Raw genomic sequence first — 144,179 nt, forward strand, 5'->3', positions numbered from 1 at the left:
GATACATCTCCTCAGCGCTCTTTCAGTAGTTTCTACATCCTTCCTAGCCAATATTCCAAATGTGGTCTAGCTGGGATTTTACAGAGCTCCAACATTACCTTGCAGCTCTTGGATTCAATTCCCCTAACGAAACCAACACACCTAATCATTCTATCAAATTGCACGGCACCTTTGAGGAATCTATGGGCACGGACCTCTGAATCTCTCTGTTCCTCCACACTGCCAAGAATTTTGCCGTTAATCCTGAACTCTACCTTCAAACTTGACTTTCCGAAGCGAGTCTCAATTCTCTGCACTGAATTCCGTTTGCCACTTCGCAGCCCAGCTTTGCATCTTGTTGATGTCCACACCAGCCTTCTGCACCGTCCACCACACTACCAACGCTCATGTCACCTGAAAACTTACTAAACACTTCCACTTCCTCATCCAAGATGATAAAAGCAATCACCAAAAGCAGGGGTCCTGGGACAGATCCTTGCAGAACACAACCGGTCACTGATCACCAGCCAGAGCAGACCCCATCTCCTGCCACCCACTGCCTTCCGAGGGCAAGCCCATTCTGAATCCACTTAGACAGGTTTTGCTAGATCCTATGGCTCCTGCCCTTGTGAATTAGCCTGCTGTCGAGAGCCTTATCAAATGCCTTCCTAAAATCCATACCACCATGTCTACTGTACTACCTTTACCAATATGCCTTGTCGCAGTGTGGGAGAACGAGGGGAGATCTGATAGAGATATACAAAATTATGAGGGGTATAGATAGGGTTAATGAAAGCAGGCTTCCCCCCCCCCACTGAGGTTAGGTGGGAGTTCATGGGTTAAGGGAGAAAGGTGAAATGTTTAAGGGGAGCAGGAGGGGGATCTTCTTCGCTCAGAGAGGGTGGTGAGAGTGTGGAAGTGGTTGATCTGGGTTCGATTTCAACAGTTAAGAGCAATTTGGATAGGCTCATGGATGGGAGGGGTATGGAGGACTATGATCTGGGTGCAGGGTGCAGGTCGATGGATCAGCATGGACTAGATAGGCCGCAGGACCTGTTTCTGTGCTGTAGTCTTCTGTTGTTCTGTGACTCTATGAAAATAAATTGTACTTAAAAACTGCGGATCTGCTTACCCAAACTAACCAACACCCCTCCCCCCAATATCTATGCATAAAAGAAGGCTATTAAGATTTTCATGAATGCAGACTAAAGTGACCTCAGTGTCTGCAACAATTAAAGTCATTTCTCAGCATAAGTACACTTACTTCATATACAAATGGTCTCCCGACACAGATAACGACCTCACGGAGGGAATTAGAAAATCACAGGAGATTTATGCCATTCTGTTCGTGCCGTTGGTAAAGAGCTACTCAGCCTAGTCCCAGCCTCCAGCTTTAGGTCGGTAGCCCTGCAGGACACCTCCAAGTAAGGAAACAGGCCCTTACAAATCGTATAACGTGTCCATTGATCTTCCATCTCTCGTCTTTGTGGTTCCAAAAATTAAGTTACATTTGTCACATTTCTGCCCAAACAATCAATCTGTATGTTCCTACTGTCTAAAGTTCCCTCACCCACCATCAATCACATCATCTGCAAACTTTAACTCTCTACTGCAAAGATGTAAGATGAAGGCGCTGTGAAATCGCACTGGTAATAGCCTTGCCATCGCAGAAGAACTGGTTAACTGCTCCACTTTGCTTCCTGCACTCAGCCAGCTTTGGATTGAACATGCTGTTCTTTCTGTAGTTCTTCACGTTTTTAACTGGAAACTACTTCAGAAGGATAATTTAAGCATTAAGTCAGCAAGATCCATGGCAACCACATCTGTAACAAGTCTCTGCAGCACAGGAGCTTTCCACTGAGCGTTAATAGTGAGATGGACTGCAAGGTAAGGACACGTGATGTATTAAGGCAAGGCCATTTTTCAGGGCGCTGTCAGGAGGCATGATGTAATTGAGAACTGATTCGTCAAGAGGGACAGGAAAGGTGTTACTACAAGCCAAGGAATGCAGAGGGCAGTGTTGCAGGAGTCTCAGCCCTTGCACTTGTCCAACAGGTATGCAAATCCTTGGGATGTGCAGAGAGTGGAGGAGGAGCAAACTGGTCATAGCAACATGGTGCTGGAAGGTATTTCAAATGCTGAAGTGAAGAGGAATGTGATAGTGATATAGGGAAGAGTAGTTAGGCATTGGTCTCTGAAGTTGTGAGCGTGAGCCTCAAGACCGTGCTGACAGGGTGAAGGGTTTTTCTATCGGGCTGGAGATTAGTTAGAGCAAAAGTAAGTTCAGTTGGAAGAGCAGCTTATATCCAAGCTAAAAAGCTGAATTGACAAGCCAGTAAAATCTGGATTGCTGCCTGAGCTACAAGGAAACTAGCAGAGTCAGACCCTGCAAAGTTGGGTGTGGGAGAAATGGGTTTCAATTTACAGGACATGGGTAAGTGGTACTGGTGAACAAAGAAGCCCTGATGAGCTTCACTTGAGTTGACCCGGGACATGTTCTAGTGAATCAGGTAACTGTAAGCCATTGAACTAATTAATTGGAGGGAAGTATTTCTAGATTGTGCTAGATTTCTATCTCGTTCTAGAATGGTATTTAGGTCATTAAAGAGGAATGATGACCAGAGTCTGTTGGGAAATCATGTAAATGCAACAGAATTTCTCCTCTTCCCTCCATTTAGAGCCAGAATAGTGAAAATGGATTGCAGGGTCTGTGTCTGCATCTATGCGGCATTCTGAACAGGATGCGAAAAACTGACAGCACTGATAAAAGTACATCATTATGAGCTGATAGGAACTGTGGTGTCACGGTTGCAAAAACACCAACATCAGGAATTAAATTCTTCAAGGTGCTGAAGTTTAGACTAGGTAAGCGAAATTGGGTTTTAAAAACGGGGGGGGGGGGGAGGAAGGGGAGTGATAAAGACAAGGAAGTAAAAAGACAGCCTGTAAAATTACAAACATTTGTATAAAGCAGATCAGTTTGGGCAGAAACAGCAAGGGGCAGAAAATTTGACTGGTATTGTCTATTGCATCCTCCTCTATAGGGTATTAACAATTTAGGCCATAGGAATAGAAAATTGGATATGCGTGTAAAAGAAAAATGAAATATTGATATGAAGGTTTTAGATATAGACTGGGTGGACCAGATTAGTAGTAGTAATAATGAGGAATTCACGAAGAGCACATTGTTGGTTTCTGGATCGGTATGTTGAGGAACCTGTGAGAGAGAATGGAATGTTGGTTCTAGAATTGTGCAATGAAAATAGATTCTTTGACAATCATGCAATAAAAGGGTGTTTTGGAATCACAAAAGAAAAGAATTTTTTTATTAACATTGAGAGTGATTTAGTTTAATTTAAAACCAGGATCTGAACTCTAAACAAACAAACTACAGTACAAAGTTATAAGACAGAGTTTGACTATGGAACATTGGAAAACTGTATTAAAATATATGACGATAATCAACCAATGACTAATATTGTATGGGTTGAACGTAGTTTACAACAAATATATAGATCATAAAAGCATAAAAATCCTACAGGAAAAGTACTCGTACCATGGCTACAAATTGAGATTAAATATAGCATTAGATTAAAGGAAGAGCCTCATAATTCCAAGATTGAAAGGGTTATCATGTAAGGAACATTTGATGGCTCTGTGCCTGTACTTGCTGGAATTCAGAAGTGGGGGAGGGAGGAATCTCATTGAAACCTATTGAATGTTGAAAGGCCTCATTAGAGTAGATGTGGGGAGGATGTTTGCTATGGTGGGGGAGTCTAAGACGAGAGGACATAGCATCAGAATAGATGGACGTCCAACTAGAACCGTATTGGGAAGAATTTCATTAGCCAGAGAGTAGTGAACCTGTGGAAACTTGCTGCAGGTGGCTATGGAGGCCAGGTCATTCAGTAAATTTAAGGTAGAGGTTGATAGATCCTTGATTGGTCAGGGCATGAAAGGATACGGGGAGAAGGCAGAAGATTGGGGCTGAGAGGGAAATGGATCAGCCATGATGAAATGGTGGAGCAGACTCAATGAGCCAAATGGCCTAATTCTGCTCCTATGTCTTATGGTCTTATAAACTGATAGAAATAGTGGTAGCCTGCAGATTTAGAACCCGGCAAAGGAGTTTCAGGATATTAAAAAGAAAAGGAAAATAGAATTCTAGATTAATCAAGGAAGAAATGCAAAAGCAAATTATAACTGTTGCTAAACATATGTCAAAGGGAGAAGATTAGCAACAATTAACATGGTTCCTTTACAGACCAAGACAAAAATTACAATGCAGAACAAAGCAATGGAACAGAAGAAAACATAGATATCCATCCAAAAACAGTGTAAAACACAAGGGCAAAAATGAATGGGGATGTAGACAAGCTAAATGAATGCAGTGTCTTAGCAAATGGAATATAATGTGGAGAAAGTTGAAGACTTGGTTAAAAGGAAACAAAAAAAAAGATTCTGGATGGTGAGTAATGTAAAAGTGCTGATGTTCAGAGGATTTCGGGTGTCCTTGTATGTTAATCACATGCAGATTTAGGAAGCAATTAGAACGAGTATATTGGCCTTCAAGGTAAGAAGATCAGAGCACATGAGGAAGGACAACTTGTAACAGGAAATTAGACCTGATGTAAAACCATTCACTTTGTTTTTTAAGCCAGAACCAGCTCATAGGGCTAAAATGACTTCTTATATTTTATTCGTCGTCGTATCATTATCTTAAGATATTTGCCACAATCTTCACCTATACACATTGGTTACCCATTTATAGCGGATCTAAATGGGATTCACGCTTTTCCTAGTTATCTTCTTCCTCTTTAAGTACTTTGGAATTTCCTTGATGTCATTTATCAGTTCCTTTCATTTAAAATTTTTTTTATTTTTAAACACTTTATTCCTATACTTTCTGGTCTCAGGCTTCTGGGCTCTTTGAAGTGGGGTTTGTATGGTTTTCTAATTATGGATATGAGTGATTAAAAACTACAGCAGAGAAAAATATCCTTGGTATGCCATTTTCAGCAAGTTGCTTGATGTTGTTCTGTTCCCAAGCCAATGCCATGTTAACTGGGACATTGCTCATTACATTTTAGTTGCCTGCTATGCTCTGGGACAGTTTTCCAGTTATTGGCCAAGAGTCAATGTATCTGTAATCACCAGATTTCTGCCCACTTCTGACGTGAAAATGGCATCAAAGGTGAACTTCTGGCTGGATTCATTTGTCAGGTACCACAGCAAGACAGTGAAACACTCATCTGTGGTGTTTGTTGATCCTCAGGAGAGGCTCCCTTCAGAAAGCATAATCAGAGTTGAGACATAGTTCAGCTGTGATCTGATGGAACATCTATTTATTTATTTATTTATTTATAAATAAATATTGTGCTAAGTGCTACGCTACTGTGGCGCCCAAGGATTTACATTCCATATTGTGCTGAAAGGCAACGTTTGTCTGTTGAGAACTGGCTGTCCCAACTTGTGCAGCAATATTCACGGCCGCCTTCTAACTGTGTGGCTGTCCTAATTTACCACGCGGAAATGACAGAAACGTCCATTCTTGAACCTTATGAAGAATACGGCTGAGCTGCCAACGGGCAGGTTATCTCTTATTGGGTTTATCGTGTCACTCATCTTCACTGCGCCTCCTTTAAATTAACTTTTCCCACGGGATGAAGAGCAGGACAGAGCATTACAATGATTTTTGTCCGCTAAACAGTAATTTATAAATGCCAGTGCGTAGTCAGAGAGATGCCATAAAGCTGAAATCTGATCCCATCACTAGGAGACGAGCAGCTTTATATCCCGTCAGTGCCACCATTTTAATGATCGTCAGATAGGCGACATTTGAACAGGCAGCACTTTAAGTGACTATGTGTCTGTCATATCCCAGTAATAATTACCTTTTTGGACTTTAAATGGTCATTCTGAGATGGGTAAAGGCTGGGCGGAGAGTTAACTAGTTAAAAAGTATGTTATAAAAGCCTTGTGCTCTCAGTTTGCCTTTCATGCATGTAAACACAGAACTGCCTCAAGAGTAATAAAGACCCTCAAACCAAGCATTTTAACCCTTTGGAAAAACAAGCCACTTTAGCTACTTCTGTCTTGTGAATTTTAGCTCTCGTAGATTGTTTATAAAAGATATCTGCATTTTAACCCATTAAAATTTCAGATGTAGGTAGACAGCACCTGAAATGTAGGGAGAGCCCACGTGCTCTCTCTTTGCTTGATCCAGTTGGTTTGGGTGTGTTACATAAACCGTCAAGCTCTGTTGGTAAGAAATCCTACTTCCTGGTAAGTAATCAGAACATTGTTTCCAAATGGAATGCGTTGACTTTGTGGGTGGGCAGAATTAACTTGCCTCTTTCATCATAAAAACAGAAAGTACTGGAAACACTCAATTGGCTAGCTCTCCTCAGTGGAATAAGAATGTAAATCATCATTTTTTTAAATAATAATTATCATCACACCCTCCCTCCAAGAACACGAATACCTGCAATTGTTTAGACATGTCAAAATAGACCAGTGATATTTACAGAAAAGTTAAGTTTGCTCTTTCTCCATATCAGAATGTCAAAAGAAGAAAATACTGGTGCTTGTAGAGAGAAGCAGGCAGGAGAAAAGGAATAGAAGGAAATGCTGGCAGGAGGTGGCTTGGTACTGTATGTGGGAGGAGAGATGTGGAGAAAAATCACTTAGTCATAGATATACTGGGCTGAATGGTCACTGTTAATTCTTTATAATAACGTGAAAATGATCAGATTTGCGATCTTTCGATTGGTAACTGATCCAAAATATCACAGAAACCAGTCATGAACTCTGTCTGCTCCAGCAAAGCAGTCAGCATAATCAAAGACCCCACCCATTCTCGCTTCTCCCTCTGTCATTTACAAAAGCCTGAAAGTACGTACCAAGGCCAGTTTCTATACCGTCGTTATAGTGGTTCTTTAGTACAATAAGGTGGACTCTTCACCTGATAATCACCTCCATTATTATCTTGCTCTTTATTGTCTACCTGCACTGTACTTTCTCTGTAGCTGCTAGACTTTATTCTGTATTCTGTTATTGTTCTAGCATCACACACAAAATCCTGGAGGGACTCAGCAGGCCAGGCAGCATCTGTGGAAAAGAGTAAAGAGTCAGCGTAGCAGTTACCTTGTTCTACCCCAGTGAGACTGTGGAATGAATGGATCTGTATGAATAGTTTGCAGGCAAGCTTTCCAATCCACCTCGGTGCACGTGGCAATAAGAAACCAATTCCATTTTGCATTTCAGTTGAGATCAGCAATATCAGCATAGAATTGGGAGCTATCCAGGAGGTTTCTCTGACCCAATTTCACACCTTAGCTTGCACTTAACTGAAAAAAAACAGACACCTTCTCATAGCAACATGCAAAACTCCTGCTAACAGAAGGTTTAGGTGATGTCCATTCAGAACCATTGGCTGGGATGTCGGAAACTCAGCGCAACTTCAAAGAAAAGCAACCCCACTCTTTCCAGTATCTATGCTATCTCCATAGCAACACTTCAGGAGCTGTTCTGGTCGTTGTTTCTTTTTAGTCTTTCATGATATTGCTGGGACGGCTGGCGTTTAATGTCTGTCTCTAACTGCCCTGAACTGAGGAGACAGTTAGGTGTCAGCTGTTTTCTGGTATCATGACAGGCCAGAATGGATCAGAAGGACAGATTTCCTTTCATGAAATGTATTAATGAACTGACCAGGTTTAGAAGGCAGCCTGGATATTTCATGATCTCTGACACTGAGACTAGATCCTTATCCCAAATGAGTTAATTATTTGAAGTAAGTTCTTCCATCTTCCAAATTGGTGTTGTATCAATGCCTCAGGCCTTTGACTACGAGCCAAGTAGCTTAATCAATGAGCTACCATGGGCATTGAATTAAGATCTTAAGTCCTGCAGCTTATAAAGGCAGAGAAGCTATATTGTACCACTCTTTGGGGAGGTGAGAGAAACCCGAGCTAAACTGAGACCAGGATAATCCACGATGTGAAAAGGATCTATCTCCCACAATGAAATGCTGGCATGGCTCTATTATGTATTGTGACTTGTCCTCCACACTTGCAAGGCATAGCAACATACCACAGGGCAACGGAGAAAGGTGCTGTGTAATCAGCATTTTGAAACTGATGGAAATATGCTCAGTGGGCCAGTTTATGAGGTACCTAATGGGTACCTAATAAAGTGGCCACAGAAGTGGAACCCAATCTGGTCTTCTTCTGCTGTAACCCATCCATTTCAAGGTTCAACGTGTTGTGCATTCAGAGATGTTATAACATGTGGTTGTTTGAGTTACTGTCACCTTCCTGTCAACTTCAACCAGTCTGGCCGTTCTCCTCTGACCTCTCTCATTAGCAAGGCGTTTTTGCTCATGGAACTGCCCCTCACTGGGTGTTTTTCTGTTTCTCCCACCATTCTCTGTGCACTCTAGAAACTGTTGTGTGTGAAAATCCCAGAGGTCAGCAGTTTCTGAGATACTCAAACCACCCTGTCTGGCACCAACAATCATTCCACAGTCAAAGTCACTTAGGTCACATTTCTTCCCCATTCTGATGTTTGCTGTGAACAATAACTTAACCGCTTGACCATGACTGAATGCTCTAATGCATTAAGTTGCTGCCACATGATTGGTTGATTAGATATCTGCATTAATGAGCAGGTGTACAGGTGTATCCAATAAAAAGGCCTCTGCAGACTGACAAAGAAGAGAACAGGTTTGAAATCAGAAATTGAAACTGAATGGAATTGAAAATGCATTTTGCTTTTTTATTTCCTGGGAATGTGGATGTTTCTAGAGGGGTTACTTATTGCTGAGCTGCTTTCCTGTATTGCTGCAACTGTAGTCCTGTTGAGTTGGAGGACGTCCAGGATGTTGCCCCAACAACTGCAAAGATAAGGTCATATATTTCCACATGAGGAACTTGGAAGGGCAATTATGTTTCCAAGTTTCCAAGTCCTTGTACTTCTGTGTGGGAGACACTCAAAGAAGTCTAGAAAAGTTGCTGCAGAGGAGGCTATATTTCATTAGGAGAGAAAGGCTGTATTTCATTAGGAGTTTGACGAGACTTGCCACCAAAAACACTCGCAAGTTTCTACAGATGTATTGTGGAGAGTGCTCTAATTGGCTACATCACCATCTGGCTTGGGGAGGGAATGGTCTGCACAGGATCGACGCAAGCTGCAGAGATTTGTAAGGTTAGCTAGCTCCGTTATGGATGCTAGCCTCTGTAGTACCCAGGACATCTTCAAAGAGCAGTGCTTTAAAAAGGCGACCTCCCTCACACAGGACATGCCCTCTTCTCATTGCTACCATCAAGAAGGAGGTACAGAAGCCTGAAGACACACACTCAGTGATTCAGGAACAGTTTCTTCCCCTCTGCCATCCGATCCCTAAATGGACATTGAACCCATGAGCATTACCTCACCACTTGTTTATTTCTATTTTTTGCTCCACTTAATTTAACTATTATATATACACACTTACTGGAATCCAGTTTTTTTCTCGATTATTATGTGTTGCATTGTACTGTTGCCGCAAAGTTAACAAATTTCATGACATATGCTGGTGATATTAAACCTGATTCTGATTCTGAAGATGTTGGATGTGAAGTCAAGCAAATGAAGCTGCTACTTTTTTTCCAGACCTGAAGGGTTTTGGCCTGAAACATTGGCTGCTTACTCTTTTCCATAGATGCTGCCTGACCTACCGAATTACTTCAGCATTTTGTGTGCGTTGTTTTGGATTTCCAGCATATTCTCATGGTTGAAGCTACTTTATCCTGCATGGGTTGGACTTCCTGACTGTTATTAGAGCTACAGTCTTCTAGGCAAGTTGTGATTTTATCATGCTCTTGACATAGGCTTGGTAGTGGTGGAAAGGTTTTGCAGAGACAAGGGGTCAGTCACTCATTTCAGAACAAACTAATCTCAGGCCACATTATTCACCCTGCCTTTAAACTGTGCCTTGTCCCAAAACTACATTTAATCTAATATTTTCTTTTACCAAATGACTGTCAAAGGTTTGTTATATCAGACAGATTTCAAATATGAACTAAAAACCCTGCAGACGCTGAAAATCTGCGCCAAATGCAGAAAATGTCGAACGTTCTTAGTAGAGCCACAGTGGACAAAGAGGCAGAATGAATATCTCAGGTCAATTGTCCTTCATCAGGTAAAATATGGCATTTGTATGCAGGCTGTCTGGTGAAGTTGTTCATTGGCAAAGAGTCAAGATGCTCTGAATAGGTCAGAGCAATGTTCTGGAGGACTGGTGAGCAGTTTATGTAGCTCCATTATTCAAGATGGGAAACAAGGATAACACTGGAATCCTTCAACCAGTGAATCTCACGTCAGTGGAGAGGATTCTTTGCGACAGGATTTATGAACATTTGGAAGACCATGGCCTAATTAGGGGCAGTCAGTATGGGTCTGTGCGGGGCAAGTTATGTTGTTGCTAACTTGACTGGGTTTTTCGAGGCGGTGATGAAAGTGATTGATGGAGATATGACTGTGAATGTTTCCTACATGCATTTTCGTAAGGTATTTGACAAGATCCCTCATAGGAGGCTCAACCAAAAGATTAAGATGCTTGAGATCAATGGGAAATTGACTGTCTGGGATTCAGAATTGGCTTGCCCATAGACTAGTGGTTGATGGGACTTATTCTGGCCAGAGGTCAGTGACTACTGATACTCTGCATGGAACTCTGCTGCTCATGATAAATAAATAAGCAAGTACATAAATAAATTTATGTATATAAATTAAAATTACTTAAGTAAGTAAATATATGGATGAAAATCTAGATGGTGGGTTGGTAAGTTTACAGACAAGATAAAGATTGGAGGCGTGGTGAACAGCATAGAAGATTGACAAGGGACATCTTGGAATATAAATCAGTTGCAGGCATGCAGTTGGAGTTTAACCTGATCTGTATATGAAATGTTGCACTTAGAAAGGTCATGTTAATGAACAGAGGGGACCTTGAGATCCACGTTCATACCTCCCTGAAAGTGGTTTCACAGGTTGATAGGGTCATAAAGAAGGCATGTGGCCTTCTTGCTTTTATTAGTCAAGGAACTGAGGACAGGAGTCAAGAAGTTTGGTTGCAGCTTTATAAAATTCTAGTTAGGCCACAGCTGGAGTGATGCAAGGAAGGGTGTTGACACTTTGGAGAGGACACAGAAGAGGTACATTGGGGTGCTGCCTGGATTAGAGGGTTAAAGGGACAGGTTAGACAAAGTTGGTTTGTTTTCCCAAGAGTGTCAGAGGCCAATGAGAGACCTGATAGAGGTTTATAGGAATAAGAGAGGTACAGAGAGGGTAGACGGCTAGTATCATTTTGTTCCCCTAGGGTAGTAATTGTCAAATACCAGAGGGCACGCATTTAAAGTGAGAGGGATTAGTTTCAAAGGAGGTGAGGGGTGGTGGGTGCCTGGAGAGGTGGTGGAGGTAAATGAAATCGAGCTGTTCAAAACGCCCTGCGAGAAGCTCATGAATGTGCAGGGAATAGCTTAATGTTGGCATTGAGTAGGCAGAAGGGATTAGATTAGTTGGGTATTTGGTCACTAATTTAGTTGGCTTGGCACAACATTGTGGGCTGAAGAGCCTGTTCCTGTGGTGAACTGCTCTATGTTTTGTCAGCAAGGGAATTCCTTTCAGTAATAAGACACAGATGAGTTACCATGGTATTATTATCCAGATATCATTACAAAAGGAGCACCTGCTTCCAAAATCCTGTATATACAATGCTTCCCTCTTTTGGCCTGACACTCACGCCATTCAATGTCGCTGGGCACACGTCCAGTTCTCAGATCTTTAACAATGCCGTCCCTCATTTTGCTGCAAACAAGAATTACGTTCAAGTGAATCGGAACTGACTTTGCTTTCTGATTTCCCTTGCAGTGGAAGTGCCAGGGAACTGGCACCACTACAGTAACTTTCATCTGTCAATGTTTACAGCAGCCTTTCTAAAGCTGCTCAGAGTTGTCAGAAAATAATAATGCTATTTCTGTACGGCAGTGTTGGCAATGCTGCCTCTCACAGGGACTGCTGTAATGGTGCTTTGGCAGAGCAGGGCTGCATTAAGTGACAGGATTTCCTCATTTGTTTTATTTCTCCAACTCTCTTTCCTGTGGCTGATCTAGATATCCTCTTAGCTCAAAGGCATGCTTTCAAAATACGTTGGCCTTCTGTTGTCCTCATTCCTTTCTCGAACTTGCTTTCATTTTCAGCAGAGCTGTGTGGGGAAATGGCTGTTTCCCATTTCACAGGCCCATTGCTATTGCAATGTATGTTTGGTAACTCTGGAAACTAAAACAAAGAGAGACACAGGAGCTGGGGATACTCGAGTACTTACAGTGGTTTCTTCTTCTTTATTGAGGTGCTCACATAGGATACGGCGGCACAATGAAGCATGCCATTCAATACATATAACAAATTATGTAAACAATGAATATTTCATCAAAAAATACTGCTCAAGTATTACTGAAGTATTGAGTACACTACACTACTCCCTGCTTAGGAATGCATCTCAACTCAAATATGTAATGTATTACTCTTTAGTCATCTTATGTATGTACTGTAGTATATTTAGTAGGTTGTTATAACTAGGTGTGGTAATGGGGACAAGCTCCTACTACCTATTAAATGCTCCCAGTGACGTGTGCCTCAAATAGCCTCTGGTAACCAAGTTCAGCTCCTGGCCATCATGACTGGGCACTTTGCTAAAGTGTTTTCTTCCAGAAAGGTATCCTTGATCCTGGGCAGAAGGCATTGATCTACTTTCAGTACGAGGTTGATGGTGATCTTAAAATCACCACAGGTCCTGACAGACCCATCTTTCTTGGCTACTGGGTCTACTGGCATGGCCCGTAGGCTCCACTCAACCTCAGAAAGAATTTCCTCTGCCTCCATGCGATCTAACTCACTGGCTACTTTATCACAGATGGTATAAGGAACCGGACGGGCTTTGTAATATTTGGGTGTGGCATCTTCATTTAACACTTGATATGTTTGAGATTTCCAGTCCCATCATTGAACACTGCAGTGGCATCATCCAGTACCTGCCTTAATTTGCTTTCAGCGGATGTGGCATGCAAATGGTGGATGGATCTCCAATCAAGTTGTAGTTGTCTCAATCTTCTCCATGGATTGTCACCTTGTCGTGATGGAGAAGCTTGTGTGGTCCTGAAATCCCGAGAGCGATGCCGTCTGGAGCTATGCTCATGGTAGGGTCACCCATGGTGGTAAGGTCGAAGGTGAGGTCCCTGACAAAGAACAATTCAACCAAGACCTCAACAGTGGAACAGGAGGACGGTTACTTCGAACTCAACGGCTGTGAAGGCGGATGAAGGCTGCAACAAATCCATCAGGTCCAATCGTCGTGGTTGCCATGCCATTGGAATCAGTTGGTTGATTTGTGAAGTATCGCGTGCTTCTTGGAGTGCAACATCAAGTACACGTTAAACAAATACACGCACAGGCATCTTCGCTCTGTGATAGATCAACGGAACGAAGACCATCATCCTCGACCTCGAGGGATAGCCACAAGTTGTCTCAGTCAATCACATCCCCACAATGCTGTCCCTCCTGTTTTTACAACGTACAAGCCCAATGTGGCTTAGAAACATAGAAATATAGAAAACCTACAGCACAATACAGGCCCTTCAGTCGATAATGCTGTGCCGAACATGTACTTTAGAAATTATCTAGGGTTACCCATAGCCGTCTATTTTTCTAAACTCCATGTACCTATGCAGTAGTCTCTTAAAAGACCCTATTGTATCCACCTCCACCACCGTCACCGGCAGCCCATTCCATGTACTCACCACTCTCTGCGTAAAAAAAATTTACCCCTGACATCTCCTCTGTACCTACTTGTTGGTTGTTATATTTCACTGTAATGAATGTCATTCCCACAGGAGTTAATTTTTCTCCAGTACAAGTTCTTAGTCAGATATCTGCAGGCGTCAGTTTAGTATCTTTGAAATACCATTCAAACTCATTTTGTGGAATGACTGAAAGAGCCAAGCCAGTGTTTGATTCTGCTTTAATTATTTTGCTGTTCAAGTCTGCTGTAAGCCATATTTCTTGTCTCTTGTTAGTTTTAATAAGGTAAATCTCAAGGCTACACAGTCCTGTGCCACTCCCATCATTATTGGATTTTTCATCAACAGTGTGCAAGGCTCTGTTCGAAACTGCTCTGTGCAGTCCATTTGTTTTTGACTGCCTGACATGCTCTTTGTATGTGTCCTACTTTGTTGTATATTCTACAAGTTTTGCCCTTTAAACCTGCATTGGTCTGGTGTACGTAAGCCTCTGCCACAACAGTAACACAATTTGTTTGGCCAGGCAGGATTCGATTTAGATGCTGCAATTTAGTTCACGCTCCCTTTCATACCTGACTGCGACTCAATTGTGTCTCCAGCTGCTGTTTCCCTTGATACAGAAATTTCAGCTGTCCATTTATATGTGAGTTGTACTTCAGTTAGGAGCTGTTTTTGAATGCTTTCTTGTAAGATTCCCCACTAAATGATTTCTCTGTGCACCACTAAGCCCATCTCTAAACTAGCAATGCTTGGACAATTTCTTCAATTCAGCCAAGTAAGGTGAAATGGACTCTCCTTAATAACTATTGCCCAGTAGCACTCACATACATGGTGATGAAATGCTTTGAGAGGTTTGTCATGGCTAGAATCAACTCCTGTCTCAGAAAGGACCAGGACCTACTGCAATTTGCCTAGCGCCACAATGGGTCTACGGCAGGTGCAATCCCATTGGCTCTCCATATGGCCTTGGAGCTCTACACCTGGACTATTCAAATTCCTATGTCAGAATGCTGTCTATTGACTATAGCTCAGCATTTGGCACAATCATTTGTAGAGTTTGGATTGGAAAGCTCTAGAACCTAGGCCTCAGTACCTCCCTCTACCACTGGATCCTCGACATTCTAACCAGAAGACCATAATCTGTGTGGAAATAACATCTCCATCTCGAAGACAATCAACCCTGGCGCACCTCAGGGGTGTGTGCTTAGCCCACTGCTCTACTCTCTCTACGCCCATGACAGTGTGGCTAGGCACAACTCAAATACCATCTATAAATTTGCTGATGATACGAATGTTGGCAGAATTTCAGATGGTGACAAAGGGACATACCGGAGCGAGATGTACTACTTAGTTGAGTGGCGTTACAGCAACAACCTTGCACTCAACGCCAGCAAGAGAAAAGAGCTGATTGTGGAGTTTAGGAAACGTAAGATGAGGGAACACACACCAGTCCTCATAGACGGATCAGAAGTGGAAAGAGTGAGCAATTTCATTTTCCTGGGTGTCAACATCTCTGAGGATCTACCCTGGAAGCAACATATCGATGCAGCTACAAAGAAGACATGGCAGCATCCATATTTCATTAGGAGTTTGAGGAGATTTGACACTCACAAGTTTCTGCAGGTGTACCGTGGAGAGGATTCTAACTGGCTGCATCACTGTCTGGTATGGCTGGAGGGGCGGTGTGGCTACTGCACATGATCGAAATAATTTGCAGAGAGTTGTAATCTGAGTCAGCTCCATCATGAGCATTAACTTCCTAGTAACCAGGACATCTTCAAGGAGCAACCCTCTAAAAAGGTGGCATCCATCATTGAGGACCCCCATCACCCAGGTCATGCCTTGTTCTCATTGTTACCATCAGAAAGGAGGTACAGAAGCCTGATGGCACACACTCAATGATTCATGAACAGCTCCTTCCCCTGTGTAATACAATTTCTGAATGGACATTGAACACATGAATATTACCTCACTACTTTTTTAGTTTTACTTTTGCCCTACTAATTTAATTTAACTATTTTTGCAGTTTTCTGCAAAAGCAGTGTGTCCTGCTGGCAAAATGTTTTGACTTCAGCTAAAGATAGAAACTCTGCTATTCAACGCAGGAATGTTGCATCAGCCAATCAGGGGGGTAGGATATGGAAAAGGCTCTAGAGAGAGTGGGGTGGAGCGAGATTCGTGACGGACAGTAGTCTGGTTTTGGAGTCTTTTGGCAGGAGCTGTGGAGTGGGACCGAAGGGAAGATGTTGCGGAATGCCTTGGCAAGGAGCGTCTCCGTTGCAAGAAGCGCTTTGTGCAGATGAACGGCTCTGAGGAGGAGGGCCAATACGTCTGAGAGGGAGCCAACTTGTTCGAGATGGACTTTGAGGGAAGTTGGGACCGTGGCGGGTGTTTTCTAGCAAACCAGGGGATTGGCACCATTTGTAAAGTTTATGTCCAGCTTTGGAAGAGACAAGCTCCAATGGTCATGTGCACAGTAGACTGGTTTACCTGTAATGGGCCCCCTTTTCTTTTAAAAACTTATAAAGCTGAAATTGGTAAATATACTTCCTTTATAATTTTATGGAGTGTACAGTCTATTATTTCTCACTAACCAACAATTGTGTACTGGCAGTATTTACACAGAATTCACTCAAATCAAGGTTTCTTTATTTGGAACATTACAACATCCCTGCTTGCTTGAACCCCGAACCATACCGACCCTAGGCATATATTGTTAGTGAAAGGTGGCTGAGTCACGTGGCTGGTAGCAGAGTTAGCCAACAAGCCACGTTTGCATAGATTAGAGGGATACAAATATACTTACTATGTTTTTTTCTATTATTATGTATTGCATTGGACTGCTGCTGCGAAGACAACAAATTTCACAATTTATGGTATGTCAGTGATAGTAAACCTGATTCTGATTCTGTGCAGATGAGTGCTGCACAAAATCTGGCACGTGGCCTTGGTGGGAGTGGGGTGCAAGGGAAGGTAATGGGAGAGTGGGGTGAATAAACTGGGAATTAATACTAGTCAGTGGGTGCTTAGTGGCGTGGGTACTGTGGCTCTGTATGACTGAGTGTATCACTGTGATTTTCTTTCATAATTATGGATAGTAGGTTGGGATGATACCTGTTTTATGATCAGTTCCTGATCACTAAACTTTCTTGGAGAAGTCATTAACTCCCATTTGTATGTCTGTTGCCCACATCTGCTGAGCTTTTGAAACTTGTGGCCGATGAAAGCCTCCACGATGGTTTGTACAGAAGGTGCTTTTTGTGACTTGCTGTGAGTTCCATCTGGCTTCATTAGGGTTGAAGTTGCCTTGCTTGAGATTGAGTGTGTGGATCACGAAAGGCTATGGGTCTTCAAACACTGACAGGAATCATTGGTACCTTGGAGAATGGAAAGGCAGAGGGAGAACTAAGACTGGTTATAGTTATAAAGCATTCCTACTCTTCATGGATATAGTGAAGTAATATCAAGCTTAATTGTCAAGCCAGCTATTCTCTTTCACCTGCAGTAATTTTGACAGACTCGATCATTTTCCATCCTTCATGACAAGCAGCTTTGAAGATTTGTGTAGTGAAATGGGTGTGTGCCAAACAGTCATATCTTGCACCTGCAGGGCATCCCATTCAAAAGGCACCACATTAACCAGGTTCATAAACACAAACGATTCTGCAGATGCTGGAAACCCAGAGCAGCACACGCAAAATGCTGGAGGAACTCAGCAGGTGAGGCAGCGTTATGGAAATGAATAAACAGTCGACATTTCAGGCTGAGACCCTTCTTCAGGACAGGAAAGGAAGGGGGGAAAATGCCAGAGCCAGGTTAACAGGATTATAACATTATCTGGATTAACAGGGTTATAACATTATCCGGGATAACAGGATTATAAATTTACTGCTGCATGCGGTACTGCAGATGCTGAAAATCTAGAGCAATGCGCACAATGTGCTGGACGAGCTCAGCAGTTCAGGCAGCATCTAAGGATAGGAATAATCTGCTGACATTTCGAGCTGAGACTCTTCACCAGGATCTCACTGTTTTGAGGGCAATACTTAAAACTGACTCTAGAGTCTCATTCTGTCTTTGTTTCTGATCCATAGTCTGGACTTTACAGACGATGGCCATATCATAACGTAATAGGCCAATTAACCTTTGTTGTAAAATGAACTAGATGATCGCACTCGTTGGCAGGTTGGTCATATTATTATTCGCTATCCGTAGGCAATAGCTGATGGGATGACTCCCGAATGTCCGTGCAGCAAAATCACGTGGAATTAGCTGTACTTGCAGCAGCTCCTTCCGAGTTGAAACAAGGTTATCGTCATTCACAAGAAAAGGAGCTGCCACTGGATATTGATGGCAGCACACTTAACTCTTTGCGCCTGAGTCCTGGGGTTTCCTGGGTGTGAACAATAATCCCGACTCTTCTTCCTCTGCCATTGCTTGGCTCCGTTCTCTGCTCTTGCCCGTTCCTCGTCAGATTTCAGCAGCTTGGGTCTAAGTCCTGGAACTCCCTGCCCTACAACAGCACTGGGGCAACACCCTCACCGGAAGGACTGCAGCAATTCAAAAGGTTGCTCACCATCATTTTCTCAAAGGTCATTTGGAATTGGCAATAAACGTTTGCGCTGTGGCAGAAGTTCCAAATCCTGAAAATTGAATAAACAAAAGGCTCACTTTTATCATAAAACTCACTTCCTTCTCACTTAGCCCCTGATTAGGGCACTTGCTGACCCTAACATTCTTGGACATCTTTTTGAACTGTCCAATGAGAAAGCAGACGACAAGGAGATGATTAAAATTAGGAACTAGGTCATGAAAATAGTGTGTGCATGTTTCAAAACCTAAGGGACTTAATTTAACGACTGAGAAATTGGAAGGAGTGTAGAAGTTCAGAAAAAAAGAATAATTTTCAACAGAAGGGAATTGATCTGACTGTGGATTAGGGATTGGCCGGTTGTGACTGAGGTGACGAGAAGCTTCTCTGGTGAAGGACCAGTGAGCTTTTGGAATTCTCTGCCACAGAGGGCAGTGTTCTAAATGTGATCCTTTAGAAGTGTGGGATCTCTCATGAACATTGGATGGTAGAAGATGCTCCTGCTTCTATTTCAAAGGTGCTTAGGTTCTTGTAGAACCATTCATTAAGTACCACGTTGTATCTCATGGGCGACCATGACTGTTCTTGGCAAATTTTTCTACAGAAGTGGTTTGCCATTGCCTTCTTCTGGGACGTGCCTTTACAAAACAGGTGACACGCAGCCATTATCAATATTCTTCAGCGATTGCCTGCCTGGCGTCAGTGGTCGCATGACCAGGACTTGTGATGTGCACCAGATGCTCATACAACCGTCCACCACCTGCTCCCATGGCTTCACATGACCCTGACTGGGGGCTAAGCAGGTGCTACACCTTGCCCAAGGGTGACCTGCAGCCTTGGAGAGGGAAGGAGCATCTTACACCTCCTTTGGTAGAAACTTATCTCCACACCTCTACCCCCTATAGAATACAATGCAGGAAACCAATAGGGAAAGATAACTTTAGTAGCAGTAAGGTACTTATCTAAACAATCAGGAAGCTGTTGATTGAGAGAGGATTGCCACTGCTTGTGAAGGTACAAAATCATAGGAAGAATTCCAATGTACAATATTTTCAAGAAAATAGAGCATGACCTCTGAAAGCAAAAATCATTCTGCTAGATTTAGAGCGATGATAGCATGTAACAACCAATGAGGTAGAGCTCAGCTAAAAAAAACCCAATAATATCAAGGGTTCTTGCGTGTCCTTAAAGTTTGGTGCATTCCCGGAATGTTAAGACATTTGTGCAAGATGGGGAAGTGTAAAGCTCATTTAGATTTTAATTCATCCCAATTTAAAAATAATGGCCACATTAATATGGGGTTAGACCCATTAACACAGGGAGTCCTATACATTACAGGTGAGGTCCATCCTTTCAAAGGAGGCACTTGTTGCTGAGCTGAGCCAATGAGGAAAGGCTTGTATTAGACAAGCTGAAGCTGAATGCTATCCTCTGTAGGGTTGGAACTGATAGGCTGCGAACTGGCCTTACGCAGGGGAACCTCTGGGGAGAGGTGAAGCTTCTGAACGTTGCAGGAGAGGAAGATGGAGAAACTGCAGATACTGAGAACAGGAGGAACACACAGAATGCTGCGGGAACTCAGAGGGTCAAGTAGCATCTATCAAGGGAAGTGAACACCACTTCCATTTCTGCCTGCAGGAGAGGGGACAAAAACAGAATACTCATTTCCTGTGTCCTTTTCTCGCCGAGTTATCGCTTTAAGATCACCAAGGCATAGTTGGCGACAACAAATGCAAAGTTGTCAGGAGAGGTAGAGGAAGCTTGACCCAAAAGCAGAACAGTGGAGATGATTTAGCAGTAAATGATGTTTTTCTAATAAACTGCGAAATAACAAGCCAGGAGGGGACACAAAACAAGACAGAACAGATACTTAACATGACAAGGCAATAAGGTAACTGAAGGTTAGGAGCAAGTGGCTGAGACAGAAAGTTGGTTGAGAGGGGCAAGCAGATGGTCAATGAATTCCTGCTGCTTCATGGACAACTTCCTTTAGGTGAGCAAACTCTGTGGGTTAATCGTTGGTTCGTCCATTCTGTCAGGAAGCATAGAGGAGGCTTGACACAAAAGCCGAGCAGAGGAGACGATTTAGCAGCAAACGATGATTTACTAATTATCTGAAAAAATAATAAGCTGGCTGGTTCCGTGGGTGAACAAAGATTGCAGTTGAGAGCTGTGCTGAAATAAGCTGCAGGTAATGAGTTGGAAACAAGTAGCAGGTGACTCTTGTTAGCTGGGTGGAGACTGAGATGTGCCTGTCAGTGTAGGCCTGACAAAGATGAGTTTATTTTTCATGTGCTCAAATACAGTGAATTACAAATATAATGAAAAACTTGCCTGCAGCAACATTACTGGTGCATAGATTCAGACAACACATAAATTATACAAGACGGTGAAGAAAAAGAGAAGATATCAAGATATTTCAGCAAAAAATAATGATTGGTGACAAATCCATGAAGTGCAAGACGTAGTCTGCAGTATTCTATGGCTAAGGTAGGATTAGAACTGTGCCGGTTGTTCAAGACTTCTGATGGATGTAGGAAGGTAGTTAGCTGCTCCTAAAACTGGTGGTGTGGGTCTTCAGGCTTCTGCATCTCTGCTTGACCACAGCAGTGAGAAATGGGCTTGGCCCAGAATGGCCCTGCTGCTTCCCAGATGGCTGTCCTGATAAATCACGGGGTCTTGCTACTATGATATGGTGAACTGCGAAAACTCAATGGCAGTAGAGCCCCTTGCATATTAATCAATGAACCCCTCCGCTGCACTGTCAAGCGGAGGTCTAAAACAATGATACCACCGATATGATTTTCACAAATACTTCCAAATTCCCTGGCAGGATAATTAAATAAACACTGCTGCCCTTTCCAGGCCAGTGATCCCAATATCTAGATTCTATTTCCACTCAGTACCAGCTAGGATAGGTGGGGAGCACTGCTTGCCCGGTGATACCAAACAGATGCTCTAGCCTGAGTTCTATCACAGCAACAGAGAGGAATTAATTCAAGGATGTCATCAAAGCCTCCTAGAAAAACAATCACTTCATCGCCAATTCATGTGATTTCCTTGACCAGGAGGAGGAAAATCTCAAAATTGAGAATTTCAAGGTGTTTCTCCTCACCTTTTTGGCTTATGAACAATAGATACACAGCAAAGATGGCAGAAGGGTTGCACCATCTCCTACACCTACCAACCCTTCCTCCCTTTCCACCCTCTCCTGCTACCTACAGGGGAGTCTGCATGTCTCAGACAGGAATCATTTATCACCTCAAAGCTTACAGAACTGAAATTCAAGCAAATCTTCAAAGGAACGTTCAAAAAGGAGAGTAACTAGTATTACTTACTCAGGGTAGTATCCTCTCCTCCCACAGCAGATATTCTCCCTCCTGGAATCTAGGGCAGAAACATGGGTTGTTAGAAAGACAGTTTTAGCAGAAGCGTCAGTTCGAAGAATGAAATCGATAGGATAACTTTAATTCTAAAATATGAAATAAAAATATAAACTGATGTGAATATACACCTGCCCGCTCAGCATCTGAAAGGGCAACCATTAAGAATATAACTATAGATTTAATGCCACTGCTTTTCCAGACATAATTTAGACTATAAGTCCATAAGACAAGGGAGCAGGATTGGACCATGATTTACTGTCCCTCTCAACCCCATTCTGCCGGCTTCTCCTTGCAACATTTGATGTCCTGAATTATCAAGAACCTATCATCCTCCACTTTAAACATATTCAATGACTTGACCTCCATGGCCATTTGTGGCCATGAATTCTACAGATTCACCACTCTCTGTCTACAGAAATTCCTCCTCGCCTCTGTTCTAAGGCTGTACCCTCTGGTCCTAAACTCACACACTATAGGAAAGAACCACCCTTTCCACATCCACTCTATCTAGATATTCCCCCTCATTCCTTGAAACTCCAGCAAGTACAGGCCAGAGCCAACAAATACTCTTCACACTTTAACCCTTTCATTCCTAGATTCATTATCATGAACCTCCTCTGGATCCTCTCCCATGTCAGCCCTAGATAAGTGGCCCAAAACTGCTCACTGCTTGCCAAGTGCAGTCTGATTAATGCCAGATAAAGCCTCAGCATTACATCTTTGCTTTTATATCCTGTTCTATTATATCCCTCTCAAAATGAATACTAACATTACATTTGGCTTCCTTATCACTGACTCAACCTGCAAGTTTACCTTTCAGGAATCCTGCACAAGAACTGTCAAGCCCTTTTTCAACATTGATTTTTAAATTTTCTCCCCATTTATAGAATAGTTTACTCCTTTATTCCTTCTACCAAAGTGCATGGCCACACACTTCCCTACACTGTATTCCTTCCATCCATTCTTCCAATCTGAGTCTTTCTGCAGCTCCCTGCTTCCTCACCCCTACCTGCCCCTCCAAGCTATCTTTGTATTGCCCATAAATGTGGCCATGAAGCCATCAATTTCATCATCCAAATCATTGACGTATAACGTGAAAGGAAGTGGTCCCAACAACGACCACTGTGGAAACCCACTCGTCACTGGCAGCCAACTAGAAAAGGCCCCCTTCATACCTCCTCTTTGCCTGCTGCTAGTCAACCAACCTACTGTCCATACTAGTATCTTCCTGTAATACCATGGGCTCTTATCTTGTTAAGCAGCCTCATGTGTGGCACCTTGTCAAAGGCCTTCTGAAAATCCATGTAACCAAAATCCAATGACTTTCCTTTGTTTATCTTGCCTGTTCTTTCTTCAAGGAATTCCCAACAGATTTGTCAGGCAAGTATGCCCCTTAAGGAAACCATGCTGAATTTGGTCTATTTCATGATGTGCCTACAAGTACCCCAAAACCTCATCCTTAATAATGGACTCTAAAACCTTCCAAACCACTGAAGTCAGGCTAACTGGTGTAAAATCTTCTTTTTTCTGCTTTTCTCCTTTCTTAGAAAGTGGAGTGACTTTTGCAATTTTCCAGTCCTCCAGAACCATTCCAGAAGCTAGTCATTACTAATGTCTCCGCAATCTCTTCACCCTGGGGTGTAGTCCATCTGGTCCAGGTGCAGACTTTTCATCTGGTCCAGACCTTTCATCTTCCCAAGCACCTTCTCCCTAGCAATAGCAACTACCCTCTCTACCGACAGCCTCCAATTTTCAGCATACTGTTAGTGTCTTCCACAGTGAAGACTGACACAAAATACTTATTAGGTTTGTCCACCAATTCTTTGTCCCCTGTAACTACCTCTCCCGTGCCATTTTCCAGTGGTGTGAAATCCACTCTTGCTTCTCTTTTCTTTTTATATTGTATATCTGAAACATTTTTGGTGTCCTCTTTTATATCATTGGCTAGCTTATCTTCATATTTAATCTTTTCTCTCCTTCTGGCTTTTTTAATTGCCTCTGTTGGTTTTTAAAAGCTTCCGAATCCTCCAAATTCCCACTAATTTTTGCTATATTATATGCCCCCTCTTTTTATGCTTTCTTTGACTTCCCTTGTCAGCCATGGTTGCCTCATCTGCCCTTTAGAGTACTCCTTCATCTTCTGGATGTATTTATCTTGTGCCTTCTGAATTGCTCCCAGAAACTTCGGCCATTGTCGTTCTGCCATAATTTCTTCTGGTGTCCCTTCCAATCAACTTTGCCCAGCTCTTCTCTCATGCCTCTGTAATTCCCTTTACTCCACTGTAATACTGGTGCATCTGACTTTATCTTCTCCCTCTCAAATTGCAGGGTGAATTCTATCATATTATGATCACTGTCTCTAAAGGGTTCCTTTACCTTGAACTTCCTAATCTTTACCATTCCCTGCTGAGCCCAGAGCCAGTGCCCTGGCTTGGCTGTTGCTAGTCTGTCCTGATAGATCATGATAGATCATCCCCCACCCTAGCTGTATCCAAAGGGGTATGCATGTTGCTGAGGGGGATAACCTCAGGGAAATTCCACACTAACTGCTAACTTCCCTTACTTCTCCTGGCGGTCACTCATCTGCTATCTGAATCCTGCACTCTGGGTGAGACCACCTCAGTAAATGACTCATCTGTAAGGTTTTCAACCTCCTCGCTGGTCCTGAGTACATCCAGCTCCAGTTCCAGTTTCTTTACCTTGTCAGTCAAGAGCTGAAGCTGGGTGCACTTCTGGCAGATGTATCAGGGAGACTGTTCGGTACCCTGCAATTCCACATCTTACAGGAGGAGCATTCCTCTGCCCTAACTACCACCCTGTCTATACTTGTTCTAACTTTGGCTTTAACTTCATAAGCTTAAGTTCTACAATCAACTAAATGACTCCAAACGACTCAGCACCTTTAGTCTCCCCCTATTATTGCTGAAGCCTTTTGAGCCACAGCCTGACCACTCTAACACTGGCCCACTCCCAAAATGGCCACTCCACTTACACCTCCTTTCTTTTTATTGGCTTGAATAAGACTCACTCCCAACGAGACTTGCAGTTTTCAAATGGCTCCTGTCCTGCATGATGTCACTCTCTCACTCGCTACTTCCTGCACCTTATAAGTGAAATTTTATTAAAATCTTTCTTGATGATCCATTTAAGAACTCTGACCAAAAATTTAGCCACGTGTTACTTTAAAGAAGGAGAGAGATCCTGTGAATAGTTCCTGAACCACCATGGTGGCTGTCAATAGTGGAGAACAAGTCAGCATCAAATGACCTGAGAATGTTTGTACCAATATCTAAGTTAACATAGAGCCACAAGTTGAGTACCATTACTGAACCCCATACTGTTCACTGAATTGTCCTTCAACTTCTAATCTAGATGTTACCTAGTCATAGAGTTGCACAGCATAGAAACTATGTCTCAATATGTCTATGCTGCCCTTACGACCACAAGACTTAGGAGCAGAATTGGGCCATTTGGCCCACTGTGTTTGCTCCACCATTTCATCATGGCTGATCTAATTTTCCTCTCAGCCCCAATCTCCTGTCTTCTCCCTGTATCCCTGCGTGTCTTGACCAATTAAGAATCTATCTAGCCTTTCTATACTAATACCAGAGTTCAGTGTATATCTGCCCTGAATCTCTATCCTCCATGTCCTTCTCCCAGATGATAGTATTCATTCAGGACACAACGCCTGTCCTCAGTCTCCACCCAAAGACTTCCTTCTGGTTCCTGGGACCTACTCTTTGTCCCAGCTGCCCCCTTGCTTCTAATATCTAATATTGATTTATATCCTGTTGTAACCTTAGACAACCTTCTTTACTTTCCACTTTTCTGAGAAGGTGGTATCACCTGCCAAATTGATAAATATGCACATTTTCATGAAAATTGGAAAGTGTAAAGTAAAATAGAATATCCATGTGTCTTCTCACAACATCAGTAATGAAACAACCCAGAAATCTGAAATGTTGTATGTATAAGTGTGCAGTACACTGTTAGTTTTTCTTAACCTTCCATAGTCATCTCATAGGAGACCTCGTGTACACACCCACCCCACCATAGCCCAAAGAGTGCCTCATTTGAATCTTCCACATTGAAAATTAATTTTTTTCAGATCTGTCTGGCTGGACCTGATCTAAGGATTTCCAGTCTAACTGAAGCACAAAGAGAGATTGAAAATTTATGCTCTCCACTGAGTTTCTAGAGGAGATAGAGGAGATCAGATATGACTGAAAACGATTAGACGCATATCTCTGAGAGATGGGACCAAATTTAATGAGATATTGGCAATCACTGGCAGCAATGAAGAGGAAGCTGAATTAAGAGATTGTGGATGGAGCCATAATGTTACCCTGACTTAACTTCGCGAGCTTACACTGGACCCCTTGGGCTGCGTTTCAATTGTCATCATCACCGCAAGCAGAGGGTCATGAATTTACCATAGACTGGAGCCACAGCTGCTAGGAAATGTGGGAATGGGGGACGGGGCTAGTGATGGGGTTAAATCAGAGGGGAGTTACTCAGATATACCCAGGCCACTCAAGAGAATGATACAAATGAAGTTATTCTAACAAACAATAACAATTGGAGCAGGGCTCTGTTCCCATCCACGTGGATGCATTTTTTTTATGGTGCTGGCAACCAAATGCAGAGGAAAGGAAGTGATTTTTCTGGATGAGTTGCGTGACAGTACCACCCAAACAGGAAAAAGCTTCAGCTCAACAAAAGACTCCTAAATGTGACGTCTGATTTGAAGCATTGTTTACAGAACTTGCATGATTGAAGTGCCCATGTTCCTGGTCATGGGCTGAGTACATTGTCAAATTTAAGTATCTATATTCCACCCGTGCAGAAAGTATTAAGAATGTATGTCGTAAATATGAAAGCATGCTATTAAAGCGCTTTGCTCTGATCATAAAACTACAAACAACAGTAACCAAATTATAGGGCTAAGAAAGACAGTGGCAATTAAATTAAATGACCTAAGCCTGTAAACAGTGAAGTATGCAATTTAAAATGACTGTAAGGTGTCTGTCCTTTTAACTAATCATATTTGTTTTACATCAATCAAATGATTTTGATTCTGTCTCACTTCACTGCTTCTGAAATCATTCCTTTATCCACGATCTTCATGAAATCTGTACTTTAGAGTACCGATGAACTCTTGGGCTGGAAAGGACCATTATTTAATTTTTATTTCATGTAGGCAAAAAAATTGTGTGTGCAACAACCAGTTAAATGACAAGTTACCTGATCTGAGAGTAATTAAAAGGCCGCTGGTCTGCACTCTTGGAAATGATCTCAAAGCACACCATGGCACCCAGAAGACGGAAGAATTGCTGAAATTCAGAGTTAAGCGTCATCAGTCGGGTTTGAAACATTTGTCTTGTTTGTCCTTTCCTCATTAGGAACCAACTTTTATTTTCCGCTTGCGGTAAAATATTAAATAACCATACTGACAAATAGCTCAGTCCTCCTCAGTAAAAACCCAGGAAACGGGGTCATTTTGATCTTGGCTAGCAGTATACAGCGCTGATATCTTTTCTGTTGCCCACTAAGCATACTTCCTGATTAAAATCAGTTCGAGAGCAACCTCACTGAGTGACCATATTTCAAAGGCAGCTTAATCCGGAATGTCCAGACATGAATTTATCCAGTGGACGCTGTTGGGTAACAGTGACGAGAAAATGTAGTCAGCATTAGTATAACTTCCTGGCACTCCAGATGGGATTAATTGACTCACGACAACTATGAATCAAATTGAATTGACTTTATTACTTACATCCTTCACATACACGAGGAGTAAAACTCCTTACGTTACATCTCTGTCTAATTGTGCAATTTATAGTAATTCATGATAAATAGTATGTACGACTGGACAGTCAATATAACTTAGAAATACAGTTGTGTTAGCATGAATTAATCAGTCAGATGGCCTGGTGGAAGAAGCTGTCCTGGAGCCTGTTGGTCCTGGCTTTTATGCTGTGATACCGTTTCCCAGATGGTAGCAGCTGGAACAGTTTGTGGTTGGGGTGACTCGGGTCCCCAATGATCCTTCAGGCCCTTTTTACACACCTGTCTTTGTAAATGTCCTGAATAGTGGGAAGTTCACATCTACAGATACACTGGGGCTGTCCGCACCACTCTCTACAGAGTCCTGCGATTGAGGGAAGTACAGTCCCCATACCAGGCAGTGATGCAGCCAGTCAGGATGCTCTCAATTATGCCCTTGAGAGCCCTTACCAAACTTCTTCAATCATCTGAGGTGAAAGAGGTGCTGTTGTGCCTTTTTCACCACACAGCCGGTATGTACAGACCACGTGAGATCCTCGGTGATGATTATGCCCTTGTAGGAACTTAAAGCTGTTCACCCTCTCAACCCCAGATCCATTGATGTCAATAGGGGCTAGCCTGTCTCCATTCCTCCTGTAGTCCACAACCAGCTCCTTTGTTTTTGTGACATTGAGGGAGAGGTAGTTTTCTTGACATCACTGTGTCAGGGTGATGACTTCTTCTCTGTAGGCTGCCTCGTTATTATTTAAGATTAGGCCAATCAGTGTAGTGTCGTCAGCAAATTTAATTAGCAGATTGGAGCTGTGGGTGGCAACACAGTCATGGGTATACAGGGAGTAAAGGAGGGGCCTTTGTACACAGCCCTGAGGGGCACCTGTGTTGAGGGTCAGAGGGGCATCTGTCAGAAGGAGCCCACTCTTACCACCTGCCGGTGATCTGACAGGAAGTCCAGGATCCTGTGGACCATGTGGTTTATTTGCCCATTGTTTAATCAACTGAAGTTCAAGAAAGAGGAATCAGAGGGTAGATTAGAGTGGATGTATTTGTTATAATCTTTCGATAATGTGATAGGTTCTGAGATTGGTGCAGTCCAGCATGAGCTCCTGAATTAAATCCTGGAAATGGAGACTCGGTGTGACTGAGGTACTCACAACACCTTATCAGGGTTTCAGAATAGGTACGTAAATCACTCATGTGATGCTGGCATGTTGAACTGAGACGCCCGAACAAAACTGACCTCCAAGGACTGACATACACAATTACCAGACTACCAGAGTCATCTGTGTCAGCTGATTAAAAGAGTAATCTAACTAGTTTCACCTCCCTGTCTTTTTCCTATAGACTAGTTTTCTTCTAGGTTTTTTCCCCCCCAATTGCTTTGTGGAATTGATTATTGAATCTGTTTCTACCATGCTTTCTGATTGAGCTTTCCAGGTCACGACCACTTGTGCTTTAAGAAGTATCTCCTGATCTCACCTCTAGCCCTCTTGCCGATTAAAGTCAACAGGCTCACAAGGCAAGTTTATGGATCGTGGCCCAGAGCGCAGCATGGGAAACAAATTAAGAATTGGCTTTTAGGAGTAGAATTAAGTGAGCTATTTTTGAATTTGGAGTTATCAATAGGTTTGTGGGTGAGGAACTGTCAGATGGGATATCATGTGCAAAGTTGGGAGAAACAAGTAAAATGGTGAAATAGTTTAAATATTCAAAGGGACATGGTACCCTTCGACATAATTCATTGATAAGTAACATGTAGTTTCAAAAGGTGATTGGTAAGGTAGAGTGTATACTGGTTCTTAGCATGAGTCAGATCAGTACAGCACAAATACAGGCCCTTCAGCCCAATGAGTTCGTGCTGACTATGGCACTCATGCATCTATTCCCAATTTCCACATTAACCCCCATTCCTCCAAGACCCCACCCTCTTCTCGCATGTAGAGCAATTATTGCATGTGCCTTAACCACTTCCTCTCGCAGCTTAGACTATATACTCACCCCCTGCATGAAAAAGTTGCTCCTGAAGTTCCTGTAAAATTTTTGTCTCATGCCCTAAATCCTTGGACTCCCCGAGCTTGAGGAAAGGATTGTTGCCTTCCGCTTTATTGAGGCCTGTTGTGATTTTGTAAACTTCAATAAAGGTCAGCCATCGTTCTCCTACACTCCAAGGAATAAAGGTTTAGTCTGGCCAACATCTCGTAGAACTATTCAGACAGTATAGGCCCTTCAGTCCACAATGCCGTGCTTACCCTTTCCTCCAAGATCAACCTAACGCTTCCCTCCCACATAGCCCCCAATTTTTCCTTGATCTGTGTGTCTAAGAGTTTCTTCAATCTCCCTAATGTATCTACTTCTACCACCACCCCAGGCAGTGTATAACTCAGGTGCTCTAGTCCTGGCAACATCAGGTTAAATATTTTATGCACTCTTTCCAGTTTAACCATACCTTTCCTCTAACAAAATGACCAAAACTGTACCCAGTACTCCAAGTGTGGCCTCACCATGGAGCCAAAGTAAGTGGGGTGATCTTAAAAGGATTTTTTGCATTTGTATTTACTTGGGAGATAGACGCAGAGTTTATAGAAGTGAGGCAAAGCAGCCGTGAGGTATGGACAATATACACAGATTACAGAAGAGGAGGTGCTTACTCTCTGGAGGCAAATTGGAATCGGAATCAGAGTAAAAGTAATTGGCACATGTCATGATTTTTTTGTTTTGCAGCAGTATACGTTTCAATACATAATAATAATGATAAACCTATAAATTACAGTAAGAAGTATAGCTAAAAATTTAAATGAAATATGTGGTGCAAAAAAGAGTGCAACGAATAGTGAGACAGTGTTCATGGGTTCATGAAATCTGATGGAAGAGGGAAAGAATCTGTTTCTGAAATGTTGAGTGTGTGTCTTCAGGCTTGACGGTAGCAATGACAAGAAGGCATGCTCCGAGTGATAAGACCATAAGACATAGGAGCAGAATAAGGCCTTTCGGCTCATTGAGTCTGCTCCACCACTTAATCATGGCTAATCCTTTTCCTTCTTAGCCCCATTCTCCTGCCTTCTCACTGTAACTTTTCACATCCTGACTAATCAGGAATCTATCAATCTCCGCCTTAAATAGACCCAATGACTTGGTCTCCACAGCTGCCTGTGGTAACAAATTCCACAGATTCATCACTCTCTGGCTAAAGAAATTCCCCCTCATCTTTGTTCTAAATGGACGTCATATTCTGAGTCTGTGCTCTCTGGTGCTGGACTCTCCCACCACAAGAAGCATCCTCTCCACATCCACTGTATCTCCGCCTTTCAACATTCAAAAGGTTTCAATGAGATCCCACCCCCTTATTCTGACAAGGGTCCTTCATTATGAATGCCACCTTCTTGAGGCATTGCCTTTTGAAAGTGTCCTCAATGCTATGGAGGTTAGTACCCGTGATAAAGCTGGTTGATTTTGCAGCTTTGTCCAGCCATGTGCAGATGGTGATCCAACCAGTCAGAATGCTCTCGCAGGTACATCTGTAGAAAATTGTGAGAGACTTCGGTGACAAACCAAGTTTCCTCAGGCACCTAATGAAGGGTAGCCATTATCATGGCATCTTTGTAATTGCATCAATATCTTGCCCCAGGATAGATCTTCAGAGATGCTGACACCCTCAAACTTGAAACTGCTCACCCTTTCCACTGCTGATCCTTCAGTGTAATTCCCTCAGCTTTCCCTTCCTGAAGTCCACAATCAACTCCTTGGACTTACTGGTGTTGAGTGCAAAGTTGTTGTTGCAGCACCACTCAACCAGCTGATCTATCTCACTCCCGTACGCCTCCTCATCGCCATCTCAGAAGAAGAATCCGAATCAGATTCAGGTTTATTATCCCCGGCATGTGGCGTGAAATTTGTTAACATAGCAGCAGTAGTTCAAAGCAATACACAATATAGAAAAAAGATAGATAGATAGATAAATGAATGAATGAATGAATGAATAAATAAATAAATAAATTACAGTATATGTACTTTGAATAGATTAAAAATTGTGCAAAAACCAGAAATAATATATATTTTTAAAAGTGAGGTAGTGTCCAAAGCTTCAATGTCCATTTAGGAATCAGATGGCAGAGGGGAAGAAGCTGTTCCTGAATTGCAGAGTGTGTGCCTTCAGGCTTCTGTACCTCCTACCTGATGAACAGTGAGAAAAGGGCATGTCCTGGGTGCTGAAGGTCCTTAATAATGGATGCTCCCTTTCTGAGACACCGCTCCTTGAAGATGTCCTAGGTACTTTGTAGGCTAGTACTCAAGATGGAACTGACTAGATTTATTATCTGCAGCCTCTTTCGGTCCTGTGCAGTAGCCCCACCATACCAGACAGTGATGCAGCCTGTCAGCATGCACTCCACAGTACATCTAAAGAAGTTTTTGAGTGTATTAGTTGACCTACCAAATCTCTTCAAATTCCTAATATAGTTGCTGTCTTATCTTCTTTATAACTGCATTGAAATGTTGGGACCAGGTTAGATCCTCAGAGATCTTGACACCAGGAACTTGAAACTGCTCACTCTATCCACTTCTGATCCCTCCATGGGGATTAGTATGTGTTCCTTGGTCTTATCCTTCCTGAAGTCCACAATCAACTCTTTTGTCTTACTGACGTTGAGTGCCAGGTTGTTGCTGCGACACCACTCCACTAGTTGGCATATCTCACTCCTGTACGCCCTCTCGTCTCCATCTGAGATTCTACCAGCGATGGTTGAGTCATCAGCAAATTTATAGATGGTATTTGAGCTATGCTTAGCCACACAGTCATGTGTATATAGAGCGTAGAGCAGTGGGTGAAGTACACACCCCTGAGGTGCGCCGGTGTTGATTGTCAGCAAGGAGGAGATATTACTTCTGATCCACACTGACTGTGGTCTCCAGGTAATAAAGGGTGGATGAATCCACAGTACCTCACAAGGTGTTCCACTGGACATAGAGCAGAAATTGCATGGCCCTAACAGACATATTTAAAGGTCCTTAGCTGTGGGTGAGGTGCTGGAGGATTGGAGGATAGCTAATGTTGTTCCATTGTTTAAGAAAGGCTCTAAAAGTAAGCTGAGAAAAAATTAGGCTGGTTAGCCTGACATCACTAGTGAGTTAGTTATTGGAACATTTTCTAAGGGAATGGATGTGTAGGTATTGTGGTGAACTACATATACCTGTCTGGACACGCCCCTGATGACTGCTCCTGTGGCTCCTCCCACAGACCCCTGTATAAAGGTGATGGAGGTCTGGGCCCGGCCTCTCAGTCCCCAGGATGTAGTATGGTGGTCACTCACTGCTTGTTTCTTCTTCCAGTCAATAAAAGCCGATACCTCGCTTTTACGTCTCAGAGTGAGTTATTGATGGTGCATCAGGTATTTTGATAGACAAGGTCTGATTAGGGATAGTCAACATGGGGTTGTGCTTGCTAGATGGTGTCTTACCAATATTAAGAGAGTTTGTTGAGGAAGTTAGCAGGAAAGTTGATGAAAGTGGATGTTGTCTACATGGATTTTAGCAAGGCATTTGACAATGCCTCGTATGGGAGGTCAGTCATAAAGGTTCAGTCACTTGGCACTCAGGATGAGCCAGTAAATTGGATTTGACATTGGCTTTTTGGGAGAAGTCAGAAAGTGGTTGACTCTCTGATTGGAGGCTTGCGACTAGTGGAATGCATAGGGATCGTTGTTGTTTGTCATCTGGATCATCAAATTTGTGAATGACGCCATGATTAGGGGCATAGTGGAAAGCAAAGAAAGCTATCAAAGTTTGCAGCAGGATCTGGACCAGCTGGAAAAATGAGCTGAAAAATATCAGATGGAATTTAATGCAGACAAGTCACGGTGTTACACTTTGGTAGGACCAACCAGGGTAGATCTCACACAATAAACGGTAGGGCACCGTAGGTTTTTTACCAAGCTTCCTCTTACAACCTGGAGGAACTCAGCAGGTCGGGCAGCATCCGTTGACACGAGCGGTCAATGTTTCGGGCTGAGACCCTTCGTCAGGACAGATGAAGGGTCTCGGCCCGAAATGTTGACCGCTCGTTTCAATGGATGCTGCCTGATCTGCTGAGTTCCTCCAGGTTGTTTGTACGTGTTGATTTGACCACAGCATCTGCAGTGTACTTTGTGTTTCCTCTTACAACGACCACTCTCTGTGACACTACCTGACTTTTAATGGTTGCTGTTAATTTGCCAATTGGCTATTCAACTATTAACTGTGAATTAGCAAACTTTCCTCTTTTAAATGAAACTCACAGTCAATTCCTAGACCTACCACTTTTAAACTCTCCTGCTTTCTCTCCAAGTCCTGAATTTCGTAAAGTGGAACTCCATTTATTATTACAGGATCATTTACAAATTTCACAGATGGCAGCTAAACATCCAAGGTTGCACATCCTATTGGAAAGACAGGCAACTGGGCAGAGGGGATATGGTGAATCTATCGGTAAAACATTAGATCACATCCTTAGGGAGAAGTGACACAGGATCAGAATACCATAGGACGGAAGGAGTTTAAGATTGGACTTATGAGAGCTAGAAAGGAACATGAGGAAGTAACAAAACATATCGATGAAGACCGAGTAATGGATATGGACAAACATGAGGAAATCTGCAGATGGTGGAAATTCAAGCGACACACACAAAATGCTGGTGGAACGTAGCAGGCCAGGCAGCATCTATAGGGAGAAGTGCTGACGATGTTTTGGGCCGAGACCCTGCGTCAGGATATGGATGTGGGGTGTATAGATGTCAGGGGCAGGTTTTTTAAACAGAGAGTAGTAGGTGTGTGGCTTTGCTGCCAGGAGTGGTGTAAAGGTAGATATGTTAAGAACATTTAATAATGTCTTAGACAGGCACATGGATGGGGAAAGAAAAATGGAAGACTGTATGGCAGGCAAGGATTAGATTGATCTTGGATGGGTTAAAGGTTCAGCTGAATAACGTGGGCCAAAGGGCATGTACTGTGCCATGTTCTATGTAGAATTCTTGTGGGTGGAGTTATGAAGCTGCAAGAGTTAAAAAGGCCTGATGGGAGTTGGATACAGGCCTCTAAACAGTAACCAGGATGTGAGGTACAAATTACAAAGGGCAGGTGAAAAGAGCAATGTTGTGATGGTCATGGTGATTTGCAATATGCAGATAGATTGGGAGAATTTGGTTGGTACTGGATTCCAAGAGAAGGAATTTGTGGAATGCCTACGAGATGGCTTTTTGGAACAGTCTGTGGTGGAGCCCACTAGGGAAAAGGCCAAGTTGGCTTGGGAGTTGTGTAATCAAAAAAATTTGATTAGGGAGTTCAAAGTAAAAGAACCCCAACAAGGCAGTGATCATGATGTGATAGAATTCAGCCTGCGGTTTGAGAGAGAGAAGCTAAAATCAAACATATTGGTATCATAGTTGAGTAAGAGTCATGAGAGAGGAGCTGCCGAAAGCTGATTGGAAGGGGACACTAGCACGGATAACTAGCACCAATGGCTGGAGTTTTCTGTGAGTAATTTGGATGATGCAGGATCATCTAAAGATGAAGAATTACTCTAAAGGAAGGATGAGGCAATGGTGGCTGACCAGTGAAGTCAAAGACAGCATGAAAATGAAAGGGAGGGCATACAATATAGCAAAATTTAGAGGGAAACTAGTGGAGTGGAAAGCTTTTAAACAAAAAGCAAAAAAGCAATGAAGAGAGAAAAGATGAAATATGAAGCTAAGCTAGCCAATAATATAAAAGAGGATACCAGAAGTTTTTCAGGTCTATCAAGAGTAAAATAAAGGCAATATTGGACATTTGACTGCTAGAAAATGATACTGGAGAGGTAGTACTGGGGAACAAGATGAAATGAATAAGTATTTTGCATCATTCTTTACTGTGGAAGATACCAATAACATATCCTTTCAGTAAAAAGAGTACAGCAAAGGTTCATCAGATTGATTCCTGATTGGCAGTTTTATCCTTTGAGAGATTTAGCAATACTGTACTCTTGATTTTAAAGAATAAGAGTTCTTTATGAAATGTCCAAAATTCATATAAGGTTTCACATGTACATTCATGCAGTTGTTTTTCTCTCTTCTGGCTGGTGTGTCTGGAATCACAGCACTAGAAAGAGTTGCCTGTTCCAGAAAGAGAGGGAATGAAATTCTTCACCAAGTGATTGGTGAATCTTTGGATTATGCAGGATCCTTTGATTGTTGTTCTGAGGTCTGTATATAATTCCTATCGGGGTCTTTTCACTCTTGCAGTTTCTCAACTCTTCCCACTAGGATTCTCCATTTTCTGACGCTATGGCATTGCTTTCTAAGGACTTGGTTCCATTTTCTTTACTGACAAAGCCACCTCATGCCCTTCCCAAATGCCCACCTACCCATCCTTTCAATATCACGTGTAACCTTGGATTTTAAGCTTTCAACCATGACCCAGGATGTTCAGTAAGTCCTATCAGGCAATTTCTAACAGCACTACAAGATCATCTATCTTATTTTGTAGAGTATGTGCATTCAGACTTAACACCTTTGGTCCTGTATTAAACAATCTTTTTTTAAAATTTTGTCTCCATGTTGCCTGAAATTAAATACTTATCCTTATATATATATACTTTTTGTCTTATTTATTCTGGAGATTGAAGTAATCTCTCCTGTGCTCTCCTTCCCTTTCACTCTATCCAAATTTTACCAAGATGTAGAACCCATCCCCACCCTGCTATTTAGCTTTCAGCTCTAGTTTTGTGATTTGCCAGGACCTTGGTTCCAGTGGGGTTTAGGTGGAGCTCATCCCATCAGAAAAGCTGCTTCTTCCCCAGTGCTGGTGTCAATGCCCAACAAATTTAAATCTTTTCATCCCACACCAATCTTTGAGCCACACACTTAGCTCCCTGCTCTTATTAACCCTGTGCTAATTTCTACTTTTTCAGAGAGCATGACCTTTGTTGCATCTACATTTCGGCCCTCAAATTCACTCTTTCCTTGTTCGTCCTACATCATTGGTACCCACATGGACCACAACAACCAGACCTTTCCCCTCCCCCTCCAGATTCCTCTACAGGTCAGATGAGATGTCCCTGACCTGGGCACTAGGACTCTTGATCCTCATGACAGAAAATTGTGTCACACCCTCTTTTCCCTTTCGCAGATCAAACTTGATGGGTGTGATTGCCTCCCAAAACACAGTGTCCAGGTAACTCTTCCCCTCCCTGACGCATCACAGTGTTTGTCGCTTAGATTCTAGGTAATTAACTTTGAGCCCAAGTTCTTCAAGTAACGAACACTTGCTACAGATGTGGTCAACAGGAACCACAATGGGGATCCATCTCCTTCCACATCATGTAGCTGCAATGCATCAGAATGTATTATCAAAATAAAGATACTATATCCAATGTCTAAGATTCATCTTTTTGCCAACACCCACGAAATAAAGAAACACAACAGACAAAGAATGATGAATATTGATTTTGCAAAAGAGGGCAAATCGTGCAAATAGGGAAAAAAAGTAGAACACGAACGAGTTTCTGAGCCGTGTCGTCAGTTCATCACTGAGGCGAGTGAAGCTGGTCCAGGAGCCCGATGGCAGCAGAGAAACAACTGTTCCCCAACCAGGCGGCGTGGGACGCAGGACTCCTGTACCATCACATCCGCTCCGCGATGGCCATAGTGCAAAGCGAGGGAGATGGGTCAAACACGGGGCAGACAGTTTTTTTTGCAGGGGAGGGGTTGGGGATTAGTTGCTATTGTCACTGGTTTTTTTCCTATTCAGGAGGGGTGGGGTATTTTGGAATTTGTGAGTTTTGTTTCTTTTATTCATGTGGGGGGGGGGGTTGATGTTTTTTCTTTCAGCAACCCCCATGGTCTTTCCATATTTCATGGCCACCCGGAGAAGACAAATGTCAGGGTTGTATTGTAGATGCATTCTTTGACAATAAAAGTAACCTTTGAACCTTGAAATCCTTGAATCTTTGAATGCCCTTACAGTTTGGTTTTATTTATTCAGTGAATTCCTTTACCAGTTATTTAAATATTTATTCAGTAAAAATTCTCTATTTTGATTAGTGTTAATTCACTGAATCTTCTCCCAGGTCTGATCAGTAAGCTTGCCAACAGTTTTGTTCGTTCAGTTCTCTCTAACTGATGCTCCATATTTATTTCAGTGACCCACTATCACTCATTCTGTAATGCTTTGCCAGTTGTGAATAGTATTCAGTAAGTTGCAATAAGTTGTTTTTAGACCAAGCATCAATCATCTACCTACAGCTTTCAGTAATGAAATGAGTGAACCTGTTTTGCTTGTTATTGGCAATTAATGGACAAGATATTAGTGATGTCTATCCTAGTTGTCTTTAAAATAGATCCATGACATTTTCTAGTCTATCTGAAGGTGTGGATAGACCTTGAATGAAAGTAGCATCCATATGTGCATATCCCTCATCAATCAACAGATTGTTCTACCAGCGAGGACTCATTTCCTACACTAACATGTTTTGCCTCTTCCTCAAACTCTGCTCCAGTCCTCGGCTGCACAGCTCCCTCCTGGCACAGAATCGCAGCTATTCAGCTGAAGCAGGCACGTCACCCATTTGGATTACAAAACATTTGTAATCCACAGTTCCCTCACCCTTGTCCGACAAGATGGCATGCAACCTGAGTCAGCTTGTGACAGCAGGAAAACAGGCACTTCTAGTACCTCAAGGGGAAGGTGTGGTTGCCTTGTAAAGAATAACAGGATAGAGCAGAATTAATGTGAATTTATAAGGAAATCGTGTCTGACTAATTTGTCAGAATTTTGAGGGTGCAGTTAGGGGTGGTGATAAGGATCTTTATGTCCTCACTAGCAACAGGTGAGGTCCCTGAGGAATGGAGAGTAGCAAATGTTTTACCTGGGTCCAGGAGAGGAAGCAGGGACAATCCGAGTAGTCATAGGCCACTGATTGTCACATCAGTGATAGTGAAGCTATTGGAAAGGATACTGAAGGGTAAGATTTCTATGCTTTTGGAAAGGCTTAGGGACAGGCAGCAGTGTTTTGGGCAGAATGGGTCTTACCTTACAAGCTTGATAGAGTTTTTAGAGGAAGTGTCAAAAGACTTTGATGAGAGTAATGTAGTCAACGTTAGCTAGATGGTAGCTAAGGCATTTGACAAGGGCCCTCATAGCAGCTTGAGTCAGAAGATAATGTTGCATTGGATCCAGGATATTTTGCAAATCTGAATTCAGAACTGGCTTGCCCATAGGAGAAGGAGAATAGGGGTAGAGGCTGTTATTCTGGTGAAGTCTATGATGACCAATGGTGTTTCATAAGGATTGAGTCTGGGCCTGCTGTTGTTTGTGAAATACATAAATGATTTGGACAAAAATGTAGAAGGATGCATTAGCAAGTTTGCAGATAACACCAAGATCAGTGGAGTTGTGAGCAGTGTAAAAGGCTCTCAACAAATACAGCTGGTTAGAGATTAATTACATATATGGGCAGAGAAGAGGCAGATGAAGTTTAATCTGGGCAAATGTGTGGTGTTGCATTTTGAGTGGTCCAATAGAAGGACAAAGAATACAGTTAACGGAATGCCCCTTAATAACATTGAAGTGTGGAGGGATCTTGAAGTCCATGTCCATGTTTCACTGAAAGTGGCAAGGCACTTGGTAAGATGGTAAAGAAGCCATCTGGCATGCTTGTCTTCGTTGGTAGAGGAGTTGAGTATAAGAGTAAAGAAGTCACGCTGCAGCTATTTAAAAACTTGGTCAGTCCACACTTGGAGTATTGTTAGCAGTTCTGGTCATCATATGAAGGATGAGGAAATTGTGGGAAAGGTGCAGAAGAAGTTTATCGGGATGCTGCCTGGGTTATGTTGAATAAGTTGGACAAACTTGGGTTGTTCTCCTCAGAGCATTGGAAGCTCAAGGGAGACCTGGGTGATGGTTTTAAAATTATGAGAAACATTGATAGGGTAGACAATTGGAATCTTTGGTAGATGAAATATAACATGCAAAAATGTGAGGTCATCCACCACGGTGTACTTGACAGAAAAGCAGAGAAAATGATGAGGGTTTGGGTACTGATCATGTTTAAGGAACCTGGCTGTACTTGTGCATAAAAATTGTGAAAGGCCAACGTGGGCACAGCAAACAAATAGTTCATCTTAGTTGAGAGGATTTGCTTTACAGTGGTATCCAAGTTTTATTGCAATTGTATAGGGCCCTTGTTAAGACTGCAAATGGAATTTCTTTTTACCCTTCTGGTCTCCTCACCCAAAGCAAGAATTTGAGATTGATAGAGTGCAGCGAAAAAAAAAAAAATCACTGTATTGGTTCAAGGGATGACTGGTTTGGCCAGGAAGGAGAGGTTGAGTAGACTAGGGTAACAAAGTTCTGGAAGAACTCCACAAGTCAAGAAGCGTCTATGGAGGACAACGACCAGTCAATGTTTCAGACTGAGCCCCATCAACAGGATGCTGCCTTTGTGTGTGCATTGTTGAAGACTGCCAGCATCTGCAGAATCTCTTTGTGCTTATTATTCCCTCTCACTTTTGGATCTGGGATCAGGTGGGCACAGTCTGAGGATTAAATAGAACATTGAAGACTGAGATGAAATTAAATTTCTTCATTTAAAGGGTGGAACATTTAGAATTCTCCAACTTGGTCAGCTGTAGAACCTTGGTTGCTATTTTATTTAATAATTTTCTAAGCATTGAGGGAATCAAGCAATATGGGATAACGCTGGAAATTGAGAGTGAGTGGAAGGTTAGCCATTGTGCTGATGAATGGCAGAGCAGGGTTAAAGGGCCTGTATCTTAAGTTCCTATGCTTTCGTGTTATCACCGTTATGCAAGATTTCAACCTGACCAAGCAGTGGAGGAACGAAAAAGAAGACTGTCTTGTTGAAGCTACACCATCAGTCTTTGGTGAGACTGGTTATTTCACATTCTCAGCCACTGCAGCCCATCTAAGCACTAAACTGCACCCTCCCTCCTCCCTTTCAGTTGCCAGCTTCTGGCTCCTAGTTGACCTGGCATGTTTCCCCCCTTTCATAATGCCTATTTTCCTGACAATCATGCAAAAAAAACTAAAGCAGAAGGTCCTGCTGTTGCATTTGGCTGGTCTTTGCATTCCCAACACATCTGGTTCTTCAGCCATTTTCCACCTCCTCTACATCCTCTCTGCTTCCCTCAGAAATTCCCAGACCGGTTAGTCCAACAGAACAGTTCTTGGGAAATGGTCATTATAGAAAAATGTATGTTTTAGCTGCTTTCAAAGCTGCTGTACACTTTTACTAATCACTGCATCATAGGAATCTGTAGCACAGATTGAGGCCCTGCAGCTCAGCTGTAGTCTACCAGTCAAAACTGGAGCTACTTAGAAATTTTCCTCTTCTCAGCTGTTGGTGTGTAGCCATGGAGGTTACAGGTCTTCAAATGCTCATCTGGTTGATCTTTAAACATGATATACTGTGTGTTTTCAATGCCACTATCCATTCTAATAGGTAGTTCAAGATTCCACAATTACTTGCATGAGAAACTGTTTCCTGATCTCTCCCTTATTACTTCTGCCAATTATTTAATTGGACACATATATTTATAGCATGGAATCCTATTACTGATGGGTGTGACCCAGAGTGAAGGCAAACATCCTGGAATTATTAAAGCAATGGTAGGAAGACTGCGGAGAGTCCTAGACCGACATTGAAATGAACTGAATGAGTCTCCTCATCGTTAAATAGTTTGTGTGTGTGTGTATGCAAATCTCGTATCATCACCATGAAGCTTAGTTTAATGAAAATAATGATACACCAATAGGAACAGCAAAATAAAACAATTTGACAATGGTTTCACCAGAATCATGCAATGTGTTAGGTTTTTATTTTAATTAACTTTTACCGGCATAATTTTTACCCACAGAGTAGAGAATAAGATTGGCCAGGATATGATTTGACCACATAACGTGTTATCAGTTTGCATGACTCAGACGATTACTTGACATGAAATTATAACCATACAATTACTTCCAGAGACGTTGCCTGATCTGACGATTTCCTCCGGCATTTGCAGATCTTTGTGCCTCCGTTGGATAAAGTTGGACAAGCTGTGCTCACCGTCCATCTGATGACATTGGCAAAAGTTGGCCACCATTCTCCTTACAGCTTTGGGCAGGTTCCGGCAACAAAGTATCCAGTGAGATTGGGCGGGCTGTGTGGCTCATCTGTTGATGCTGTCGGACAGACTGTGCTATCCAAAATAAAATAAAATAAAAATAGGCCTTCTCTATGTCTGTCTTTGGACATGACCGGATTTATACAGGACAACACTTTAAATAATGACCCGGTATTGACCATTTTTATGCAGGCTGTTGGGGCAAGGTATGAAAAGTGAACTGGTGCCATAAGACTAGAACTCTGCAAATTGTAAAATCTTTGGTGGGCTGATGATCTGGAGCGGTAAAGGAAGAAGGGACGAGAAGTACACGAAAAGATAATAGCTGTACCGATGACACACTTTCCATGTTTGAATATAATGGCAAAGGTACAAATGCTGTAAATTTAGCTTCCCCGTTGTATCATGCTCCCAGCACTTAGATCAAATGAAAAAGAAACAGTAAATGCGCAAATCTAGGCCGACAGGATATTGTGTGAATTAATGCCTTTGTGAGAGTCTGGTCATTGTGTTGCAATGAAATCAGTGACTTTGACATTTGTATAAACAAGGCCATTTCAACAGGATATTTCTTGTTTATAATCCAACCTTAAACTCTTACCCTGCTAAGTAAACAGGAAATCCACATGGACAGCACAACGAATGTGATGAACAATTTTAAGAGTTAATTTTATTCAAAGCAGTAAGAGAAAACAATAAACCATGAAGCACTGGGTAATATCATGAGGTCAAATCGGGTCATAATTCATTTGTATGAATATTAGATGTACTTGCAGTAAACTTCGTTTATATGAAGAACGGTGCCACTTTTAGTCCAAATGTTAGTCACCTTGATTTTTGGTTATTAAGATTGTTAATGGTTTTGTCAGGTCAAGTTTGCTACATTCTTATTGAGGCAATTTGTAATGACGTAACAAGGTGGAATTTTCCTTATCCTTCGGTGGGAGACCCCTGATTCCTTGCTAGCTCATTGTTCAAAGCTGAAAAAGGAAGAATCTCCACTTTAAAAGAACCTCGGCACCTGTCCCAGTAGCTCCACCATGGATGGTCCCAAGCATGGCTGCAGAAAGAGGAGGGCTGAGCATGGAGCTAGCAACCCCATCCCGTAAAAATCTAGAGATACAGAAGCATTCGCAGAAGCTCCAAAGAGCTCAACACTGTGAGAGAACGGATCCAAGAAGATAGGCTACACCTGGGGACAATTTGAAAGACTCTCCAGGACAGAGGAGTCTGATGAACTGCTGTCAGCAGTCTCTGCCCCAAGAGGGACAATGTGACTCAGCAGCAACAATCTTTCTCAAAAGGAACCAAAAACACATCCACGTTCTTAGTGGTCACTTTATTAGGTACACCTGTACCGATGCAAATATATAATCAGCCAATCATGTGGCAGTAACTCAGAGCATAAAAGCATGCAGACATAATTAAGAGCTTCAGTCGTTGTTCAGACCAAACATCAGAATGGGGAAGAAATGTGAGCTAAGTGACTTTGACTGTGACTTGACTGCTGGTGCCAGACAGGGTGGTTTGAGTATCTCAGAAAATGCTGATCTCCTGGGATTTTCATGCATAACGATCTCTTGAGTTTACAGAGAATCATGTGAAAAACAAAAAAACATCCAGTGAGTGGCAGTTCTGCGGGTAAAAATGCCTTGTTAAGAAGAGACGTCAGAGGAGAACGACCAGACTATTTCAAGCTGACAGGAAGGCGACCATAACCACGCGTTCCAACAGTGGTGTGCAGAAAAAACATCTCTGACCACACAGCACATCGAACCTCGAAGTGAATGGGCTACAACAACAGAAGACCACATCAAGTACTACGCCTGTGGCCAGTTAATTGGGCACACTCCTGTAGTGGCCGCTGAGTGTATGTGCAATGTTTTTGCTACAGAACAGAAACCGCGGCGTTGAGAAGACCTTCTACTATTGTGCAATAATATCAAGGCTTCCGTGGGGCTGTTCATTCAACATCTGAACCAAATATCGTTACCACTGACAGCACATGGTGATCTTCCTACTGCTCTGGCTATTGCAAACTATGAATTTCAATAGACTTCTATTGTTTATTTCCAATTCCCCTTCAAATGAGAGACTTGCTGAGTTACTTCAGAGAATGGGAATGGTCCTAATAGGTCAGTCAGGCTAAGCAAGGTCCGTTTTCATCTTTACAGGATGGTCACATACAAACAGGTGATAATTACCAATATTGTATTTTAAAGTTCCTGATTATGAAATGAATTTCAATGTTTTAAGCTGGTATGAGCTTACACCTATATACACTTACATCTCTGGGCTACAAATTCCATAATATATAGCAATGCTTGAATGATCCTGCAAGGAAAGAAGTGTATATGTTGTTTCCATGATGAAGGAATGTTACCAATTCTCATAATGTTTATGGGCAGCTTACTGTCCTGTACAGTCAGGAGTCTGGCCCTTTTCCCTTAATTTCCTTCTGGGGGCTCAGATATCAAACGTGGTTTTGTATTCTCTCAAAGAGTGAGACAATGTGGAAACAGGACCTTTAGTCCCCAAAGATCCACACTGACCCATCGAGCACTGTTCCCATTCCATCAGCTCCCCACGTGCTCTACCACCAGGACAATTTACAACAGTCCGGCAACCTACCAGCCCACACCCCTTCATACTGGAGAAAAGCTAGCGGGGTCACAGGGAGAACATGTAAAGTCCATGCTGACGCCACCAAAAGGTCAGGATCAAACCCAGATCATGTGGCTGCTGTGTGACTGCTACTTTGCTATCGATGTCACTCCGTCCATCAGGCTTATTGATATTAAATGATATCGTGTCTAGTTTAAAAACATTGTGAGACTGACATTGAGATTGCTTGAGTCAAGTCGGTTAATTTACAGCTCTCACATATGATCATCTACTAGCCTATTGTTTGCATGCACGTGGAACTGCCTTTCAGACGGGCATTTATTCCAGTCCCCATATATTAGTTAGCTTGCTATGATCACGTTATACCAATGAATTTGTACTGCTGTGAGCACAGATGTATTCTAATTCCACTATAGCAAGTTGGGAGAAATTTTGGAACAGATGGACTGCACTGTGCTGATGGTCAACCACTTCAAACATTCTGAGCTGTACATAGCCCCCCTAGTTTTACACCGATTTCCACTGACACCTCGAGAAGCGTCCCCTTCTTTTGAACATAATTACTAACATAGAAAACCTACAGCACAATACAGGTCCTTCGGCCCACAAAGTTGTGCCGAACATGTCCCTACCTCAGACATTACTAGGCTTACCCATAGCCCTCTGTTTTACTAAGCTCCATGTACCTATCTAAAAGCCACTTAAAAGACCCTATTGTATCCGCCTCCACCACCATTGCCGGCAGCCCATTTCATGTACTCACCACTCTCTGAGTGAAAAATTTACCCCTGACATCTCCTCTGTACCTACACCCCAGCAACTTAAACCTGTGTCCTCTTGTGGCAGCCATTTCAGCCCTGGGAAAAACCTTAAAATTTAACTTTACTTTAAATACCACCCAGGTCATGCTCTCTTCTCTCTGCTGCCATCAGGTAGAAGGTACTCGCACACATGACCAGGTTCAAGAACAGATACCACCCTTCAACTATCAGGCCCTTGAATAGAAGGGTATAACTACACTCGCCCCTTCATTGAAATGTTCCCACAACCGATGATCTCACTTTAAGGACTCTTTGTCTCATTATCTCATGTTCTCATTATTTATTGCTATTTATTTATATTTGCGGGGATGGTTGAGTCCTGGTCTGGACGTCCTGCCCACTTAAGGAAGGTGAAGCATCTCCCATAGCCTCTTTCCAGGTGTAGTGATCGCCGCAGGACCACTGTTTGGCTTGCCATGCAGGAGGTCACTCGCATATAGCTTCTCCTACACTATTGTGCCCATAGCAGGGACGTGGTGTCCCTGTTCTTACTGCTTGCTATGTCATAGTGCGACCGAGTGCCCAGTGGTATAAATGGATGGGCAGGCTGGGCTCATCAGCCTAGGAGAAGGACAACTCCAATTCCAAACCCGGGTAGGGTATTCTAGGACAAGAGGGCACGACTTTGGGATTGAAGGACATCCATTTAGAACAGAGATGCGGAGAAATTACTTTATTCAGAGGGTGGCAAATCTGTGGAGTTTGTTGCCACGAGTGGCTGTGGAGGCCAAGTCATTGGGTGTATTTAAGGCAAAGATAAATAGGCTCTTGATTAGCAAGGGCATCAAAGGGTATGGGGTGAAGGCAAGGGAGTGGGGATGACTGGAAGAATTGGATCAGCCCAAGATTGAATGGCGGAGCAGACTCAATGGGCTGAATGGCCTACTTCTGCTCCTATATCTTACGGTCTTATGCGTAGATGGGACTCGTTAACCTGGCCAGGCATTCTATCTAGGAGATGGAAATCTCTGACATTCAACCTACAGCTTGGCGATCGCTGCAGTGGCTGCAGCTTTGCTGTGCCATTGTAGAATGAAGAGTGGAGTTGGTCCATGCGCACCGATCCTCACTATCCTACACAGCGCAGGTGGGAAGGGAAGTCCCACAGCGATGGAGATATTCCCTCCTGATCTTCGCAAGCGAAGAACCAGCCATCATTGATATTTGCATTTGCACTCTTTTCTGCACTCTGGCTGATCTTTCATTGATCCTGTTACGATTACCAGTCCATGCACTTGCTGAGTACGCCCACAGGAAAATGAATCTCAGGGTAGTATATGGTGACATTTATGTACTTCGATAATAACATTTACTTTGAACTTTGAAATAAACCTATACATTAATATAGTTTAATATGAATTTATTACATTTATTATAAAAAGAAACTCATTTGAGATTTAAAGGCCTCTTGCTAGCTAGATCCTCTTGCAAAGACGCCAGTAGTCATGCTAAGAGGATTGGGAGCCATATGGCTGGAAAATATAAATCTCCTTGAGGAGGTTTGTGTATTTATCAATCATTGTCTCACTATCATGTTTGTTTCAATATCCTTTTAATGCTCATTCTCTGGTGAAGTCTCTTTTTCATTTTCTTCCTTTGTGAAATTTGCAGGAAGTTTATTTTCAACGCATTGTGCTGTTACTCTGTCTCCACCTTCAGTGGCTCTTCCCCAACTTATCCATGTGTGTGTGTTAAAATGTTTCTTTGTACTTCTTGAGAATTTGATTTTTTTTTTAACTTGCATTTACCCCTTTGCCCCCCCTCTTTTTGTTTGGAACCCGAATAAATCTAGCATAAATCTAGCAACTGAAACAGAATAGATCATGTGACCCTTTGCACCTTTTCTGCCAATCAGTAAGATCAGTTTATCTGATTCTGGCTTCAGCTTGACTCTTCTGGCGACTTCCTGCAAACAACTATTCTATATTCTTAAAAGAATACTATTTTAATTGTTGTTTTTGACAATTTTATTTTCACTTTAGTTAATTGATCATCTATAAGCACCTTCCATATATTTGGGTTTTTAATGATTCATAACCCCACTCTGGCATTATTACTTCATATGAATCCATGGGACTATGAATATCAAAATGTAAAATTCCAAAGTAAATTTATTACCAAAGTATGTATCATCAGCATGAACCATGTCATACAACGTGGACGATCGTGGTGACATGACTATGATTGTTCCTGACAAATTTTTCTACAGACGTGGTTTGCCATTGCCACCTTCTGGGCAGTGTCTTTACAAGCTGGGTGACCCCAACCATTATTACTACTCTTCAGAGATTGTCTGCCTGGCTTCAGTGGTCACATAACCAGGACTTGTGATCTGCACCGGCTGCTCATACGACCATCCACCACCTGTTCCTATGGCTCAACATGACCCTGCTCGGGGTGTGGGGGGGTGGGGTGGTCTAAGCAGGTGCTACATCTCACCCAAGGGTGGCCTGCAGGCTAGCGGAGGGAAGGAGCACCTTACACCTCCTTTGGTAGAGATGCATCTCCACCCTCCCACCCACAAAGTACATATTCATTACCATATACTTCCTTGGGATTCATTTGCTTGAAGGCATTTATAGGGGGGAAAAATACAATGGAACTGTACAAAAAGCTATACCTAAACAGAAAAAGGCCGACGAACAACCAATAGGCAAAAGAAGACAAGTTGTGCCAAAAAAAATCATGCAGAGAACACGAGTTGTAAAGAGTCCTTGAAAGTGAGTCGGGACAGAGAATCATTTTCTGATAGTAGGTTATCCAACTCGGTTCAGGAGCGTGATGGTTGAAGGATAATGACTGTTCCTGAACCTGGTGTGAAGCTTAAAGCTTCTATGCTTCCTGGCTGATGGTATCAGCAAGAAGAGGGCATGGCCTAGAGGGTGGGGTCCTTGCTTTCCTGTGGCAGCACTCCATGGAAGTATATTCACTGGCAGGGAGGGCCTTGCTCGAGATAAACTGGAATGTGTCCACCACTTTCTGCAGCCTGGTCTTTCTATACCAGGCCATGATGCAACCGGTTAGGATACTCCCCACTGTGCAGCGACAGAAGTTTGTCAAAACTTCTTGCTGACGTGCCGAATCCACGTAAACTTCCAAGAAAGTAGAGGTGCTGCTGTGCCTTCTTTGTGATGGTACATGATCTCAGTACAGACCCTCTGATATGTTAATACCAAGGAAATTAAAACCATCCCCCCGCCCACCTCTGTTCCCCTGAAGAGGACTGGCTCATGGACCTGTAGTCAATAATCAGTACTTTGGTTTTGCTGACATTGTTCTTATTGTGGCACCAATCAATCAGGTTTTCAACTTCCCTCCTGTATGTCAATTTGTCACCAACTTTGATTCGATCAACAACGTCGTTTACATCAGCAAGTTTAAATATGGCATTGGAGCTGTCCCTAGCCATACAATTCTAAGGGCAAAGCAGGTAGAGCAGGGGGCTTAGCACACGGCCCTGTGGCGCTCCTGTGTGGATAGTGAGTGGAGGAGATGTCGGTCCAGACTATCTGGGGTCTGCTCGCGAGGAAATCACAGATCCAGTTGCACAGCTAAGTGACTAGTTTCAAGGAGATGATAGTGTTGAATATAGAGCTGTAGTCAATGAGAAACATCCTGACCTACGTATCTTCATTGTTCAGGTCTTCCAGGGCTGAGTAAAGAGCCATTGAAAACGGCATCTGCTGTCGGCCTGTTGTGACAGGAGGTGAATTGGAGCAGTTGCGGGTCACTTCTCAGTTGACGTGCTTCATGAGTAACATCTCAAAGCACTTCACCATGGTGGATGCAAGCACTACTTGATGCTAGTCATTGAGCCAGGTTACCACATTCTTCCTGTATGATTGATGGCTGCTTGAAGCAAATGGGTACCTCAGAATACCGAAGCAAGCAGTTGAAGATATCTGTAAAGTTTCCAGCTAGCTGACGAGCGCAGGTCTTCAGTACCCGCCCAGCTACGCAGTCTGGGCCAGATGCTTTCCGTGGGTTTGCCCTCCTGAAGGATGCTCTCGCGTTGACCTCAGAGACTACGGGGCTGTGGGAGTTCATGAAGGTGCCTCCATGTTTCTGTGGGTCAAAGCGAGCATAAAAGGCATTGAGCTCATCTGGGTGTGAAAGCTTATTAGCATTTATGTTGCTTGGTTTTGCTTTGCAGGAGGTGATGGCATTCAAGCCCTGTCACAGTTGTCGAGGGGATTGATGGCCACTTTGCACGTGAGATGGCCTTCTGAAGGTCATTATCTGCACCTTTTGTACTGTCCCAGATCCTCAGTCCTAAACACCACTGGTTTAGCCCTCGGGAAGTTTTGCCTCTCTTGGTTCATCCAGGGCTCCTGCTTGAGGAAGACTTCGAATGATTTTGTAGGGACATAGCATTCCACAAATGTCTTTATAAAGTTCATGACAATAAAGTGAATGGAAACTACTAGGAGTTCACACTATGGAGTATCTTACAGAAAGAAGGAGCTTTACAGTTCATAAACAGCACTGCATCTGGACTTGCAATACCTGATGCTGATGATGCTGACCATAACTTAACAGGGATTTTAGAAGAAACGTAAGAGTGAATGCGATCAATCTCATACACTGTTGTACTAACCGAGGATCTGCAGAAATAATCGATAACCATATAACCATATGACAATTACAGCACGGAAACAGGCCATCTCGGCCCTTCTAGTCTGTGCTGAACGCTTACTCTTACCTAGTCCCACTGGCCCGCACGCAGCCCATAACCCTCCATTCCTTTCCTGTCCATATACCTATCCAATTTTGCTTTAAATGACAATACCGAACCTGCCTCTACCACTTCTACTGGAAGCTCATTCCACACAGCTACCACTTTCTAAGTAAAGAAATTCCCCCTCGTGTTACCCTTAAACTTTTGTCCCCTAACTCTCAAATCATGTCCTCTTGTTTGAATCTCCCCTACTCTCAATGGAAAAAGCCTATCCATGTCAACTCGATCTATCCCCCTCGTTATTTTAAATACCTCTATCAAGTCCCCCCTCAACCTTCTACACTCCAAAGAATAAAGACCGAACTTGTTCAGCTTTTCCCTGTAACTTAGGTGCTGAAACCCAGGTCACATTGTAGTAAATCTTCTCTGTACTCTCTCTATTTTGTTGATATCTTTCCTATAATTCGGTGACCAGAACTGTACACAATACTCCAAATTCGGCCTTACCAATGCCTTATACAATTTTAACATTACATCCCAACTCCTATACTCAATGCTCTGATTTATAAAGGCCAGCATACCAAAAGCTTTCTTCACCACCCTATCCACATGAGATTCCACCTTCAGGGAAATATGCACCATTATTCCTAGATCACTCTGTTCTACTGTATTCTTCAATGCCCGACCATTTACCATGTATGTCCTATTTGGATTATTCCTACCAAAATATAGCACCTCACACTTATCAGCATTAAACTCCATCTGCCATCGTTCAGCCCACTCTTCTAACTGGCCTAAATCTCTCTGCAGGCTTTGAAAACCTACTTCATTATCCACAACGCCACCTACCTTAGTATCATCTGTATACTTACTAATCCAATTTACCACCCCATCATCCAGATCATTAATGTATATGACAAACAACATTGGACCCAGTACAGATCCCTGAGGCACACCACTAGTCACCGGCCTCCAACCTGACAAACGGTTATCCACCATACTCTCTGGCATCTCCCATCCAGCCACTGTTGAATAACAATTCTTGGAGGGAGAGCTCTTGAAATTAGACTAAACCTGGGCTCCAGGTACACATTGGATCTTCAGTGACAGAAGCAGAACCATGCAATAATGAACCATTGGAGGTTTGGGATCATTTTAGAGGTGAAAACTATGTTAGGGTAGTGGAGGAAATTTGTGAAATGGGGAATATGGGAATCAAAAGGACTTCAGCAGATTTTGAAGATGTGGAATCAATTTATCTGGGCAAAATGGGCAGCATTAGTTATATTCTTATTCAATTCACTCCCAACCATATAAAATTAAAGGCATAATCCCAATTCATTTATTCACACGTTTATCTATGTATTTTGTAAAATACATAAAACATTATATAAGTAAAACATTAGGGCTAAAATGATAATGTATGTGAGCGGAATTAGTTTGACAAACCTTTCAAAGAGCTGGCATAAATATGTGAGGCCAAATGGCCTCACTTTCGAATACTCTTTAAAGGAAGCTGCAACGCAATAAATTCTGGAACAAAAAGGTGAAACCGCACTTTCTGAGGCACAGCTACAAAACAGGAAATGTACCCACGGCTGAATTCATTTCGTATGTGATGTAACATGCAGGATTAGTCATTTTTATTGTCAATGTTTTCAAAATTGTCATTAAGTTCCCACTTTGACAACATGTTAGAATGTCAACAATCTGCTAGAAAGCCTTTGCTCTGTTTCCAACAGTGTACGCAAGAATATATTTGATTGAGCTTTGAGTTCTATCAGCTGACACTGATAAGGGATTTTTTTTGTGCACAATCAGACGCAATGGAACAAGAGAAAAAGTGAAAGAAAGTTTTTTTTTAATCATGATCTTTATTTCAGTCTGTTTTCAGCTCAAACCATATAAGTCAATGTTCAGTTAAACATATTTTTCTCTTCTGTAATTACTCTTCTTCTCTTCTATATAGTTCAAAACAGGGAAGTCTGCAGATCTTGGAAAAAAAAATGAATAACAGAAAATATTGATCACTTACTTAAGCCCATCACCCGTTCTGGGGCACAGGTTGCCAACAGTAGCCTGCCAGAGTCCTCTGCCCTGGGCCACCCTTTCAAGTTGTTCCCCGGTGTATCCCCTCTTCTTGGTGTATCCTTCCTCTCTGAGGGATGGGATCTTTGGAGGTTCTGTTGACATTTCTGTAGCTCTGTGTTTTTACGGGGTGGGCCCCGTGCCCAACTCTCCTCCTTTCACAGCCAGCCTTTGGTGAAGTTAAAGAGTTGGTGACACAAGAAAAATTTGCGTTAGTATCACACCTTAAAGCTAAAGGTGGTCCAGCCTCTGAAATAGCATAAGCAGACTTTTTATGGATGTTGGATCATTTATTGGCAATGTTTTCTGTTTTAATTTGGGATGGTCTAGAGAGGTCCGTGATTAGTGTAAAGCCTGTTCATCAAGGGACATTAAGAGTAGCAATTCACTTTGGGTAAATTAAAGAATATATTCTACTTTTTCCTTCCTTCATGCCTCAAGTGTAAATGCTTTTCCATCATATACATCAGCTCAGCTGAAAGTGACAACATTCTTGCAGCTAAGGAGTTAGTTCAATATTCAATATGCTCCTGTAAACCCCTTTTCTTTAGGAGTCCTTTAAAATGTTGTGCAGGGAAGCTTTTAAATAAACTTTTAACCAGTGCATTACCGGATGAAATTAAAATCTTTAGTGAATTTGAGTGGCAGATAACCCTGAAACCCATGACCTTTCTGTTAGGAGTCAAGCACTCAACCATTTGAGCTACTGCGAAGCACTATTTGTCTTCCTTAGCAGACACCCCTGCCTAACTAAACACAAACATCCCTATACTGTCAGCCTTTTCATACCGTACTTAGTGCCTCATGCTTTCTGAAGTTACTGAAGGTCAGTGACTGGCGTTTCTGTTTTTGTTTTAAAGCCAGTCTTCTGTGCACTCCAGGTTTAACACATTCTTTGAATCTGACACAAAACGGAACATTAATTATCAACAATTACATTCCTTGAAGGTGCCTGCTGATTGCCAGAGGAAGTCTAAGACAAACTGCTGGGCAAATAAAAGACTAAAGGAGCCCAAGGTCTATTGTTGCAACGCAAGTCAGTGAAATAAAAGAGAGAAAAAATATATAGTTAGCTGTTTTGTAAGATTCAAGCTGCAGTGGCATGCAAAAGTTTGGGCACCCTTGGTCAAAATTTCTGTTACTGTGAATAGTTAAGTGAGTAGAAGATGAATTGATCTCCAAAATTCATAAAGTTAAAGATCAAACATTCTTTTCAACATTTTAAGCAAGATTACTGTATTATTTTTGTTTTGTACAGTTTTAGAGTGAAAAAAAAGAGATTTGCTCCATGCAAAAGTTTGGGCACCCCAAGAGATTTGAGCTCTCAGATAACTTTTACCAAGGTCTCGGACCTTAATTAGCTTGTTAGGGCTATGGCTTGTTCACAATCATTGTTAGGAAAGGCCAGGTGATGCAAATTTCAAAGCTTTATAAATACCCTGACTCCTCAAACCTTGTCCCAACAATCAGCAGCCATGGGCTCCTCGAAGCAGCTGCCTAGCACTCTGAAAATTAAAATAAATGATGCTCACAAAGCAGGAGAAGGCTAGAAGAAGATAGCAAAGCATTTTCAGGTAGCCATTTCCTCAGTTTGTAATGTTAATAATTCCTCAGTTAAGAAATGGCAGTTAACAGGAATGGTGGAGGTTAAGTTGAGGTCTGGAAGACCAAGAAAACTTTCCGAGAGAACTGCTCGTAGGATTGCTAGAAAGGCAAATCAAAACTCCCGTTTGACTGCAAAAGACCTTCAGGAAGATTTAGCAGACTCTGGAGTGGTGGAGTACTGTTCGACTGTGTAGTGACACCTGCACAAATATGACCTTCATGGAAGAGTCATCAGAAGAAAACCTTTCCTGCATCCTCTCCACAAAATTCAGCATCAGAAGTTTGCAAAGGAACATCTAAACAAGCCTGATGCATTTTGGAAACAAGTCCTGTGGAATGATGAAGTTAAAATAGAAGTTTTTGGCCGCATTGAGCAAAGGAATGTTTGGAGAAAAAAAGGGTGCAGAATTTCATGAAAAGAACACCTCTCCAACTGTTATGCACGGGGGTGAATCGATCATGCTTTGGGCTTGTGTTGCAGCCAGTGGCACGGGGAGCATTTCACTGGTAGAGGGAAGAATGAATTCAATTAAATACCAGCAAATTCTGGAAGCAAACATCACACCATCTGTAAAGAAGCTGAAGATGAAAAGAGGATGGAAAACAGGATAATGATCCTAAACCACCTCAAAATCCACAATGGACTACCTCAAGAGGCACAAGCTGAAGGTTTTGCCATGGCTGTCACAGTCCCCCGACCTAAACATCATCGAAGATCTGTAGATAGACCTCAAAAGAGCAGTGCATGCAAGATGGCCCAAGAATCTCACAGAACTAGAAGGCTTTTGCAAGGAAGAATGGGCGAAAATCCCCCAAACAAGAATTGAAAGACTGATACTTGCCAAAGGGGGTGTTAATAAGTACTGACCATGCAGGGTGCCCAAACTTTTGCTTCGGGACCTTTTCCTTTTTCGTTATTTTGAAACTGTAAAAAATGGAAATTAAAAAGTAATCTTGCTTAAAATGTTAAAGAAATGCGTCATCTTCAACTTTATGCCTTTTGGAAATCAGGTCATCTTTTACTCGCTTAGCTATTCACAGTAACAGAAATTTTGACCAAGGGTGCCCAAACTTCTGCATGTATAAATCTGACTCTAGCTTTCCAAGGCCCACTTTCTTTATCACAACTGTAAGTTTAAGGCTGCAGAAGTACTTAATTATTGTTATTTCAGTGGGATCTCACGGAAGGATAACAGTTAGTTTGATGCTTTAACAGCTCAAGACATTCCGGAGTTTGGACTTTGGAGATCAGTTCTGGCACCATGTATAAGGAGCTTCTCCCTTCTCCCCATGAACCTTGTAGATTTCCTCCAGGTGCTCCGGTTCCTTCCCACAGTCCAAAGGCGTTCTGGTTAGTAGGTTAACTGGTTGTTGTAATATTGTGAGCAGTTTCAGGCTCCATAGCTAAGATAGAATATACTAGCATTGGAGAGGTACCAGAGGAGGTTTATAAGAATAATCCCAGGAATGAAAGAGTTTACGTATAAGGAGTGTTTGATGACTCTGGGTCTGTATTCTCAAGAGTTTAGAAGAATAAAGGGGATCTCATTGAAACCTACAGAATCTTGAAAGGCCTAGATAGAGTGGTTGTGAAGAGGATCCTCCCAATATTGGGAGAGCCTAGGACCAGCAGGCACAGCCTCAAAATAGAAAGATGTTCCTTTAGAACAAAGATGAGGAGGAATTTCTGTAGCAAGAAGGGGTGAATCTGTGGAATTCATCGCCATAGACAGCTGTGGAGCCAAGTCATTGGGTATATTTAAGAGGAGGATGATAGGTTCTTGATTAGTAAGAGCATCAAAAGTTGCGGGGAGAATGCTGAAGAATGATGTTGAGCGGGAAAGAATGTCAGCCATGATTGAATAGTGGAGCAAACTCGATGCACCAAGTGGCCTATTTCTATTCCAAAGTCTCAGGGTCTTACAGTTGCTGCCTCTGTTATAATACTATGGCAGTGTTGCTATGGAAATCAGGCTTGATTTCCCAACTGCAGGAGAGTCATTGGGCCAAATATTGGTGAGATAATGGTTTGCTTTAAAAAAAACACTTTCAGTTCAATTTCAGTTTATTGTCATTCAGCCAGACACATTAATACTGTCAAACGAAACAACATTCCTCCAGACCAAGGTGCACAACGCTGTACATATAACTCACATACAGCCCATAACACATAAAATAATATTACTACAAATAAATTAACAAGTAATCAGGTGCATATACGATACAAGTTAAAAAGTAAACAGTATAACACCACTGGCGTTTCACACGTGATGAGACCTGGGTGGTGGCAGGAAGTTCAGACGTCTTATGGCCTGAGGAAGGAAGCTGTTTTCCATCCTAACAGTTCTTGTCCTAAAGCCATGGTACGTACTGCCTGATGGTGTGGTTGTTGGATGGAGGGGAGGGATTCTTGACAATGCCAAATTCCCTGCCTATGCAGCGCTCCGGACAAATCAAAACACAAAAATACAACTGCAGACGCTGCGGATCACAAATATCTTGCCTGGGTGGAAGAGGGACCCCGATGATCCTCTCAGCTGTCCTCACAATCCTTCACTTGCAGTCAGCTTGCAAATCCCGTACCAGACGGTGATGCAGCAGGTCAGGACACTCGAGGGTGCTCCTGTAAAAATTGATTAAAATGGCAGGGAGTGGGGAATCCTCACTTGTCTCAATCTCCTCAGGAAGTGGAGATGCTGCTGTGCTTTCTTGACCAAAGAAAGGGTCAGTGAGATTGTTCATTAAGTGCACTCCCAAAAGCTTGGTGCTCCCCTGCTAACAGTTGAAATTAAAGGAAGAACTTATGGATCTTCTACTGCCTGTCACTTTCCCTTTGGAAATTCAAAAGAATTGCAGCCAATGAAGTCCTTCTGAAATTCTTGTGAGGTGATTTACTTTGATTAACCAATGAAGACAAACTCGTTCACCTGCCGGCAGGAAGGCAATAACTAACAAAAGCTTTGAGGCAGGGGTTCTCAGTCTTTTTTATGCCACGGACCAATATCATTGAGTAAGAGGTCCATGGGCAACAGGTTGGAACCCCTGCTTTGGAGTTTCATGTTGAACTCTGCACAAGTATGATCTAGAGGCTGCTGGCAGTATCAAAGTACAGTGATAAGTGCTCGTCATTTTCTTATCATTACAATTGCAAAACCCTGACATTAATTCACCAAAGTTATTCTTTGTGTTTTCATGCGTAAGGAGGATTCAAAACCCATTCGGTTGCAATAATGTGTTGACGGGGGGGAAACCTACAAGCTGTCAGCTTCTGGGATTGAAACAAATTTTCACATTACTGCCTACGAGAGTTAGTTCTGCATTAGGGTAACACATTTGCAGAGAGTGTGGGTCAGAGAATCTGGGTAAAATATTGGGCACTGTCTCCAGTAGGCTTTCTACTCAGCATGCAACATAAAGAAACTAATCCTGGTCTTCCTCTAAAAATACTTTGATAAAGATAACTCCATGTGCACATTTTCTTGATTTGCCAGAAATCTTTTTTCATAATGCTTAACTCAAAATCATCAGACTAACTAAAGTGGGTATGCACTTTGGTAGAATTAATAAAGGTGTGGATTATATTCTAAACGGGAAGAGAAATTCAAAAATCCGAGGTGAAAGGGACTTGGGCACGATTCCCTAAAGGTTAACTTGCTGGTTGAGTTGGTGGTAAGGAAGGAAAATGCAATGTTAGCACTCATGTCAATAGGTCTGGAATATAAAAACAAAGGTGTAATGCTGAGGCTTTATAAGGCATTGGTCAGCCTGCACTTGGAGTGTTGTGAGCTGTTTTAGGCATCATTGCTAAGAAAAGGTGTGCTGGCATTGGAGAGAGTCCAGAGGAGGTTCACGAGAATGATTCCGGGAACGGGTGGATAAACATATGGCTCTGGGCCTGTACTCAATGCGGTTTAGAAGAATGAGGAGGGATCTCATTGAAATCTATCAAATATTGAAAGGCCAAGATAGGGTGGATGTGGAGAGGATGTTTCCTGTAGTGGGAGAGTTCACAGTCCAGAATAGAGTTGTGTTTGGTTAGAACACAGAAGAGAAGGAATTTGTTTAGCTAGGTGGTGGTGAATCTGTGGAATTCATTGCCACAGATGGCTGTGGAGGCCAAGTCATTGGGTGTATTTAAAACAGCGATCGATTGGCTCTTGATTAGCCAGGACATCAATGGTTACAGGGAGAAGGCTGGAAAATGGGGTTGAGAGAGATAATAAATCAGCCATGATGGAGTGGCAGAGCAGACTCAATGGGCTGAATGGCCTAATTCTGCTCCCATGCCTTATAGCCATATGGTCTAAATGGCCTAGAGCTAATGCAGTTGCCTAGAGCAAATTGTTGGCTGGTGGCACAGTGACATCAGCGCTGGACTCCGGAATGGAGGTTCCCGGGTTCGAATCCAGTCGGCCCGTTCCCGAGTATGCTTTCCATCTGTACTGGGTTGAGTGTTGAGCTCACAACTTGATCTTATAAAATAAAGAAAAATACTGAGAAATGTCTGTGTGAGGAGTGGCGCGCCCCACATTCTTTCGTTCCGCGCCTTGTAAGGCATGAAAATGTCCAACACTGGCCTCTCAGGCCCGAGTCAACGTCATCATCATCATCATAATCAAAGGTGAGGTTTTGAATCTTGCTAAATGCATAACAACGTGTAGCACCCTGCTTTATTTTGGAAAGTTTAATCGGACATCTCCAATATTACATCCCAAAATATAACATTTTCTTCACACTATCAAAGAAGTTGGCACAATTTATCACTATTCTTCAATTTGCACTGGAGAAATTTTATTTTTGCAAAGTGTCCACTTTCCATCTCCTCCCCATCACTGTGATGGGTCGATAGCTGATTAAGGGGAAAAAAGTGCCTGAGGTGCAATTCACAAATACGAAGCAACAACCAGGCGGAGATATAGAGTAGGACCATTTGTACATTAAATAATAAAAACATCATGTAACAGGCAGAACTAAACATTTGCACAATCTACAGATTACATAGAAACATAGAAAGCCTACAGCACAATACAGGCCCTTCGGCCCACAAAGTTGTGCCGAACAAGTCCTGCACTTTTTGCATATCTAGTTATGAATTAAACAGGAAATAGGAGAAGGAATTACCAAGTGTTCAACCATCCTCAATGGTGGCAGGCTCCAGTGTGTGAAAGCTAACAGGGCTGAAAGATTTTCAGGCACAGCTGTGGAATGGATCACAGAAATCAGTCTTCAAACCACTGGGTGATATGAAAAAGCTAAGAGCTCTAGAGATACTGCAGTGACCCTAGGGTATTAGTAAAGACCTGAGCCCCCAGAAATAGCTGTATCTCTAGTCAACAGTGATAATGCTGGAGTTGACCAACAATGTGGAAAATCATTCAGATGTGTCCTGTTCACATAGACACAAAACAATCCAATATGGATAATTAACCCTAAATCAATCTACATTCAATTGCCAGCAAAGTGACAAAGTGCGGGAAGATGTCATTGACTGTATCAACAAAAAAACACTTATTCTACCAATGACTCACTTACCAAAACCCATCTAAGGTTTTGCCAGGATCACTCAGCTCCAGATATCATCGCAACTCTGCTCCATACATGGATGAAGGAACTAACTGACAGAGATTTGATAGGAATGGCTGCCGCCGGTAAAGGGGAATCAAGATGGAGACAGATTTAGATCTGTATAGACAATAGACAATAGGTGCAGAAGTAGACCATTCGGCCCTTCGAGCCTGCACCACCATTCTGAGATCATGGCTGATCATCTACTATCAATACCCGGTTCCTGCCTTGTCCCCTTATCCCTTGATTCCCCTATCCATAAGATACCTATCTAGCTCCTTCTTGAAAGCATCCAGAGAATTGGCCTCCACTGCCTTCTGAGGCAGTGCATTCCAGACCCCCATAACTCTCTGGGAGAAGAAGTTTTTCCTTAACTCTGTCCTAAATGACCTACCCCTTATTCTCAAACCATGCCCTCTGGTACTGGACTCTCCCAGCATCTGGAACACATTTCCTGTCTCTATCTTGTCCAATCCCTTAATAATCTTATATGTTGCAATCAGATCCCCTCTCAATCTCCTTAATTCCAGCGTGTACAAGCCCAGTCTAACCTCTCTGTGTAAGACAGTCCGGACATCCCAGGAATTAACCTCGTGAATCTTCGCTGCACTTCCTCTACAGCCAGGATGTCCTTCCTTAACCCTGGAGACCAAAACTGTACACAATACTCCAGGTGTGGTCTCACCAGGGCCCTGTACAAATGCAAAAGGATTTCCTTGCTCTTGTACTCAATTCCCTTTGTAATAAAGGCCAACATTCCATTAGCCTTCTTCACTGCCTGCTGCACTTGCTCATTCACCTTCAGTGACTGATGAACAAGGACTCCTAGATCTCTTTGTATTTCTCCCTTACCTAACTCTACACCGTTCAGATAATAATCTGCCTTCCTGTTCTTACTCCAAAAGTGGATAACCTCACACTTATTCACATTAAATGTCATCTGCCAAGTATCTGCCCACTCACTCAGCCTATCCAAGTCACCCTGAATTCTCCTAACATCCTCATCACATGTCACACTGCCACCCAGCTTAGTATCATCAGCAAACTTGCTGATGTTATTCTCAATGCCTTCATCTAAATCGTTGTTGTAAATTGTAAACAGCTGTGGTCCCAATACCGAGCCCTGTGGCACCCCACTTGTCACCACTTGCCATTCCGAGAAACACCCATTCACCATTACCCTTTGCTTTCTATCTGCCAACCAGTTTTCTATCCATGTCAATATCTTCCCCCCAATGCCATGAGCTCTGATTTTACCCACCAATCTCCTATGTGGGACCTTATCAAATGCCTTCTGAAAATCGAGGTACACTACATCCACTAGATCTCCCTTGTCTAACTTCCTGGTTACATCCTCGAAAAACTCCAATAGATTAGTCAAGCATAATTTGCCCTTGGTAAATCCATGCAGGCTTGGCCCAATCCTTTCACTGCTATCTAGATATGCCACTATTTCATCTTTAATAATGGACTCTAGCATCTTCCCCACTACTGATGTTAGGCTGACAGGACGATAGTTCTCTGTTTTCTCCCTCCCTCCTTTCTTAAAAAGTGGGATAACATTAGCCATTCTCCAATCCTCAGGAACTGATCCTGAATCTAAGGAACATTGGAAAATGATTACCAATGCATCCGCAATTTCCAGGGCCACCTCCTTTAGTACCCTAGGATGCAGACCATCTGGACCTGGGGATTTGTCAGTCTTCAGTCCCATCAGTCTACTCATCACCGTTTCCTTCCTAATGTCAATCTGTTTCATTTCCTCTGTTACCCTATGTCCTTGGCCCATCCATACATCTGGGAGATTGCTTGTGTCTTCCCTAGTGAAGACAGATCTAAAGTACTTGTTAAATTCTTCTGCCATTTCTCTGTTTCCCATAACAATTTCACCCAATTCATTCTTCAAGGGCCCAACATTGTTCTTAACTATCTTCTTTCTCTTCACATACCTAAAAAAGCTTTTGCTATCCTCCTTTATATTCCTGGCTAGCTTGTGTTTGTACCTAATTTTTTCTCCCCGTATTGCCTTTTTAGTTAAGTTCTGTTGTTCCTTAAAAATTTCCCAATCATCTGTCCTCCCACTCACCTTAGCTCTGTCATACTTCCTTTTTTTTAAAGCTATGCAATCTCTGACTTTCTTGTCAACCACTGTGGCCCTTTTCCCCCCCTGTAGTTCCTAATGCTCAACCATCTTTAGCTGCTTCAATGTTCTTCCATCATAAGATCAGAAAAGGGGATTTTTGCTTTGAATTAGTTTCAATTATATACACACCTCCTCAGCTAATAAAGAGTGCTTGTCTATATGGCCAACAAGCAGGCATGCCCTACTAAGTGGCAAATATTTATCATATCCCAAAAGGGCTAAGTAATGATCATCATGGCATATCCTTCATATTTAATGTCAGTACTATAATTGAGTGCCTATATCATGAGGAGCGTCATCATTGATCATAAGTCCAGCTAGATCAGCCAAATAAATGTCATGATGGCAATAACAAATTGGACACTGGCTATCTCATGATGTAATTCAACTAGTAACATTTCAGAACTTCTCTCTGTCATTTGCAAACCACAAGTGTAATGGAATACACTTCGCTTGCCTGGATGAGTATGAAATGAGCATCACTCAAGGAGCTTGACATCACGCCGTCCAATCACAAAGAAGAGAAAATCCGCAGATGCTGGAAATTCATGCGACACGCACAAAATGCTGGAGGAACTCAGCAGGCCAGGCAGCATCTATGGAAAGCAAGTACAGTCGACGTTTCGGGCCGAGACCCTTCGGCAGGAGTCCTGATGAAGGGTCTTGACTGTACTCTTTTCCATAGCTGCTGCCTGGCCTGTTGAGTTCCTCCGGCATTATGAGTGTGTTGATCACACAGTCCAAAGCAGTTTAAGAAGCTAAAATCAAAGAGTCCTTGAGGATTATAAAGAACTCAAGACAGGGAATAGGAAAGCCTGGAGTAGCCATGAAAAGTCCTTTGCAAGTAAAGGTAAAGAGAATCCCAAGGCATTCTATGCACACATCAAGAGGAGGAAGATAAGTAGTGGGAGGACTAAAGGAGGGAACATGTGCTTGGAGGTGGAGGTTATGTGTCGGGCCCTAAACAAATGCTTTTGCATCAGTATATACCAGAGGGAAGGATGTGGAGGATAGGATGTAAAGAATGCACTGTGCTAATTTGCTGGGACATTTGAAGATAAAGAAGGAGGTAACATTGGGTCCCTTAAAGAACATTAAGGTAGATACATCTCCAGGTCTGATGGGATATACCCCGGGTTATTGAGAAAAGCAAGAGACAAGGTTACCAGGGATCCATGAGCCAGTCCTCATTAGCTGATCAGAGATGGAGAAGGTCAGTAAATTCCTTGGTGTTATCATATCACAGGACCTGTCCTGAGATCAGCATGTAAGTGCCATTTCAATGAAGACACCGCAGTGCCTCTACTTTCTTTAAAGCTTGCGCAGGTTCATCATGTCATCTAGAACATTAACAAACGTCTACAGATGCACAGTGGAGAGTATCCTGAATGGCTGCATCACAGCCTGGTACGGGAACACCGGGAACGGCAAAACCTACAGAAAGTTCTAGATACAGCCCACTCCATCACAGGGAAAGCCGTCCTCATCGTTAAGCACATCTACGTGAAGCACCGTCACAAGAAAGCAATATCCATTATCACACGCTCTCTTCTCCCTGCTGCCATCGGGAAGGAGGTACAGGAGCCTTAGGTCCCACACCACCAGGTTCAAGAACAGTTACTACCCCTCAACCATCAGGCTCCTGAACCAGCATGGATAACTTCACTCACCTCAACTCTGAACTGATTCCACAGCCTGTAGACTCACTTTCAAGGACTCTGCAACTTACATTCTCAATATCCATTGTTTATTTATTTATTATTTTATTTGTATTTCTTGTTTTCTTTAGCACATTTTGCTGTTTCTCAGTCTTTATTAGTGTATGATTTTCATTGATTCCATTTTTATTTTATTTAAAGTATTTTATTTTACTTAAAGATACAACGCAGAGTAGGCCCTACTGGCCCTTTAAGTCCATAAGTCATATGCCATAAGTCCGCCGACAATCCAAGATTGGTGGTGTTGTGGCTCGTATAGAAGATTGGCTGTGGATACAGCTGGATACAGATCACTTGCAGGGATGGGTGGAGAAATGGCAGATGGAGTTTAACCCAGCCAATAGCACTTTGGGAGATCAAACATAAAGAAATGGTACTGTTAATGGCATGACCTGTTGATGCACAGAGGGATCTTGGGCTCTAAGTCCATAATGCCCTGTGGCTACACAGGCAGATAAGGTGGCAAAGAAGGCATATGGCAAACTTGCCTTCATTAGCTGCGGAAATGAATTCAACAGTGGGGAAGTTATGTTGAAGCTTTATAAAGCTCTGGTGTAGCTGAGGGGAGATCTGACAGAGATTTATGAGATTATGAGAGGCAAAGATAGAGTATATAGCCGATATCTTTCTCCCAGGTTTGAAATGCCTAGCACAAGAGCACATGCATTCAAGGTGAGAGGGAGTAAGGACAAAGGAGTTGTACGGATAAGTTTTTTACGTGGAGAGTTGTGTGATGCCTAGGCTGGTCTTGAGACAAATACGACAGAGGTATTTAGGTAGACACATGAATGTGCAGGAAGTGTAAGGATTTGGAGGTTATGTTAGCAGAAGGAATTAGTTTAGTTGGCATTTGGCATACAACACTGTAGACCAAAGGGCTTGTTTCTGTTCTGTGTTCTACTTTCAATGCTTTCAGTACTTTTCAAGTGGTTTGATAATATCACCAAGGAAGGCACTGGAAGAGTTAAATCAGAAAACATATTCTTTTTGAAACACCTGATACTTTTTTCACCTATTTACATATATTTTACTGTTCCAATGCACACACATACACAAATCTACACTATTCAAAGCAGCAGAACTGTAACTGTAAGTGACAAACACCAGACTCTCTGTGGCAATGAAACGATCCCCTCCTTGTCAGAATTCTCTTTCGGAAAAGTTTGTTCAGTCTGAGACAGCTTGGGGTAAAGCTTTGGTTTATTTATGTTCTGTGGGATTGGTGGTTGGACTGTCACACTACATCTTGGCACTGTTGAGTCAGAGTGAGAGTTCCGGCAGATGATCACTGTCCACTGGTCAGATGGACAGTCCAGTTGTCATAAATAAGTAAAAGGCCACAACAAGCTTCAAAGAAGACTGGTTGCTCATTTGTAAAAGCATGAATTGAAAACGGGATGTAAACTGCTTCGGCACGTTCTCAAAATATTCCAAAGCGGTTTACAAACAATGAAGTTTGAAGACCTGGATTGTTATGTATAGAATCTGAGCTGAATTCGACTGAATCTGCAAGTTAAAGCTGCCATGCGTCCTCAGCAAGTCAGGTGTGATGAGATAGAGTCTCCATTTTAGTGATTGCTTTCAGGATAAAAAGTTCAATATTCTTCTACCTCCTTAAGCACTGACCGACCTGATGAGTGTTGCCAGAATATATTTTTATATACCGTATCTCAGATCTCCAGCAAAAGCAGAATAAGCTGAGATGGGTCTTTGGGAAAGTAGAATGTGTGTCACTCTGTACTGCGTGTACACAGCTCCCACCCGATTCTATACTGCGTCAATAATTGGTCATAACATGGGCCCTCTACTGCGGATTCGCCCTTTGAAGATGATATGGTAAATTAGGCTGGGAACAATGAGATTTTCAGTTAATTATATGAGAGTACTGAACACCTGACTGCCTGATGCTAGATGAAAAACTGCAGATGCCGCAAATCTGAATTAAATAGAAAGCTGAAAAGACCTGGCGGACCAGGCACCCGCTGTGGCATCAGAAGTGACATTCGCCTGATATTAGCTCTTGACTTTCTTGCCACGGATGCTCTGTGGCTGGTGCTGAGTATCTCCAGCACTATCTGTGGTTATTTCTTGATGTCTGCCACAGACTAAAAATGTTTAAGTTTTTCCTTCTTAATCATGGTCTGACCTCCTGGTTAGAGTTCAGCATTTCACAGCCTTTACTTCTTTTGTTCAGGGCTTTTCTCTCTCTCTCTAATTGTTCTCGTTAATCTCTCGCCAAATAACTTCATCAGTAACTTGTCAGTATTGATGTCACCCCTCAGAGACATTCGTTTTTTCCTATCTATCCCTTCCCATGTCCATCTTAATAGCTTAAAACCAATCTGTTTCCTCTCCTACCCACTTCTGAAATGTTAACACTCTTTTTCCATAGATCCTGCCTGATCCGCTGAGTGTTCCCAGTGCTTTCTAAGTTTTCTTTCAGATTACTACCATTGGTGGTTTCTTGACTTTCATTGACTGTCCATCTATCCATATGGGTCTCAAAACAAAGACAGAATCCCCAAAAAGTTAGTGACTCCCCTCTCATTACAGTTAGCTCTTTCCAGTCAGCACCCTTCCTAGTTCTCCAGCTGCTCCTCATCCCCCACCTTTATGCAAATGGCCCACTGTTACACTTCTAAAAATGCCCCAAGGTTTGGGATTAATTAGTTTCTGTTAGTCCAATGGAGGATGCATTGTGAAACACCTTTGGTGTGGATTGTGTTGTGCAATGATTCAACCCTGTAGGTTGTGGTAACACGCAGAGAAATTGCCACAATTCTTCACATTGCACTTAATCAAGCTGCAGTGAAACAATACTTGTTGATTAAAATTCCTCCACAGCCAATCACTAATGGCAGCATCTGACTGTAATAATCAAAATTATTTTCACAGCTGTTAACCTTGTAATGTATGATAGTATAGCAGCTGTTCCTGGACAAGTATGCAAGTTCCCAGATATAGAGACGAGAGTTCAGATACCATCAACCTGGGGACCATGGTAATATCATATTGTCTTTAAAACCCATCTGAAACACAACCACCTCTTAGAAAAGTAAGTGCTCTTCCTGGTCAAGTCTATATGTGACTTCAATCCCACAGTGATGTTGTTGGTTCTTAACTTCTAAAACAACCTAATAATATACTTGGCTGTATCAGGATCAACAAACAATCTGCAGGAGAAACTCAGTAGTTTAAGCATAGTCTATAGAGGAGAAGGAATTGCCGATGTCTTGGATTAAAACTCTGCATCTGGACAATAATATTGCCTGATCCACTAAGTTCCTCCAGCAGTTTGCTCACTCTTCCAGATTCCAGCATTTGCTGTCGCTTGTGTCTTCACTTAATTGTATCGGACTGCCAGGGTTGGTACAAGCAAGCAGCTTGCCATCACTTCTTAAAGGTAATTAAGGACGGACAATGAACCTTGGTCTTTCCAGAGATGCCAATATCTAGAGAATGAATGAGAAATGAGAAATATAATTGAAAGTGGGCCTTTGTACTTTGTTTTCACATCCATTCAAACTGCCTCTGTTACAACTTTCTGGCTCCTTTTACTTTTGAATCAGTAGGCTTAAGGCTGCTTCTAACACTTGAGGCTGGAAATCTGAACTGACTTTCTACTGTGGTGCAAAGACATTGCTCAATAAACTGAAATGGTGATTTTGGATAAGATATTACACTGAGGCCCTTTCTGCTCTCCCAAGTGGCTGCAACAAATTCTTTGGCACTAATTTCATTAGAAGTTGCAGAGATGCCCCTGGTATCCGAGACAACGTTTAGCTCTGAACATTGTTCCTTTCTGGACCTCTGCATAAGGGAATAGGTGTGTCACAGACATTTAGTAAATTGCCTTCAGACTCCACAGTCATATTGACGATACATCTGCCCACCCTGTCTCCTATATAGACACCGTTCCATTCTCCCAGTTCCTCTGACCCTGTCACATTTGTTCCAATGTTGAGACTCCCCACGTACGTGCCTCTGAAATGTCTTCCTTCCTCCCTTTTACCAAGAGAACCCTTGAGCAGATCTAATCTGTTTCAATGCAAGAATGCATTGTTAATGAATCCTGTCAGAGATGAATGGCCAGACTGGTTCAAACTGACAGGGAGGCGACGGTAACTCAAATAACCACAGATTACAAAAGTGCTGTGCAGAAGAGTACCTCTGAATGCAAAACATGTTGAACCTAGAAGCAGATGGGCTACAGAATCAGAAGACCATGAACATACACTCAGCGGCCATTTTATTTGGTAGAGGAGGTACCTAATGAAGTGGCCACTGGATGTAATTCATCACCATGGCAACACTGCCTCATCTAGTCATACATTCTCTTTTTGTCCAGTGTAACCCTTCTGCCAGCTTTTCTGCATTTTAACATGTCTATTTATGTCTTTGTCTCTGATATAGGTTCAGTAACCTGAAACATTGACTCTGTTTCTCTTCCCACAGATGCTGTCTGACCTGCTGTCATCTGTATTCATTGTCTCACACTGAGGTAAAGGAGTTCACCACTGGACATGTGCTGTATAAGGAGTATACTCCACACGGATGCTCTGAGAAAGGTCACGAAATTGGCCAAAAAAATTCTGAACATCAGCAGTGGGTTAGTTAGCACACAAATTCATGGTTTAGAACAGGATCTCTGCAGGTCTTCTCAGGATCTGTACCCAGAGCTTGCATATCCTGCCATCGCTGCACTGACCACAATGAAGTGATGGCAACCACAGAAAAGTTGCAGAAGATGCTACCAAGGAGTTGAGGTTCATATAGTATTTGGTGGCATGTGAACAAATCATAAAAGGTGCTATGTAAGTTTAAGCTCTTTTGTGTCAAGAAGTGTGGTCAGGCTGATGCTAGCAAGCAATGATTTCTTGTGCGACATCTTCCGCATAGATGATCATTTCATTGAGTCTTCTACTTATTGTTTCTTTTAATCTTAATTTTGTTTTTGTTAACTGTGTTTTACACACTGTAGTTTGGGTGAGCTAGCACTCTGTTGTCCCAGAGAAAACTCCAGGAGTGAGGTAGGAGCACAAGCTACCATGAGGGGAAGCTCAGAGACAAGATGAGGAGCCACGTACAACCACATTTCTCGCTGGCAAGAGCGCGAGTAAGATTGAAGCATGGAGGCAATGCGGAGGAGAGCGAGCGGTTCTCAGAGAGACCGCTGGTTCGTGTCGCTTTCCTCGGAGAGGCCACCGGTTCGTGTCGCTGCTGTCAGAGGGGCAGCTGGTTTCCGATGCTCTCGGGGATGTTATCAAAATTCTGAGATTTATGGATTGCACTGTAGTTCATATGGGCCTCTATTAGTTCAACGTTTTTATTGTGTTCTTGCCCTTTCTTTTCAGTTGCGGATTGGTGGGCTGGGGTTAGGGTGATTTGTTAGTTTTTGTGCGAGGGAGGGGTTGGGGGTGCTTGGGGTTTGCGAGTTTTTGTTTCTTTTTCTTTCAAGCCGGGGGGGGGGGGGGGAGGATTGATGTCTTTCTTTCAACTAATATGGTTTTCTTTATTCTATGGCTATTGGGACAAGACAAGTTTAAGAGTTGTATTTTGCATACATACCTTTTTTTCTGAAATGAGACTCAAATCCACCTTTCTGTGGCTTCGTTATCAGGGTCTTTTACCATATGGTCATAAATTAATTTGAAGCAGTGAGGAACGTCCTGGATTCTATTGTAAAATGTCCCACTTGAAAGCATTGATGGGTTTGGGTGAAGTCAGATGATGTAATTAGTAGAATAAGTAAGGAAGAACCAGTGGATCTTGAGTAGTTAAATTTTTGATAATGTCCTGAGCGCAAAACTCAAATTAAAGCACATAACTTACTTACTTACACTGTAAGTAACTTACTTAACTTACTTACTTACACTGCTGGCATTTAAGACAGCAATGAAGGTCCTCCATTTCTGGCGGTGTTCATCGTGTCAGTAGCTTCCTCTCAGTTTTCACTACTGTCAGTCATGCAAGTCCCGGATGGAGACTTAGGAATATCATCACACTCAGATGCAGGAGGATTCTTCATTGGTGTTTCTGTAACAATTTTGTTTTACCAGTCAGGGTTGTCAGCCTGAGCTGAACCCCCGAATCTGGAGGATCGGTGGACCACTCTTAGTCTGGCCTCTGCCCTTTGACCTGTTTGGCAGGGGTGACCCTACCAACAGCCAAAGCATAAAACCTTGATTCCAGCTAACATAGTTCTCTGCATCATTGAGGCAGGCAAGCCTCCAAACCACAAGTTTGTGCTCCTCTCAGAGGAAAGCATATTAGATCTGGGGTAAACACTAGCATGCACTGAGAATTGGTTGACGGATTTCCAGCTTAGGGGAGTCTGAAAATATAACACATGGGCTTAGGATGAGAAAAGACAGTTGGACAGGCACATGGATATGAAAGGTTTAGAGCAGCCGTTCCCAACCTTGGGTTCACAGACCCCTCGGTTAGGGGTCCATGATAAATGTGTGTAGTTGAGGTGGGTGCCTTGGTCAGCATGGACAAATTGGGCTGAAGGTGATGTACCTGTGATATACTGTACCCCTATGACTGCATCACAGACACAACAACTGGGATGAACAAATAGATCTCTGTCCAAGAGGTGAACAGTGTGATTAAGTCGGTGTGGCATTGATCAGCTCTGGAGCCTCAGCCTTCCATAGATATCAGTGGTTTGGAAATAAACCTAACCCACAATGCTGGTGTCAAACACTGGGGGCAACTGTGAGTTGTAAGGGGTGTGGAAGAAGAAGCTCCAATATGACTCGGGCAAGTTTGGTGAGCGGGCAAGTGCACGCCAGATGCTGCGTGACACGGTTTGGAAAGCCAAAAAGACAGATTATTTTCCGAATGGTAATAGACTGAGAAAAGGAGAAGTTGAGCAGTGAGACCCAGCTGCAGTTGTACACCATTTGAGCAAAGCAAACGTTCAGGTGCAACAAGCAGTTGGGAAGGCAGATGGCTTTCATATCAGGAAGGTCTGAGTACAGGAGCAAGGATGTCTTGCTAAATTACATTAGGTCTTGCAGAGTTTTATGTGTAGATTTGGTCTCTTTATCTGATGCTCGTGTTGTGCGTCTCTCTAGAAATTTTCCTCTTATAATAGCATTGAATATAAAACTAAGCAATTCTGTCTTAGTCACCTAGAAACTAGCATATCACTAGAATTTTAACAACAGTAAGGTTGAGCTTCTTCAGTTAAATTTAAAAAGATATAAATTTATTTGGTTCACTTTACGCTACAAATTGCATTTAAACTGATGATAGTGTAATACAGGATTTTGACATTTCGACCCTTCTTTCCCAGTATCCCGTTTTCTATTTTTTTTAGGGAGGGGGACTTTATTGCTATAAAATATTATTCACTTTGTTCAAGATTATGGATTCAAGATTAAAATCTAATCTACAACTGCATACTTTTCAGCAATCATCAATTTCTCCATTTTAAATGTTGAATTGGACGCTTATCTGAAAATATTTCTGCGGGGTGCCAGGGCAGGGTTGCTTCTGAGGGGTAAGTTAATGATGTTCTCTTATATTAATAGCAAATTTGAGTAACTCAAACACCTTCAAAGCTACTGTTGGGAACTTGGACCTTGGAGAAACTCGTAAGAGATCTGTTTCAAAGTGTAACAAAGTGCATCAAAGGGGCAGTGGAGTTGATGCAGTCTGCAAGACCTCAGTAAGTAATTTCACGAGGTCCTACATTGAAAACTGATCCAAAATGTTAAAGTTCATGGCTTCCATGGAATCTTGGAAAATTTGACCCAAAACTGGCTTGCTAGCAGGAGGCACAGTTGTTAATGAGATTGAAAACCTGTGACCATTTGTGTACTCCTTGGATAGAGTGGATGGGGAGAGAATGTTTTCAAGGGTAGGGGAGTGCAGGACCAGAGGGCACAAACTCAGAACAGAGGCACGACTATTTAGAAAGGAGATGAAGAGGAATTTCTTTAGCCAGAGGGTGATGAATGTGTGGAATTTGTTGCCACAGGTGCCTGCAGAGGCCAGGTCATTGAGTGTACTTAAGGTGGAGTTTGATAGATTCTAGTTAAGTCAGGGCAAGAAAGCTCACGGGGAGAAGGCAGGGAAATGGGGTTGACATGGAAATCGATCAGCCATGATCAAATGGTGGAAAGGCATAATTCTGCTCCAATATCTTATGGTCTTACGGATCGATCCTGGGACCCTCATGCCCATGAACAAGTTGGATATGACCAAGAAGTCTGCTAATGGCACAAAAGTTGTTGTGAGATTGTTAGTATGTCAGATTTGCATTGGCCACAGGATGATATTGATTAGTTAACAAGATGGGCAGATAGAAATTAATACTGATGTTCCAGGTGGTATAATTTGAAGGAAATTATAAAGACAGAACATTCAGAATAATAACAGGATGCTGGAGTGTACTGAAGAACAGAAAAACTTCAGCGTACCCGTCCAAGGATCTCTCAAAGAGAAAAAAAATCAATGCACATGAAGGCATTCAAGATATTCTTCTTCATTAGCCAGGGTGTAGAATATGACAGCTGGAACGTTATCGTACTGTTTTATAAAACATCGATTCAGATTTATTATCACGGATAGCACTGAAATTCTTTGCTTTGTGACAGCAGTAGAGAGCAGGACATAAAATTACTATAAACTACAATAAATAAAAAGAAACAAACAGTGAAAAAGAGGAGCAGTGAGGTAGTGTTCAAGGGACTCACGGGCCACTCAGAAATCCGATGGCGGAGGGGAAGAAGGTCTTCCTAAATGGGTGCCACAGTAGCATAGTGGTTAGCATGAGAGTATTAAGCTTAGGGCTTTGGAGTTTGGAGGTCAACCCAGGCGTCCTCTGTAAGGAGTCTGTACATTCTCCCGTGGAATGCACGGGTTTTCACCAGGTCCTTCGATTTCCTCCCACAGTCCAAAGCCCTACCGGGTAGCTTAATTGGTCATTGTAAATGTTACTGCGATTAAGTTAGGGTTAAATTGGGTGACAAAATGGTTGTTGTAATGCATCTAGTGTGGTAGTGTAGTGGGAAGTGCTTGTTGCTCTCACTTTCAGCTGCCACCGCTGGCTAGCAGTCTTGTGAAAAGGAGAGCTGAATGTTTAAGTCTCTCCCTGCCAGTACGTAGCCTCTCCAACAGCAAACCTCATTAGTGCCTCCTCACTGGTGACGCATGGAAACTGAACTTCTTTCGGACTCAGACTGAGCTACAGAGACTGGGGAGGAGGTTTAGCCTCTGCATATGTAGCACGCAAGCTCACTGCTGTGTGGACACGCCCTGGTGCTCATGAACCAGATCCCCAGGGGTGGGTAAATAGCCCCATCGCCTTGTGGGCAGCCTCGGGAGAGACGAAGGCTACGGGAGTAATCCCAGACAGCAAATCTAGAGTGGAACCTCTAAGGTAGCTGGACATCATTGAACATCCTTCCGGCAGCACCTGCAGTCGAGCTGGTGCCAAACATATTGCTTCATAAGCTTTCCTTTGGACTACGCTGGCTGAGAGGGGGATCTTGATGACTGGGCATCTCCGGATCTTCATACCTCTCACCCAGGCCTGTGATGATAATCACCGTCACCCATTGTCCTTCGAGACAGACGGATACTAACCAACCAATCAAATCGGGGTTGTCAGGGTTTGCTGGGCAGGGCTATATGGATAAAATCATTGAATGTGAGTCTTCATGCTCCTGTAGCTCCTCCCTGATAGTAGTAATAAATAGAGGCCATGTTCTAGATGGTGAGGGTCCTCAACGTTGGATACCTCCTTCCTGAGCTACTGCTTTTTGAAGATATCCTTGAATATTGGGAGTGTTACGCCCACGATGGAGTTGGCTGACTATACAACCTTCTGCAGCTTCTTGCAATCCTGTGCATTCAAGCACTCACACCAAGTGGTCACACCAGTCAGAATGCTCTCCACCATACATCTGTAGAAGTTTGCTAGCGTCCTTGGTGACATAACTAATTTCTCAAACTCCTAATGAAATAGAACCACTGTTGTCTCTTCTTTGTGATTGCGTCAATATGTTGGGGCCAGGGTCTATCCTCTGAGGTTTGATGTCCAGAACTTGAAGCTGCTCTCCCTTTCAAGGAGAACTGGCGTGAATTCCTGCAGTCCACAATCAGTTCTTTGAACGTTGAATGCAAAGTTGTTGTGACACCACTTAACCAGCTGATCAGTTTCACTCACGTGCAGCTCCTCGTCACCATCTCTGATTCTGCCTCTCGTAGTGATGTTGTTGGCAAATTTATAGATCGTGTTTGAGTTGTGCCTAGCCACAGTCATGAGTCCAGGTCCTTGCTCAGGCAGGAGATAATTCTAGTCTTGACCAACTTCTCAAAGCACTTCGTCACTGTAGACGTGACAGGTGAGAGTCATTGAGGCAGCTCACCCTGCTCTTCTTGGGCAATGGCATGACTGATGGCTTTTTGAAGCAGGTGGGAACCTCCGACTGCAGCGGTGAGAGCTTCAGTACCCAGCCATCTCCATTATCAGGGGTTGATGCCTTGTGACGATTCACAATCCTGAAGGACGTTGTGACGTCAGCCTCCGAGGCAGAGATCACAGGGTCACCAGATGCTTTTGGATTTGCACAGGTGTAGTTTTATTCTCCCTTTCAGAGCGAGGATAAAAGATGTTGAACTCATTGGGGGTGAAGCATTTAATCTGTTTGGTTTAGTCTTAAAGGAAGTAATGGCCTGCAAACCCTCTTACAACTGTTGTACACTGTCTTCAAATTCACACGGAATTGCCTTTTCCCTCTATCTTGCAGCTCCAGTAGCCAGACGACAGAAAGAATGTGATTACACCAGTGAGGGGTGCAGAGGAGTTTCAACAGGATGTTGCCCGGGATGAAACATTTCAGTGCAGTAATGAGGAGGGGGCTGGCTGAGTTGGGGTTGTGTACCTTGGAGTGCAGGAGTTTGAGAAAGAATCTGGCTGAGATACAAAGTGAAGAGAAGCATAGATGGAGCAGATAGTAGGAAGCACAGGGTGGCACAGTAGTGAAGTGGTTACAGCCCAGGCGACCTGGGTTCAATTCCCGTCCTTGCCTGTAAGGACTTTGTACAGTACAGGACCTCTGGCTTACAACTTTGTGCTAACTCCTCTACCTCCTGCAAGTTGAATCTAGCCTTGCCCTCACACAGAGCCCTCCACTTGCCTTTCATCCATGTGTCTCTTAATTGTCCTGAATGTATCTGCCTCTACCACCACCCCTGGCAATATGTTCCACGTAAGAAAAAACTACCTCAGACATCCTTAAAATCGTGCGCCCTCGCTTCACCCACTTCCACACTGAGAAAAAGTCACTGGCTGTCCACTCTATCTATACCTCTTATCATCTTATACAGCTCTGTCAATTCACTCCTCATCACCCTTCTCTCCAAAGAGAAAAGCCTTAGCTCATTCAAACCATCCTCAAAAGAAGTGCCCTTTAATCGAGGAGGCTTCCTGGTAACATCTCTAAAGCTTCCACGTCCTTCCTATAATGAAGTGACCAGGAAGAAACACATTAGAACACAAGTGAGATCTGACTGGAGTTTTACAGAGCTGCAGCATTACTTCTCAGCTGTTGAGCTCAATCGCCTGACAAATGAAGTCCAACACACCATATGCATTCTTAACAACCTTATCAACTTGCACGGCAACTTTGAGGGATCTGGGGACGTGAACCCCAAGATCCTTCTGAGCCTCACGCACTGTTAAGAATCCTGCCATCAACTCTGTTTTCAGCCTTCAATTCTGACCTTCCAAAGTGAATCACTTCACTCTTTTCCAGATTGAACTCCACCTGCCACTTTTCTGCCCAGCTCTGCATTGTACTAACATCCTATCGGTAACCTATGGCAACCTGCTACACTATGCACACCGCTAAACTTCATGTCATCTGAAAATTTTCTAACTCACCCTTTAAATTTGTTCTCCAAGTCATTTATAAAAATGACAAAGAGCGGGTCCCAGAACAGATTTTGAAGAACGCCGCTGGTCACTGGCCTCCAGGCAGAATACAGACCATGTACTACCATTCTCTGCCTTCTGTGGGTAAGCGAACACTGAATCCATGCAGCCATGTTTCCCAGGATCCCATGCCTCCAGGGAAAACCTTGTCAAATCCCTTACTAAGGTCCATATAAACCACACTTGCCATCATCAATATGTTTTGTCACCCCCTCAAAGAATTCAGTCAGGGTGCTGAGGACTGACTTGCCAACCACGCTGACTATCCCTAATCAGACTATGATTCTCCATAAATCCTGTCTCTAAGAATCTTTTACAGCAGTTTGCCTAGTACTGATGGAATACTCACTGATCTGCCACTTTCCAGTCCTCGGGCACTACGCCTGTGGCGAGTGAGGACGCAAAGCTCCTCGCCAAAGAGGCAGCAATCTCTTCCCTTACTTCCCACAGTAACCTGGGCTATATTCTGTCTTGTCAGAGGCTAAAACACACCCACTTTCTTAATGCCAGCATATTCCAGAATATCAGCCTTTTCTACGCTGACTTCACATTCGCCAAAGTCCCTCTCGTTGGTGTATAGTGAAGCAGAGTATTCGTTAAGGACCTGGCCTACCTCCTCCTCCACAAGGCACGTAAGACTCTTTTATTCCTGCTTGGTCCTACACTCACTCTTGTCATCCTCCTGTTCTTCACATCCATGTAGAGCTCATTTGTGTTTTCTTTCATCTCACTTGCCAAGGCCTTCTCATGTAAAAGTTTTAAAGTCCATTTTTAAGGTACTTTCAAGTTTCTTCATGCCGTCGAATCCTTGTTTACTAAACCATAACAATATTTCTTTCTTCCTCTTGATTAGATGTTCCACATCTCTTGTCAACCACGGTTGTTCACTCTTCCATTGTTTCCCTGCCTCTGTGGGGCAGACCTATCCAGAACCCCATGTCAGTGCTCCTTGAACAATATCCACATTTGCATAGTGCATTTCCCTGAGTGCATCGGTTGCCAATTTATGCACCCATGTTTTTTCCTGATAGCATGATAATTCCATTTCCCCCAATTAAATACTTTCCCATACCGTCTGCACCTACCCCTGCTGAAGGCCATGGTAAAGGTAGAGGGGTGTGGCCACTGTCTCCAAAATCAAGAGATCTGTAACCTGACCAGGTTCATTGCCTAGTACCAGATCCGGTATAACCTTCCCTCTAGCTGGCCTCACTACATACAGTGTCAGGATTCCTTCCTGGACATACCGAGCAAATTCCACCCCATCGAAACCTTTTGCACTAAGGAGAAGCCAATCAATATTATGTAAGTTGAAGTCACCCATGATAACAATCTTGATATTTTCACACCTTTCCAAAATCTGCCTCCCAGTCTGCCCCTCAGTGTCTGTTGCTATTGGGGATCGGGTCTATAGAATACTCCCAATGCAGTGATTGTTCCTTCCTGTTTCTGACATATACTCACTCTGACTCTGCAGGCAATCACTCCACAATGTCCTCCCTCTCTGCAGTCCTAATTCTACCCCTGATTAGCAATGCCACTCCCCCACCTCTTTTACCTCTCTGTCCCTTTTGAAACATCTAAACCCCAGAACACTGAGCAGCCATTCCTGACCTTCTGACAGTCAAGTCTCTGTAATGATCACAACTCCATATGTATTCACCCATAGTCTAAGTTCATTGGCCTTATCCCTGATACCTCTCGCATTAAAGTAGACACATTTCAACCCATCCAACTGACTGCAATTATGCCTTTCCCACTGCATATCCTCCTTCACACTCTCTGCATGCTGGTGTTGGGAGGAGGAAATTATTGACAGGGGGTTGGGACCCCCCCCCCCCCATGCATCACGGTCCCTGACCCTTCGAATTGTAGTTATTGCCTCCCCTGTTTCTAACCGTGATGTTAATCCATCTATCATGTTCATTCTCTGTCAGCCTCTGCTTCTTTCTCCTTCCAGCTTTCCGGTTGTAACTAAATATTCTAATGTCTCTCTTCACACGATGTGCCCGAAGAATTTTGATTGCTATTTTCTGATTTTTTTAAAGTAATGTACGTTTTGTTTTCGTTCTCTGTAGAACTTCTTCGTTGGTTATCCTGTCCGTATATGATATGCATAGCATTCTTCTGAGGAACCACATCTCCGTTGCATTGATTCTCTTTTCCATTGCATTTGTGATGGTCCATGACTCGCAACCATACATCAATATGTAGCAGCTGAGAGTTCTAAGGCCGATGTCAATCGCTATTTTCTTGTTCGTGAGGATGTTTCTCGTTTCTGTAAGTGCTGTTCTTGCCATTGCTATTCTTGCTTTTATGTCTGTTTCACATTTGCCATCAGATGTTACCCATGATCCAAGGTACTTGAAGTTGTGAACTTGTGTCAGGATTTCATTTCCCAATACGATCCTACAGTTTGGGATATCAGGTTTCTTTGATATTACCATTACTTCAGTTTTCTTTTTGTTTAAGGTTAGGCCACGCCTTTCGCTCTCTGTGTTGATGGTAGATACTAGTTTCTGTAAATTTACTTCACTGTTTGCTGTCAGTACTGTATCATCCGCACAGCAGAGGTTGTTGATATTGTATCCTCCTATACTTATTCCAGGCAGGTCTTGTGTGGTTCTCATGATGTTTTCACTGTACAGGGAGAACAGGTCTGGTGATCGAACACAACCCTGTCTGACTCCTCACTTTATTGGCCATCCATGTCCCTATCCAAAATTCTCTTAAATGTTGAAATCGAGCTCACCTGAACCACTTGTGCTGGCAGCTCATTCCACAGTTACGTGACCCTCTGTGTGAAGAAGATTCCCCTCATGTTCCCCTTAAACTTTCACCTTTCTACCTTAACCCATGTCCTCTGGTTGTCATTCCACCCAACATCGGTGGAAAAAGTCTGAATACATATACTCCCTCTATACCCTCATAATTTTATATACCTGTATCAAATCTCCTCTCTGTATTCTATATTCCAAGGAATAAAGTGCTAACCTATTCAATCTTTCCTTATAACTTAGAACCTCCAGACCTGGTGACATCGTTGTAAATTTTCTCCGTGCTCTTTCAATCTCCTTTACATCTTTCCTTAGGTAGCTGACCAAAACTGCACACAATAAGATTAGGCCTCACCAAAGTATTATACAGCTTCAACATAACATCCCATTTCTTGCACTCAATACTTTGATTTATGAAGACCAATGTGCCAAAAGCTTTCTTTATGACCCTACCTGCCTGTGGTGCCACTTCCTGCAGATGTAGTTGTCAGGGACACTGGAGGTCAACCTATCTTCCCACATCCCACAAGAAGAGCATCCCATTATCTTGCCTGACATTCCCACTGCTGTAAATCTGCAATAAGAAACTCGCCCGAGCCTCCACCTAACCTCACAGAGCCAAAGCTCGAGCTCCTCACTCTAACCCTGTCCCAGTCACACAATGGCCGCTCCCACAGTGGCCACTCTGCTTAAGCTTAGCTTCTTTTTATTGGCTCTTGCCAAGTGCCTAATTACCCTATGATCTCAAACCCACCAAAAAGTGCTGACAGGAGCCATTTGCTTTTTAATTCTCATGCTCACTCCGCATAAATAATGGGTCGTAGTCATCGTGGTGAAAGGGAAGTGCTTTAAAGGGTATCTGAAAAAGAGCCTTTCCACCCAGAAATCGTTGGAATTGGTTTGGTAGTGCCTGAAGGGGCATTTAAGAAGTATTTGAACTTATAGTCTTTTAACATCTTTGGACTATTTTTACTGTGCCCATGGTCTGTTTTTTTAATCAATTATGGTATTGTTTGCACTGTTGTAACTGTATGTTAACTTTAACTATATGTAACTGTGTGGTTTTATATAGGTCTTGTAGCTTCAGTTTTTGGTTTGTTGGGTGGTAGAGTTGGTCACCTGACTTGGTGTGTCTGGGTAGTCTTGTTTTGTCTGGTGGATTTGGAGCTCCTTTCCGGGGAACGCACTAGACGGTAGCGCGATAATAATACGCAGCAGCCTCTCCGGACTCTGGATTTGGGGATTGCCAAACATTATGTGGATTTTCTGGTGTAGTCTGTTTTGTCGTGTGCTTTTGTGATATCATTCTGGAGGAACGTTGTCTCATTTTTTAACTGCATTGCAAGTAAATGACAATACACTGAAATTCAATTCAATTCAATTCAGATGAGCACCTAAATTGCAAAGGAATCAAGGTTATGTACTGACTGCTGGTAAATGGGATTAGAACAGATAAATACTGATGGTTGTCATGGGCATAATTCGCTTCTGTGATAGCTGACCCTGTAGCTCTAAAACAAACCATCATTTCACTTGCAGTCAGTCAGCACCTTGCTCTGCTAACTTCAGACAGTATGTTTTGTGTGTTTCAGCATCTACAGTCTCTCTTATGTCTCCAGTCATTCATCCTTACTTTATAATAATTGAAAGATTTAAAGATCGGTTTCACTTTATTTGCTGCCCGTACATCAATGAAATACGCCCTTTGTGTCAAATCAAATCAGCGGCGATTGACTGAGGCAGCGCCAATATAACATTCCCTGAACTTTACTAACCCCGACCCTACCCGTACATCTTTGGAGTGTGGGAGGGAACAGGTGCACACAGAGGAAACCCACGCGGTCACGGGGAGAATGTACAAACTCCTTACAGACAGCAGCGGGAATTGATTCCTCACTGGAGATCGGTGGCATTGTAATGCAACTATATTAACTGCTACACTGCCGTGTTCCTCACCCAGGAGCTCCTTGATCCTTTCCAGCCAATCAAATTGCTATATACAGTTATCTCTTAGTATTCAAAATAGGTACAATCTAACTCCTAGGCAGAGGCCGGTCAGTAATTATTGTCCCACTTAGACCTGTTACTGTTTTCATTACGGGAAGATGACTCATACTATTTCCCAAGTGAAATGACTCGCCATTCTGTTGTGCTTTAGGCACAACATTGTGATAATTGTGATAATTTGGTACTTGTGGTTGTTGTCAGTGTGGGCTATGCAGCACCGGGGTGAAGCAATTCAATCACAACATACTGTAAGTAAATGCCACAGACAGGCAAGGTATTTATCCATTGAAGGTGTAGGTTGTAGGGTAACGTGCAATCATGCTTGTGCTATTTAATTTTCTAGATTTGCTCCTGAGATTTGACAGTGGTATTATGCCATGTGCTTGCACGTGTTCTCCTCCTTCTCCTCCTTCCATGCCCAATGGCGTCTCCTCAAAATCACCTCCTAAATCCCATCAGATGAAATGCCGAGAACTTGGCTGAGGGTTTGCCTTTCGCAGGGGTCGGAGGGAAGGGCTGAAATGCCTGCTCATGTTCTCCATTTCTGCTCATACAGTCAACCTTCCTCTGCATTGGAACAGTGGATAATAGTGAAGGAATATGATGGGAGCATTCAAGATTCTGATGTGGGGGATGAAGACGCTGAGGTTTAGAGTCTGGGACAAACCCATTTGGCTCACTGCCGTATTAATAGTCCACTAACAGCCATCAAGGAAAGTATTTGAAACTAATTTGGAAAATGTATATCTACTCCAGTAACCTGCCAACCGATGCTCCTTTTGGATTCTATAAAATAATCCATTTCAGATCTTTTACACACTTGGTCCAAAGATAGACGAAACAGTTAAGCACTGGAATAGAGGCCAATACCAACTTTCCTTGACATCAAGCTTTTCACCAGGAAATGTGGCAAAATCGAAGGTAATGGGAAGTAAGATTCAGCTGGATTCAGATCTGCAGGAGGCCCGTCATCCTAGTACTAGATATCATTTCAGGAGCCTTTGGGACTGTGCCTTATTTCCAATTAGCTTTAGCTGGTAAGAAGTCGGAAACTATTCACTGATAATTGTGTGATACTGAATTCCATTTGCAACTCCGGAGTAAATGAAGTAGTCCTTGTCCGATGCAGCAAGGCCTGGACAACTCTCAGACCTATCACAAACAACACTGGAGCAAGAAGGATGAGGAGTCAGAGTTAGAAAGTGGGAGGAGGGGAGGGAGAAGCAGTAGGTGATAGGTGAAACCGGGGAGGGGTGAAGTAAAGAGCTGGGAAGTTGATTGGTGAAAGAGATACAGGGCTGGAGTGGGGGGAGCCTGATAGGAGAGGACAGAAGGCCATGGATGAAAGAAAAGGGGGGAGGAGCACCAGAGGGAGGTGATGGGCGGGTAGGGAGATAAGGTTAGAGAGAGCGAAAAGGGAATGGGAAATGGGGAAGGAGGAAGGGCATTACCAGATGTTTGAGAAATCGTCACAGAAAATGCTGGAGGAACTCCAGCCACATAAGTGTAAGTGGAACAAGTGCTACACCTCCTCCCTCACTACCATTCATGGCCCCAAAAGTCCTTCCAGGTGAGGTGACACTTCACCTGTCTGATGGGGTCATCTACCGTACCCTGTGAGGCCTCCAGTATATCAGTGAGACCCGATGTAGATTGGGAGACCGCTTCACTGAGCACCTACGCTCTGTCGGACAGAAAAAGCGGGATCTCCCAGTGGCCGCCCATTTTAATTCCACATCCCATTCCCATTCCAACACGTCAGTTCGTGGCCTCCTCTGCTGTCACAATGAACCCACACTCAGATTGGAGGAGCAACACCTTATATTCCATATGGGTAGACTCTAACCTGAAGAAATAAGCATTGATTTCTCCAACTTCTGGTAATGAAGTCCCCCTTCCCCATTCCCTTTTCTCTCTCTCAGCTTATTGCCTTACCTGCCCATCACCTCCCTCTGGTACTCCTCCTCCTTTTCTTTCTTCCATGACCTTCTGTCCTGTCCTATCAGATTCCCCCTTCTCCAGCTCTGTATGTTTTACACCAATCAACTTCCCAGATCTTTACTTCATCCCTATCCCACCCTCTCCTGTCACCTTGTGTTCCTTCCTCCCCTCCTCCCACCTTTTAACTCTGACTCCTCATCATTTTTTTCCCCTGTCTTGCCAAAGTGTCTCAACTTGAAACGTCAGCAATACTCTTTCATAGATTCTGCCTGGCCTACTGAGTCCCTCCAGCATTAGTAAGAGTGAAATAACTGGACAAAGAAGGAAAACAGAATGGAAATGTGTGCAAGTTACCTCGCCATATTTGGTCAAGTCATTAAATTTCTTACAATACAGTTGCACATTTCCAGGAGTTAAACTGTTGCCATTAATAATTGCCAGGTTTAGAATCACAAAATGGTGGGAATGTTTAGCAGGGCTGGTGGCATTTAGGGAGAGCAAGAAAGTTACTGCCTCAGAACATGACTTTTTATAAAAACTGAAAAAAATAGATGAAAATTGAATACCTATTAATGAAATAAAAAGAGAGGAATGGTGAAGAGAACAAATAGAAATATTTGATTTTATATGTTTATCTTGGGGTTCTTCTCAGTGCATTGACTGCCCCTCTCTTCCTTCTTCTGTGTGGCTGTCCTATGAGTTTATTCCCATAATCCCATTGCTATAGACTAAACTGTGGCACAAAAATGCTCTGGAGAGAATAAAACCATGCAAAAGAAGAGAAATTTACTAAAACCTGACTTGCCTTTTCCCAAGGTTTGTGACCAAGAATGGCAGCCACTTTATGAACAGTCTGTCTGGAGTTGCTCTCGCATGTCCTGGGAAGTTTTACACACGTGTATATGTTAATAAACTTAGAAAATAATATTGTATGCAACTTCCTTTGCTGAAGCATGCCAAACACCATTCTTCCCCCCCCCCTCCCACCACCCAACACAACAACAACACTGCTATTTTGTGACTGGCAGTCAAGAAATTCAATTTCATCTTGAGTGTGAGAGTTTGACAAAAGATCATAAATTCAAACTACAGTAAAAGCTGTTTTTTTTCTTTACGCAAAATGTGATGAAATGATTCCCTCACAGAAGGGTTGTGATAAGATCCTTACTATCTTTCTCTCAGGGTAGTGGAGTCTGAAACTAGAGGGTGTAGTTTTACGGTGAGAGGGAAAAGAATTAAAAGGGGCCTGAGGGCAACTTTTTCAGACAAAGGAGGAGGGGGTAGGTATCTGGAGCAAGCTTCCAAAGGGAGCAGTTGAAACAGGTACAATTACACTGTCAGAATCAGAATCAGGTTTAACATCACCAACATGTCGTGAAATCTGTTGTCTTTGCAGCAGCAGTACAATGCAATACATAGTATCGGAGTAAAGAACTGTAAATAATAATAAACATTTATTACCATCGACCACAGAGAGTAGAGCACAGACTGGTGAGCTTAGCCCAGGGACGACAGACCACAGAGCACATACCACAGAACCTGGGCCAGAGATCATAGACAACAGACCATAGTGCTCACACCTTGAGATTTGTCAGCTTACAGCCAGCCACAAAGCAAGAAACCTAAATAATCCAATTAAAAAAAAGCAAAAACCACTGGGGAGGAGAGAGAGGAGAGAGGAGAGAGGAGAGAGGAGAGAGAGGAGAGAGAGAGAGAGAGAGAGAGAGGAGAGAGAGAGAGAGAGAGAGAGAGAGAGAGAGAGAGAGAGAGAGAGAGAGAGAGAGAGAGAGAGAGGGAGAGAGAGAGAGAGGAGAGAGAGAGAGAGAGAGAGAGAGAGAGAGAGAGAGAGAGAGAGAGAGAGAGAGAGAGAGAGAGAGAGAGAGAGAGAGAGAGAGAGAACACACATCATGCAAACAATAGAAGCAAGCCAACATAAACCAGACTGAACCCAAGATTTGCTCCTGGAGCAGTCAGAGTAGGCCCAAAGCCTCAGTCTCCAGTTCATATATGTATATTAAATAGTTCAATTAAATAAGTAGTGCAAAAATAAAAATTAAAAAATGTAGTGAGGTAGTGTTCATGGGTTCAAAGTCCGTTAAGAAGTCAGATGGCAGAGAGGACGACATTCGGAAAGGCTCACGTCCTGGATGGTTATGGGCTAAGTGCAAGGAAAATGGATTGAGCTCAGGTATACATCTTGGCTGGTGCTGACAAGTTGGGCTGCTTCCATGCTGTAAATCTCTGTAACTTGAAATCCTGTCATTACTTAAAATCAAAATTGAGATTTTGTTTCTGTCATATACCAAAGTATATTCATTCACAGGTGAAAAATGTGCAGCAGCCTTACAGGCACATAGCATAATATTATTCACACAAAAAACTTAAATTAAACGTACATAAACATGACTTTTACAAGAATTTACAAGAATACAATTGGAACAAAAGGAAGTCCAAAGTGATTGCTAAGTGATCAAAATGCTGCTAAACTCTAGTGATTTGGGTTATGCCGGTAGGTTCAAGAATCAAATGGCTGAAAAGAGATGCTGCAATCAATGGCCTCAGTGCCAAATGGTCTTCCTCAATTGTAATTGGTTTTTGAATTAGAATAATGCTAACGCAGTCAAAGTCAAAGTACATTTATTATCAAAGTATGAACGCAGATTCGCTTGGTGAAGTAACTGGGATTTAGATTATTGTGTTTCTCAAAATCAGTTTGAAAAGCTAAGTAGATGGTGGAAAGGTACACAGTGTGGACAGAAATACTAGTATTTTTCAGTAGCAATGCATAAATCACTATAATTTCAGCAAGTCACTAAGCCAAGCATAAAGCATATGAAATTGTACTGACATTTCTCAAAAGTTGTATCAACTGTGGGCAGTGAGTGGCTCCGATCAACTACAAAAACAGGATGCCAAAAACTAAACAGCTTCCCAACTATTACACAGTGACAGTGAAAATACACTGTGGACTTTCTAACAGACTGTTTCCTAACACAGGCGAAATTTCCTCTCGGCACCCACAAACCCTCCAGATCGGCAAGAAACTTTTCTGGTATGTGAGGGGATCTGACAGAAGTGTGGTGTACAGCACACTGAAGGAGCATTGTTACACTGGTTCCACCCGAAGTCAGATCTTCCCTGGACGGGTTTGCGTTGTGAAAGGAGAAATGTGGATTGATATCTTCTCCCAGTCACTACCCGCAACAAATCTCCTGACCCAACTCTCGTCTTCCTCTCCACCTCACTGTCTACTTCATCTCTACATAGAAACATGGAAAACCTATAGCAAAATATACAGGCCACTTGGCCCACAAAGCAGCGTCGAACATGTCCTTACCTTAGAACTACCTGGACTTTACCCATAGCCCTCTATCTTTCTAAACTCCATGTACCTATCCAGGAGTCTCTTAAAAGACCCTATTGTTTCTGTCCCCACCACCGCCACCAGCAGCCCGTTCCACACACTCACCACTCTCTGCTTAAAATCTTAACCCTGACATCTCCTCTGTACCTACTTCCAAGCAGCTTAAAACTGTGCCCTCTCATGCTAGCCATTTCAGCCCTGGGAAAAAGCCTCTGACTATCCACACGATCAATGCCTCTCATTATCTTGTACACTTCTATCAGGTCATCTCTCATCCTCCGTCGCTCCAAGGAGAAAAGGCCGAGTTCACTCAACCTATTCTCATAAACCATGCTCCCCAATCCAGGCAACATCCTTGTAAATCTCCTCTGCAGCCTTTCTATTGTTTCTACGTCCTTCCTGTAGTGAGGCGACCAGAAATGAGCACAGTACTCCAAGTGGGGCCTGACCAGGGTCCTATATAGCTGCAAGAAAACAAAACAAAAAAAAATGTAACTCTGAATCTGTTGTAAATACAACAAAGAACAAAATTATTACCAGATTCATGTTATTTTGATTGCTTCACTCTGTTCTTACAGCTTCAAACATAGAAACATAGAAAATAGGTGCAGGAGTAGGCCATTCGACCCTTCAAGCCTGCACCGCCATTCAGTATGATCATGGCTGATCATCCAACTCAGAACCCTGTACCTGCTTTCTCTCCATATCCCCTGATCCCTTTAGCCACAAGGGCCATATCTGTTTAGGTTACCAGTGGTGTGATTTCAGTCCAGCAATTGAAAAACACTTTATAAAAGTCAAATTAGCTCGTTTTGCAGTTCTATTTATTTATTTATTTATTTATTGTAGTAACCCTAATTATCTGGCATTATCTTAACTATCAAATTTCAATCAACACCACAAAAAAAACGATTAACTAGGCACTCACCCAGCTGTTATTTATGCAAATGCTGTTTGCAAATTTTTTGCCAGATTTGCCTGCAATAGTGAGGTTTCCTCAACTGGCTGTTAGATGGCTCGGGACAGTAATGGAAAATTTGTGCAAGTCCAGTATTTTTGTTACTTGCATCTCATTGGATTTGTTTTCCTGAGCAACGTGCTTCAGAAACGGAAATAGAGACCCCGGGATGCACTGGGCCATTATATTAGTGACAGAAAGTGCAGTCTTGTTGCATCTGTACCCATCCAGAGCAGAGATGGTCATTCAGATATATTCTTTAATTGAACACTGTGAATGATGGAAGTTATTTGAAAGGTAAAATGTATCCAGTTTATCCAGTATAACTCCAGGAGCTATACTGTTGATGTGATTCTTTCTGTTTAGCTTTTGGTCACTGGTCAACTAATTGAAGGCGATTTCCTATAAAGTCCTGGGGGAATGATTGGAGTTCTTTTCATCTGAATAGCCAATACCCATCACTTAAACACCACTGAAGGGTTCTATCGTGTCAAACCAAGCTACACACTATCTACTGGAGAAGATCTGCAGGTGCTGGCAATCCAAAGCAACACACACAAAATGCTGGAAGAGCACAGCAGGTCAGGCAGCATCTGTGGAAATGTTTCGGGCTGAAACCCTTCACCTGAGACACATTATCTGCACCTTACGACGGCAAAGAAAGGGTGAACGTAAGAGTCATAAATGGAGCAGAACCTTGTGGAATGGTCAGTGGATCCGCATAACTCCTGTAAATCTCTTGGATTTGGGGTGGTTTCTGAGGCAGCTTAACTGCCGCATCTTCCAGAGCAATCTCATACCGGTGCCTAGAGGAGTTAATTGCTTGAAATGATTCATGATAATGCCAGAGAAAGTGAAGGTTTCAGGTTCAATTCGCCACTGCCTGTAAGGAGTTTGTACATTCTCCCCGTGACGACGTGGGTTTCCTCCGGGTGTTCTGGTTTCCTCCCACAGTCCAAAGGTGTACAGGTTGGTAGGTTAACTTGTCATTGTAAATCGTCTCGTGATTAGGCTGGGATTAATTGGGTGATTGCTAGGTGGTGCAGCCTGCACTTCGCGGTATGTCAATAACTGCAGAGAAATTTAGCTAGGTATGGATGGGAGGAGTATGGAGGGCTATGGCTTCCAGGAGTAAATTGATGGGACTCGGTAGATTAATTGCTTGACATGGCCTAGATGGGCCAAAGGGCCTGTTTCTGTGCTGCAATGGTCCATGAATGTTGGCTATACGGAGAATTTACAAGAAATAAACTACAACTATGCACTAATGAAAGACATGAAAATAATTTAACAGACAATGTAACAAATATTACCAACCTCTGTAACATGAATCATCACTACTCCTGGCTCAGCTCATCAGCTTCTGGGACCATCACTCACGCCTTTGTTATTTCTATACTTGACTTTTGTCATTTCTGGCCATCTGGCATCTATATTCCATCAATACCAAGTTACCACTATCCAGGTTACTGTATCCAGAGATACCAGCCACGTGACAGATGCACTGCCACCTGGCTGGTCGGAGGACACACCACATGCCAATCAACATTTGGTCCCTCCCAACTAATCAATGCACACCTAAATTATTGGTCACCTTAATTGGATTATCTCGCCCAGCCCCATGCTATAAAAGGTGAGACTTGTCCCTGGCTTGGTCTCTCTTACGGACCACCTCATTGAAGGTAAGTGCATTGATTTATGTTTGGGAAGGTCTATCGTTTGTCCTGGTAAGGGAGCCGCAGCTATCCAAGGTCAAGGGGGATAGCTGTTGTAGTGCTTTTCCCTTGTTCTTTGTATGTGTAACTGTAACTGTACCCTGTCCCCACACTGCTTCCTGTGTATTGTAGTTGCTTGTGTTGACCTGACTTCCCCTTCAATAATAAATTCCTTATTATTAAAACTGTGTGTGTCCAGGCCTCTACTGTTGAGACTCAAAGAACCAGTTATTTCCATCACAACAGTTACCTCTGACCTCTGTGCTTACTGGTCTACAGTGTACGCATCACCATTATGTGTCATGTTGTATGACATGAGCAATCATGGACTTTCCTTGACCATGACTGTTCTCGACAATATCTTCTACAGAAGTGGTTTGCCATTACCTTCTGGGCAGTGCTTTACAAGACAGGTGACCCCAGCCATCATCAATAGTCTTCAGAGAGTGTCAGCCTGGCACCAGTGATCGCATGACCAAGACTTGTGATGTGCTCCAGCTGCTCACACGACCATCCACTACCTGCTCTAATGGCTTCACCTGACCCTGATCAGTGGGAGTGGGCTAAAGTAGGTGCCACACCTTGCCCAAGCCAGCTGAAGGTAGGATCACTTTACACCTCCTTTGCTAGAAATGTATCTTCACCCTGTCACCCACCAATCTACTGTCAGTTCTAAAATTTGCATTCTCAACTGCAATTTTAAATTCCTTATCTCTATAATATCCTCAGCATGACCAACCATCTACATACTGCATTCCTCTGAAGCTCTAAGGCCATGCTTGCAATTGTCTAGGCTCTATCTATTGGAACTCCCCACCAAAATCTTCCTTCTCTGTCTCTCTCTCTCCACTATCATCAAGCATTTTGTCAGTTTTCTCAAAATCTCTTCCACTTGTTTGGTTTAAAAATTGTCTTGAGTTCACTTCAATGAATTTACTGTGGGAATTTCAACTACATTGAAGAGAATATGCAGTATAAAGGAGTTTACGGTGTAAATTGGCTGTCACATTTCCTACAAAGTGACTGTACATCAGGAAGAAATTTAATTGGCCACAAAATGGTCTGGATTGAAATGAAGTCATGGTAAGTGCAAATAATTTTTATTGCTTTAGTTTGACAAAATGGAGAAAGGCCAATTAACCAATCTCATCACGGCATAGTAGTACCAGAAATTAAACCTTAAATGTTCCAGAAGAAAATAGCTCTTAATAAAATTGACATTATGATACAAAACACACAGGATTCTGCAGAAGCTTGAACTCTGGATATTACATAGAATTGGAGGAAACCAACAGGTCAGGGTGCATCTATGGAAATCAATAAATAGTTGATGTTTTCGACCGAGAGCCTTTAGGACTGGAAAGGAAGGGGGAAGACACCAGAATAAGAAGCTGGGGGGAGGGGAAAGAGGACCAGCTAGAAGGTGTTAGGTGAAGCTATGTGGGTAGGGAAGTGGGAGGTGATAGGTGGAAAAGGAAAAAGCTGCAGAAGAAGGAATCTGAAAGGAATGGAGAGTGAACCTTGGGAGAAAGCAAAGGAGGAGGGGCAACAGGGGGTGGTGATAGGCAGCTGAGGAGAAAAGGGGAACTTGAATAGGGAATGGAAGAAAGGACATGGGGAGCCATTACCTAGTTTAATTATTTAATTGAATACAAATGACTTTTGTTGTCGTCATCACCTTCTCAGTCATTGTGTTCCAAATCCAACAGCTTTTTTTTCATGAAAGAATTCATCCTCAGATTTCGGTTGAACCTCTTACCCTTTAGTCCAGGGGCTCCCGACCTTTCTAATGTCTTGAACTCCTGCCATTAACTGAGGAGTTCATGGACCACAGATTGGGAGCCCATGTTTTAGCCTAAACTTAAATTGTCCAGTTTTCATAAATTGGTTCATTTGTTTATTTTTGTCGGACCTACTGTGAGAAACTGTTTTACGTGCCATCCTTACATTATCATTTAATCATATTATTATTCTGAGATGCTACAAGGCAGCCAGCAACAGAAAGCAGAATAAAGTGGAACTAAACTGTTCACAAATGTCCTCTAAATAAACTTATCTGAACTTTTAATATATACTTCTACTTTCTGTTCTTTCCGTTCATGTTTGCATTTCATGGCTTTATAAAGATTTTTTTATGATGGTAAACAAGTTTAATTAAAGTCCTTGAGAAACAGGTAAATTTAAAGGTAAGGATTTCCATCTTGTAATTAGGAAAAGATTGATTAGAAGCTCAGATACTGAGGCTACATGAAGGGACATTACCATTTAATCTAAGAGATAATTGCAGTCTGTTTCTTAAATATAAAATAACATCTCAGGACGTAGAACATTTTTTACAAGCAATCTAAATAAGAGGACAAAAACACATTACTTTAAAGTTGAGGCAATACAATTCTTAAAATATTTGAGGGAGATAACAGATTTATCAATCAATAATATATGATGTAAGTGTTAAGTGATACAGGACAGAAATATACACCATTGTGTTAATGGTGATAATCAATTGTCCATCTACATTAAACCCAATTACAAGAACTTGAGTAGGTAGATCTATGGACTAAGTCTACGGATAATCCTTCACTATAAGTGTAGTAATTTAAAGTCAGTTTATCCATATTGTTAGAAACACTCAGAAATTCAGGCTTCAAAGTTCCAAGTTCAAAATAAATTTATTATCAAAGTGCATATATGTCACCATATACAGTCATGAGGTTCACTTTCTTGTGGGAATACTCAATAAATCCACAATAGAATAATAACCATAACAGGATCAGTGGAAGACTGCACCAACTTGGGCATTCAACCAGTGTGCAAACGACAATTAATTATGCAAATACAAAAAGAATAATAAATAAGCAATAAATTGAGAACCTGAGGTGAAGAGTCCTTGAAAGTGAGTCCATAGGTTGTGGGAACATTTCATTGATGGGACAAGTGAAATTGAGTGAAGTTATTCATTTGGGTCAGGAGCCTGATGAGGGGTAGTACTTGTTCCTGGACATGGTTGTTCAAGTCCTGGGGCTCCCGTGCCGCCTTTCTGATGGCAGCAGTAAGACATGACCTGAGTGGTGGGATTCCCTGACGATGGAGGCCGCTTTCCTACGAGAATGCTTCATGCAGATGTGCTCCATAGCGGGGATGACTGGGTAAATCCACTACTTTTTCTAGGACTTTCCATTTGAGGGCACTTGTGTTTCCATACCAGGCTGTGATGCAACCAGTCAATATACTCTCCACTGCACATCTTTGGAAGTTTGTCAAAGTTTTAGATGTCACGCCAAATCTTCACAAACTCCTAAGGAAGTAATCTGAAGCAATAAGTAAATAAAGCTGATGTTTCAGGTTAATGATCTTTTCTGATTTTATTTTAAGCTCCTAACATTTGCATTATTTTGCTTGTATTTTAGTGATTAGTAGTTCTGTTACAAAAGCAGGTGCTGGAAATCTGTAATCACAATTGAAAAACTGAAAACCAGCTGGGCAAGCAACATCGATAGAAAGGAGGAAAGTAGATTATTGTTTAAAGTCAATAATCTTTCATCCTCCTTAGATGGAGAGATGTTGCCCCACCCACGCATGCTAAATGGCTTAACGATATTATGGCCTGCTTAGACCTTGAAAAAATTCATTATTCAGTCCTTAATTCGGATTTAAAGTTCCATAAGGTCTGGGGACCTTTTATTGAGTACTTTCATAACCTTCCTCTTGACTAAGGTTTTTTTCGGTCCCTTGCTTTCAGCTCCTTCTTTTTGGTAGTAGGCATTAATATCTTCTGTTGCTAAGTGTATTTACAGTTTTGGGGGTTTGATTGTCCTGATTTATACTCTCTATATTGTGTTGTGGTTGGTCTGGAGTTTTTTTTTTGTTGCGGGGCTTGGGGAGGATACTAATTTTACATGTCTCCAATTTGGGTGCTTTCTCAATTATCTTTCTTTGTATCATATTATTGTATGTTTATTTTTGCACTGTACCAATGTTCTTCATTTTGATCTGGGGGTTTTTATCTGTAGCTATGTAGAAAATGTATAAAAAAACTAATTAAAAAAATAATAATCTTTCATAATGTTCTAATGATCATGAAATAGATTCTCTTTACAATGGAGGAAGAGAGTGATTTGTATCAGTTTTAATTTATAGGAGGGTTGGGGTGGGAGTTTGTAGGATCTGTGTAACACACCAGGAGGCCATTGGAGAAATTAAGATAAAGATTATCTTTAATAGGCTAAGCGTAAGGGATAAAAGAGGGTATGAAGCTCAGCTTTCCATTGAATGGGTTGCAAAATTATGAATGTACATCTGTATTCTAACAACAAAACCAAAGTATGCCATAATTCCTTCACTGGTGGATAGCTATTCTAGGCAGCATGGAACTGATCCATAGCAACAGAATGCCTCCTCTTGCTTTGTGTTGAATTAGTTGGTTATGATAAGACCAGATGCTGAAGTAGCAGAAGTTAAGGCCATTAATGATATTTATGTGCTTCGGTCCCATGAGCAAGTCTCTCACAATGATGCAGTGATGCTGGTTTTGTGCTCCTGATTGCCCCCCGGAATCAAACATCTGGAAACGCACTTCTGTAGGAATAAAGCGTTGATGCAAATGGAGTGCACGCCTCCAACAGCAACATACATTTAAACAGCAGCATTAGTGGAGTAAATTACTTCCCTAGGGTGATACCGTGCAGAATCTAGCAATGTCCACAGAGGCCAAAATGGCAGGTTTAAAGAACAGGGGAAGAGACAGGTAGAGAATGGAAACACTAAGGGAAAGGAAAACTGAGTTTGGATTTTGGTAACCGAACGGACAATATCCAATGTTCAGTAAAGAGGCAGGTTTGGAGAAGAGCAGGTATCTTGAAAGGATATAGGACTTGTGAGGGAATGAGAGGCGAAACAGTGAAAGATTGATAAAGAATATTAAAGACTGTTCCCTAGTGCTAAATAGCTTTGGTACAAGTTAGGACATAGGAGAATTTTGGATGAGCTCAAGTTTATAGTCCAGATGAGGAATGAGAAAAATCAGTCAGGACTGGATAAGAATAATCAAATTTGGTTGGTGGTTGGCATTTGTCTGTCTCAAAGGACAATGGGTGAAGATGATCATTATCATTAGCCTGGGTATAAGATATGGAGATCCTGAGATGCCCAGTCATCAAGATGTCCCTCTTGGCTTCACCAGCGTAGTCCAAAGGGAAGCTTTTGAAGCAATATGTTTGTCGCCATGACTTAGGGGCTCCACTCCAGATTTGCTGTCTGGATCTTCGTCTCTCCCGAGACTGCCCACAAGGCAGTGGGGCTATTTACCCAAAGCTGGGGATCTCGGTTACGAGCACTTGGGCAAGTCCACACTCCGGCGGGCCGATGCGCTACGTGTGCAGGAGCCAGAACTCCCCAACCCCCCACCATCCTCTGTAGTTCAGCCTGAGTCCGAAAGGAGTTCGGTTTCCGTGTGTCGCCAGCGAGGAGGCACTACATGAGGCTTGCTGTTGGAGAGACTATGTACGGGCAGGAAGAGACTTACACATTCAGCTCTCCTTTTCATAAGACTGCTAGCCAGCGGTGGAAGCTGAAAGTGAGAGCGACAAGCACTACCCACTACACTACCACACTAGATACATCCCAGTAACCATTATGACACCAATAACCAAATTTAGAGGTAACAAAAACATGGATGATGTCTTAAGCAATTAACTGAGGTAAGGGTATTCAGAAACTGATACAGTGCAGAGTAGTATATTAAATATAGCTTAGATTTGTGTGTGCAAACCTCATGTTGAGATCAAATATAATGCAGAGTTTGGTTTGGTTTCAGAGTTTTGACAGACGGAGTTGATATCTGGGGTTTGTAGTGGAGACTGAGCATGTAGTGAAGCTGGAAGAGTTTTTGCTGTCTTGGATGAGCTGTTGGGCACGCAGCAGGGCCATCAAGAGATGGACAGAGCATCCTCTACCTCTCCTCAGTCACTTCAGGCTCCTCTCTGCGTTTATAACCCGTCTCACCTTGGCACTCACAGTCCCGATGTAGAGTTTCGACCCAAAATGCTGCTCAGACTGCTGAGCTACTCCAGCAGCTGGTTCTCACACACACACACACACACACACGCACACACACGCACACACACGCACACACACACGCACACACACGCACACACACGCACACACACACACACACACACACACACACACACACACACACACACACACACACACACACACACACGTCTCGGCTTCCAATGTCGGCTGTTTACTCATTTCCATAGATGCTGCCTGGCCTGCTGAGTTCCTCCAGTGTTTTGTGTGCGTTGCTTGGGCTTACAGCATCTGCAGATTTTCTCCTCTTTGTGATACCCCTGCAACGGGTTCAGAGAGGAGGAGGCAAGGCAGGGGAGCTCGGATGCTCGTCTAGCTAACCCGGGTGCCAGGGTGGATCACTCTAAGCCCCGAGCCAAGTTGGGGAGGTCGAGATCGGCCTCTTCGGCGGTGAAATCTAGGCGAGGACCGATTCGCTGTGGAGCACTCCGGGTCCTAAAGTGATACCTCACTCAGACAACTTAAATGCCAGCCCAGATAGACTGGGGGTTCCTCTCACCATGACGCTAAGGCAGTGAGACTGCCCATGGCTGTGGTGCATCTTGTCTGCGGACTGCGGAGAGTTGCCCTCTTACTGAGGCTTTGGGCCTGCTCCAGGCTGCGCCAGGGATTTGGATCTAAGGACTCAGTTTGGTTCGTAACGCCGTTGTTGTTGCTCGTTTCTATTGTTTGCATGCTTTGTGTTTCTTTACCTCTTTCTCTGCGGGTATTGGAACTTGGTCTTTATTTTTTTTAAATAGTGTTCTTTCGTGTTCCTTGCTTTGCGGCTGCCTGTAAGCAAAAAAAATCGCAAGGTTGTATAAATTATTCATTCTTTGATAATAAATGTGCTTTGAACGAATTAGTACCACCAGCGAAAGATGAAATTCGACCTCCTGGACTCCTGCTTCTGATGAAATCGGTAGGCTTGGGAGGTTATTTTGTATGTAAAGCAGTCTGTAATTGTGAAATAAAATTGTTGTTAAACGCAGTATTGCCACACTAACCACAAGTATTTCTCAGACATCTTCAATTATTCCCAGAAACTATGGTGATTGTTAACTTTTATTTACATTGTAGGAAGTATTGTGGCATCTCGTATCACGTCGACGAAGACATTAAACTTGAATTTACTGTAGGAGACTCCTGTCAGTTAATTGTGAGTCTCTGGATTCTCTGTGGATTGAGCTCAATAGAAGCGCTTAAAATGGAGGCAGATAAAATTAGTCAAAGATTGGGGTATTGAGGGCTGTGGAGATCGGGCACAGAATGGCCTGGACTCGATCAGCCTTCATCAAACTGAATGCCAGGGGGCAGGCTTGAGGAATCAGGTGATCTGCTCATGTTTTTCTTGTATTTTTGAAGACAGCTAGAATGGTAGGGGAAGCTATACACAAGTTGAGATCACATTTTACACTCAAGAATCGAAAGAACCAAAAAGCTGGTACTTAATTAGAAATCAAAGCCGTGTTGAACTTGAAAACACTGGGTTCCGTTGACCAGCCAGATTCTAAGAAAAGTGAAATCGGGTGCTGTGTCACCTAACACGCAGTGCTGGAGGAACTCGGCAGGCCAGGCAGCATCTGTGGGAAAGAGTAAAGTCGACGTTTTGGGCCGAGACCCTTCAGCAGGAATCCTGATGAAAGGTCTCACCTGAAACATCTTTATCCACAGCCTGACCTGCTGAGTTCCTCCACCATTTTGTGTGTGTTGCTTGGATTTCCAGCATCTACAGATTTTCTCTTGGCTGCGTCACCTAATCTGATCACAACTGCTCCCCACTGAGCAAGTTAGATCGTAACTGGTCAGAACTTCTCACCTGGAGAGTTACCTACTGCAGTCTTATGGTCATAAGGAGGATAGAAAATATATATCCAAGCCCTTACTTGAGCGTACACAATGAAATCAGGACAAGAAAATAAAGGTACAATTCAGCAAAGTGTAAATTTATGATTGATGTCTGTTTCGGGCAGTGCAAAGTTAATAGGTTCAAGAGAACAGTAATTTGTAAGTAGTTTAATGGAGTCAAAAATAACCCAGAATTATTTTAAAATGAAGGGTTTTCTCGGATGAAAAAATCGATTGAATATCTTCCTGAATCCACATTTATCGGTGATCTTGTAAAACTCTAAATAAAATTTTCATGATTTGGTGTGTCAGTGTCAAGAGTAACTGGGCTGAGTAATCTTGTCAGCCACAATTTATATTATTTTAGTGAGAAACGGCGTGGAATAGGCTTTTCCTGCCCTTCAAGCCACACCTGACTTAACCCAGTCTTATCACAGGACGGTTTATAATGACCCAATAACCTACCAGCCGGTATGTCTTTGGACTGTAGGAGGAAACCCGAGCACCCGGAGGAAACCCATGCACTCACAGGGAGAATGTGCAAACGCCTTACAGACAGCGGCAGGAATTGAACCCGGGTCGCTGGTACTGTAAAGCATTGTGCTAACCACTAAGCTAGTGGTAAATGTGAATTTACTCACAGGTGTGAGTCTTATAACCATACCTACTTAGCATATTGTAAGTGTTGCGATATTACATAATGTACATCAGAAAAATCTTAGGTTATTCACTTAATAGATGAACAGTGTGTGTAAGTTGGTCAGTATTATAACTGACAAGTTTCTGTCAATGCCTTATCAGGGGACCTGTACACTGCCTAATCCATTTCTCACACAATGCTAGCAATATGTCATTCTAATTCATCTAATACTGTTAGTACTAGTATTGTGGTTATGTTACAGTTCCCAGTTTCATATAAAATAGATGTTGAAGAGGCATTGAAGGTGATGAAAAAATGCAATACAGCAGTATAAGGTTAAGGTAATCAAGAAAAGATGAGTGGGCTATGTGTTTTTCCTGTTGAAAACAGAAACTAGAGAGATGACTTCATAGACACCAGTTATATTATGAAAGGAAATATTTTCACTTCTGGGAAAATTCAACATATCAACAATAAATAAAACAAGGAATTCAGAAGAAAACCATTTACCAGCAGTAACACACACAAAATGCTTGAGAAACTCAGCAGATCAAGCAGCATCTGTGGTAATTTTATGTCGAAAGGAGCTGGCCAGAGTTAATTAGAAAGGGACACCAGCAGGGATGATGAGAGAGCCACAATGGCTGGAGTTTCTGGGAGTAATTTGGAAGATGGAGTGTTGGGTCATCCAAAAGAAGAAAAAGCATTTTAAGAGCGTCCTTGCCAGTTGTATCACTGTCTGATACGGGAATTACAAGGTGTCTGACTGCATGTCCCTACAAAGGATTGCGAGGTCAGCTGAGAGGATCACTGGGGTCTCTCTTCCACCTATTGGAAATATTTATCAGGAACACTACATATGCAAATCGTTAACATCGCCAGTGATCCTTCCCATCCGTCCAACAATCTCTTTGAATCCCTGCCACCAGGCAGGAGGTACCATAGCATTAGGAAAAGGACTGTTAGGATGGGAAACGGCTTCTTCCCCAAGATCAGGGGACGGGATGACTCTAAGTCAGCAAGAGCTGCGCCCTCCCATGCCGCCATGAAGGCCAAGTGTGAGTATGTGTGGCAAATTCACAGCCACCTTTGTGACACCAGGTACGTGTGGTGCATGTGACAAGGTGTACAAAGCATGTCACTTCCCTTCCTGACTGGCTGGATACCTTCTGTGCATGATCTGACGCATTGAGTGATGTGGCATCCCACTCTCCCCTGAGGAACGGGCACCCTGTCTGGCCGCAGCCAAGATGAGGAGGACCCTAGTCAAGATGAGCCCAGGCAAAGGAGCGGGGGTGACAATGTACCTGGTTAGGTGCTGAGAGTTTTGTATCCCAGCTGACAGAGGCCTTAATGGACATCTTTAATATCTCTCTGAGGCAGTCCACAGCCCTGCAGGCTTCAAGGTAGCCACCATCATTCCGGTGCCCAAGAGGGTGACGGCAACTGGCCCAAATGATCGCCACCCAGTGGCTCCGACTTCAACAATCATGAACTGCTCTGATCAGCTGGTAATGGATTGTATAAAATCTCGCTTCTCAGTTACATTGGGCTCTTTCCAGTTAGCCTACCATTCAAACTGGTGAACTGATGTTGCCATAGCTTCAGTCTTCCACTCCATCCTACCCCACCTAGAAAACAATGCCTCAGACTCCAATACCTCGTACTCCAATGCCTCGTACTCCAATGCCTCGTACTCCAATGCCTCGTACTCCAATGCCTCGTACTCCAATGCCTCGTACTCCAATGCCTCGTACTCCAATGCCTCGTACTCCAATGCCTCGTACTCCAATGCCTCGTACTCCAATGCCTCGTACTCCAATGCCTCGTACTCCAATGCCTCGTACTCCAGCTCAGTGTTTAGCACAATCATCCCTCAGAGGCTGGTGAATACACGTCTGGAAAACTGGATCTCGAATTGCCAGCTAGTCTGAGTTGGCAGCAACATCTCCAGCTCCATCATGCTAAGTATATAACCATATAACAATTACAGCACAGAAACAGGCCATCTCGGCCCTTCTTGTTGTGCCGAACGGTTACTCTCTGTAGTACTGGTGACTCCCCCCACCCCAGGGCTGTGTGCTCGGCCCGCTGCTGTTCACGCTGTTGACTCACGTCTGCACTGCCAGATCCAGCTCAATCCACATCATCAAGTTTGCTTGATCTTTGCACAACAAAGATCTTAATCTTAATCTTAATCTTAAAGCTTAATCTCCAGTAACAAAGATGAGTCGGCACGCAGAGAGGAGGGAGAGGGGCTGGTGAAATCATGCGAGAACACCCCGAGCCTCAATGTGGACAAGACAGAAGAGGTGGTTGTGGACTTCAGGAAGGCACAGGTTGACCGCTATCCATTGTACATCGATGGCTCTGCCGTGAAGAGAGAGAGAGAAGAGAGTGATGTTGCTTGGTGTATGAATTATCTAACCTAGACCTGCAATAGCTCCTTAATTGTCAAGAATCATAGCACCATCTACACTTTCTGAGGAGACTGAGGCGTGCAGGTCTCCTTGCCTGAATTCTTACAGCTCTGTACAGGAGCACCATCAAGAGTGTCCTGCCTGGCTGCAAGGTATCAGACCATATGACTCCACAGAGGATAGTTAAAGCTACTGAGAAGATCATTGGGGTCTCCCTCCCCCCCCCCCCCCATTTGTGACATTTACCGGCAGCGGTGTAGACAAAGGGCCCAAAGCATTGTTGAGGTTCCCCACCACCCATCCCACAATCTATTTGGCCCACTACCATCAGGAAGGAGGTACTGAAGCATCAGAACTAGAGCTGCCAGACTGGGTAACAGCTTCTTCCCTCGGCGAGGCCTCCTCACTAGGACAGCGAGCTGTTCACTCTTTACTGCCCTGTTTACTGATGACCTGTGCTGTGCACCACATGCATTTTAAATGATGTTTTATTAACTTATTTATGGTAATATTTTGTTTAATGTACTGTGTGTGATGTGTTTTGTGGGTGCCCTGTGGTTCAGAGGAACATTGTTTCATTTGGTTAAAAATATGTGCAGTCAAACAACAATAAACTTGAACTTGAGTGCAAACTTTTGATAGGAAGTCAAAGACAGCATTAAATCAAAAGTAAACTACAGCAAAAATTAGTAGGAAGCTAGAGGACTGTGAAGCTTTTGAAAGCCAATGGAAAGGCATTAAGGAGAGAAAAGATGAAATATGAAGGTGAGCTAGCCAATAATACAAAAGAGGACACCAAAAGCTTTTTTTCCTCGGGTATATAAAAGAGAGGAGAGAATGGATAGCAACTCACTGGGGAAAATATCCTGGAGAGGTAGAAATGGCAAACAAACTCTAAGTATTTTGCCCCGGTCTTCGCTGTGGAAGACTCCAGCAGTATGCCAGAAATTCAGGAGTGTTGGAGGCAGAAGTGAGTCTAGCCACTATTGCTAAGGACAAGGTGCTTGGGAAGTTGAAAGATCTGGAGGAAGAGAAGTCATCTGGACCAGCTGCACTACGCCCCAGGGGTCTGAAAGAGGTAGGTGAAGAGATTGTGGAGGCATTAATAATGATCTTTCAAGAATCACTAGGTTCTGGAATGGTTCTGAAGGACTGAAAAATTGTAAATGACACTCCATTCTTTAAGAAGGGAGGGAGGCAGGACAAAAGAAATTACAGGCTAGTTAGTGCGACTTCAGTGTTTGTCAAGATGTTAGAATCCATCATTGAGGATGAGGTTTTGGGGTATTAGAACATAGAACAGTACAGCATAAGAACATGCCCCTTGGCCAACATTGTTGTGCTGAACATTAGTGATCAAATGGGTAACTAGTCTAATCTCCTGCCTACACAATGTTCATCTCCTTCCACTTTACTCACATTCATGTGCCTCTCTAAACGTCTCTTAAAAGTCTCTAATATTTCTGCCCCTACCATCACCCCAGGTAGCGCTTTCCAGGCAGCAACCACACTCTGTGTAAAGAACTTCCCTCTCACATCTCCTTTAAAGTTACCCTGTCTCACCTTGAAAGCATGCCTTCTGGTATTAGACATTTCAACCCCCGGAAACCAGTTACTATCTGTCTGCTCTACCTAGGCCTCTTAATCTTATAAGACTCCATCAGATATTCCCTCAGCATCTGCCACTCCAGAAAAGACAGCCAAAGTTTTTTCAACCCCTGGTAAACCTCTTTCCGCCCTCTCTCCAATGTCTCGATATCCTTTCAATAATGGGGCGATCAGAACTGTATGCAATACCCCAGAAGTGACCTAACTAGAGTTTTAAAAATCTGCAATATAACTTCCTCACTTTTGTATTCAATGGCCTTGACTAGTAAAGGATACCATAAGCCTTCTTATCAACCTGTGCAGCCACTTTCAAAGAGCTATGAACTTGGATTCCAAGTTCTCTCTGCACAGCAACTCTGTTAAGGATCTTGCCCTTAACAATGCACTCTCTACATTTCATCTACCAACATTTCACATTTGGCCAGGTTAGTTTCTCTGCCCATATCTGAAACTGATATATTTGCCAGTTCTCTATGCTATCCACAACAATACCAATCTTGGTAGCATCTGAAAGCTTACTAACGCACCAATCTACATTTTCATTCTTGGTGATTATATACATCACAAACAGCAGAGGAACGTCACTTCTCATAGATCTCCAGCTAGAATAAGCCCATTACCCTCTGTTTTCTGTGAGAAAGCCAGAGCTGAGTACATATGGCCAATTCACCATGGACTCCGTGCATCTTAATCTTCTGGATGACCCTCCCACAGGGACGTTGTCAGAACGCCTTAGTAAAATCCATGTAAACAACATTCACAGCTCTACCTTCATCAATCACCCCTTGCCACTTTGTCAAATTACTCAATCAAGTTAGTAAGTCACAACTTGCCCCACACAAAGCCCATGCTTGCTCTCCGTAATTAGGTCATGATTTTCCCAAGTGTTCATAAGTCCTATCCCTCCAAATTCTTTGCAGCAACTTCTGTGCCGCCTGCATGAAACTCGCTGATCTATAGTTTCCAGGATTATCTCTGGCTCTTGTTGAATAATGGAACAAGATTAGCTATTTGCCATTCCTCCAGGAACTTGCTTGTGACTAGAGAGGACACAAAGATATTGGTCAAGGCTCCAACAATCTCTTTTCTTGCTCTCTCAATAACTTTAGGTATATTCCATCAGGCCCTGGGGTCTCGTCCACCTTAATGCTCTTTAAGATACCCAATGCTACTTTCTCCTTAACCTCAAAATGCCTTAGCATATCAATATGCTGAGCACTAATCTCCTTCCTGTCTTTATTGGTCCTGACATCTACCATGTTCTTCATCCCTCCACTTTATGACCTGGTGCTCTGGTTCCCATCCCCTGCCAAACTGTTTTAAACTCTCCTGAGTAGCACATGTGAACCTCCTGGACAGGATATTGATTCCTCTCCAGCTTAGGTGCAACATGTCCCTCCAGAAACATTTCCAAAAATCCAAGAGCCTGAAACCCTGTCCCCTGCACCACCCCCCCCCATCCGTACTATCATCCTATTGCTGACCTGTCTTGCATGTGGCACTGGGAGTAATCCAGAGATTATTTGGAGGTATGTGATAAAATAGACTGAAGTCAGCACAGTTTCTTTAAGGAGAAATCTTACCTGACAAACCTGTTGGAATTCTTTGAGGAAATAACAGGCAGATTAGACGAAGGAGAGTTAGTGGATGTTGTTCACTTGGATTTTCAGAAGGCCTTTGACAAGGTGTTGCAGGAGAGGCTTCTGAACAGGATACTATAGGAAAGATACTTGCCTGGATAAAAGTGTTTTTTTTTGTCTGACTAGTAGAGGGTGGATGGTGGGGAATAAAGAGGGCCCTTTCTGGTTGGCCGCTGGTGACTAGTGTTGGTTGTCTGTTATTTTCTGATGATGATGTAAACCTGTATGGGAGGAGTTTTATGGTGATAAAGTCATTGCACTGGGGCAGTTCTGCTCTCTCAGCCTCAGAAACCTTGGTCCAATGGTATGAAAAATCGTCATGACTGGAGACTTCCTTGGCTGCAGTGGATAGCAATGATGCCTTCCGCGCCTTGTCATGCCCTTCTCTCTCCGCAAAGAGTTGCAGCACCGCCTTCTTGGCCGTTAGATCCTGTAGCCGATCTCATCCGCCCAGTCTGCCAGAACTGGCTTCGCACGCTGGGGTAGGCGTATCCCCATCTCACCGGGATTGGAGGTTCCCAGCTACCCTCACCTGGTTTAGCCCACCCGTCGAAGCGACGTACCTGGGTGTGGCCATTGTCGCATGCAAACAGTTACTGGGAGCCACAGATGAGAGCTGGGTGGCAGGTGGGGACGAGCTCCCGCTGGGCAGAGCACGACAAGTTGGCCACCAGGGTTGCTACCCTTCCCTGGACACCCCATACAGTGACTAGTGTTGCTCTGCAATGGGCATTGTTGGATCTGCTGCGCTTCACGTTATATGTTTATGATCTGCTGTCAGAACTGATGACTTTGTGGCCAAGTTTGGGGATGATACAAAGACTGGTGATGGGGCAGGTAATACTGAGGAAGTGAGGAGTCTGCAGAAGTACATGGACAGATTAGGAGAATGGACATAGAACATGGAACAGTACAGGCCCTTCGGCCCACTATGTTGTGCTGACCTTTTAGTCTACTCCAAGATCAATCTAACTCCACATTGCTGCCCATTTTGGGCAAATAAGTGGCGGATGGAATATAGTGTGAGGTCATGCATTTTGGTAGCGGGAATAAAGTCGAGGCTATTTTCTAAATGGGGAGAAAATTGGCGGTGCAAAATTGCTTGGTGGCCCTTGTGTAGGATTCCCCAAAGGTTAATCTGCAGGTTGGGTCGGTGGTAAGGAAGGCAAATGTAATGTTAGCATACATTTCAAGAGGACTAGAATATAAAATCAAGGATGTAATGCTGATGCTTTAAAAGGCTGCATTTGGAGTATTGTGAGCAGTCTTGAGGCCCTTATCTAAGAAAGGGTGTGCTGGCATTGGAGAAGGTCCAGAGAAGGCTAACAAGAATGGCCCCAGGATTGAAAGGGTTAACTTATCAGGAGCATTTGATGGCTCGGGGCCTGTACTCTGTGGACTTTAGCTGAATGAAGGGCTTTCTTCTTGAAACCAACTGAACATTGAAAGGCGTGAAAGGGGTGAAGGTCCAGAGGGTATTTTCAATAGAGGCCTCAGCCTCAGGATGGAAGAGAGACGAGGAGGAATTTCTTGAGCCGGCCTGTAGTGAGTCTGTGGAATTCATTTCCTTGGACAAGCCACCTGATATGTTTAAAGGTTCGTGATAAGTAAGCGTGCCACTGGTTTCGGGAAGAGGGCAGGAGAAGTGGGTTGAGAGGGAAAATAAATCAACCATGATTAAATAGCGAAGCGCTCTCAGTGGGGCAAATGGCCGAATCCTGCTTCTGTGTCTCATGGTCTTATAATTGTGTACGGGACATTGCCAGCTGCATTTCACTTCAGTTGCTCATGACCGCTGGGATAGCAACGCCAGCGACAAGTCCCTCTAAACCAACTCATAAACTCTTGAAAATCATGCATGAAGAGAAGTATCATGTCCAACAAGTTCCAAGCAGCATCCTAAATAATTCCTGCCTCTTTTGCAATCCCACTAAGAAGAATATTTTGAACTAAGCTATATCCAGAACCAAAAAAATGATTTCTCTGTCACAGCATTAATTAATATTTATGTTTTGGAAAGATTTGTACTAATAACATTCCAAACAACAGTTCTCCTTGTATTTTGATACTTGTGACAAATGACCAATTCACTTAAAATTGTTTATCTTCTGCATTTTGATTGAATTATCTCAGTTTATGTCATAATGGACAAAGAACAATGCATATGCATATTGGCACTGATAATTATTGAAGTGTGAATGTTTCAAGTAGCAGTCTGCTATTCTTATATTGTTTACTTGCCAAATGAACTCCACTCAAACACAGCAGATGGAATGCATTTCAGTTCATTACCACAAGAAACCAGGGAAAGCAACCAGCAGTTCCAGAATGGGAAATGAGGCTGTAATTACCATCCTTCCCCATTATTTATCTGTGCAACACTAACCCTAATACAACTCTCTGCAACTTCTGAATTTTTACATAACGCGTAGCTTAAAGTTGACATTACTCATCTTCATGGTGTCTACCATAGCCAGTCTAAAATCAGATAAAATTATGAACTAGCCTCACAGTTAAGTACCTTGAAAATCTTCTTAGTGATTTGGTTTCTGTCAATATTTAGTGATGTACTCAGCCATTGTTACAAAATTGCTGGCATTAGTGTGTTAGTATTATATCTGTGATATAATCTTACAAAATTATGTAATTATGGAATTTGTTGATGTTTCTGTAAGTGTATTTACAATATTTTAGCTTCACCCAGTGATTCAGGAACAGTTTCTTCCCCTCTGCCATCTGATTTCTAAATGGACATTGAACCCATGAACACACCTCACTACAAGTGGTTAAGGCATTTGTCTAGTGATCTGAAGGTCGCTAGTTCGAGGCTGCATGTGTGTCCTTGAGCAAGGCACTTAACCACACATTGTTTTGCGATGACACGTATACCAAGCTTTATGGGTCCTAATGCCCTTCCCTTGGACAACATCGGTGGCGTGGAGAGGGGAAACTTGCAGGTTGGGCAACTGCCGGTCTTCCATTTAAAAAAAAAAACTTGCCCAGGCTTGCACCCTGGAAACTTCCCAAGGCGCAAATCCATGGTCCACAGAGACTAACGGAGGCCTACACTTTATATTTAAAAAAAAGCAACACACACAAGATGCTGGTGGAACGCAGCAGGCCAGGCAGCATCTATAGGAAGAAGCGCAGTTGGCGTTTTGGGCCGAGACCTCAGTCCTGATGAAGATGCTGCCTGGCCTGCTGCGTTCCACCAGCATCTTGTGTGTGTTGCTTGAATTTCCAGCATCTGAAGATTTCCTTGTGTTTGCACTTTTTAAAAAAAAAAACTTTTTTGAATCTCGTCTCTCTGTCTCTCTGTCTCTCTGTCTCTCTGTCTCTCTGTCTCTCTGTCTCTCTGTCTCTCTGTCTCTCTGTCTCTCTGTCTCATATTTATATGTATATGGATTGGGGACAAGGCAGGAACCGGGTATTGATAGTAGATGATCAGCCATGATCTCAGAATGGCGGTGCAGGCTCGAGGGGCCGAATGGTCTACTTCTGCACCTATTGTCTATATATAGATGCAAATGTATACTGTAATTCATTATACTTACTGTATGCTATAATTCAGTTTATTGTTTATCATATATTGCATTGTACTACTGCCACAGAGTTAACAAATGTCATGACATATCCCAGTGATATTAAACCTGATTTTGATTCTAATTCTAATTTAATCATTTCTGTATGTTCTGATCTTTATTACTAAATTGTTATATTAAAAATTGCTTCTGTATATGATGTTAATGCAAATTCTTTAATGAAACTGATTGCAAAGCCAGCTTGTGATATTGCATTTTTGAATTCCAGGGGCTATGTTAAATTGACATTTATTATTAACAGTTATTGAGGTAGGAAAATATCTCACTAGAGTGATTATCAGAGTTCAGTTCTTAACTTTATTCCAGCTTGCAAGAAGCATCCCATTAAAATGGGACCTCAGGATGATGTGGAATTTCAAGTAAATAGAATATAACTTATTCAGGCTATGCTTTTATTCGATCCTAACATGGAAGCAGTGAAGCTTTCACTAATTCAAAAAGTGGATTAAGGATGGAAGTTAACAATCTCGTCACTTGTTGGTCACAGTCATGGAGAACAGAATCAGGCCCTTTGGCCTGACTGGTGCATTCTGACCAAGATTCTCATTGCAACATCACCATCTTCATTATGTGCCGTGCCATATGACATGGGTGATCATGGTCGTATCCATGATTGTTCTTGGCAAATTTTTCTACAGAAATGGTTTGCCATTGCCTTCTCCTGGGCGGTGATTTTACAAGACAGGTGACCCCAAGCATTATCAATACTCTTCAGGGATTGTCTGCCTGGCGTCGGTGGTCGTAAAACCAGGACTTGCGATATGCACCAGCTGCTCATACGACTGTCCACCTCCTGCTCCCATGGCTTCACGTGACTCTGATCGGGGGGGGCTAAGCAGATACTACAATTTGCCCAAGGGTGACCTGCAGGCTAGCGTAGGGAAGGAGTGCCTTACACCTCCATTGGTAGAGATGCATCTCCACCTTGCCACCCATCCCATTTCAACTGGTCCATTTACCCGCATTTGGACAAAATTCCTTTAAACCTTTCCTACCCATGTACTTGTCCTACGCTTTTGGTTTACTTCTGTCTAAGCCTTCCTATCCCGATACCTGTCCAAGTATCATTTAAAGGTTGCACAGAACATCCCAGAAGAACTCAGCAACTGATGCTGAGTTTCGACCTGAAACGTTGGCAACTTCTTTCCTTCCACAGACGCTACTTGACCTGCTGAGTTCTTCCAGTGGACTGTGTGTTGTTCCAGATTCCAGCATCTGCAGACTCTTGTGTCACCTTTTAAATATTGTTAAATCATCTGTTACTCCCACTCCCCAGCTCTCGTTCTGTAAGTCTGGATCTTCAAGCGATCATCCAGGTACTACAGAAATGTGCTAAGGATTTCTTCCTTAATCTTTTTAGACAACAAGTTAGACTATAAGATCATAAGACATAGGAGCAGAATTAGGCCATTCAGCCCATCGAGTCTGCTCCGCTATTCTATCATGGCTGCTCCCAGATCCCACTCATCCTTATACACCTGCCTTCTCACCATATCTTTTGATGCCCTGACTGATCAGGAAACTATCAACTCTTGCCTTAAATGTACCACAGACTTCGTCTCCACTGCGGTCTGTGGCAGAGCATTCCACAGATTCACTACTCTCAGGCTAAAAAAATTCCTCTTTACCTCTGTTCTAAAAAGGTCATCCCTCAATTTTGAGGCTGTGCCCTCTAATTCTAGATACCCCCACCATCCTCTCGACATCCACCCTATCTAGTCCTTCCATCATTTGGTAGCTTTCAATGAGATCCCCCCCCCCCCCCGCATTCCCTAAATTCCAGTGAGTACAGGTCCAAAGCTGCCAAACGCTCCTCATATGTTAACCCCTTCATTACCAAAATCATCCTCGCGTACCTCCTCTGGACTCTGACAACACAACCTTTCTGAGATATGGGGCCCAAAACTGTTGACAATACTCCAAGTGCAGCCTGACTAGTGTCTTATAAAGCCTCAACATTATCTCCTTGCTTTTATATTTTACCCGCTTTGAAATGAATGCCAACATTGCATTTGCCGCCTTTACCACAGACTCAGCCTGCTAAGTAACCTTCTAGAAGTCTTGCACAAGGACTCCTAAGTCCCTTTGCACCTCTGATGTTTGAACGTTCTCCCCATTTTAGATAATAGTCCACACTATTGTTCCTTTTACCAAAATGCTTTATCGTACATTTCCCAACACTGTATTCCATCTGCCATGTTTTTGCCCATCCTTCCAATCTGTCTAAGTCCTGCTGCAATCACATTGCTACTTCTTCACTACCTACCCCTCCACCTATCTTCCTATCGTCCACAAACTTTGGCACAAAGTCATCAATTCCATGATCTAAATTATTGTCAAACAATGTGGAAAGTAGTGGTCCCAATACTGACCCCAGAAGAACAGCACTAGAAAAGTACCTTTTGTTCCCATTCACTGCCTTCTGTCTGTCAGCCATTCCACTATCCATGCCAGTATCTTTTCTGTAAAGCCTCAGGATTCTAACTTGTTAAGCAGCCTCATGTGTGGCACCTTATCAAATGCCTTCTGAAAATCCAAGTAAATGACACCCACTGCCTCTCCTTTGTCCACCCTACTTGAAGAACTCTAACAGATTTGTCAGGCAAGGTTTCCCTTTACTTAAACCATGCTGTCTTTGAGTTATTTTATCATTAGTCTTCCAGTACCTCAATACCTCATCCTTGATAGTAGACAACACTTTCCCAACCACTGAGGTTAGGCTAACTGGCCTATAATTTCCTTTGCTTTGCCTTCCTCCCTCCTTAAACAGTGAAGTGATATTTGCAATCTTTCAGTCCTCAAGTGATTCTTGAAAGATCATGAACATTGGACCCGTTATCTCTTCAGCAACCTCTCTCAGGACTCTGGGATGTACTCCATCTGGTCCAGGTGACTTATCCACCTTAAAACCTTTGAGTTTGCTTAGCACTTTTTCCTTTGAAATAGCAATGGCTCTCACTCCTGCTCCCTGACACTCATGGACCTCTGGCACACCGCTAGTGTCTTCCGCAGTGAAGACAGATGCAAAGTACTCATTAAGTACAGCTACCTTTTCTTTGTCCCACATTACTACCTCACCAGCATCATGTTCCAGTGATCTAATATCAACTCTCACCTCCCTTTTACTCTTTCTGTAACTGAAAAATGTTTCTGTATCCTGCTGTATTAGCTAGTTTGCCCTCATATTTCATCGTTTCCCTTCTTATAGTTGCCTTTTGTTGGATTTTAAAAGCTTCCCAATCATCCAACTTTCCACTCACTTTTGTTACCTTATATGACCTTTCCCTGTGAACTATTCCCAGAAACTTCAGCCATCTCTGCTCAGCAGTCATCCCTACCAGTATCCTCCTCCAGTCCACCTGGGCAAGCTCCTCTCTCATGCCTCTGTAATTCCCTTTATTCCATTGTGATATTGATACATGTGAGTTATGCCACTCCCTCTCAAACTGCAGTGTGAATTCAATCATATTATGATCATTGTCTCCTAAGGGTTCCTTTACGCTAGCTCCCTAATAACATCTGGGTTATTACACAACACTCAATCTAAGATAGCCTTTTCCTGAGTAGGATTTTCCCAATCCCTTGCATATTGAAGTCCCTCATTGCAATTGTGTCATTACCCTTATTACATGCCTTTTCCAGCTCCCTTTGCAGTTTCAACCCCACACCTTGGCTACTACTTGGAGGTCTATATATGATTCCCATAATGGTTTTTTTCACCCTTGCAGTTTGTTAACTCCATCCAAAAAGATTCAACTTTCTCTGGTTGTATGACACCTCTTACTAAGTTCCACCTCTTACCAATAGAGTCTCACTGCCGCCTATGCCTTCTACCTGTCCTTTCGATACAAAGTGTATCCTTTGACGTTACGCTCCCAACCATGGCCGCCTTTCAGCCATGATTCAGTGATGCCTACAACGTCATATCGACAAATCTCTAATTGTGCCATGAGTTCGTCCACCTTATCCTGAATGCTACACGCATTTAAATACAACAATTTCAGTCCTGTATTCTTTGCCCTTTTGAATTCCGTCTCTGTGGTATAATGTAACCTGCTCTGTCTGCATTTGTACCCGATCACTATCTTGTCCTTTCTTACATTCATGTCACACCCGTTATCTACTTGTAAACCTGCTGGCTCCTTCTCAGCTCTATCATCCTGGTTCCCATCCCTCTGCCATATTAGTTGAAACCACTCCCAACAGCTCTAGTAAATCTGCCCACAAGAATTTGGTCCCCTTTGGATTCAAGTGCAACCGTCCCTTTTGTACATGTCTCACCTGCCCCAAAAGAGGTCCCAATTATCCAGAAATCTGAATCCCTACCCCCTGTTCTAATTCTTCAGCCACACATTTATCTGCTGCCACATTCAATTCCTATGCTCACCGTTACGTGGCATGGGCAGCAATCCCAAAATTATTAGCTTTAAGGTCCTGCTTCTCAGCTTCCTCTTAACTCCCTGTATTCTGTTTTCAGGAGCTCCTCCCTTTTATTCCTATGTCAGTGGTACCAACATGTATCACGACTTCTGGCTACTTGCCCTCCTTTTTCAGGATATTGTGGACATGTCTAGGTTCCTGACTGGACATGGCATCAAAGGTTACGGGGAGAAGGCCAGGAACTGGGGTTGAGGAGGAGATTAAAATAAAGGATCAGCCATGATTGAATGGCGGAGCAGACTCGATGGGCCAGATGGCCTAATTCTGCCCCTATGTCTTATGGTCTAAACATCGTGGACCCTGGCACCTGGGAGACAAACTACCAACCGTGCTTCGTTTTGTGCCCACAGAATTGCCTATCTGTTCCCCTGACTATAGAGACCCCTATCGCTGCTGCCACCCTCTTCAGTTCCCTACCCTTCTGAGCCACAGGGCCAGACTCAGTGCCAGTGGCATGGCCACTGTTGCTTCCCCCAGGTGGGTTGTCCCTCCCAACGCTACTCAAAATGGAGTAGATATTGTTGAGGGGGTCACGCAGAGGGGTGCTCTCCACTATCTGATGTTCTCTCTTCCCTCTCCTGACAGTCACTCATTTATCTGTCTCCTGTAACCTTGGGGATGATTACCTCCCTGTAGCTCCTGTCTATCACTGCTTCACTTTCCCTGACAAGCCGAAGGTCAGCGAGCTGCAGCTCCAGTTCCCTAACACGGTCTCTGAGGAGCCTCATCTTGATGCACCTGGTGCAGATGTGGCCATCGGGCAGGCTGGGAGTCTCCTGAAATCCCTATCTGACACCCAGAAGAGAACACTGTAGACATACCCTCTATTATTTTTAGAGTTAAATAAGAAACGAGGAATGAACTTACCTTGCCTCTGTCAGTTCTTGCCGAAGCCTTGTTGAGACAAAGCCTTACTATTCTGAGTCGAGACTACTCTAATGACGACCGCTCCACTAGGCAATAACTCCCTTTTATAGAGACTGGGTTTTTAAAAGCTCTTTGTTGGACCGATATGGGAACGCTCCTGTTGCATCTGCGCTGTATTCCAATCAATGTAGTTGCACTATGTTCTAGTTGTACGAAGTTGTACTGTGTTCCAAGTTCCAGATCCTAAAGGAAGTCCCCAACTCCCCTTTAATCTTTCTACCAATTATCTTAGAGATAGGTTGCTGAGTTGCTCACCCCTCCACTTCACTAAATCAGTATTATTGAATGTTTGGCGATGTATAGGATCAAGACGGGTGGAAGGTTTCAACCCAACCACCCCTTTACCTCCACAGATGCTGGTGACCTGTTGAGTTGAAAGGTCAAAGTGCATTTATCATCAAAGTATGTATACCATATACAACCTTGAGATTTGTCTCCTTACAGCAGCCAGCAGTTTGTTTTTTACCCCCAGATTCCAGCATCGGTAGTCTCCTGTGTCCCTCAGAGAAAGGAAGGCTGGTGGAAGTGTAGACTGAAGTACAGAGTAAGGCAAGTAAGTGAGAGCATCCTCAACTCACCTTTCCCTCAACGGCAGGGTGAGATGCAATATAACCTTGCACCTTTAATTTTGCTTTCAGTTTCCTCCTAACAAGCCCCCCCCAGCCTCTAAATAACTACCACCACCACAACTAGGCAATTGCTTCAATACAATGTCCTGGAACCCAAAAGTACAGGGCAAACGCTTCTCCAATGAATTACAGAAAATAACTGGGTGAGCCAGCTTTGAATAGGCACAAGGGTCTATCAGCTCCCTGGTATAAGACTTGCAACTTTCTTAGACAGGTGGAACTAGATTTTCTTTGTTCCAACACTGTGCAATTCCTTCTTGATCTGTGCTTAGCTACATGGTTATTTCATTTTTTTATCACTAGCAACAATAAAGTGACATTATATTCTCACATAAAAGGGAGGCTTTGCATATAGTGAGGCATGTCACAAAAGCTGTTTTCGTTATTTGAAAATAGAGGTAGGAGAAAGGTAAATGAAGATATATGTAGATAAGTTAGTAAAATAAATAGAATTGTAAATGGGAGATTTCAACTGTTGCAATATTAATGAATCTAGAGTTAAATGAAGGGATGTTTGCAATATTCCTGTGACCTAATGTGTAAAAAGCTAATTGAGGAAGAGGGAGGCACAGGAGAGTGCAGATGTGCCACTGTGATGTAGCAGTTAGTACAACGCGATTACAGCCCGGGGTGTCAGAATTCGGAGTGAATCCTGGCATCCTCTGTAAAGAGTTTGTACGTTCTTCCCGTGGAATGCATGGATTTCCCCCGAGTGCTCCGGTTTCCTCCCACAGTCCACAGACAGGGAGATAATTGGTCATTGTAAATTGTCCTGAGGTTAGGCTTGAGTTAAATCGGGGGGGGGGGGGGGTTTGAGCGGCGTGGCTCAAAATGCTGGAAGGGCCTGTTCCATACTGTATCTACAAATAAATAAATCTATAGCAACAAAGAACAAACTGCTGGAGGAACTCAGCAGATCAGGCAGCAGCTGTGGAAGGAAAAGGGCAGTTGATGTTTTGGGTAGATATCCTTCATCTGGAATGATTAATGGCCATTTCCTTTCCTGGATGCTGCCTGACTTGCTGAATTCATCCAGCAGTTTTGCTCATTGAGGAAGGATTTCATATTGGTTCTAGCAATGAGGAATGAATTAGAACTGACAAGAGAAATAAATACTGATGAAGGAGAAATAAATGATACCAAGCAAATTAGAAGGTTGGAGAAAATCTGATTTTGAAGGGCTGGGAATAGAATTTTGAAAGATAAAATGGAGAGAAATATTGATGTAAAACAACATTGAGAAATATTTATAATAACATTCAAAGTACAAAGTACTTTTATTATCGAAGTATGTATTCTTTATACAATGTTGAGATCTGCCTCCTTACAGGCAGACATGAGACACAGAACCCCATAGAACCCACTGAAAACAAAAGAAGAACATCAAACAACCAGCGGGCACAGAGGGAAAAAACAAATCCTGCAAACAATAAAGCAAGCAAACAGCATTCAGAACTGAAGTTTGCAACTCCGGGCATAGCTGCAGCCGATTCAGAAGTCCGCTAAAGCCGATTCAGTAGGACTCAGTCCAGTACAGAGCTGAGCAAATACTGGGGAGCCGTGAGCCAAACCAGCCCGTCTCTCGCCTTCGACTCTGACACCTTGACCATTTCTATCAGGCTTGGCGCTTAAACCATTTAAACCTTAGGTTTTTCCTCTCCTTCGAGCTCCGGCTCCATTACCTTGATGAGGCGATATATTTAATTATATCTAAAGAGAAAAATTAAGCTCGGGATTCTGACTGTGAACTCTTAAGCCCACTGACAGTGGAGGATGGTAAGAAAAAGTAAGTTAAAGAGGTCAGAAAAGACAATTAGGAAAACAAAGAGGAATTAAGCTAACCAGCATTGTAAAATAGAATTCTAAAATACTTCATGGAACTGTCAATTACAAAATAAAGGTTAGGATGACAACAAATCTGTGATCAGCCCAAGAATATCACAGAATTAACAAATTGTTATTTTGCTTCAGTCATTTCTAGTGAGCTGGATTAGGTGGTTGTAACGTTGGATGAGTAGAGGTACGTATTCATAAAGGATATATTAAATAAGCTAAATACATTCAAGGGAGATAAAAATCCTGCACTATATCAGTGGTCCCCAACCTCCGGGCCGTGGACCGATAACGGGCCGCGAAGCATGCGGGGGTTCAGTGGTAGCCGGAACGCACCCAGCACGTCTTTAAGAAAAAAGCCGAAATAATAAACAAGCTAATTAATCAGGTGCCACCGGGCACGTAAATGTTGGCCCAGATTAGAGGTCAAATATCACTTTTGATCTGGGCCGACATTTACGTGCCGGGCGGCACCTAATTAATTAACTTGTTTATTTCGGCTTTTCTCTTAAAGATGTGCTGGGTGCGTTCCGGCTACCACTGCACCCCCGCATGCTTCGAGGCCCGGTATTGGTCCGCGGCCCGGAGGTTGAGGACCACTGCACTAGATGAACTTCACCTATGCATTTGGAAAGGGTGTCGAGAAGACATTGCTGCACATGTTTAATAAGTTGTAAATAATGGGTGCCTAAGGACTTGTGGACTGTGTATCTAATACCAATGCTTAACAAAATGGAATCAATTTGGTGCTAGGCAATGTAGTAAGTCAGGTGTCAGATCTCTCCTTGAGAAGCAGCGACTTCAACTCCTTGACATTTACTATAGCATTGGAGAGAAATGGGAGCAGATGATACAGGGAGGTGTTTAATGGGGAAGGAATAATTATAATGCTATTAGGCAGGAACCGGGCCGCATAAGTTGGGAATGGATGTATTCAGGGAAAAGCACAACGGAAACAAATAGGTTGTTTAGGGAGGACCTGCATGGGGTTCTGGATAGGTTTGTCCCATTAAAGCAGGGGAAGGATGGCAGCGAGAGGGAACCACAATTGTCAAGAGATGTCCCACACCTAGTCAAGAGGAAGAACGAAGTTTGCCTACGATTTCAGAAACAAGGATCAGACAGAGCTGTAGAGAATTACAAAGTAGACAGAAGGCATTGAAGAATGGATTTAGGAGACTTAGAAGGGGTACTTTATGGATACTTTTAGTTGCCTTCTGTTGGTTTTTAAAAGCTTTCCAATCCTCTACCTTCCCATTATTGTTAGCTATTTTATATGTCCTCTCTTATCCCTTATGCTATGACCTCCCTTGTCAGCCATGGCTTCCTCATTGTGCCTTTAGAATACTTATTCATTTTTGGGATGTATCTATCCTGTGCCTTCCGAATGCCCACAGAAACTCCAGCTATTGCTGTGCTGCTGTCATTCCTGCTAGTGTCCCCTTCCAATCAACTTTGACCAGCTCCTCTTTCATGCCTCTGTAATTCCCTGTACTCTGCTGTAATACTGATACATCTGACTTTATCTTCTCCGTCTTTAACTGTAGGGTGAATTCTAACATATTATGATCACTGTATCTTAAGGGGTCCTTTACCTTAAGCTCCCTAATCAAATCTGGTTCATTACACAACACCCAATACAGAATTATCTAGTGAGCTTAACGACAAGCTGCTCTAAAAAGCCATCTGGTTGGTATTCTTCAAATTCAGACTCTTGGGATCAAGCCCCAACCTAATTTTCCAAGTCTACTTACATATTAGATAGATAGATAGATACTTTATTCATCCCCATGGGGAAATTCAACTTTTTTTTCCAATGTCCCATACACTTGTTGTAGCAAAACTAATTACATACAATACTTAACTCAGTAAAAAATATGATATGCATCTAAATCACTATCTCAAAAAGCATTAATAATAGCTTTTAAAAAGTTCTTAAGTCCTGGCGGTTGAATTGTAAAGCCTAATGGCATTGGGGAGTATTGACCTCTTCATCCTGTCTGAGGAGCATTGCATCGATAGTAACCTGTCGCTGAAACTGCTTCTCTGTCTCTGGATGGTGCTATGTAGAGGATGTTCAGAGTTATCCATAATTGACCGTAGCCTACTCAGCGCCCTTCGCTCAGCTACCGATGTTAAACTCTCGAGTACTTTGCCCACGACAGAGCCCGCCTTCCTTACCAGCTTATTAAGACGTGAGGCGTCCCTCTTCTTAATGCTTCCTCCCCAACACGCCACCACAAAGAAGAGGGCGCTCTCCACAACTGACCTGTAGAACATCTTCAGCATCTCACTACAGACATTGAATGACGCCAATCTTCTAAGGAAGTACAGTCGACTCTGTGCCTTCCTGCACAAGGCATCTGTGTTGGCAGTCCAGATGGCCCCCATGGCTATCATAACATTGCCCTTTTGACATGCATTTTCTATCTTCTCTTGTAAATTGTATCCCACATCCTGAAGAAGGATCTCGGCCTGAAACATTGACTGTTAATTCATTTCCGTAGATGCTGCCTGACTTGCTGTGTTCTTCCAACATTTTGTCTGTTTTGCTCTGGACTTCCAGCGCCAGCAGAATCTCTTATGTTTACACAATAAACATTGATAGATTCTGAAGGAATGTATTTATCATATTTCTACAACAGGAGGAAATCTTCAGAAACTAATTAATCATAAGACCATATTCTGTAGGAGCAGAATTGGTCCATTTGGCTTACTTGTGTCACTTTTCTTTCAGTCCATCTCCCACCTTCTCCCTGCAGCCCTTCATCTCCTTGCCAATTAAGAACCCATCCATCTCTGCCTTAAATACACCCAATGACTTGATCTCCACAGCTCTCAGTGTCAATGAATTCCACAGATTCACCACCTGCTTGCTGGAGAAGTCCCTCGTCATCTCATTTGGAAAGGGACATTCCTGTATTCTGAGGCTGTGCCCTTGGATCATAAACCAATAGAGACGTCCTCTCCACATCCACCCTATCCAGGCCTTTCAGTGTTTGGTCCACTCTCATCCTTCTGAACTCCATGCTGCACATGCTCAAAGCCATCAAGCACGTTCAGCCTTTCATTCCTAGGATCAGTTTTGTGAACCTCATGTTGCTGTAGGGTCGGTAAGGAAGTCTGAATATTAAGCATCGGCTTTTCTTTCATTAGTAACGAACTTCTTGATGTTAATATTGCAATTCCAAATATCCATAGCAATGTCTTTTTAAAAAAAAATAAAATAAAATAAATTCCATCCTCGGGGTACGTGCATTATTGGCAGTGCCCGCATTTATTACCTACTCCCAAGTGCCCATGAGAAGCAACCTTCATTCTTCAACCACTGGAAACCATAAGGTGAAGTACGGAGCTCTGCTCCATGATTTACACCCTGTGACTATTAAAGCCCAACATGCTGGTATAGTCACACTCCTGCTGTCCAGCTTGTTCAGGTGGTAGAGATGGTATATTTCAGAAGATTGGATAGAACAGTTCCAGCATAATATAATTAAATTTTAAATGCAGTTTGAGGGAGAGAAGAATGGGCACAATACTGTTGTTTCAAACTTGAATAAAGGCAATTATGAGAGCACAACAGCACAGCAAGCTGAACTAGCAATACAGATTAAGGGATTGATCAGTTAAGATACAGTAGCAAGCATTTAACGGATCCTTCAAAATAGTCAGAGTAGGTACAGGAAGAACTGTTCAAGGGAAGAAGCAACACCCATGGTTAGCTAAATGAGTTAAAGTTAGTATCAACCTTAAGGAAAAAGCATGTGATTGTGCAAGAGTGGATTGTAGCTGAACGGAAATGATAAAATATAGAAAGTGGCTAAAACAAAGAGTAAAATGGAGCAAAATGGAATATGAGTTAAAGCCATTCAAAAATTGAGAGTAAAATAGTAGAAGTTTCTATAGATACTCAAAGAAGAAAAGAGTTAAAATGTGTGATTATCCAATATAAATTCAGCCTGGGGCATTAGTTTATGGAAAAGGAAACACAGATGAATTAACCAAGTATTTTGATTCAGTTTTCATGATGCAGCATGCAAGTAACATTTCAGAAATGGCTATAAATCAGCAATTTGGAAGGGAGCAAGAAACTTGGGAAAATCCCAATTGCCAGGGAAATGGTATTAAGCAAATATGGTGATGGCAAAACATATCAAAAGATCAATCAGCATCTGTGGAAAGAGAAACAGTTAACATTTCGGATCCAGGATCTCTCATCCGAATGGAAGAAGAGGGAATTAAGTTCAGCTAGGTCACAGAGAAAGTGGGGAAAGGGCAGTAGGAGTGGAACAATGGGAAATTCTCTGAGGGGTGAAATAAATGGGTGATTAAATAACAAAAGTTTTATTTGTGTATTGTGTTGTTAATGCCTAGCATATATCTAACACTGTAGAATATGACTATATGAAAGTGAAACTGGCAGACAAAACTGGCCAGTTCTCAAATAAACAGGAAGAAAAAGTGAATTAACTGAAGTTGGAGAATTTGATATCGAGTCCTAAAGGTTTTCAAAGTGCGCAGTTGGAAACTGAAGTTTTGTTCCTTGCTCCTAATTTCAAAATAAGAGTCCGGTTTATTACCACTGATTTGTTTGTCATGAAATTTGCTACTTTGTGGCAGCAGTACATGGTAGATACATAAACCACTATATATTACAAAATAAATAGTGCTAAAAGGAGAATAATAATGAGGTGGTGTTCATGCAATCATGGAATGTTTTGAAATTTGATGGCAGAGGAGAAGAAGCTGTTTCTGAATCAATAAGTGTGGTTCTTCAAGCTCTTGCACCTCTTCCACAAGGGGAGTAACAAGAAGAGACCATTTTGTGAATCGTGAGAGTCCCTAATGCTGAATGTTGCCTTCTTGAGGTACCATCTCTTGAAGATGTCTTCGATGATGGCGGGTTGTGCCCATGATGGAAGTTGTTAAGCCAACAACCCTCTGCAGCCTCTTGAGATCGTGTGCAGTTGAGCCTCCATACCAGGCTATGATGCAACCAACCAGAATGATCTCCATCATACATCCATAGAAATTTATAGGAGTCATTGGTGACATAGCAAATCTTCTCAACTTCCTAAAATACTAGAGACACTGGTATGCATCCTCAATGATTGGATCAGTGGCTTGAGCCCCATATAGATCTCTGCGATGCTGAAACCCAAAAACTGGAAATTGCTCACCCTTTCCACCACTCAACCCTCAACGAGAACTTCAGAGTTTATTTCCAACTTCCCTTTCCCAGTCCACAACCAATTACTTGATCTTGTTGATGTTCAGTGCAAGATTGGTGTTGCAACACCACTCAACCAGCCAATCTAACTCATTCCTGTATGCCTTGTCACCATCTGAGATTCTATCAACTAAACATATTCATTACTTTGTACAACCACTTTTCTGAAGCTGGTCAGGTCCAAGTAGGATAGACACACTGACTCTGATTTCAACAGCAATGTGAGCTCATGGGAGGCAAATTGAAAATCAAGAAGGGATACTAGTGACTGAGATGCTGGAATCCACAGCAACACTCAGAAGGTCAGGCAGCATCTATGGAGGGAATGACGCTCAACATTACGGGTGGCGATCCATTCAGATGAACGTGCTTGGCTCAAAATGTTGACTGTCTGTTTCCCTCCATAGATGCTGCCTGATTCACTGAGTTTTGTTGTGTATTTAACATTTCAATAACATTTGAGTATTCTTGTGTTTATATTGGCTGATTAAGCATCATTTAAATAATTCAATACAGATTATATGTAAAAATACATGAATTGCATATATTATGACACTACCAAGTGATACATGCGCACCTCGTCTAAAGTAAAATCATGAAGTTAGACTCACATTCCCGCTCTCTTGTTTTCCTTTGAATTACTTTAATGTTTTGAAGTTTCAAAACATAACAGTGGCAACGAGGTACTTTAAAGTGAATCTGAGATGGCTAACAACCTGTTGAAGATAGTGAAGAATGATTGAATTTAAAAAAGCAGCATAGCACATGTTCTTCAGAAGGCAAGACATGATCAAGAATTGAAAACAAAAAACAGAAAAACAGAAGAGTTCATTGGCTCATAAATATTGAGTACTGGGTGATAATAATCATTAAAAAATATCAGAAATGGCTGGCTACACCGGAAAGATAGATGTGTTCAATTGCTCGATGCATAACTGGTTCATGTATACTGAGCAAATTGGAGAGTATTTTGAAGTAAATTAAACAGCCAATGAAAAACAAATACCTATTTTGCTGAGTGCATTGGGTTTAAAGGCATACAGTTTGCTTCGAAGTTTGACTGCACCAACCAAACCAGCAGAATTAAGCTTTGTTGATATCATGAAAATAATGTAGGAACATTTAGAACCTAAACCATTGTTGATTGCTGAATGCTTTAGCTTTCATAAGTGAAATCAAAAGGAAGGAGAATCCATTTCCGCACACATGGATGATTAAAGAGATTGTCTGAGAATTGTCAGTTCTGTCACAAACAAGAGTAAATCAGCAGATGCTGAAAATCTTGACAGGCTTAAAGATTCACTGAGGGTTCATTTAGTTTGTGGAATCCTACAAGAAAACATTCAATGGAAATCAATGGAAACCACAGAAACATAATTGAGCTGCAGTCAGGAATGAAAGTGAGCAGGAACAGAATTTTAGTGTATGGATGGAGGCCAAGCTGGCTGAACAAATTATGTTGCCGTTGTGGCAGGGGCTCACATACCAAACCAGTGCAGACTTAAATTTGAAACTCGCAGAAAATGCAACAAAGTAGGACACATACAAAGAGCGTGCCAGGCAGACAAAAAAATAAATGGACATCACAGGGAGGAGAAAAAGATTTTAAAAAATCAAGTTGCAGTTTCAAAAGGAGCACTAATCTACCTGCTGTTGATGAAAAATCAGATAATGATGAGAGTGATGAAGGACTGAGTAGCCTTAAGATTTACAATGTGAAATTTAACAATAGGCAAACAAAATTGCTTACATCAAAAGTGAACGGCAAATTAATTAGAGCCATAGAACATTACAGCACAGAAACAGGCCTTTTGACCCTTCTTTTGGCTGTGCCAAACCATTTTTTTGCCTAGCCCCACTGACCTGCACCTGGACCATATCCCTCCATACACCTCTCATCCATGTACCTGTCCAAGTTTTTTCTTAAATGTTAAAAGTGAGCCCGCATTTACCACTTCATCTGGCAGCTCATTCCACACTCCCACCACTCTCTGTATGAAGAAGCCTCCCCCTAATAATCACTTTAAACTTTTCCCCCTTCACCCTTTACCCATGTCCTCTGGTTTTTTAATCCCCTAACCTCAGTGGAAAAAACCTGCTTGCATTCACTCTATCTATACCCATCATAATTTTATTTACCTCTATCAAATCTCCCCTCATTCTTACGCTCCAGGGAATAAAGTCCTAACCTATTCAACCTTTCTCTGGAACTCAGTTTCTCAAGTTCAATTAAAATGGAATTGGACACTGGTGCAATTCTTTCCACAAGATGAGTTTGAACAGCATTTCAAAGATATTGAACTTATGTCTGCAGATATCCAATTAAGAACTTATACTGGAGAAGAGTTAACTCCTGTGGGAATGACATTTGTGACAGTGAAATACAACAACCAACAAGCCACAATGAGCTTGTATGTGGTAAAAAAAAAACAGGAAGACCAGCATTGTGGGAGCGTGATTGGCTGAGACAACTACAACTTGATTGGAGATCCATCCACCATTTGCATGCCACATCTCCTGCAATGAAGCCAACAGAAAGCGAATTAGGAAAGGTATTGGATGATGCCAAAACTACCTCCATGCTGAACACCATGGCTCCACAGAGGACAAACAAGCGTTGGTGCCAAACTCTGTGCGTCTGGTTGGAAAGCGTATTGGATGAAAGATTGAATGCTGCTCAGAGGAATTGTGGAAGTGAGAAAAGCAGAGGTTTATCGCCAACAATGTTTGTAGTATCTGAGAAAGTATTTGAAATGGTAATCAGAAAGTTACTTGCGAAAAGTGACTTGGTTTTAAGCTGGATGAGAGTTCAAGAATGCTACCACATTATATGTGTGCGCCTCGCTGAAAGTAAAACCATGAAGTTAGACTCTGGCTTTCCTCTGAATCTGTTTAATATTTTGTAGTTATAAAACATAGCAAGTTCCTGCAGTGGTTTGTGCACTGGATAACACGTAATTTGTTTCTTAAAATTCCTTTGCACATGTCATGGGGTTGCATCTATATTTGATAGTAGATTTATTGTGGCACTTCAGCAAGTATGCAGTTATAATTTGTCACTCAAGTCATTGAAGAACTTACACAGTAAATGTTTGGATTATATCCTGGAATGTAATTTTGAATTTCCTGGGAAATAATCACTTTCAAAAGCAGCCCATTCCTCACAGACAACCTATCCGAGGCTTATGGTAGCCTTGTTTACAATAAACTTAGTGGCATGACCATATGTACAAATAAGATCCAATATTCCGAGAAGCAAATCTCCTTAAACAGTATCACAATGACCTATTAGAGCAGCTGAGACACTGAGTGTCAGTCAGCATTGCCACCAGACCAGACAGCAGACTATCCAAAACCACAGCAAATGTTGTAGCTTGGCTTTTTGTTTGCAAGGTCATTGCAACAGATATATGGTTAAAAACGTAATGATAGTGACAATGTTATTCGCAACGAGCTACAAGGGGCTTTCCATTGTATTCATTGTCAGTCAAGGAAAACGAAGTGCAGGGTAAATTACTTAATAATTTCCAGTGCGTCCGTTTAAGAAAACAAAACCACCAGATGCTACCAGCAAGAGTGGTAGGGAATCAGTTATAAACACAACCAAGTTTAATGTACAGGAGCAGAAATTTTATGAAGGATAACATGTTTTGAAAGGCTTTGCAATTAAACTAAAGAGAAAACAGTGAATGCGGGCTAACGGAAATTAAAGGCTGGAAACACGCAGCAAATCCACCACTATCTGTAATATGACTAGACAACCATCTGATTAATGACACTTCACCCTGGCCGGGAGGGCATTCCAGGGAGAAGGCAACACCAGGAGCTCTGAACTTTACCATTGTTTACCCTTATGCTTGGTTCTGCTGCCCACAGGTAAGATAGAGATTGGGGTGGGACAGGCTCACCTCAGGTCTGAGACAATGCATTCTGCCCCGTCAGTGGATTCCACATACACTCCAGAATCTGAGAAGATTCCACTGGGGAATCTTCCAAGCCTCCGATCTTGCCCCAAACAGACCCCATGGGGGACCAGACCCCATCATCATTGTAATACAGATTCCCTACTGGGAAATCAAGGGAATGTTAAAAATTTAAATCCATTTTGTTATAGGGAATTTTGTTTTAACTTTTAAAAATTTTTAATAGGTTGTGTCTGTCAATCAGAAATATTAAAAACTATATGAAGAGCACCCCCTCCCCAACTTTGCGCACTCCATCTATATCAACAATCTAGAAAACGTGGAAAACTGGATCAGCAAATTTGGGGGCATAGTGGACAGCAAGGAAGGCAATCGAAGGTTGCAGCAGGATCTGGACCAGCTGGAACAATGTGCTGAAAATGGCAGATGGAATTTAATTGCAGGCAAGTGTGAGGAGTTGCACTTTGGAAGGACAATCTAGACTAGGACTTGCGATCCCTGTGGCACCCCCACAAGTCACTATCTCTAATCAGACCCTGTCTAACCAAACACTTGTACTCTTAGCAAACCATCCAGCAATTTATTCACCAATGGCCTCGGACACAGAGGCCTATAATTTCCTGGTTTATTCATAGAACCTTTCTTGATTAGTGGAACAACAATAGCCAGTCTTTAGGCACCTCACTCGACGGTTAAGGACATTTCAAATATTTATGCCACTCTTGCACCAGCCTCCCACAGGGTCGGAGAGGGACGCCTTGTTAGGTCCTGGGGTCTTATCTCTCTTAATTTGTCTGGAGACAGCAAGTGCCTCCTCTTCAGTACCCCATGATCTCACTACAGTTCTGGAGGCACTTTCTCTATCTCCTGAGCAAACACCAGTGCCAAAAAAAATCCCTGTCTCTATAGGTTGTACTCCATAGATGTCCAGACTGATCTTCCAGAGGACCAATTTTGTTCCATGCTATCCTTAATATATCTGTTGAGGCTCATGGCCAAGTGGTTAAGGTGTTTGTCTAGTGATCTGAAGGTTGCTAGTTCAAGCCTCAGCTGAGGCAGCGTGTTGTGTCCTTGAACAAGGCACTTAACCCCACATTGCTCTGCGACGACACCGGTGCCAAGCTGTATGGGTCCTAATGCCCTTCCCTTGGACAACATCTGCGGCGTGGAGAGGGGAGACTTGCAGCATGGGCAACTGAAGGTCTTCCATACAACCTTGCCCAGGCCTCAGTCATCATCAAAAATCGACGGACAGCCGAAGAGAAAAAAAATACATATCTGTAGAAGCCCTTGGGATTCTCCTTCACCTGTCTGCCAGTCCAAACTATCCCCTGCAGAAGGACTTCCACGAGTTTATCCTGACAAGAAGAAGTTTGTACAGAGTTATAATAATGTAGCATTTAAGCTATTCATCTCACAATCAGAGAATTTTACTTGATCTGGAGGCCTGGGTTCTAATTTTGCTGCGGCAGCTGGTGAATTAAATAAAATTCTGGCAGTAGAGGTTATTAAAAATCTCATTATTTCATCCACTTTTTAAGATCTATACTTAACATTTCTTGCCTATGGTTAATTAGTCTTGATGAGGTGCAAGAGAGCTGCATTCTTGAAGTGCAACGATCCTTCAGGAAGGGAGTCCAAGATTTGGACACAATGACAATGAAGGATCGTGAAAGCACTGGAGAGGCATAAAAAAACCCACTGGGATTGCTCACAAATATTAATCATTAAGCGAGGAAATCTTTCGTTCTTGCTTGGTTTGGCTAATACGTGATTTCAAACCCACCAATGTGTCTCTTAATTGCTTCCTGAATTCAGGGGCAAATAGGGATGCTAGCATTTCCAGTGATGTCACAGCTCGTAAACAAATAAAAAGGCGAAGTAATGAATGACAGTAAATGCCCAAGTCAATGAGGTTTACATAAGAAACAGGAGCGGGAGTCGGCCACTTGGCCCATTGAGCCTGCTCTGCCATTCAATATGATCACGGCAGATGTGGCCGTGCACCTGCCTTTCCCCCAGAGCTCTTCATTTCCCTGATATGCAAAATTCGATCCAACTGTTGCTTAAATGTATTTAATGAAGTAGCTCCTTCTGTTTCCCTGGGCAGAAAATTCCACAGATTTACTACTCTCTGGGAAAAGCAGTTCCTTCTCATCTCTGTCCTAAATCTATTTCCCCAAAACCTTAAGGCTAGGTCCCATAGTTCTAGCTCACTCACGAGACGCAACAACTTTCCTGCCCCTATCTTACCCATCCCCTTCATAAATTATATGTTTTTATAAATCCCCTCTTGTTCTGAATTCCAGTGAGTATACCTTCAAATGGCACAGTGTCTCCTCACAGGCTAACCCACTCATCTCCACAATCAACTTGGTGAACCTCCTTTCCACTACCTCCAAAGCCGATGGCAGTAATAGTCAGGGAAAATGTTAGGCAGTGCTCAGTCAGGACAGACTGGAGATCTCGTCCAGTGAAGTGTTACGAGTGGAACAGACCACCCAACAGTCCGAGGGATTTAGAGGAACAGATTTGCAGAGAGCTCGCAGACTATTGCAAAACACATAAGGTTGTTATAGTTGGTGGTTTTAACTTTCCACATTTTGACTGGGATTCCCAAAAGGACTAGATGGGATAGAGTTATTCAAATGTCAGGAAAGTTTCCATACGAATAAACTCCTCTCGGGCTTCCAGCCGACGTTTCAATGACAAACTCTGTCATCTTCATCAGGGATGATGCCCTGGTATGTCTAGTCTAGTGGTACATACACTCCCGTTGTCCTTCCCTCCTGATTGGTTAGTCCTCATCCAATCGGGTTTCTGCCTTCCCACCTTGTTTACAATCAGATTCCAGTTCTTACTTAGAGCGAGGCCTTCGTCTTTGTTAAAGTTCTTTTCCTCTAGTTTTGTTTCAATGGCTTCCTTCACCAGGCCATCCCAAAAGCCATTGGCATGGCACAGTAGCTTTGTGCCATCAAAGTCAATTCTGCGGCCATTACGAATGCAATGTTCTGCCACCACCGATTTCTCCAGGTGACCCAAACGGATACACCTCCTGTGCTCCTTGATGCGGGTTTCCACCGTGCGTCCCATCTGGCTGATATACACTGCTCCACATTCACAGGGAATCCTGTAAACGCCAGCCGACCTGAGTCCCAGGTCATCTTTGACCCACATTAGCTGTGATTTGAGCTTCCGTACGGGTTTGTGGATGATATTAATACAGTATTTCTTCAGGATCCTGGCAATCCTTCCAGAAACCAAGTGGAAATGTAGGGAAGACAGGTGGTAGGGACGGGTTCCTCCTTGTTAGGTTCCCTGGGGTTTCTATCAGCCATTTTAAGGGCCTGTTGATTTCCTTCACCTTGCAGCTATTCAGTAGAAATATTGTGCGCAATCGTCTTATTTCCTCTGAGTTTTATAGTTTTTGCACAACTAATCAGGGTAGAAGCGACCACTCTACATTGGGAGGCGTGATGGTGACTGTTGTTGTTGAGGTATAAGTCCGTGTGAGTGGGTTTCCGATGGATGCAATGCCCAAGGCTACCATCCGGTTTCTGCCATATTAGAATGTCCAGGAATGGGAGGCAACCATTCTTCTCCATCTCCATCGTAAACTGAATGTTTGCATGTACACTGTTCAGATGGTCGTGGAACTGTTGGAGTGGCTGGAGTTCGTGTGGCCACACTACGAAGGTGTCATTGGCGTTTCTGAAGAAACATTTGGGGCGTAAGGGAGATGAGCTCAGTGTTCTCTCCTCAATGTCCTCCATGTAGAAATTAGAAAAAGCCGGTGACAAGGGCAAACCCATGGCCACTCCATCCAGTTGTTCATAGTAGCTCCCCTTACAGAGAAAGTATGTTGATGTAAGGGTGTGTTCAGAAAGATCAATGGTACCCTCATCAAACCTTGCAGCAGGAAAACCAAGCTGTCCTTAATGGGAACTCTCATGAACAGGGACACCACGTCGAAACTGACCATTATGTCCTCCGGGGTGAGCTGGATGTTGGTCATCATTTTAACGAAGTTGGCTGAATTCATGATGAGATGCTCACAGCCCCCAACAAAGGGAGACAGCATGGCCGTTAGAGGTTTAGCGAGGTAGTCAGTTGGAGGATCTATCCCACTGACGATAGGCTCGGGGTGAACCCTCCTTGTGTATCTTAGAGAGCTCATGAAGTCTTGGTGGTACCGGCACCTGGAGTAGAAGTGTCTTGCAGATGACTGCTGGAAGTCCGTATCTCTTAAGTAAAGCAGAATCCGTGGATCCCGCTGTAGAACTCTGCAGGCAGAATCATCCAGAATCTGTTGGACTTTCCTGTGGTATTCCTCGTAGGACATTAGGACTGTTGCATTTCCTTCATCCAATGATAAAATCATGATGGCTGGGTTTCGCCGTAGTACCTGGAGGGCCAGTCGCTCTCCCAGTGTAATGTTTGGTTTTGGCAAATTGGCCCTTTCGAGGGCCATGCAGACATTGTCTTTGAGGGAGAATTCAGAGAGTGGTATGTGATGTCTGCCTCTCTGACTGGAAGTCTGTGACTGGTGGGTTGCTGTAGGGAATAGTGCTGGGTCTGTTGTTGTTTGTCATCTGTAACAATGACCTGGATGATAATGTGGTGAGCAGGATCAGCAAATTTGCAGATGACATGAAGATTCAGGGTGTAGTGTATAGTGAGGAGGACTATCATGGTGTGCAGTGGGTTCTGGACCAGCTGGGCATATGGCCTGAAAGTGGTAGATGGAATTTAATGCGGACAAGTACGAGGTGTTGCATTTCGGTAGGACCAACCAGGGTAGGTCTTACACAGTGAACGGTAGGGCACTGAGGAGTGTGGTAGAACAAAGGGATCTGGGAGTACAGGTCCATAATTCATTGAAAGGTAGGTAGGGTCACAAAGAAAACCTTTGGCATATTGGCCTTCGTAAATCGAAGCACTGAGTACAGGAGAAGAGATGTTGAAGTTGTGTAAGACATTGGTGAGACTTAATTTAGAGTTGTGTGTGCAGTTTTGGTCACCTACCTGTAGGCCTCCGTTAGTCTTGATAGACCATGGATTCGCACCTTGGAAAGTTTCCAGGCCACAAGCCTGGGCAAGGTGTTTTTTTTTTACCTACCTACAGGAAAGATGTAAATAAGGTTGAAAGAGTACGGAGAAAATTCACAAAGTTGTTGATGGATCTGGAGGACCTGACTTATAAGGAACAATTGAACCGGTTAGGACTTTATTCCTTGGAAAGTAGAAGATTGAGAGGAGACTTGAAGAGGTATACAAAATTATGAGGGGTAAAAACAATCAGGCCTTGTCCACTGAGGTTGGGTGGAACTACAACCAGAGGTCATGGGTTAAGGGTGAACGGTGAAAAGTTCAAAGGGAACATGAGGGGAAGCATCTTCACTCAGAAGGGCATGAGAGTGTGGAACAATCTGGCAGCACAAGTAGTGCATGCAAGCTCAATTTCAATGGTTAAGAGAAGTTTGGATAGGTACATGGATGGTAGGGGTATGGAGGGCTATGTTCCCGGTACAGGTCGATGGGAATCAGCAGTTTAAATGGTTCACCATGGACTAGATGGGCCAAAAGGCTTGTTTCTATACCATACTCTTTGATGACTCTATGCTCCTATGACTTCCAAGTCCCACTGCATGCTGCAATCTTTCACTATTTAAACAATACTCTGATCTTCAATGTTTCCTTCCAAAGTGGACGACCTTGCACTTTCCAGCATTGTGCTCCGTCTGTCAGAACCTCATCCACTCAATTCACCAATCTATATCCATGAGCTTCTGACTCATAGGGTTAATTACAGCATTCTGATTTACTGATTAAAAATGAAACTGCAATAAAAAACTGTTCAATAAATTTAAGGGCAACAGCTTCCTTGACTATGGTTTATTTGCCTTAGAATAATGCTAAATGACTGGAAGGAAAACTAATCAAATTTTATCAGCCATTACAGTAGTATCTTATTCAATGGTTGGGAGTAACAAACACTTACTCAATGTTGGATAAGTGGGCAGAAGCATTGCAATGAACGTAGAGAAACTCTTACAGAGTCATAGAAAAGTACAGCTCAGAAATAGGCTCTTTGGCCCATCTAGTCCATGGTGGATCATTTAAACTTCCTACCCCCATCCACCTGCACCCTGACCACAGCCCTCCATACCCCTGCCATCTATGTCCCTATCCAAACTTCTCACAAATGTCGAAAATGAACTTACATGCGCCCACTTGTCCCACACTCTCATGACCCTCTGAGTGAAGAAGTTTCCCCTTATATTTCCCTCAAACATTTCACCCTTATCCCATGACCTCTAGTTGCAGTCCCACCCATCCTCGGTGGAAAAAGCCTGCTTGCATTTACCCTATAAATACCCCTCATAATTTTCTATACCTCTATCAAATCCTCCCTCAATCTTCTACATTCCAAGGAATAAAGTCCTAACCTATTTAATCTTTTCTTATAACTCAGTCCCCCCAGTCCTGACAGCATCCATATAAATTTATTCTCTTTCAACCTTATTTACACACTTCCTGTAGGTAGGTGACCAAAACTGCACACACATACTCCAAATTAGACCACATCAACGTCTCATACAACATCAGCATGACATCCCCTCTCCTGTACTCAATACCTTGTTTTAACTCTTGTTCTCTCATTGCAATTTTCATTTATCAGGATCTCTCATCAAATAAAATCTTTAACCAATTTAATTAAAATATCCAGATTTCTGAAGTCCCACGGAAATTCTTTGGTCACTTTATCTGATGATTCCCTGTCATAATTCCAGCATACGTTCACTGGACTGAAGTCAATGCAGGCATTAACATTATTTATTCCAATGTATTGTTTTAGTTACAGCTCCAAAAGGGAAACAGCGTTGAGTAAAGTTTGTTAGTAATGCTTTGAAAACAAAAAAAGAGAAGGCTGGATTTAAAATGCAACAACTGATCACATTAAAAGTGCGGAGTGTCCATCAGCCCATCGCAATGGCATCCAAGATAACAACTGGTGAGGGTGCTGAAAAGATCATGCCTGAACCACTGCTGCAATTAAAATGCCACTGGCAATTAGGAGATGATAACCTTTCTCTTTAAGTCCCTTGTAAAGTTTGCATTTTGTCTGGCTAACTGCAGGGCACCAACAAAACAAGGTTCATTCTGGAGACCATAAAATGGACAAGGACAGGGAGTGGTTCAAGATTGCTAAAACACTGATCTACAGGTTTATCAGCTGTGAGAGAATAGAACCCTGTGTTCAATTATTGTGAAACAGCCCGGAGTTTCATCCTCCAGAAAACTCCGGTTGAGAATAAAAAAAATCATCATTATTAAGTGGTGACATTGTTCCTGCCTGCATTTTGTGTTTGCCATTCATTAAACAATTACCCTGCAGACTCTCTAGATAACAGCTATCAGAACTACATGATATTGTGCTATTCATCATTTGGAAAATGCCCACTAAAAATTATTCGTAATAATATCCACTAATTAGTAATGAATAAATTAGATTGCAAGACGAAAGATATTTCATCCTTTCCAGTAAAAAGCACTGTTTTTCTATTACTCAATCCCAGAACACTATCTGCACCTACTATCTAGTTGTAAATAACGTAAGAGCATAGTTCTTTCCTTAGATGGTTATTCTACTTGTATGTGGGTTTTCACAATGTTTAATTACTAACATATTTTGGGCTTTATTAACCTCTTAGCACAGCAAAAATTAAACCTTAGCTTTAGCTAAGCCTTAGCTTTTTTCCATTTCAGTGGCTGATTGAGACATTTGAGATTATTGAGCGTTTAGTCCCAAGGCTGCTATTTGATTCAAGAGTCATCGTAAGTGTTGTGCCTCCCATGGTCCATTATTTCTGTACAATGTGAAGTAAGAGCAAAGAGAAGGGAGGAAAGATGCCCCCATTATCAGATGAAGATGAGTATCTGGAGACTAGTGTACAAGCTCTAAAAAAAATCATGTCACTGAAGTTCAGCTGAGTTGTAACACACAATCTCTCTAAATCAGTAAATGATGTGACGACAACACACGCACAGACAGTGACTCACCTAACACAAATAAATTGTTTTACTTTATTTACTGCTCGAGACAAGCAATAAAGAAGGGGAAATGGTCAGAAATAGGGGAAAACCGTATCTGAAAATTGATGGCAGAGGCAAGTGCATCCATGGCATCAATTTTAAAAATTCTACCCTGATATTCCAGTTTTGCGGTATGAGGGCACCACCAGTCACATTGCCCGAAGGATGGTTAAAGTAACTAACACCGTGCAATCATTAGTAGATGTCCCACTTCTGATCTGATGAAGACAGTTAAGGTTGTAAAGTAAGGATGTAACGTTGAGACTTTGTGAAGCACTGGTGTGGCCTCTCCTGGATTATTGTGAGCAGTTTGGGGCCCCTTATCTTGGAAGGGATGTGCTAAAACTGGAGAGGTTTCAAAGGATTTTCACAAAAATGATTCCATGATTAAACGGCTTGACATATGAAGAGCGTTTGATGGTTCTGGGCCTGTACTCACTAGAATTCGGAAGAATGAGAGGTGACCAAATTGAAACCTATCGAATGGTGACAGGCCTTGACAGCCTGGATGTGAAGAGGATGTTTCTTATGGCGGGTGAGTCTAGGACCAGAGGACACAGCCTCAGAATAGAGGGCCGTCCTTTTAAAATGGATATGAGGAGGAATTTCTTCAGCCAGAGAGTGGTGAATCTGTGGAATTCGTTGCCACAGGCAGCTGTGGAGGCCAAGTCTTTATGTACATTTAAGGCAGAGGCTGATAAATCTTTGATTGGTCAGGGTATGAAGAGATATGGGGGGAAGGCAAAAGATTGGGGCTAAGAGGAAAAATGGATCAGCCATGATGAAATGGCAGAAGCAGGCTCGATGGACCAAATGGCCTAATTCTGCTCCTAATCTTATGGTCTTAAGTTAATGAAGATGTCTGGTGGAGAGACACTGTTCTGAGGAACTGCAGCATTGTCTCCCTTCAGTAAACTCCCTTGCCACTAAATCAAACATGGGCATGATTTATACGGCGAGGAATCAGCTTCCTTCTTCTTGAACATCATGGAAGAAGCACGGAGAGTGATTAAGAGGATGGAATGTACTGCTGTATTTCCAAGTATTAGTTGTTCACCTCCAATCTTTCATTGTTATCCCAACTTAGTTAAGCTACACATTTCTGTTTAGAACAGAAGACATCCGGAGGCCTTATATAACTCCTGTCAGGGTCTTTTTCATCCCTGCAGCTTGTTAACTTCACTCGCAAGGATTCTACATAGAACATAGACCGTACAGCACAGCACAGGCCCTTTGGCTCACAAAGTTGTGCTGGCCTTTTAACCTACTCCAAAATCATTCTACCCATCTCCTTTCCACATAGCCCTCCATTTTTCTTTCATCCATGTACCTGTCTAAGGGTCTGATATAATTGCCCCTAGCACCACCCCTGATAGGATGTTCCATACACCCACCAGTGTCAGTGTAAAAAAATCTGCCTCTGATAACCTCCCTATACTTTTCCCTCAACATCCTAATTTAATGCCCCCTTGTGTTGGCCATTTATGCCCTGAGAAAATGCCTCTGGCTGTCCGCTTGAATTAGGCCTTTTATCATATTGTATACCTTATCAGGTTGCCTCTTATCCTCCTCTTCAAAGAGAAAGAGCTCTATCTCATTCAACCTACACTCATAAGACATGCTTTTTAATCTAGACATCATCCTCTGCACCTTCTCTAAAGCTTCCACATCCTTCTTATAATGAAGTGACCAGAACCGAACATAAAGCTCCAAATGTGGTCTAACTCGGGATTTAGAGTTGCTACATTACCTCGCGCTCTAACTAATCCGCTAACTAATGAAGGCCAATGCACCATATGCCTTCTCAATCACCATAATAACCTTGCTGTAACTTTGAGGGATCTTGCAATGTGAAGCCCAACATCCCACCAACCTTCAAGTCATCTGCCAACTATCTAACCCACCAAGTTGTTTATTCCAAGTTATTTATATAAAAATCACAAAGTCCAATGGAAATTTATTGTCAAAATACATATATGTCACCATATACAACCCTGAGATTCAATTTCTTGCAGGCATACTCAGTAAATCCAAGTACTATATGAGAATCAATGAGGACAGACACCCACTATGCAAGACAATAAACTGCACAAATAAAGAAAAAATAGTAATAAATAAATAAATAGATAAACAAACAATTAATACTGACAACTTGAGATGAAGAGTTCTTGAAAGTGAGTCCATAGGTTGTGGGAATTGTTCAGTAACGGGGCAAGTGAAGTTGAGTGAAGTTATCACCTTTGGTTCAAGAGCCTGATGGCTGAGGGGTTCTAACTGTTGCCGAACCTGGTGGTGTGGATCCTGAGGCTCCAGTTCCTCCTTCCTGATGGCAGCAGGGAGAAGAGAGCATCAGCTGGGTGGTGGGCATCCTTGATGATGGATGCTACTTTCCTGAGACAGGGATCTGTGTAGATGTTCTCAATGGTGGCAAGGGTTTGACCTGTGATGGACTGGGCCATATCCACTACCTTTTTGCAGGAGTTCTCATTCAAGGGCATTGGTGTTTCCATACCAGGTCCTGAAGCAACCACTCAGTGTACCCTCCATCACACGTTATAGAAGTGTGTCAAAGGTTTAACAAGGTTCCCAGAACAGATCCTTATGAAACACCACTGGTCACTGACCTCCAGCCAGAATACACTCCATCTACTGCCACCTTCTGCCTCCTATGGGCACATCAATTCTGGATCCAAGCAGCAACGTTTCCTCGGATGCCATGCCTCCTGATTTTCTCAATAAGTCAACCATAGGGAACCTTGTCAGATGCCATATTAATTCTTATAGTATTCTTTAAGTATTGTATAGCTAATTCTTATAGTACTTTCACAACATTTAGTTCAAATGTCAGTCTGATTTGCTTCCTCTTGCTTCTTCCAAAGGCATTGATACAGTTGTTTGCTGTTCTCCATTTATCCACTCAAATACCAGCCACTCAATGCAAACCCGATCCAGCCTTTAACCCTGCAGCTGAACACAATGCTCGAAAGCAAGGTTCGTGTCTGCATACTTAACAATGAGATTGCCGATATTAAGAATCCGGGACAACTTCCGCTCCCACAAATGTTGAAGCCAGGCATACCCGAGAGAAGCTAATTTGGCTAGGGATTCAACCTCGTCTTGATGATTGCCCCACAACAGAGATGGAGGAAAATACTGGGGCAAATATTTGTCATAGATTTCATAAATACAACATGGAAACATGGTCCTGTGGTCACCATGTCTGTGCCAACCATCAACCCGCCATTTCTACTACTCCTACATTAATCTCATTCTTTTTCTCTCCCCACATTCCTACTAACATCAACCACCTCTTCTCTTTGAGATTCTGCAACTCACCTACACTGTAGGGGCAACTTTCAGTGGTCAGTTAACCTAAAGATCCTCGAATAAACCGAGATGGTCACAAGGGGAATGTGTAGCCGCCACAAGGGCAGAACCCTGACGTCAGACTGAATCCGAGTCTTATTGCTCTGCCAACTGCACCACTGTGCCAGTCCTTGGCATACAGGCAGCAAATGTAATTGTGTGTACAAGCTGCTGGATGTATACCTGGATCCAATGAAGATGCAAGGGTAGAGGTGGATATGCTGGGGTCCATGCAGAAATGCCTTCCCTATTTTGTTTATGCCTATTCTCCTGAAACCAACATATCGCTCCATTGTCTTTGCAAGCTTTTTGGGTGACCTATGAAGATTGGGCACTTTTAAAGAGATGCTGTTAACTCTTCCCTCTGTTACATTTGGAGAAAATCTGTATTTCTTGATCTGTCCTTTAATCAGATGATCCTACAAGATCAATCAGAAATGATATAGAATAACTGATTTAAAAAAAGAAAGGCAAGACAAGAAAAGTTGTTTCTTTATTTTGCTATTCGTGACTTCAAGAAATGTCAAAGCATGTAACAGCAAATTAAGTATTGTTTGAAGTGTCATCTCTGTAATAATGCCCAGCAAAGAAAAATAACATTAACATCTGAGTAGTTTACTGTATATACATAATGTTTTTTTACTTTGAGGTTTATGATCTAAGGCTGCCTTTAATATTGTAGCCTTGTGAAGATTTTGCAAGGAAAAAATCAAGGAGACTGCAGATGCAGGAAATCTAAAATACAAAGCGACAATTCTGGAAACACTCAGCAGGTCAGGCCAAGTCTGTGGAAAGGCAAATAGAGTTAAAGGTTCAGGTTGAAAACCTTTCATCAAAGGCGTTTCCTTGAACAGAGACCACTTCTCCTCCACCAACCTTGTCTAGAACTTAAAACTAACCCACTTTTCTTTCTTTCTCAGTTCTGACAGAAGATCTGCAATCTGAAATGTGAATTTTGTTCTCCTTTCCGCAGACGCTGCCTGACCTGTTGAATGCTTCCATCTGTTTAGTAGAGTAGAGCTACTAGGACTTGATGTTTCAATCCCAATGATAAAGTCGGCACTCTCGACGTTGGCAGTAGGCTTGGAGCGGTAACAAGGAGGGTAGCTGCTTCATTGGGGTCATCAGGTGGGCAGGTGGGCACCTTCCTTCTTTGATACTTCGTTGATAAGCCCACGACATCTCTAGAGGGCTCAACGGTGCTACCTGGCGTCCCAGATACAGCCCCCTCAGTTCCGTACCCTTCTGTCTTCATCTTGTTGTCTTTCCTTTTAATCCAAATCCAATTGCTGCTTTCCTCTGCTGCATTTGACAAGGATTTGATTGCTTGTTGGAGGGAGACACCCCTCACCCCCACCTTCTTCAATAGACTGGTCGTAGATGTAGCAATGAACCCCCTGCATCCCACTTCTACCGGGAAAATCTTGGTCTTCCAGCCGTTCTGAGCAGCTTCAGTTGCCAGTTCAGAGTACTTGGTCTTTTTCCTCTCATAAGCTTCTTCAACGCCATCTTCCCATGGTACTGTCAATTCCACAACATATGCCAGCTTGGTTGTTGTGGACCACAGGACTATGTCTGGCCGGAGTGTTGTAGCCTCAATGTCTGGGGGAAACGCAAGCTTTTTCTCCAAGTCCACGTCCATTTTCCAATCCCGAGCAACATGCAGAATGCTTATATCCTTTGAAGTTACTTGGTGCTCTGGAGGTTGGCCTACTGGTAGAAATAGTGTAATGTGGACATTTCCTGCCGATGTTTGTGGGAGAGCGTTTATGGTGGTTTGCCTCTGTTCCAAGATTGATGCCAGCTGTCTGAGAACTTGGTTATTCCGCCAAGTATACTGCCCCTGGCTGAGGCTCGTGGTGCATCCTGTTAAAATGTGCCTTAGTGATCCAGGTGCTTGACACAGAGAGCAAGTGGGGTCTTCTCCCCACCACTGGTTCAGGTTTTGAGGTGTTGGTAGGAGATCATAAGTGGTTCTGATGACAAACTTAGCCGAGATCCTTCCATCTCCCAGATGTCACGCCAACTGAGTTTCCTCTTTTCCAGGCTCTCCCAATTAGTCCATTGGCCCTGCTTGGCCATTGAAACAGCTCTGGTGTGTCGCTTTGCCTCCTCCTGTCTCCTCACCTCCTCCACCATGAGCTGCCTCTTCTGCACTGCTGTTGCCTTGTGCCATTGAGGAGCCTTTGGGACGAGCCCGAGACCTGCTCTCCCATGTTGGACTTGGCCAACCACACCCCTGAAGCGAAGAGCAGACCTAGCACTCTGAACGGCTTCAGATGGGGTCCACTTCCTCCCCATGGCCACACGGGGGCCGCTGTTCGAATAACAGTACCTTCAGATTACATTTTTATTTGTAATTAACTTGCTCATCTGGATCTAAATAACTGGCTCACCCTGTATCTAATTAATGAGCGCAGGCTCACTGGGTTGGAAGGGCCTGTTACGGTGCTGTATCTTTAAATAAGATGTAAAATGTACCATCCTCCTGGAACGGCTTTGTATGACTCAACGCAATATGGTTGACCCCTAAGTAACCTAGTAAGTCTCTCAGTTATACAGTCACCTTCTTGGTTAATCTGCTAATCCATCTGGTAAAAACCAAATGGATCAGCAGATGTTGACCTAGACATGGAAGTTGGAGATGCCCAATGCTCTGTAACCACAAAGCATACTTTATAATACAACTGCTATACAGACATGCACAGCATAGTGAATTTTAAATTGGCCCAGACAGGGCTAAAGATTTAATTGCTTTAGTGGAATAATGTCTTTGCTGTCAAAGGGATCCCTCAGCTTGTCAGTTGAGACTGATGTTCTGTGAAACAATCTCAGGCTAGTGGTTGCAGGAGTTGATTCAGAGACTGCAGCGAGTGATTCAGACAGGCCTGGACACCTTCCTGCTCCTTTTCTTGGCTTTTCCCTCTGCATCTATTCTGGTTCCAGCTTCATTCTCCCTCTTAATCCCTCTTGCACTCTCGTTCCCTCTCTTCTTTCTCACATTCCTTTTTTCATGTCTTTCTCTTTCTCCTCTCCATTTCAACTTCTTTTCTTTCTTTTTCTTATTCTAGTTTCTTGTGAGAACCTTTGAATTTGCTGCTTTCTTGAGAAATTAGGTCTTGTTCAGCCTGTTCCATTTCCATAACACTGATGTCATCCTCCTCTTTCTTTTCCTCTTTCTTCTTTATGGGATCTGCATCTTGAACTTGGGAAGAAGCATTTAGTTCAGGAGTATTTTCTTATTAATCCTGCTATTGTTCCTTTTATGACCTGATTTCTCCTCTTGGTTTCCTCATCCACAATATTATCTGATGAATCCTCTGCTTCCTCCATTGATTCCTTCCTCTTTGGCCTTCCACTCATCCGGCTGATCTTTGGTCTTTGCACCTACTTTTACAAGCAGCTTTTTGTCTCCCATTTAAAATTCATGCAATAAACTTAGTGCACAAAGGGTTGATTCTGGTCCTTTATACTCACAAAAACTGAATGCTCACAACTTTCCTGAAGCTCTTTGAACTCTCTTCCAACTTAAAGCCAAGCCTCATTTCACAAGTAACTGCTTTATTAATGCATCAGAAGCTTTCTCAGATATGTTCCTCACAAAAACTGCTGTAGCTGGACCACTGCTTTCAGCACTTTCATTATTCCTTGGTCCAATACGCTTTCCAACCAGAGGCACAGAGGTTAGCACCAATACCTGTTCCTCTCTGTTGGGCAACAGTTCACAGTTTACAGCATGCAGACAGTTGTGTCGTCATCTACAAAGGGTGATTGATAAGTTTGTGGCCTAGGGTAGAAGGAGTCAATTTTAGAAAACCTAGCACATTTATTTTTCAACATAGTCCCCTCCTGCATTTACACACTTAGTCCAGCGGTCGTGGAGCATACGGATCTTGGACTCCAGAAAGTGTCCACAGATGGGTGATTGATAAGTTCATGGCCTAAGGTAGAAGGAGATACAGCTCTCATTACATGCACATGCAGGTCAACTCTTTGAGTGATTATGCAAAAAGTTTGAAGTTAATAACTCATCTCCTTCTACCATAGGCCACGAACTCATCAATCACCCCTGTTGTGGACACTTCCTGGAGGTCCAAGATCCGTATGCTCCACGACCGCTGGACTAAGTGTGTAAGTGTAGGAGGGGACTATGTTGAAAAATAAATGTGCTAAGTTTTCTAAAATTGACTCCTTCTACCTTAGGCCACAGACTTATCAATCACCCCTCGTAGTTCCTTTCTTAATTTGTTTTCAGTTGATTCTATTTCAGGAGATTTAGCATGCAAATGACAGATGCAAATGTCTCCAATCAAGTTGTAGTTGTCTCAGCCAATGCTGGTACTCCTGTTTTTACCTCATACACACCTAATGTTACTTGTTTGTCGTGGTATTTTACAGTTATGAGTCCTTTCCACATCTATTCTGTCTAGGCCTTTTGACATTCGAAAGGTTTCAGTGAGATACATCTTTCTAAATTCCGGTGCATACAAACCCAGAGCTTTCAAACATTCCTTGTATGATAACCCTTTCATTCCTAGAATCATCCTTGTAACCCTCCTCTGAACCCTCTCCAATGCCAGCACATCTTTTCTTAGATAAGGAGCCAAAAACTTCACAATACTCAAGGTGAGGCCTCACCAGTGCCTTATAAAACCTCAGTATCACATCCCTGCTCTTATATTCTTGACCTCTTGAAATGAATGCTAACACTGCATTTGCCTTCCTCACCACCGACTCAACCTGCAAGTTAACCTTTAGGGTCTCCTGCACAAGGACTCCCAAGTCCCTTTACATCTCAGATTTTTGGATTTTCTCCCCGGTTGGAAAATAGTCTACACATTTATTTCTACTACCAAAGTGCATGACCATGCATTTTCCAACATTGTATTTCATTTGCCACTTTCTTGCTGACTCTCTGAATCTGTCTAAATCCTTCTGCATCCTACCTGTTTTCTCAACGCTACCTGCCCCTCCACCAATCTTTGTACCGTCTGCAAACTTCGCAACAAAGCCATCTAATCTATCATCTAAATCATTGAGATGCAGCATAAAAAGAAACACTGACCTCTGTGGAACACCACTAATCACTGGCAGCCAACTGGAAAAGGACCAATTTATTCCCACTCACTGCCTCTTACCAATCAGCTAATCCTCTAACCATGCTAGTAATATTCCTGTAATACCATGGGCTCTAACTTGGTAAGCAGCCTCATGTGTGGAACCTTGTCAAAGGCTTTCTGAAAATCCAGATATACAAATCCACTGCATCCCCTTTATCTACCCTACATGCAATCTCCTCAAAGAATTCCAACAGGCACATCAGGCAAGGTTTACCATTAAGGAAACCATGCTGACTTTATCCTGTCTTGTCCTGTGTCACCAAGTACTCCACAACCTCATCCTTAACAATTGACTCCAACATCTTCCCAACCACTGAGACTGGGCTAACTGGTTTATAATTTTCTTTTTGCTGCCTCCCTCCTTTCTTTAAGAGTGGCGTGACATTCGCAAATTTCCAGTCCTCTCGAACCATGCCAGGGTCCAATGATTTTTGAAAGATAATTACTAATGCCTCTACAATCTCTACCGCTTCCTCTTTCAGAACCCTAGGGTGCAGTTCCTCTGACCCGGGTGACATAGGCACCCTTAGGTCCTGCAGCTCTTCTCCCTTGCACTCTCTTCTCTTCCCTCAGATCTCCCCTCAGCCTCTGGCGCTCCAAAGAAAACAACCCAAGTTTATCCGGCCTCTCATGCACCCTCTCTAAAGTCTCAACATCCCTCCTGTAGTGGGGCGACCAGAACTGTATGTAATTCTCCAGATGTGGCCTGAAGTTGTAACATAACCTCTAGGCTTTCAAACACCAATATATGCAAGCATTCCATAATCAGATTCAGGTTTACTATCACCGGCATGTGAAGTGAAATTTGTTAACCTAGCAGCAGCAGTTCAATGCAATACATCATCTAGAAGGAAAAAATAAAAATAATAAATAAATAAATAAATAGATAGATAGATAAATAGATAAATAAATACATCAATTACAGTATACGTATATTGAATAGATTAAAATTAGCGCAACCCCCCCCCCCCAGAAATACTCTATATTTAAAAAAGCAAGTTAGTGTCTAAGGGTTCAATGTCCATTTAGGAATCGGATGGCAGAGGGGAAGATGCTGTTCCTGAATCGCTGAGTGTGTGCCTTTAAGTTTTTAAACCTCCTACTTGATGGTAACAGTGAGAAAAGGGCATGCCCTGGGTGCTGGAGGTCCTTAATAATGCACACTGCCTTTCTGAGACACCACTCCCTGAAGTTGTCCTGGGTACTTAGTAGGCTAGTGCCCAAGATGGAGCTGACTAGATTTTCTGCAGCTTCTTTCGATCCTGTGCAGTAGCCCCTCCATACCAGACAGTGATGCAGCCTGTCAGAATGCTCTCCACGGTACAGCTATTGAAGTTTTTGAGTCTATTTGTTGACATATCAAATCTCTTCAAACTCCTAATGAAGTATAGTCACTGTCTTGCCTTCTTTATAACTGCATCATTATGCTGGGACCAGGTTAGATCCTCAGAGATCTTGACAGCTAGGCACTTAAAACTGTTCACTATCTTCGCTTCTGATCCCTCTATGAGGATTGGTTTGTGTTCCTTAGTCTTACTCTTCCTGAAGTCCACAATCAGTTCTTTCGTCTTACTGACGTTGAGTGTCAGGTTGTTGCTGCAGCACCACTCCACTAGTTGGCATAAATCACTCCTGTACGCCCTCTTGTCACCATCTGAGATTCTACCAACAATGATTGTATCATCAGCAAATTTATAGATGGTATTTGAGCTATGCCTAGCCACACAGTCATGGGTATACACTCAGAGAGAGCAGAGCAGTGGGCTAAGCACACACCCCTGAGGTGCACCAATGTTCATCATCAGCGAGGAGAAGTTGTTACCACCAGTCCACATAGATTGTGGTCTTCCGGTTAGGAAGTTGAGGATCCAGTTGCAGAGGGAGGTACAGAGGCCCAGGTTCTGCAACTTCTCAATCAGGATTGTGGGAATGATGGTATTAAATGCTGAGCTATAGTCGATGAACAGCACCCTGACATAGGTGTTTGTGTTGTCCAAGTGGTCTAAAGTCATGTGGAGAGCCATTGAGATTGCATCTGCCGTTGATCTATTGTGGTGATAGGCAAATTGCAATGGGTCCAGGTCCTTGCTGAGGCAGGAGTTCAGTCTAGTCAAGACCAAGCTTTCAAAGCATTTCATCACTGTTGACGTGAGTGCTACTGGGCGATAGTCATTAAGGGAGCTCACATTTTTCTCTTTAGGCACTGGTATAATCTTTGCCTTGTTGAAGCAAGTGGAACTTCCGCCTGTAGCAGTGAGAGGTTGAAAATGTCCTTGAATACTCTTGCTAGTTGGTCGACACAGGTTTTCAGAGCCTTACCAGGTACTTCATCTGGATCTTCCACATTGCGAGGGTTCACGCTCTTTAGACAGCCTAACATTGGCCTCTGAGACAGAGATCATAGGGTCATCAGGTGCAGCAGCGATCTTCACAGTGGTACTTAACATAAGCCGGTAAGTCAGTAACATTAGCTTCTTAACCACCCTATTGACCTGTGTAGCCACTTTAATGGAGCTATGAACTTGGACCCCAACATCTTTCTGCTCAGCAACACTGTTGAGGGTCTTGTTGGGAAGAGATTCCTTGACAAATGATGGTCAGGATCCAAATTCTGGAGCATCTGAGACAAGGATCAAGACTCGGTATGAAACTGGAACAAGAACTGAGCACAAAACAAGATGCTAGATGATATCTTCAGTTGAGCATCTAAATCCTGGAAGCTGGCGCAGTTGGGTGCATGTTGCAAAAGGACCGCCTCCCCTGTGGCTGACTCCTGATTACTTTGCCTGTATGGAGAGATGGTGATGGTAGTCATGGATGAGAGCTGGATCCAAGATGACTTTTTCAAGCACCCAGCACCTTTCCTCGGATCTGAAGCCTTCCCAGTCCATGAAGAACTATTGAACACCCCAAACAGTTTGTGAGTCCAGAATCCCTTGCACCCTGAATACCTGTTCCCCATTGATAAACCTGGGTCTTATCAATGGAGAATGAGCTGACAGGTTTTAATTTAGACATGTGGAAAGTGGGATTGATCTTCAGGGTCTTGGGAAGTTGCAAGGTGTAATCCACCGGGTTTATTTTCTTCAGGAATTTGAAGGGACAAATGAACTTGGGTGCCAACTCTCTAGACTCCACCTGGAGAGGCAAATCCTGAGTGGATAGCCAGACCTGTTACCCAAGCTGCACAGCGGGTCCTTGTCTTCTCCTTCGGTTTACCTTGGTTTCCACCTTCTGGGTAGAGGCCATCAAAATCTCTCTTGCCCTGTCCCATTTCTGCTTGCAGCGTTGGATGAGATCTTCACCCCGCAGGAACCCCAACCTCGGCCTCCTTTTCCAGGAAACTGACTGGGATCTGCCAGTGAGAAATTTGAGGATTCAGTTTCTCAGGAATGTATCACAGCCTAGATATTGGAACTTAGTGATACGTTTCAAGGTCATGACAGTGTTGAATGCTGAGCTACGGGCAATGACGAGCAACCTGATGTGTGCATCTTCATTGCTGAGTTGTGCCAGAGCTGAGTGAAAGGCCAATGAAATGGCATCTGCTTTTGACCAGTTGCGGCGGTAAGCAAACTGGAACAGATACAGGTTACTCCACAGGCGGTAATTGATGTGCTTTGTGACCAACCTCACAAAGCACTTCATCACAGTGGATATAAGTGATACCAGCCTGGAGTACTTGGGTAGTAATCTCTGCAGTTTCCTCTGTTTCCCTCAGCACCTTCTTCTAGTGTCCCTGACAGCATGCCACTGGTCTGTCAAGAGACTAAAGGGCTCCCTGGTTCACTCAATCCTCACCATCACCCTGGCACTTTCTCCTGCAACTATAGGGCGTGCAGCCCTTGGCCGGCAACCCAAACAATTCTTCCAGGTTAGGCAGAGATCCGTGTGCACCTCCTCTGAACTGATCTATTGCATTTTACGCTTGTACTGTTGCCGCACCCTGCGGAAGCGAGACCAAACACAGACTGTGTGCCGTGGTTTTGCATGGCACCTCTGTTTTGTCTGCAACAGCCACCTTGAGCTTTTGGTTGCATGTCATTTCGACTCCTCTTCCCACTTACACGCCAACCTGCCTATCCTCAACCTTCAGCACTGCCAAGGTCAGGCCATGTACAAACTAAACAAATGAAATCTCATACTCCACTTGGACCAGCCTACAGCCCAATGGTACAAGACCTGAATCTTGAGGAAAGCCATTCTCTCTGTGTCCACTCCCACCAGTCAACCCAAGTTCTCTCTTTCCATTTTCACCATTTACATTGTCTATATCTTGACAGCAAGACCCCGTATCCCAACCTTTCCCTCACCTGGTTCCATCTGCCCAGTACTCATATACACACCAACTTGGGTTTCCTCCCCCTCGGTTCATCTTTCCTACACTTCCCCCAGTTGGTTGCATCTGCCCATCATTCCTCGCTCACCTGATTCTTCCTAACACCTACCAGCCTCTGTCTCTATCCTATCCCCCCTCCTTTCAATCCGCCTGGCTTCAATTATTTGTTTTTTTGTCTTTTTCTGTTTCTACCTGTCATCTACACCAGTCTGTCTCAATATTCCTCATCTCCCTGCCCTTCCTAGCTCCATTTGCCTACATCCCCAAGTTCCCTTTTGGTTTTACCTTTGATGGAGCCTGCCTCTTCTGCACCCGTCCGCACTCTCAGTCCTGGTGCAGACTTTTCACCTGAAATGTCAACCACCCACTTGCTTCTTTCAATGCAGCTTAACCCACTGACTTCTCCCATCACCTTGGTCTACTAGAAGGGCAGTGACAAGTTATATTTTGGTAATACTATCCTGGCAAATTATGCTAAATTAAACATACCACTTAAATAAAATGATATTGTGGTTCCTAAACTTTCTTGGGTTCCCACGTCCTTGGCTCCCAAACCACATCCCCAGTGCCCCCTCTCCTTTTGCAGCCATTACACAAAAACTATCAAGAATTTTGGTTTAGGATGCACAATTAAAGAAAACAGGAACTACATATTCAAAGCATGGACAAATAATTACGAAAGTTATTCGAATCTATTGCAAAGGTTTCACAGGTACATTTAGTGTCAGGGAAAAATGTATACAATGTACATCCTGAAATTCTTTTTCTTCCAAAACATCC

General features: G+C 42.9%; 1 long non-coding RNA gene across 1 annotated transcript in view; it reads right to left on the reverse strand.

Moving 5' to 3' along the window:
- Positions 1-1,634, reverse strand: part of LOC140732758 (uncharacterized) — a 7,914-nt gene extending 6,280 nt beyond the window's left edge. The window contains exon 1 of the long non-coding RNA XR_012100124.1: positions 1,244-1,634. This is a non-coding gene — a long non-coding RNA (uncharacterized lncRNA). The remainder of the gene's footprint in view (positions 1-1,243) is intronic.
- Positions 1,635-144,179: the final 142,545 nt, after the last annotated feature.

This window comes from Hemitrygon akajei, chromosome 9 (genome assembly GCF_048418815.1).
Source record: "Hemitrygon akajei chromosome 9, sHemAka1.3, whole genome shotgun sequence".
In the NCBI taxonomy this organism is placed as follows: Eukaryota; Metazoa; Chordata; class Chondrichthyes; order Myliobatiformes; family Dasyatidae; genus Hemitrygon; species Hemitrygon akajei.